Source organism: Marmota flaviventris, chromosome 14 (assembly GCF_047511675.1).
Source record: "Marmota flaviventris isolate mMarFla1 chromosome 14, mMarFla1.hap1, whole genome shotgun sequence".
NCBI lineage: Eukaryota > Metazoa > Chordata > Mammalia > Rodentia > Sciuridae > Marmota > Marmota flaviventris.
The window spans coordinates 5000202-5144380 of NC_092511.1; the positions used below are offsets into that span (position 1 = coordinate 5000202).

Consider the following 144179-nt stretch of genomic DNA (forward strand, 5'->3'; position numbering starts at 1 on the left):
GCTGAAATAGGCTGATTCTGCAGCACTGATTGGACCCTGGGTCCCTCTGAGACCCAGCACCCTGCATCTGCCCTCCCCAGGCACTGAAGCCAGCACTGGCTGGAGGCAGCTGGGCAGGTGGATGTCCAAGGGACCTCGCCCTGAAGACGGCAGAGACCACCAGAGCTCGTTTATCTGCATGGAAAGAAGCTGACCTGCAAGGACAAGGCACAGACTCCTCGTCCAGTGCTGGGCAGAGCAGGATTCCAGAGGAGGATCTGACTGCACGAGCTGCCTCCGCTTCCTCCTCCACAAGACCCGGGCGATGGCAGCATGGGCATCATGGGTCTGTCACACAGATTAAAGGTGATAAATCATGTGAAGCACTCAGGGCAGCATATGCCACTTAGGGATAACTCCAAAACCGTGAACTCACTTGAGATTGTTACCTGCACTATGTTGGGTCCTCAGCAGGAAGGTGAGTACACAAGCTAGTCTGTGATTCAAAGGCTGACTCCCGGGGCAAAGGGGGCTGCCCAAGCACCCATGCTCATTTCAGAAGCACACACAGAAAGAAGTCCCAGCCCCAACCCCAACCATGATGATTTTTAATAATTCTGAACATCATTTAAAAAGCTAACTTTGGGGCTGGGGATGTGGCTCAAGCGGTAGCGCGCTCGCCTGACATGCGTGCAGCCCGGGTTCAATCCTCAGCACCACATACAAACAATGATGCTGTGTCCGCCGAAAACTAAAAAAAAAAAATAAATATTAAAAAAATTCTCCTCTCTCTCTCTCTCTCTCTCTCTCTCTCTCTCTCTCTCTCTCTGTCTCTTAAAAAAAAATTAAAAAGCTAACTTTGTTTTATGAAAACAAAAATGGTAGTTTGGCTAAATAGGTAAAATCAACAAGTCTTTAGGATTATGAAATTCAGAAATAACTATTATGTTCGTTTTTATAACAAATGGCATAGATATTGACAGCAAAATTAAACTAGTTAGATCTATTTATGAGTGTGCACTGTTAGATGAGATTTGCACGAGGTCGTTGATTTCAACTGAGCTCCTCCACTAGGCCCACAGAGGGCACCAACACGTGGGGACTGCTGCTGAGGTTCTAGACGCCAAGCCCCTCATCTGACCTTTCATAAAATCCAGAGGGAGATTAGCCAAGTCCCCAAGCAGGCCTGTTTTAGCTGCATGATAACAACGTTCCCTCTGCTTGAACCTTTATGGGAGAGGTTCTTGGGACAAGACTGTCGGCCGTGTTCTCTGTATCTGCCTCTTCCCCGCTCCCCTGACCACAACCCACCCTCTCTGCTCGGCTCATCAGAGCGTTGTTCTGTCCTTTAGAATGAGGTGTTACCCCATTCTAGAATCATAAATTAAGACCTGTAAGCTAAACGTGTTGCAATTTTGTCTTTTGACCCCACACACGCACACGCGCGCACACACACACATGCAAACACACACGCAACGTTTACACATTCTCCACCCTAGGTCCAAGTATGTCCTCTGTTGTCTTTTTAGTTAAGGGGAAGGCTGCAGTTAACTCACACTTTATAACTTAAAAATATCCTTGTCCCCAAGGTTCAGCAAACGCATTGCTACTGGCCACGAGCGCTGGCTGTTTCTCACTGACAGAATTTCCACATTTGCTCAAAGTCCAAAAAAGTGCTGGGAAGACCTTGGGCTCTCACCTAAACCGTGTTTGTCAAGAGGTCCGTACGGCGGAGCTCAAGAGAGTTTCTGATCCAGAAAACAGTCCTCGTGGCTTGGTTATTGTGAGATGGTCGTGGAAAATTACCACACAGATGTTCCACTGAATCTCTCTTCTGTTGCCCAGTGCCCTGCAAAGCCAGAAGAGGGTGGAAAATGGAAAGGCTCCTGTGGTCGATAAGGAAAGAAGGTGACGCTGGGGGGGTCTCCAGGCAGAGGGCGGCAGGAGAGGAAGGGAAGCCACAGCTAGCAGCTAAGATCCAGGGGGAGGGACACAGGCAAGATCACTGTCCAGGGCGGCAGAGCCCAGATGACTCTATCCAGGGCTGGAGCCCGAGCTCTGCCTTCCCCTGCTGCATGCAGGACTGTGAGCAAGTGACTTCACCCCCCTGCCTCAGTCTCTTCATCTGTAAAGTAGGAATAAAATAGCTGCTCCTTTATGGTGTTGCTGTGAGGATTAAGCAAATTAATTCATAGCAAAGTGCCTGGAAATCTTGTTTAATACATCATGCAGATAAAATCAAAGTGAGAGGGATTGTTTGCCACACCTACAATGCAGAAGTGCAAAATCTGAGATCGGCACAGGTGGTTGTCAGGGTGGAGAGAAGGGCGGCTACTCCGTGGGTGCAAGGTTTCCTTTCAGGATGATGGAGATGTCCAGAAACCAGATAGAAATGCTCAATCCATAACTGTGAGAAAGTACTAAACACAGTGGACTCTACACTTTAAAAACGCTCAATGGCTTAATTGAAGTTATGTGAATCTTTCTCAGTTTTTTTTTTTTTCCAAAAAGAAGAGAGGGAGAAAGGGAAGGAAGGAAGGAAGGAAGGAAGGAAGGAAGGAAGGAAGGAAGGAAGGGAGGAAGGGAGGGAGGGAGGGAGGGAGGAGGGAAGGAAGAAAGGAGGGAGGGAAAGGAGGGAGGAAAGAAAGAAGGGAGGAGACTAGCTATTGGCAGCTATAATCCTAAATGGAAGCAGGGGACCTCTAGGGGAGGTCTTCTCCTTATTCCAGTTCAGGAGGGAATTGCCATCCACCCCTATTGTTCTTAGAAGACAGACAAGAGAGTCATCCCCGCTGAGCCCCAGGAAGCAGCGGAGCAGCCCCTGCCCCAACACCCTGACCCTTTCCTCAAAGATCAGGGGCAACAACAGAAACTGCAGCATCTGGAGGCAGGAGGGGGCCACAGGCTAGGGAGCAGGGCTCAGATGCAGCAGGCCAGCCAGGGAGAGCTCGCAAATGCACTTTACAGCTTCCGGCGACAGCTGAGCCCTTCGAAAAGCTTTCAAACAGCATGTGCCTTTCAGCTGATTTCCCAGAATCGCATACCTCGAGGCCCAGAGCAGAGCCCGCTGGAGCCCTGGCAGCCACACGGAGGGGCCAAGCAAGGCTCCCGGCAACCCCAGGCCCAGCAGGAACAGTAAGCAGGTGCCCCCGGCAGTCTCCACGGCAGCTTGCTTCCTTTGTGAACCACATTCAAGTCTCTCCCCTAGCTTTGGTACAAGTTTCCAAAATCATTTCTGTTGTGATCACATTCTTGTTCAATAAATCTTTACTGAGGATTTTCTATGCATCTGCCACGAGCATGCTGAGACTTAGAATGTAAAAGTGAATTAAAAGTGGCCATTAACCAGTTTGGGAGGGACAGAAGCTCTGTGGAAAACAGCATTTATCATACAAGTGACAGTCTCCTCTGTACTGCCACAGGCACAGAGGAGGCTGCTCCCAGGTCCCTCAGAGCTCAGGAAAGACAGGGTCCTACAGCGTCTCGGGATTTGAAGAAAGACAGGAGACAGGAAAGGGATTTCCAAAGAGATTTCCAAAAGGGGCAACCACCAATTGACGTGAGTCAGAGACGTGTCTTAGCACAGTTGGATCGTTTTCTCATTCCTGAACTCTAGTCACTTTTTAAATGGGCTTAAATACTCATGGAAAAGAATAAGAGTGTGAAAGAGTGCAGAAGGCAGAAAGGAGGAGAAAGAGAATAAATTAGGACTTTGTTCTAACATCACAGGAGGGTCGCCAAGCAGAGACAGGTGGAAGTGGCCTTGTTGGGAAGTACTTGGCGATAGGGAAACTAACTTCCAGAATCTAACCAACCAGGTCCATGTTAGTTAACAGCCAAGACACAAAGAGCGCGCGCGTGTGTGTGTGTGTGTGTGTGTGTGTGTGTTTGTCTCATAATGATCTCCTTCCAAAATAAGTTTTCCTATTGTCCTAATTTGCACGCATATAAGCTTCTAGAGAGCACTTTTACCAAGTAACAAAGCCACAGGGCGATGAGGAGCCTACAACCGAAGCCACAGTAAGCAGGGTGAGAGGTCAGGGTGTTAGGACGAAGACTCTTGATGGCTATCCTCCAGCGTCACCCAGAAGGGGCTAATCCGAGTTCCTCCCCAGCAATGAGAATAGACGATAGGACCAGCTGCCTCTTGAAAGCTAAGCCTTGTGTTCATCCAAAGGTGATCAAAGGAAGTGGGGGTGGGGCGTCAACCTGGAAGAGAGGGGAAAGCTGAGGAAGCCTGAACCCCAAGTCTTAAGAACATGTTTAAATTCCATAATTTGAAGATGTATTTCATCAGGAAATTTTATAGCCTAAAATTCCACCAGAAATAGAAGGCTGGAGCCAAACACTTTCCAGGTGACACGGCTGCTGGTTTCTGCAGGTGAGCCCAGGGACACTCGCTGCAGGTCGGCACGCTGTTGTGATGAACAGGAAATACTTCAGGGAAATTCCTTTGAGGTTTGGAAAACCTTAAAACACATCAGTTGGACTGAGAGTTTGTCTTCCCTCCATCTCCTCATCTCAACTGGCCCATAATTGGAACAGAAATCTCACTGCTGACGTCCACAGACCTCTCTGATAAAAATCCCAGCCTGGTTCAAAATGCATACAGACCGTACCATGGAAAAAAGTTCTCTCTTCAGAAGAACAATTGTCTGCTGTAGAAATAAAGTAATGCCATTCCTATGAAATCTATAAACTCGAAACAGGGACACAGAACTAGTGGTTGCCAATAACTTTAACTTCATTTATCTATATTTGGCAAAAATTGTGCTGCAGCTGGAGATGAAACGCTGAGCTAGATAACTGCAGAGACGTGAGCTCCCAAACAGCAATTACTGAGCTCGGCTGCCTCGCGTACGATTTCACTTTTATCTATTATATTTAAAGCGACTCTCCGACTCCGTACAGTACAGACGGCATTGTCTACTTGGCAAGAGCTGCTCTAAGAGCGTCTCCACCTCGAGTGTGTCCACTGAGGTGCTTTAAGGGAGGCAAAACTGTCCATGGTGGCCACATTAACACCGCTCAGATGGCAGCCGCGCCATCAAATGCACCTCTGTTTTGTCCGTAATTGGAAGAAACTATTTTCATTTTCAACTCAAAAACTTGGCTTATCGCATACTGTGCACAACTCTGACGATGCCTTCTTCTTTTTTTTTTTATCAGTGGAGATATTGATAATTATAATTGGCAGGCTGAAGAAGTGGGCTATAAATATCCCATCAGCTGCCACAAAGTGGAGAAGTGGGGGGAGAAAAAGAGGTGGCAACTCTGCTCTGAGGGGGCTGGGGGGGAAGACGAAGCCTCCGCCATTGTGTACCCAGCCAACATCTGTTTCTTATAGTGGGTGATGATTTTCATAGAATCGTACAAATTAGAGATAGAAAGACCTATTAGGTCATCCGGCACAGCTCTCTGCCAGTGGAGGATGAACTTCCACAAGGAAGACCCTTGGTTCTCCTTCAAAACTGTCGTGTTCAGGAGCGGCTTCCCAACAGGGAGGGCTATACGTGGACTCCAGACACACAGGGGTTGAAGCATCGCTGAAAACCCACCTCTGTTCGACAGTAGCCTTTTCTATGCTTTAGCACGCGGCAAGACAGAACATCAGCAACTTACATATGCCACTAGGAATGCTCAAGCTAGATTCGGAAGCTCAGATTTTCTCCCCCCCCCCCCCACAAAAAGGAGGAATAAAGGGCTGGCCAGGCAGTTATTGAAGTTATTTTTTTTCATCCAGTTCTGAAATTATTTCCAAACCCTAGGATCTCACAGGCTTTTGTGTGTGTGTTTATCATCCAGTTCTCCTACATAGTGACAAGCCAGCTCATCTTCTAACTAACCAGATGAATACTTGTTTCTGAAGCAAAATTGAGTCTCCTGTGTTTCATGCTGTTCTTGCTCTCCAAAACCCTAGTTACCAAGCCCAAACCTTTGCCTGATCTCCACATCCTCCCCGTTGTCTATCTTGGTCTATCAACACCAAAGGAGATGCATCTGTCTTGGTGTTGAGCTGGCTTCAGGCTCTGATTCATGCTCTTTTCTTTGGAGGAATCTCACTTGAGAAAATCTCCCACATATATCTCCAGTTCGTGCTTTCTAATCAGCAGGAAGCAGACACTATCCTTTCTCCTTGTCCCTTTTCTCTCGTGTTAGGCAGTAACTCATGAGCCAACTTCACACGAGCTCATGACACCCTGCTCATCACACATGCCCAGAAATCACCAACTCAAAGTCAGGATGGAGCTTTTAGAGGCACGTGGTCCCCAACAGTGAACAGAAGAGAGTTCTCTCTGGAGCAAGTTCCAAACACCAGTCTGTCAGGATGTGAATTATTATCTCACTTCTCCATCCGTAGGTAGATCATCATCAGTTTATACTGAGAATTGATCTTACCAGGGCCAGAAATAGCTTATGACACAGGTAAAGCACATTTTTTTGTAGTTTCCACAGGAATAGCATCTTTCAGACAATTTGTGATCTCTTATTGGAAGGCATGACAATATTTTAAAAATAGTTGGTAATATTATTTGTTGCAATCACCAGTCTAAGGATATTTAATTGGAATCTATGCATAGGTGACAGAGGCAATTAAATGAGTTATTCTATTTAATGTCTTTCTATATGATGGTTGTAGTTATTCTATAATAAAATTTTTGAGTGGCCAAAGCTCTGAGCTGGGAGGATGCAAAGGAGCAGGATGTGACACAGCCTCCGTCCAACATTGAGGTCATAACATGGTCAGAGAGACAGAAACGTGCGCTCACATCAGGGAGTTGAGAGGCAAGTGCACAGTGAGACAGAGGCACAGGGGAAGGAGGATGTCGTAAGCCTTCCCTCCACAAATCCACACACCAGCATGGGCATCAGTGACGTGCACTTGGGGAGAAACGGAGATAAAAAATACACAAAAACTTTACAGTGTCTTTCATCGAGCGATTCTGTTGAACTAAAACCCAGAGAGGTGGGTTATAGTGAAGTAATGAGAAATACATTTCTATTTAGTCTTAAAACAGAATGCCAGGTAAGAATCAGGAAATCCTGTGGCATGTGGACCAAGTCACCTGGGGCAAGCCATTCCTCCACCCACCACAGTCTGCATTATTGGAACCACAAGGGCAGACGCTTATGGTCTCTGAGTACCAATGGCTGTAAAATGAGCATGACCGTGTGAGACGACGTGCCCCACCTAAAGGCCTCATGCTGAGTGATCATCTCCTAAATCTGTGAATTTAAATCGGTTTCTTAATTACTTATGCATGTACATACAAAGCTAAAGACATCACAGGGTGCATTTCTCTCTTTTCTATCACCCTTGGGCAATTTTTCTTTAATTTTGCAGGAATTTGGCATGGAACTAACTCTGCACCCAGCCTGCACGGAGTATTGCAGCTGATAACGTGCTGCCAGGCTGAGCACTAGCTTAAGAGGGCTTAATTTGGGAAGAGGTGCTTATAATTACAATCTTGATACTTCAGATTAGTTCTGTGTCTGATTCTGCCATTCCCCACGGGAACTCAGTTGTAACAAATCACGTGGCCACCAGAGTCGCTGGACCCAGGCTGGATGCAAGCTTCTTCTTCACCTGTCAGAAATCTGCTGCCGCCAGCCCTGCGGCAAGTGGGCGGGGCTCTCTGGAGCAGTCTCCAGAGGACACTCCCAAGCCACCTTAAAGGACCTGTGTGTTTGCTGCTTATTAGAGATTCGTTCCCAAGGGATTTCCCATCTAAAATCAACCCAGCCCTGATGTTCTCTCTCCACCTTGGAGATCATCCCTGACCACAAGTAGACTCTCTGGGCCTAAGAAATCCGATTTCAAACTGGTGTTTTCTTTTGCTCGTCTTCTCTCTGCAGAAAATGCCCTGAAGCGCTCTGGAGGGTGCCCTTGTGACACTCATTCTCTGCTTAGTTTCTTCCTTCTTGATCTCCAGAGTGGAAAACTCCTCTCATCCCTTTTTTGGGGGGATGGGGGGGTATTGCAAGAGTACCAAATGGTTCTGCCCTAAGTGACAAGCAGAGCAGGGCAGACGCTTATGGTCTGTAAAATGAGCATGACCGTGTGAGACAACGTGCCCCACCTAAAGGCCTTATGCTGAGTGATCATCTCCTAAATCTGTAAATTTAAATCTCAGCAACTCAGCTGAGGTCATAGAGACACTGACCCACCTCCCTGGGGGCAAGAGGCTGGACACTGGCCACTTCGCCAACTGCCTTCTTTCCTTCACGCTATTTTGTGCTTTTTCTTGCATTTGTGCTGTTTCACCAACCAACGTGGAGTTCATGACGTAAAACCACGTCTGAGTCACCGTCCAGCATTCTCTAAACCCAGCGGCCAGCAGAGTCAGACCACTAAAACTCTAGAGGTGGTTTCCACTGGTCCAGTGTCCTCCCGCCATGCAGACTCCCAGGTCAGGAGCTCTGAGCAGTGGCATCCTCACTTCCCTGTGTCAATTCATCCATGACAAAACTGCACCACAATCCTGACCTGCCAGCACCACTCTGGGAACAAGAAGAACAAATGGGCGGAGCTGGAGGCGGACGCTATTCCTGAAGACATGCCCTTTCCCTCTGCCTGGAGCTATAAGGGGTTTGGTGGCCTCTACCTGATGAGCCATGCTACCTGGTAATTCTGGGCAACTGCTTGACATTTCAAAGCCTCAGTACCTCCATCTCTGCAATGAGATGGGCAAGTAGACAATATCCCAGGGTCCTTTCAGATCTCAAGTTTCTTAATTATCCTTCTTCCAGTGATTATTATAAACATCGACTGATTCGACAGGATGACCTGAAAAGCAAGACTTTAAGCTAAACTTATTTCTGTGAAAAATATTTAAAATTTATTTTCAGCAAGGAGTCATCGAAAGTGCTCTAAGAGGGACCAGCTCAGTGCTTTTGTCACCAAGGAACGAGGTTTCCTTCTCTGGATGGTGTTCACAAATTATCTTACAATTCAGCAAAGGGCACAAGCCAGAGCAGAGACCCCTTTAGCAATTGTGCCACTGCCATCCCAAGAGCAAATGAACCTAATTGCATAACTATGTAAGGAGTTATTTGGCAGGAGAGCTGTTGGGGTTGGATGGGGTCTCACCCCCCCATCCAGTGCTGCTTCCGCTGCCTGCTCCTGGCAGAGACTCCTCCACCACCCCACATATCATACTGCTCCCCCGCATGGGCCACGGCCATTATCAGAACTTCTGTGCTGTCTACTTCTCCTGGGAGCTACCACTTATCCCTCCACTCCCAGGGTGCCCTCCACAGAATCTCCACCCCCTCCTGGCTCTCAACAGCCCGGTCAGTCCCTCCTGTGTGCTCCCACTGCCCAGCCAAAGCATCCTTTCCAGCAAGCATGGCCTGGGGTCACCGTGTTCTTCCAGAGACTTCCCTGGCAGTACACTGAGATTCCCAAGGCCAGGAACGGCCTGCCTCATCAGCCTGCTCCCAAGCCAGCCTTAGTGTAGGTGGCACACATACCTGACAGGAAGACATCTGCTCCTGCTGTCCCAAGGACAGTGCTACCAAACCATCAGTTTTTCTGCCTTTTGTAACCGCATTACTGATAAGAAACAACTCCCTGTGCAAGAGCCTGGCTCCCGCTAGGGTGCAGACGTCACCCTAAGCAAGCCCCTTCTCACTATACTAGGAGCTAACAGGAAAGGCACTGACCTCGAACAGCACGTCAAGGTATCTGAAAGAGCAGGAAGCCAGGCCAATCCTGGCCACTGTCGGGACTGTGGTCTCTTCCCCCTTCCTCTCCTGCAGGCCTCCTCCAGGGGACTGTCCTCACTCTGAGGCTAAGGGTGGTGCCTTCCTCTGTTGCGCCCCCCCAAAGGGTTTACACTCTGAAGATTGCAAGTACCAAAGTTAATGCAGTGACTGATGTGTTGATGTCACACTGTCTTAGGAGCTCCGCAAGCTCCACTAGAATACTCAGATAAGCCTCCAGTGACCCACAAGGGCAGCAGGCAGAGTTCTCAGCAGACGTGGGTAGATTCTGGAAGTCCAAAGCCAGCGGGCAGGCCAGCAGGCTGGAGGGCTGGGCAGGCGCTCAAGCGGCAGCTCAAGTCCAAAGGCTGTCTGGAGGCAGAATCCCAGCTTCCTCAGGGACTCAGTCCCCTTCTGTTAAGGTCGTCACGACTGGATCAGGCCCACCCACACCGTGGAGGTTCCCCTCCTTCAGTCAAAGGCTACTGACATAAATGCTTGTCCCATCTAAAGAGCGCCTTCCTAGTGAACCTGGAACTTGAGATGAAACTCGGTTCCCCACTCTGTTGGTGGGTGTGGCCTGTGCTGGGCTTCAGTGCTAGTAGCTATCACAGTGGGGGAGAGAGCGGTGTCGGCTCAGAGGGTCAAAGGTGACAAAGCCAGGTTCTCCTCCACTGCCACTGAGTGGCGCGCTGCAGCTCTTAGTGCGGGCCACATCCGCCTGTGTGGCAATGGATGCCAGCAGCTCACACCAACTTCTTTCTGGGTTCTTGTCTCGCAAACCTGAAGAATGAAATTCACAAGAAAACTGAAGGCAAGAGTGAACGGAGTAGGATGTACTGAAGTGTGAAAAATAGAAACACAACTCTCCTGGGCCAAGACGGGACGCCGAGAGTAGGTTACCCCCTGAGCGTGCTAGTCTAGGGGTTGGTATGGCACTTGGGTCAATGCTATTGGTCCAAATTATGCTACTCAGGGTTTAGCAGAGTGCTAATGCGGTTGGTCAGCGAGTGTGAACTCCACCCAGGTAGGCCCTACTTCCCTCTTCACACTCGCTGCTCTCCCAGCTTCCCAGGGGCTGGAGGTCAGTGGATCGTGGATACTCAAGGGTTTGGTGCTGTGGCGCTGTGTGGAATGACAGGTTCATGTCCTCTGGCTTGCCTGGGGCCTGGCTCACTGTGCTTTGGCCCACACTGGCATGGAGCTCCAGGCTGCTGGGCCGGGCTGCTCAGTCCTGGGACGAGGACCGGGCTTCACTAGCAACATCTGTGCCAGCTGTTTTACCAATAGTGTGGCTCTGGTGGCCCAACCAGTCGACGCGTGAAATTAACCCATCCTCACCTGCACTTGACAGAAGAGGGACAGAAAGTACAGATGGCTTAAGTAACTGTCCCAAGCCACAGGGGATATGTAGCACAGCTGGGACTTGGAAGGAGCAGTTGTCCCAACAGAGTTCCTGTGCTGTGCCACCTCCTGGGAGTTATGCCTGGCAGTGGGCGTTTTGCCAGTAGGTGGTGAGGGGGCTCAGGTGAGGATGAACCACCTCTTCCTGATACGGCCTAACAGGTAACGTTACAAGACAGGTGCAGAGGGAGCCAGAGACACCACTCCAGGGAAGAGACCAGGAGGACCGCATGACACCAACCTGAACTTCAACTCCAACCAAATCCCTGACCCCTGCTGGAGACCCCCAGTGCATCTGTTTGTGTTTGTTTTGGTGTGTGTGTGAGCATGTGAGTGTGTTTGTGTGTGTGTGTGTACACTAATGCATATTTCTATTGACACAGTCCTTGAGGAATCTGCTTCTGAGTTTTGGGGGTACAATGACAGGTACATCAGCAACTGCTTCCTCTGCAAAGGACTGAGCCCCAAGTGCTCCCTGCCCTGGCCTAAACTCCAAAAGAGTGTCAACTTCACCGGTTACTTAAGATCAAACACGGCCTGCAACACTTATTAGCTGAATACCCTTGGACAAGTGATGTAATCTCTCCATGTTTGGTTCCATCTGTGCACGGGGGCTCACAGGAAGGCTCCCTGTGTTGGTCACCATGGGGACTGTAGAGGCGGGATGCATGCAGGGAGTGTAGCACCACCCTGCCTCAGGGCAGGCTCAGTGGACCTTAGTCCTGAAGGGTGGTTTTTGCTTTATCATCAGTGTTTCTTCACCAAAACTCCTTTTAACAGGAAAAATAAAGACCTAAACAAAGCAATCTCCTCATGAGACTTTGCATGCGCCATGTGATGCGAGAGTCGGGGTTCTGCAAAGGTCTGCCCAGCCCAGAGCTTCTGGAGCTGCACCTTCCTCGCCTGTCCCACTGCCAGGTTGGTGACCCATCTCGTCCCAGGCCACTGACCCAAGGTGACGCTTTCCAGCCTTCCTACCTGCGGCGGTCCATTCTTCCAGTAGGAAAGTGTGGCCCCAGCTGGGGTCCCAGCCATAGCATAGATGGAAGCCCACTGACAGTGGTTATCATCGCCTTGTCCTGTAGAGTCAACTGGACCCCACTTACCCCACATCGGTTCCATGGGGCACCAACTTCACTCAGTCCTCTGTGGGAGAGTAAGTGGGTCTGTCCTCAGGGCTCTGACATCATTTCCAATGTGTAAAGACTGGCCCCAGGTTAATACATCTCAGCCACCCTACATTCTCGACTCCTCCAGGCCGCAGTTCCTCTGCTGAACACAAACAGTCATCAGCAGCACAGCACTTTCCCCAGCACCTTCACTTTGTTTTCCAGTCTGAGTAGAAGACTGCACCTCTCACCTTGTAGCTATCTGGGACATGGCCATCTGCAGGGCCCTTGCAAGAAATGATGCATCTTCCCCAAACTCCTCCCAGGACCAGGGCCTCCCTGGGGCTGCCCACACAATGCAAACATGGGAAGCATGGAAGAGCAGCCAACGGGGGGACAGTCGTTCTAACTGGGGATGGACTCCCTGGACATTCAACAAATTGATACTGAGCACCTGCTAAGCGTAAGGAAATCCAGCTAAGTGCCTGACACCCGCTGTGCAAAAGATAGGCCTGTGTCAGTCCTGGGGGTCATGCCCTTCGGCACTGAGAGGAGAAGGGCAGGGGAGTCAATAAAAGACACGGGGCTGGACCTGGCCCAGGAGGTCCTCCGAGGCTGCCCCAGAAAGAGAGATTGCAGTTGAAATCTGAAGCGGGATTGTCACGGAGCTTGGTGGAGGGATCATAAGAGCTTCCTGGGCTGAGCTGGAACCGAGGGGGAATGAGTGGCACCATGTGGAGGAGAGCTTCACAAGGCAAGAATTGCGGTCAGCACTGAGTGGGCCGAGGCACGCTAACCGGGAGAGGAGAGACCCTGGGCAGTCAGACACACAGGCCTGGTAGTGCTGGTGAAGATTTTCAATTTCACTAGAATTCCTCCTGGAAGTGCATCCAAGCCAAAGGGTGAGGAGATATGATTTATAGTCTAAAGGGTGATCTTGACCCTATGGAGCATGGAACAGAGGGAGGTAAGAGATTCCAGAAAACACCTGCCACCACACTTAGGGCAATGCCACCCACAACAGCTGGTGTGGGGAGAAGCTGAGCACCCGGCACACGAGTGGACGGACAGAAGGGGGCACATCCATGCAGAGGAGCAGTGGGCAGAGAGAAGCACACGCCACAGCGTGGACGGGCCTGGGAGCCTTCCTGGGCAGGGAGGGAAGCAGGCTCAGGAGGTTCTGTTTCTAAGAAGCGTCCAAAGCAGGCAAACCCACAGACAGAAGGAGATCGGGGGTGGCCAGGGGCTGAGGAGAGGGAGGCACAGGAAGTCCCACTTGTCCACCATGGGCAGCTCCACTCTCCCCCTCCTCAGCCTCTCTAACTCCCCATTCAGTTCAGGTCTGGCCTGTGTCACAGGGACAACCTGGGGACACAGTGTACAGTTCTCTCTCTCCCTTTGCTCCCTCCCACCCCGCACATGAGGACCTTGAGGCTGGCTCTGTCGATGGCATCGCTGTCACGGGACCCTTTGGTGAGCACAACCCTGTGGTGTTGGAGAGTCTGTTCACACCTATTACCGCGCTTCTCCTTCTCAGCAGTACTTCAGGTAGAGACCACTAACCACATCTCACAGACGAGAAAATTGGGTTCAGAGAGGTTAATTAACTTCCTTAAGATCCAACTGTGAACAAATATCACACCAAATCTTGGACTGCATGTCTTTGGGCTGCATGTCCAATGCTGCTTCCCCAGTGCTGGCCTCTATCCTAGAGAAACGCCACCCCATCTCTGCCCAGCCTCACCCCAATAATATGAAAACTCTGTCTGCCTTCAGAGGGACTCTGTGCTCTAAAACATTCATGGAAATCAGTCCTTCCATCTGAAAAACAAAATCATCTAGTATTTGCCCACTTATCCATTTGGGTTCTTAATTAGAAAAGGTCACAGTCATTGGAAAAGTCTATTTCCCAATTATTTCCTCTGTAAGCTCTCCAAGGGAGAAGCAGATCTCCCTGTGTTCAGGGGTCTTTCAAGGGTGTGTGTGTGTGCACGTGTGTGCGTGCACATGCATGCACGTGTGTGTGTGTATAAGAGAGACACACTGGCCCCTTTGATCCCAACAATATGTCCTGTGAACAGACACATCACAGGCCTATAATAAAGGCTTGTGGAAGTAAAAACAGAACTAGCATGAAATCACATAGATTTCACACATAACACTTCTATAGGCCATTTAATGCTTTGGGGAGAGCCAGATACCCCAATTCCCCAATGAATGGGTGTCTGTAAGCTAGTCATCTGCCGCAGTCTGGGCACAAATCATGAGCCACTCAAGCAGGAACAAACTTTATTTCTGAACTCCACCAGCACACTCCACACACGCTCCCCGGGAACTCTCCCGAATGCCACCCACGTGGCTCCTCCAGGAACACCACACACCAACCGGAACTCCCTCTCCCAGAACTTCCCCAACCAACGTGAACTCCCCAGGCAATCCTCGCGAGAACTCCAAAGTAGCGGGCGCCCAAGAAGGACTTTAAAGGTCTAATGTACAATTGAGTCAATCCAGCATCATCTTAATGGCTCGCCTCCCAACCGATACTATTGGCAAAATGCCAGGGGCCATTCCGACTCGGCTGTGGCTCTCAACAGTCACCAACCTCAGGAAGGTTCTGGTCTGGAAACCTAATGAAAAGCACCACCTGTCCTAGACAAGGACCCAGTTCATCTCAGAGCCCATGAGGAACACGGCGTGTGACCTCAGCTCCAGGGGTTCGACCACGGCCACGCCTACCCCGTTTCAGGGAAGACGCAGGGCAGTCAGCTCTATGCAGAGAGAGGGCTGTGTGTGGAGCCATGTCCACTTCCTACCCTCAAGTCCTGCCTCTGGGGACTTGGCTTACAGGGACAAGCTAAAAGGTGAGTCCCCAAGGTGAGGACTGGTGACCATGGCTGGACATGCCCCACTGGACCTATGCCACCAAGGTCAAAAGTTGTCATGAAGGGGGACAATTGGAGAGCCAGGAGGACAAAAGATGATTGGGGAAGCCAGCAATGAAGGCGTGAAGGTGGCGTTGGAAGGAAGGATCTAGGAAACCCAAGACCTCAGACAGGAGGGAGGGAATGAGCCACCAGCGCCTCAGTGGCCCACACGGTGTGCTCTCCTCCTCCTGCACCTGGTGGGCCCTACCCACCAGGGGCCACAGTGCTGCCCTGTCATGTCAAGAGGACAGGTGCACACAACAGGGCTGGCTTCAACTCCACCCCACCAAGCAAGCAGCGAGCTGTGCTGGCTCAGGGACTCGCTCTCCCACCTGGACAGTGGAACAACAGCGACCTCACAGATTCCCAGGAGGAGGCATGATGTGAACATGCTCAGAATATTACCCGGATTAGACTGTGTAGGTGTAGCTCATCAGAGGGAAATGATCATAAAGAACATCTTCTAGCACCTTCCTGCACACTCCCTAGTCCACCCTCCACGACACAACTGCTCAGGGAACAGATTTTTGTCCTCCTGTTTTAAAGGTGAGGAAACTGACTTACAGAGCAGTTTAGAAAACTGGCCAAGGTCACACAGCTAAGGAACACGAGAGGCAGCTCAAGCACACACCGTGGGCTCCGAAGTGCAGATTATTAACCACATAGTAAAGGAAATGAGGGGGAGGAGGAAGAGAAGTCAGTTTCACGGATGGTCTTGCCCGATTCGCACAACAAAAGTAGAGATTGCCACAGCCCCACTCCCCAGGTGAGGACACGGAGGGAACTGGGGGGACAAGAGGCATGGGAGAGAGGACCCACTGTCATCAAGCCTGCTCGAGAAGCAGCACAGGGTGGTGGGCAGGGAACAGGTCTCATGGCCAGGCTTGCTGTGTGACTTTAGGAAGGTCACTTCACCTTCCTGCCCTCGGTATCCCCCTCTGTGTAACAGGGATAACAATAGCTTGTCCTAAGGGTTAACATGCTGATAGACACGAAGAACCTGCTACTCAATATGGAATCTGCACCCGGGAGCCTATAAGAAATGCAGACTCCTGACCCCTTCTGTCACTGACCTGGATCTGACCCAGGGGGTTGGGAGCACATGGACCTTTGGGAAGAGCTGAGAATGACCACAGTCAGAGTTCTGTTGGCCAACGCCGGGGTTTGCTGATGGCTGAGGCATGCTTTTGGAGGAGAGACTGAGACAGGTGGGAAGTGAGGGACATCAGGTGAGCTGGGGCTAAAAGGTGAGGAGCCCAGCCTAGGACATGGAGGTATCCTGAAGGCAAAGGAGGGACAGAGAGGCCCTGGAGGGTTGGGCCCCCAGGGGTGGAGGACACGATCAAGATCACACTTCAGAATTCTCTTCCGCATAAAACCAAAGGAATGACCAGGCATTAGATGAGGAAGCTCTGCCAGATTCTGCTGCAAACCAAACAGTACCCTGGAAATCCCCGCATCCTTGGCACTCATTTGGGGGACAGGGACAGTGACCTGCATGTCCCCTGCCTGACACCCCCACCACCAGGAGCTGCTGGACCAATAAGTTTCTCCTCTCTACTCTTCCACCGGGTGGGTCTGGACCTAAACTGATGCCATGGGAAAATTTCCATGAAAGCGTGTTCTAAGTGGGAAAATCACACCAAAGTGAGTACCCACCTGGGAACACAGGACCTTGTCAGTGGGAGGCTCCAGACTCCCCAGAAGGAATCCTCAGCTAGAGGCCAGAAGGCTAGTCCAAGGGAAATTCTGAATTGTGAACTGGGGTACGTCAGGGCAGAGACTGAGGATGGCTGGGAAGACCTGAGTCTGTGCTAGAGGGTATCCTTAGAGGATACTGAGGGGACTGAGAGAGGGGGAGCTGTGGTTCTCAAACCAGTTACTCCAGCTAAGATCACCAGACTGTTCCCAGAATTGCTGCTTTAGTAGTTCCAGTGTGTATTAGTCTGCTCAGGCTGCTGTGACAAAGTGCCCACTCTGGTCACTTAGATAGAATGTTGCCGTCTCTCACTTCTGAAGACCAGAAGAAAAGATGGATGTGTCCGCAGGGACAGAGCCTTCTAAGGCCTGTGAGGGAGAATCTGTCCCAGGCCTCCACCCTCCTGTCCCACTCTGGAGGTGTGCTGGCCATCTGCAGTACTCCTTGGCTTTTAAACCCTCACCCTGACCTCTAACTTCAGGTTCACATGGTGTCCTGTGTATGGTGGTGGGAGGAGAACGTGCGTACGCATGCTTGCCAAATTTCCCTCTTGTTATATGACACCAGCCATGTTGGACTTGGACCTACCCACTCCAGTACTTGCCTTAACTATGATAGCTGCTACCTTTCTATCTGCAAATACAGTCCCTTTCTGAGGGGCTGGGGTGAGGACCTCAACATCTGAGTCCTAAGGGACACAACTGCTTCAGGAGCACCTGACCTTGTGCACAACTCAGCCCCAGACGGCTAACCAAGTCCAGGCACTGTGCGAACACGCTCCCCCGCCGGGGCTTGCTTTCTTCTTGCCCTATGCGGCATCCTCTTAATACACATTTCTTTGCCACTGTACCTTTGTTCCTGGACTCCTGCTATCCTCGGGAACAGAGCCCTGGGCCTCCGCAGCGGGGCGTGGAGCAGTAGCCATCAGTGCCCGTCTGTGGAGGCAGCATTCACACGCTCACTGTGCTCTGTCACTCCACGTCCTTCTCCCTCCCAGGACCCCAACGATTCCCAAAGAGAACTGCCTTCCGCAGCACTTCTAGAGAGCCAAAACTCTGCGGTTACCATGGTTAATATTTCTGATTTGATTGGCACCACCAGCCATTTCACGGCGGTCTCCCGAGTACAACGCGCTCTATTCATCGGCTTCTATTGTGTCGGCCATCGCATCCAGCCACAATGTTTTTCTGCTTACCAAAAAAAAAGGGAAAGAAGAAGAGGAAAGGCAGGGCAGGGAGAAGAGGCAGCTATGTTACCATGTGAGATGTTGCAGTTTTGCTTCGAGGGTGAAATCGTTCTAGACGGATTGCAATGTTGTACCAGCTCCGGCCCCATCAAGAATGGTGAGATGTAAAGTGAGAAATCTTAATTTTGGTGGCACAGTCACACAGAATCAGAGCTAGGAATCAAAACTAGCCGAGTCCCAGTGTTTGTGTCAGGAAGGCAACTGCTCACTTGTTTACGTCGCTGTGCTCAGAGCGCCTCTGCAGAGTCCCCCTGTCCCCTCTGCCTCCGTTTACTCCCCGCCCCCCGCCCCCCACCCGAACATTTTGGAAACCTTTGGGGAGCCTGCGGGAGTTTTCATTTGAGGGATTAATAAAAAGTGAGTGCACTCGTGAAATCCTGGGATTTTTATCTCAGTTTCTATTTTTAATAATCATGACAAATGTTTTGTTTGTTTTTCAGCTAAACAGGCTTCAGTTTTCTTCATTAGAATTCCACTTTTTCTGCATTTACCCTTCTCTTTCTCACTTCCTTCTCCCACAGTTCCTGGAGATACCAGACTGTATCTGTGCAAACAATAATGTTTTCAATAATAAAGAAAATGCAAAAAAATAAGAAAAGGTAGTTTGGGGATTTTTTTTTTTTTTACTGCATTCCAAAATTTATTGGTAAACCATTCTGGCCTGACCATTCCTGGCTCTGTTGATGGGAATATTAGGACTTTAAAACTTCAGAGTGACCACCCCTAGCCCCCACCAGTGCTCTGGGACCCTGTCACTGACCACAAGAAAACAGCTGCCCTTGATGGCGGGTGCCCCTCCAAGGTCCTTTCCCTCAACATGGCCCCTGCTCTGCTCACGTGGACAGGGTCCTGAGCTCACAGCTTCTCTCCTGTCCATCCGCTGCCTCCGCCTCCCTGACCTCTCTTCATAGTGATTCTGGAGGCTGTTCCACCGACTCCCCCGCAGCACGCACCCCATCCAGACCTTGTCCCATTACCTGGAGGTCAGAGATCATTCCTCTCTGACCACGTCCTCTGCTCGCCCTCTAGACTCTGTCTCAGGCCAGCTTCCTAAATCTACTTACCTGTTGTTTCCTGAAAATTTTCAGTATTTAAGATTATCTCCCCGCCACCCTCACAAAAATAGAGTCGAAAAAATAAAAAGTCCAGAGCCGGCAACCACCATCCAAGTGTGGCTTTTCTAGCAGTGTGTCAACAAATGTGGTGCTGGTCTCTCTGTCCCCGCCATGGCCCCACGCACTCGGGCTCCCAGAGGCAACCCACCCCCTGTGGCCATACCACTGTGGTGGCTGCCTGGCCCCGACCCGTTGGCACAGCTGTGGTTGTTACAGCTGCCAATACGACACTTTACACCCCTGCGTCTAGCTCCCAGGCGCCCACCCCACCCACCCCCACTCCACGCTGCCCTTTGACACCCTTCCATTCCAATAATGCTGATCTGTGATTTCACAACTCCGCACCAAATGCACCTTTTGGGGACTGACACCTGCACAGGATGCCCCGACTGCTCCCCTGCACCAGCTAAGCCGGTCCTCCTCCTGTCCCAGTCCCAGTCCCTGCTCCCGGTTGAAACCCTCTCCATCTTCCACCAGGGGCACTTGTCCCACGCCAGGCCCTGGAACAGGCTCGGGTGGGCCCAGTCCATTTCACTCCCCTGGAGGGCCCCTCCTGGCAGCCCACCTCGTTCCTGCCTCCCATACAGCACGAAAGCCTGGTTGGCGTGTGCTCAGAGAAGGCGTCAGCCGCTTCAAGAGCCGTGAACGCAACACAGCGCATGTCAAGTATCCTGCTCTGAAAGCTCTGTCCCAACTTCAGATGAAGCCACTCTGCTCTTTATCTTCCCAGGACTTGAGTGACACTGGCCAAGTACCCTTGCAAAGTCCCGGGAAGCGTGGCCAGTGTTCTCGGGGACTTTCAGAGCAAGTGTGGGGAACAGGGCCACCAACTCCCGGGGGGCCCAGTCAGCTGTGTCTGTCGCCTCACATTAGGTCAAGTTCCAGGAGGACACAGGACCCTTCTGAGCTTGACCCAGACCCAGCTCCAGGCTCTAGCCCCCTGGGGCTCCATCTCTCTCACCATCCCCTAGTGCCCTAGCCTGACCTTAATCTTGACCTCTGGCAAAATGCCCTTCAGCCATGTTACCAGGCCTGTCTCAACTGTGCCCTCAGCTGGGCCTCCCTAAACCTCCTCCACCCTGTAGAGAAGGACTGGCCCCCGGCTGCTGTGCCCTCCTGCAGCGGGGGACGGGTCTCTCTCTGCCTTGGCACTCTCTCTGCTGTCAGGTAAGATGTACTACTTGGCTTTCCCCCAGGAAGTCCTCTTACGCCACGCCTCTCGCCCTTTTAATATTTATTTTTTGGTTTTCAGTGGACACAACATCTTTATTTTTTATTTTTATGGGGTGCTGAGGATGGAACCCAGCTCCCCACACATGCCAGGCGAGCGTGTTACCGCTTGAGCCACATCCCTGGCCCCACCTCTCACTCTTTTGCTCTTCCTTTTCTCAAATCCGCATCTCAGCTCCTCAGTGGGAATCTGGGACCACAAGATCTCCTCCCACCTGCCCCCAGGTACAAAGAGACAGGCGTAAAACCACTGGGCATAGATGGGAAAACAGTGCTTTAAAAGGAAGCCAGGGGCTTCCACTCTCCCTCTCTCATGATGAACCACCAAGGGTCTCAAAGATAACAAAATAGATTGCGCCCAGGGAGATACCTGAGCGTGTTAGATTCTGACATCAGTGTCCTTAGTTAGCAGTGGAAAGGCCCGGAACACAGCTGCCAATCAGCTCACTGGCAGCAGGAGCCCTGAGTGAGGCTGAAGCCATGGGTCTAGGTGCAGGCTTGCAGGGTGCCTGCTCAAGTCTCCACTCCAGAGAGGACCTGCCCTGGGTGCAGGAGCCCAGCCCACACCTGGCAAACGGAGAGGCCCACATATCCAGGGATATGCAACTGCGCAGTTGCCCTGCTCAGCACAGGACGACCCCGGCAGGGCCTGAGCAAGAGACAGTAAGTGACTCAGCCAGGCTTCCTCCTCCTCCTCCTCAGGGGAGAACCTGGCCACTGAGAACTTGGTCCCTTCTTCCTGCTCTGCTTAGCCAACAGACATGCAGGCGCCTAACGTGAGCTGGGTTGCTCTTCCTTTCTGCACACTCACGGAGTATGTTCCATAGAAATGCAAGTCCTGTGCTCCAAACCTTCCCTCTTTCCCATCACTGCACTCATGTCACGCCCGATCACCACGCTCACATGCGCACACTTGTGCGCTCCACGCCCCATCGCCAGGCTCACATGGGTGTGTGCTCCACACCCCTTTGCTGTTCTCATGTGCGCCCACCTGTGCAAGCCAAGGCCCCTCGCCGCGCTCTCGTGCACACACACCTGTGCACCCCATGCCCCATCACCCCATCACCCCATGGCCGTTCTCACATTGCACTCCATGCTCACCCTAGGCACACAGTCTACCCCCTCCCGTCACAGCACAAATGCTCTTCTAAGTGCAGTTTCGGGGGTTGACAGCAGGCTGCCCTAGTCAGCCCTCAGAATATTTGTCATTTCAAGGAAGACAGATACAGACGACTTAAGGAACTTCGACTAATAATTTTAACTTATAAAACGAGAGTACATCAAAACCTGTTAGATTTGAATTTTAAAAATTATTTATACCTGTGCTGTCTCTAAAAACACGCCTCATGGCAATTCCCTGTGGGTCTCACTCTAGCATCTCCTTTCCCCAGGGGCCACCACAGGGACCTGCCCGGCACCGACGATGGCCACCCCGCCAGGCAGGCCATGCACTTGAAGCCTTTTGCCTTCCGCTCCTACTTGGCATTTCAGTCCCTCCTCAGGGGAACCAAAAAATTTAATTTGTTTTAATTTGATTCAAAGTCAACATTAAGATCACGTATAGGTGATCGTTGATTATGCATTTTGGAGTGAATGACTGCCTGGGATTAGTTACTTAAACTGTTATTTAGCAGTCAACTCCTTACCTGTGGTTTTGCCCTCTGAGTTCCCGTTACTGAGGTCAACTGTGATCCTACACAGTAGGACAATATGACAGTTGAGAGAGAGATGACATTTATTTTTATTTTAGTATAATTTCATAGTATATTCTCATTATGCTATAATTTTAGTATACTGTTAATATTCTATTGTTTTAATGGTTCTATTTTACTATTTGTTGTTTTTAATTTCTCACTGTGCTTAATCTACAGACCAAGCTTTCTCAAAAGACTCGTGTGCAGGAACATAGTGCAGAAGAGGCCTCAGGCATCCATTGGTGCTGGAATCCAGCCCCTGTGGGTGGGGCGGGGTCTGCGGGCTACCACATGTGCCAGTGGCCATTTCACAGTGTAAGGAAAGACAGGAGCGTTGACTGAGGGGCACTGGATGCCAGCCACTAAGCAAAGGCCACGTACACCTTGTTCTCTCGGTGGAGCCTCCCCGTCACTGTGAGGGGGGCCTACTTACAGAGCAGAGGGGGACGTCTGAGGCTCCTCTCTGTCTGCACCCAGGTCTCCCAGCTGGTTTCTGCAGGTCTGCGTTGTCCGAGGATTCAGTGAGAGGCAAGGAAGAGAAGCAGGCGTGTGGAGAAACGCTGAGCAGCTGGTCTTTTCTATTTAAGGGAATCCCGAAGCACAGGCCATAAATTGGCCTCTCCCCACGTTCTTTGGCTCCAGGTCCTAAGCCAGCCCTCCAGCACTGAGCTGCAGCCTGCTCCTCTCAGGGCCTGCTGGAGGCTCTCGTGTTTGTCTTGCTGAGGCCACAGCCAGACAGGGACACAGCACCCCATGCACGAGGCCTGCCTCACCCCCACCCTCCTCTCCCCTGGGCCACTAACACTACCAGGAAGCCAGGGCCTTTCTTTTTCTTCTTAATAAAAACATGTTCAGAGTTTCCAGGACACCGAATCGCACCTCATACTCGGATCTCAGTGACTGTTACATACTCTCCACACCTTTTCCTTTCACCAAGTTCTCCCTCCCAAAAATCCTTATGAAGGACTTTATTATTTTTCCAGAAAGAATAATTATACACAATTTTTAAATAAATAAAGGGCTCTTCCTGCTTGGTCATTTCTCACTTGGAGAACCACCCTGGTGATTGGGGGGGGGGGCTTTAAACCTCGCTAAGTTGCAAAACAGGCCCGAGGATCCGTCCAGCCTGCTGTGGTCTGCCTTTCCAAAGGCCCCAGGCATGGCCACTCTGCCTCCAGGGCAGCAGCCTGGCTGTCTCCAGAGCCTCTGTTCTCCTCCTCCTTGGCTAATCGTCCCAATACATAAATAGTTGCATTTTAAGAATAGAGCAAAGCTCTCCTCCTCCGTTTGACATACTAAACTGCTGGCATAGACTATCCTCGGGACAGCTTTTTAAAGTCTGTCTGCAAACAGTACCAAGATTAAATGCCTGTCCTCAGTCTCATGCGGATGGCACTTCTCACAAATATCCTGCAGGCCAAGAGGGTGGCAGTCCGGCAGAGCACCAGCAGGAGCTAGATGCCCACTGCTCCCGCCTTGGCAGGGCGGGCCACCAGCAGAGCCACAGCGGCTTGTTGCTGCCTCGTCACTTGTGCACAAGAGCGTGAGATACACTAATGAATTCAAGACCTCTTAGTCATTCTTTAAATCAGGTAAAAATCAAACCAGAAATACCCGTATAGTTTCTCTGGTTAAGTTTCAAGGATTCCTACAATGATGTGAATGAAACATGGATTAATAAGTGAGAATACCTCCCTGTATTTAATTAGGAAGCAACAAGATTTTGCTGCTGTTGGGTGATCTTCACCTGTGGACGGCCCTCCCCTGGGGGTTGTTTTCCTCTGTTCCAAGTGTCCTCCTTATAAGCCCGTTGCTGCGTTCATTAGAGTCTGGAAAGGCTTCTTTCTGTGCCTGACATTCACTCTGAGCTGTGTTATGGGTGTGGTGCTCGCTGGGAGAGCGGCGCTCCTTCCCACACTGTGCTTGTGGGGCTGGGACATCTGTTAACTCTTTCCAGTTTTGGGTGAGAGTGGGTGAATATGATACGTATTGCTGGCCAGATTCTCTGGATTTTTTTTTAGCACAGCAAATTGATCTAACAAATATCTTCTTATAGTCAGTTACATGATGCTTCTGGAGGTAGAAAGAGTAATGCCTATCATTTTATACCAAAAGGAATTTTTTGCATGGAAAAAAATCAACATAGAGAATATGGACTGGAATACTAGATAGTCATTAAAATGAGGTTCGTGGAAGGGAGTATATAGATTTATATTCAAAATAATGGAAATAATTCTTAAAACATACAAAATATTTTATAAATATACACAGTTGAGATGACATCACATAGTTAGATAAAATTTACATGAGACTACACATGTGTGTATATTTATCTATTTATCTACCTATCTAGAGACATAAACAGTGATTATGATTAGTGGGAAGATCAAGGTGACCTTTACTTTAAAAATATGTTCTTATACTTTCTGAGTCTTTACAAGCAGATTTAATTTTTCTAAGCAAAAAAGAAATCTTGTTAAAAATCACATTTCAAATAAAATATATTTATTTCCGCAGTCCCCTTGGTAATAAAGGAAAAAAGCAATATTGCCTAGTTCTCTAACTCTGAGGCTATTTTAGCCTTTCAATTACTCCAGATAACAATTCACATGTAATAAAGGGCTGGATATTTCCCAAGAGGGAGGGAAAAGCTTTCTTCTCCGTGATTTGTGACTTTAAAATCATGCTGTGGAATGCAGAGCAGGGCAGGCAGGCACCGTGGCTGTGGCCACGTTCCTTCTCCCCATCCTGCCGTGCAGTGCTGTATCAGGAGCAGCCCTAAACTGAACCCATGCTCTGCTTTCCTGTGGCCTCCATGATGAGCAAAAATTAAAGGCCCAGTCAGTTCAACAAAACCACTGTGACACTGAGGAGCCCAGCACCAGGTAAGAGGAAGGCACAGACACCCCAGAGCGGGGACCAGACACTCCCGGGGGCACCTCACTTACACACCAAGGCATTTTTACCTTTGTGCTTTGAAGCCATGATGATTTCCTTTAGAAGGTAGATATTGTTTCCTAAGAATCTGAGCAAATCAACAGTTTCAACAATATGCATGCATTGGCCGAACAAGCAAAGCTGCAGACTGCTCCCTCTGCGTGCCAGATAGCCACCCAAACAAAGCCCTCACTCGGGTCCTTGACCTGTGCCTGCTGTTCTGTGGTGGTTCCATTCTTGGAAAAGCATGCTGTTTTCAAAGTGCACCAGGCAAAACATGCTGAATGCATCCCCGTAGACTCTGACCCAACTCGTCCCATGTCCCAGACACTGGCAAGGGTTACAACCCTGACCTCTTCTCTCTGTGCCTGCTTTAAGGCATCCTCTAACGCAGGAAATTAGTACAGGGAGAGGAAGTAACAAACACACTGTAATTGTTACAATGCACCAGCAGTACTACTGTGCCAGACAGACAGGTCAGTGGTGTGATTCAGCACCTCCAAACACTCCGGAGTGGTGCAGAACAGGAGCGGTTTCAAGCGCTAAAATGATGTAAGCCCTCAGGGCCGTGAGCCTCATTGGTACTCCAGAATCCCTGCTCAAAGACCAGGGATTAAAAAATGACTGACCGAGTGAATGCATGAAAGCACGCTATCTGAAATAATCCAGGGCATCATTTCCAATACAGTTTTCAACACGGCTCTGTATTTATGTGACATCCAGTGTTTATTGATGCTTTATTCAAATATATTTATTTCAAGTTGCAAAACCAAACGAAAATAGAAATTTCAAGTGAATCATAGGAAACAACACAGCAATAGGGTCTTGTGTTCAGAGAATTCTTTTAAAAATCAAAGTAATTTTACCCAAATACATTTTATTAAATAATGTAAGCTAAAACACTGATAAGGTTGCTAGGTGCTTGCTTGCAGATTTCAAACACAAGCAAGTGTCTGAGAAACAAAAGCACACTGGCGCTCACCGGGGTCCTGTCCAGGCCAGCACAGTGCAGGGAACACAGCAGTTAGAATGAAGTTGCAATGATCTATGAAAAAAAATTGTGGAATTCATTGCACTTTGAATTTTTCCTTTTTAAAGCAGGAAAAATTAAATTGCAAGAGCTAAAACAGGAGATGTAGCATGTAAGCTATAAAGTAGAAGATTTTCAAACAAATTCTGAACTATATTTTTTTATTTAAAGTATCATTTCAGGTATTTAAATATTCACTCTCCCTATCAAATTATGTAAATGTAGAAAAAGATAAGGTAGATGTCACACTAGAATCAACTAAATAACAACAATACCAAAAAAAAAAAAAACCTGTTGAATGCACTTTTATACACATTGCAAAATCATTTTTAAACATGTTTGAAATCCAGGTACTTGTTAATTACATCCATAAACGCCTAAGTGCAGTTTCTTAAAATGCATGCTTAGTCAAGGGTACCACAGAGCAGAAAACACTGGGTTTATTTTGACTGAAGACACAGTTGAAGGCTAAGCCTTCCTCAACTACTGCCGTGAGGGTTCAGCCTGGTACTTAACGTTTCATGACATGGTTTTCTGCAAAATCCTTAAAGCTGGCTGAAACGTGAAGAAATAAACCAGGGCTGGAGGAACACCAGCAACATCACTGGCAACTTCCAAATATCCCAACTTCCCCCTTCGTGTGACGGCCGGGGTTGAGGTGGTCCAGTCGAGGGGGAGCCCAGTGGAACAGGAAGAGGACGTTCTCTTTAGAATCACTGCAGGAAGTTTCCTCTCCTTTAAAAAATACAACATGCCAGCCGGGTGTGGTGCTGCCCGCCTGTGGTCCCAGCTACTCTGGAGGCTAGGGAGGGAGGATTATTTGAGTCCAGGAGTTTAGGGTCAACCTGGGCAATACAGCCAGACCATGCCTCTAAAAAAAATAAATGAATAAAATAAGTATATTATCCTAATTATTAAAATAATCCCTGCTTGTGTAAAAAATTATTTAAAATATCAAAAGAGAAATCAATAAGAAAATAATTGTCTTTAGTCCTTTGGTTCTTTCGTATTAAAGACACATCAGGATCATACTGCCAATAATTTTGCACTTAGTTTATCTTTTAATGTAACATTGTATTATTAGCATTATATCTTTAGCTTATATGCCCTCATGGCATTCAATATTCTTTGAAGAAATAAATCAGTGTGTTTAATTGTTCACTTGGTTTGTTACCAATCTCTTGCAATAATAAACAATAGTGTAATGAATGGTAAATGTTATGTTTCACTATTAAATTTAAAGTACAACATGCAACTGGGTAAATTAAATCTGAATTCAATCTAACTGATTTTAAACATCTAACAAGGTTATTCTAGAAAATCTTGGTTCTCTCTCTTCCATCTTTGATGATCCAAAAATTTAGTAGGCATGGCTTCTAATGTCTTCCTGATGTCACCAATCATGGGCCTGGATGGTACAGAGCAAAGGACGGACCCCTGGATACCTTGCTGGGGATTCTGCTCAGATTCACTCGAATACACTAGCCAATGTGTTAAAAACTCATCTCGCTCTCAGCAGCCAATCTGAACTTTTTCTTCTCACATGTGACAATTTAATAATCTCAGAAAGTTGATTGTCAGTCCCCCAGTCTGAGGTTCTAACACCGCCATCCAAAGGGTGACCTGTGTTCCACCCACAGGAGAGATGTGTGCATTTCTAATGATTGCCTTTTTATTTCCACATACGTTCATTTGCAAATCATATGATATCCATCATAGAGGTCACTTCATCCTTCAGTTTAAAAATGGAAAAATGTGTACGGAGAAAGAGCAGGACCAAAATAAGTCTGGCTGAAGAAAGAGATGATTGTTTCCCCTGCAGGCCACTGGTCCTCCTTGGGTTAGCTTGGGATTCCAGAAAGCCTGACACTTGTGGTATCTGCATGCGTCCGTGTGCTTCTGTGGGCTCAAAGCTGCCCCCAGCACACCGGGACTGGCCACACCGCCCAGCTCTGCCCTCAGTCATTCATCAAAGCAAACCACAAGCCCACGTGAACCTCAAGCAGGCAGAGGGCAACGAACTCTTCCACACGTCCCATTGTTGGGGAACCAGACATTGGTGAAAAGTGTTGGTGCCCACCACACAGACCATGAGCCCTGCCAAGGGTCAGCCTCTCCTCTTCCTGCAGATGCCTGCAGGTGTGGGATTCCCTTCTCCCCACCCCTCGCCCACAAAGGGGAAGTGGCCTCCTCTGCCCTGCTATCTGGTTTCTCAAACACCCTCAACAGGAGGTCAAGGGCAGGTGTCTCAGTATTGTGTGGACTATGACAGTGATAAATGGATGAGAAAACATCTATATACATAAAAACCTATATTCAAAGTTGAACATATAATTTTTCTATTGTGTATACTCTCCATTATTTGGGCATATTTAAAAAGAAGAGGAAAATCTAGACGTTCCAGATAAAGCAAAAGCGAATGACGTGTTCATCAGGAAATCTATCTGAAAATCATAGTTGAATAAAATTCTCCAACAGAAAGGAATTGATAAAAGAATTAATCTTGAAAGATCAGGAAGAAAGGAAGAACAATAATAAGAGTAGAAACTTGGATAAATAAAATATATTTCCTCCTCCTTTTGCATTTCTTCATTTATGTTGACAACCAAAGCAAAAAAGTTGAAGTTTTTTAATGTCATTCTAAGTTTATGTGAAGGAAATATTTAAGGCAATTATATTACTAATGGGGAAAGGCAAAGGAGGGTACAGAGTGTTGGGTTTCTTCACTCAAAATGGTAAAATTGTGACACCTGATGAAAAAGTGCATGTGTGTGCACACGCGCACGCGCGCGCGCGCACACACACACACACACACCAGGAAGAATATTAGCAAGGATTCAGGTGAGCTCAACTGCAACATAAGCCAGCAGAATTCAGCTGGCATTCCTAGAGCACTCACCCCTGCCGGCTTAAAAGAAAAGCATTTAGGTCCTTTTCAAACACCTCCAGAACAGAGACCAAGGTGGACCATATCCTGGTCCATGAAAACAACTAATGTGTTTTATAAAGTGAAACCATACGGTGTTCTCTGCTCACAATAGGATCAAACCAGAAACCTATAAAAGTAAATGAGGAAAGTCTTCGACAGGGTTAGAAACTAAGCAACACGCTTATACATAATTTGTGGGTCAAAGAGGAAGTCTCAAAGGAAATAATAAAAATATTTTGAGCTGAATGAAAAATGATACAACGTATCACAATTTATAGTACACAGCTAAGGCAGTGCCCAGAGGGGAATTTATAGCAGTAAAGGTTTGCAGTGGAAAAGAGCAAGGTCTTCAATCAATAAATCCAAACTCCTACCTCAACCCAGAAAGAGAAGAAAGATTAAAATATGCCTAAAGCATGCTTAAGTAGGGAAATATTAAATATAAGAGCAGAAGACAGTGAAATTTAAAATGGAAATCAAGAAAACTAATGAAACAAAAGAACAGGTTCTTTGAAAATGAAATCAATAATCTCTAGTAAGTCTGACAAAGGAAGAGAGAGAGAAAGGGAGAGCGCACAAGAGGTTGTAAAGGTTGTAAATTACTGCATTGGGAACAGGAGGGGTCCCGTCACCACAGCACCTACAGGCATCAGAAGGCTACTCAGTGAACACCACACACGACCCCTGACGTTGGCGACTTAGCTGAGGCCCAAGGATTTCTTACAAGACACCCACGACTACAACCCACCCCAAATGAACCACAGGGTTTGCACAGCGCCCTAAAGCAGACACTGAAAGGTTCAGAGATGCAGGGAAAAGACAGCACGTGGCAGGGCACACCCCAGGGACCGAGGCTGGTGCTCTGCCTGTGGCATTGGACTGGGGTTGTTGCCACAAGTTCCCTCTGAGAAACGCTGAGTGAGTGGGGAACACGGGAAAGCCCTTTGCATTTCTTACAACTGCATGAGAAGCTACGATTATTTCAGAATTAAAACGTTTAAGAAATACGTGGATGAAAATTTAAGGACGATTTTGAGATAAATATCCAAGAAAGATTTTTAAAATAAAACATAAAAACTGACTTGGCTTTATATAAAATTCTACTCTACACTTACATTAAAGTACACCAAGAAATCTGCAGGAGTTTACCTTTGTAAATCACCATACAAAATATGACATATAGTGTGAGACAACAAAGTGTATCAAAGTGATACCAACTCACTTAATGACACAGAAAAACAAAAATAATAACAATAATAATAATAACAACAACAACAACACGGCATTCACGATAACCAGCCTCCAGCGAATATTTACAAGTCATGCACAAATGCATACTTTTTCCATAAACAGAAAAAATAGAAATACAGATATGACAGACAGGAGGCCACCATCTAAGAAACTAAAAAGCTACTATACTTTTATTCCATATGTTCACAAAAGTAGAAAAAAAACACCCAATGATGAGCAGGATCGTGAAAAATATTTTTTCTTAAAAGACCAAAATGAATCTCACAGAAAGAATTCAAATTAAATAAAAAATAAATGCACTTGGATTAAGAGCTGATTAGACATTGTATAAGGAAAGATAAGTGAATTTAAAGAAATAATCGAAGAAGCCATTCAAAATAAATGACGGGAAAAAATAAAACATATTTTCAGTGACCTCTGGGACAATGTCAGGTGTTCTAGCACTGATATAACTGGAGCATCGGAAGACACAAAAAAAATGATATAAAATATATTTACAGGAATAAAGACAAAGATTTTTTAACCAAAGTTGATAAATATTATAAATCTGAAAATTCCAAAAGCTTAACTTACCCAAGCAAGAGTAACGTGAAGGAAAGCATGCAAAGTCACACATTTTGGAAACAAATAAAAAGAGGAAAATGTTAAAAACAACCAGAAAAAAGATACAATAAAAAAGAGAGAAAAAAATTATCAATTATAACAAACATGTCACCAGAAACTATGCAAGCCAGAAGACAATGGAAAATCACATTCAAAATACTGAAAATTTTTCAATCTAGAAATCTTTATCCAACAAAAATGAGTTAGAAAAGTGGACATAAAATAAAGATAATTTTACTGGGCAGAGTAGCAGATAATCCTGAGTACTCAGGAGGCTGAGTCAAGAGAATCACAAGGTAGAGGCCAGTCTTGGGAACTTTGAGAGACCCTATCTCAAAATAAAAATAAAAGAGAACTGGAAATATATGTAGTGGTAAAATGGGCTCAATACTCATACTGGAAAACTAAAAATTAAAGTAATTGGAAGTAAGTGGAATGGTTAATGAATACCAAAGTAGTAACAAAATGTTATCAAAGTTGAATGGGAACAAAAAATAATAAAGTGCCTAGAAAAATTCAAAATGTTTAGGCATGTAATAAAAATGCTTGCATGTACATAAAGCCAAATTATACAGGACTGCAATAAGAAATAGGCATATCTATAATTATAGTTGGAGATGCCAACACTCCCTTTTAGTAATTCATAAAACAATTAAAAGAAAATCAATGGACATATAGAAGACTGAACAAAACTATCACCCTTGAACTAATCTATATCCATATCCAACGATAGTGTGGTACAAATTCTGAGGTGCACATGGGACAAAAGATAGATTATATGATGAGCTGTAAAATAAGTCTCAAAAAAATTGAAGTCATATAGAGTAACTTCTGACACCACAATGAAATTCAACTAGAAATTAATAATAGAGAGATACCTAGAAAATCCCAAAATATTTGGAAACTATATTACATACTTTCAAATAAGCAAGGATCAAAGAAGAAATTAATGGAGAAGTTGAGGAGTATTTTAAATTGAATGAAAATTAAAGCAAACATTTTCAAATTTCTGGATTGTATGTAAAGTAGTGATAAATAAAACTTTATAAAAGAAGGGCAGAGGGTCTTAAATAACCTCAACTTCTACTTCCAGAAACCTGAAAAAGAAGGAGTCAACTTAGCAAAATAATAAAAAAAAATTAAAGCAAAAATCAATAAAATTAAAGGACAAAAGAAGAAAATCAGAGAAATTAAAAGCTAGTTTTATGAAGTTACTAATAAAAATGATAAATCCCTACCCAGACTGACCAGGAAATAAAGAGAGAATGCACAGGATCTCAATACCAGGAGTGACAGAGGAGCCTCACTACAGATTCTCCAGATGGGGAAAAGATAATAAGGAAATAGTGTGAACCACACCAAGACAATAAATTCAGCAACTTAGAGGAAGCAGACAAGTTTCCTGAAAGATAAAAATCAGAAATACTGAAAAGAGAAGAAGCAGAATTTTTGAAATATTTATAAATCCTTCATCCCTCCATTTAATATTATTATTAAAAATATTGTCAGTTCTATACAAACTCAATTTGAAAAACCAAGGTTTGCATCTCATTTTAAGAGACCAGAATTACTGCAATAACAAAACTAGACAAAGGTACTAATAATAATTATTGAAAGACCTGGATCCATGCAACTTTCCAGAGTTTTCCTGAGATTAATCACTTCCTCCTAGTTGCATTTACAAATTCCTGTTGTTTGTTACAAACTCCTGTTCACACATCTGTCCTGGGTGGAGGATTACAGGATAGTTGCCATAGTCCTTGGGCGGAGGGGCCACAGCCAAGAGTCCAGCATTCTTTTGATGTGCAGTCAAAGTCAAAGCACACCTAGGAATTATCTCCTTTGCACACTCTGTCTCCCTCTTCCTCACTCCCAGGCCCCCACCCTCTGTCTCTTAGTCATGACTGCAGGGAAACTAATCTTGAGTGTAGTGGAAGGAATGCACTGCTTCATTACCTCATCGTCTTATCCCCATCACTAAAAGACCATCAGTATTTCCCTCTGTTTATTGTTTTGTGTTATAACCCTCCGCCTTCAATGTTGATTCCAGCTCCCTTCCACTCTGCGTGAGCTTTCACATTTCAAGATGCATTCTTTTATGTCTTTTCATGAAATCTCCAATTTCAGGGCAGTCCTTCCAAGGGTGATGCTCTGAAGGAGGTCCTTGAAATCTGAGTGTGGCCGGATGGAGAGGTCCAGCGGTTGGGAGGATGACCCTCAGAGCCTGGGGCTAGCATTGCCCTGGATCCAGGCAGAGGTCTCCAAGACTCAGGTCTACTCCTAGGGTCTACAAATAAAAAGAAAATAGAGTTAGTATTTCCCTTAAAAGGTTGTTGAGAGATCAAATGAGACCAAAAAACATGTGCAGAGGTGGTTTAGTGAATGATAAGATGATGGACGCATGCCAGGGGCTGTGACAGTGTTTTAACAGAGTGCTGCTCATGCACACAGAAGCTGCATGAATAACAGGAATGAGGATTTGGGATGACATTTCTATAGTTCATGTCCTGGTTTGACACATACTCACAAGGAGCCAGTGCATATTCTTGGTCTCGGTTTCCTCATCTGTAAAGTGGAAATAATAACAGTATTCCTAGTATGGGATTAAGTGGGCTGATCTATGAAGCCTTTACAGAGTGTTTGCCACACATTTTCCCCTGTGTCCCATCCTATAGGTGTCCCATGGATAGGACGTGAGCTATAACTTATTTTGTGGACACTGGTGGCTCCCTAGGTTAAGACCTGAGGCAACACCACCTCCCAAGTGTCCATGGTGTAGTAGACGTTACTGAGAAACCTCAGACATCGCACAGTGCTAAAAATGGGTGGAAATTAAAGGACTCCTAGTCCAAACCCCTGATTTTATAAATGGGAAAGTTTATTTTATTCTATAAAACAACCAATACAAGAGGAAAGTGCTTAAAGTACCATTCCCCTATTATTTCAACCAGGAGCAAGACAGACACTTTTAAGTACTGGAACTTTCTTCTATACATAATCATCAAACAGGATGTTTATATCCAAGATAAACAAGGTATTTCTGTTTTTGAAGAAGGAGAGAAAAATATTCAGTGACCACTGTCCACCTGAGGGTGGACATACTGCCCCAAGGCAGCTGGTCTTTCCACGTGGTGATGCACCCACCTTCTTCCTCCTCGAACGTAATGGGCTTCGTAGTGGCGGAGGACCCTAGTCTTGCAGGTTCTTAAGCATGACTATAACTTGTGTTTAGACCTTGCTAAAACCTCTGTCTTCCTGAGTGAGTCCCTATCAACACAGAAAAGAAGCAACAGCAATCCTGACCCTGTAATTCTGCCTGCTGCAATTTCCCGCTTCTTCATTTGGACATTTTCACTGTGATCTGGGATTCTGCATTTGGGCATCCTTTGAGGATTGGGAAGAAGTTGGATTCCTCCATAAGGAATTTTCACTCCATTCTACAAGGTGCCCTTGGGCACTGTGAGTCAAAGATGCCTCTACTTAAATTTCTGTCTTCAGTTCTTCTGGGGCACCCAGGAGGGATGGATTTAGGGCTACAAGCTCGCATGGAGGCTGGTGTGTGGTTCCTGGTTCACCACCGTAAATCCCTCTCCTGCCTCTTGTGCGGTGCTACATTCAGGACAGGCGGTTCTTCTTGGACTCTGGGATGTAGGAGGAGGGGGTCTATTTTGGTTCATCTATATAATTGTGAATGCATGCTCTTTTAAGGGTTGCAGAGCTATGAGAGAAGAAATTCCTTTTATATCTCATCTTGATGGGCCCAGGCCTGGCCTCCCATTCTCAGTGTCCCAGGTCATGAAAATGATAGTTCCAACAACTGGATCACCAGATACCCTCAGGGAAGGATCCAGCCACAGAACTTACCCACCAACATGTTCCCCTTGATTACTTTTGTAGACAAAAACCAGCTTACTTCCCTACCAGCTCATCTGTGCACTTAAGAAGCTGTGTTTTTAAATTAATTTTTGGTGATGATATTTAGATGTTTTTAAGAGGAAGGTCCGTCTAGGTATAGCCCATCGTTTTATCAGTATTCTGAAATACAGCTTTCCCATGATAATTAATTCCGAATGTTCTGTCGCTTCAGTTCCTCTTTGTTTTGCAGTGTTGGGTTATTTTCAGGTGGAGAGGAGTTCTTCTTGCCCTCGATTGTTCTGTCAGTGACCGTTCGTCTGTGGTGCAGAGATCCACGGCTGAGCACCGGGAACTCGGAGGACTCTGTTCCTGCCTTCTTCTCCTGCGTCTCCTTTTCCCTGTTCTTCTTCTCAAGATCCCTGGTCGTCTCCTGTCTGCCTGCAGTCTATTCGCTCATGGTTCTAGTTTTAGTTTTTTCTGGAAGGGCTATTTCAGAGCACAGCCCCTGAGTTCCTGAGGGCCTGGGGAGACCCGTCTGCAGCCCTTCCACTTGGAGAAGAGCGAGGCCGCCTTGTACTTCCACCCTGAGCACCTTGTGAACGCAGTTCCACTGACTCTCACACCTGAGGGCTGTGTAAAGGCCTGAGGCTACCCTGCCTTCCTCCCCACTGGGGTAACTCGGCTTTCCCCGAGTGCCACAGATGAGAGTTGTTTACTTCTGAATTTGTTTCTTCTGAGACATGGAATCCTGTTTCAATCCATGGATTCCAATCTTTCCTTTGAATAAAAATTCAGAAATTTAAAAATATGTTAAATTTTCCTTCCTCTTCTCTGGGCCCTTTTGTGAGGACAGGCTCGGCCCTTATCCATCCTCACCCTCCACGACTGCTTCCCCGCCTCCTGGTAACGTGGCTTCTGTTCCTTTTGCTCTTCCCTGTCTCGCTGTGCCTTCCTCCAGACCTGCTTCGCACACCCCACTGTGTGTCTCACCCTCTTGACCTTCTTGTAGAGAAGTTCAGTAAGGATTTGTATTTTCATTTTATATAACATGTGATTTCTTTTTTCTCTTATTATCTCTGTTTTGAGGTCCCTTTAGTTCTCCTTTGATTTCTTATCTCAGGAAGGTCGCGTTTTTGTTGATATCTTTGAATCCACAGAGAGCCATCGGCTCAGCTGTTGGTCCCTTAAGCCCCGTGCCCATTTCTCCGGTATACACTTGCTCTGATCCCTTTCGTACCCTGATTCTCCACTGTGCTGGGGGCAGATGCACTTGTTAGGTCCTCCCTTTGGATGACTGGCGTTTTTGAATGAATCACCTATTCTCAGAAAATGTTAGAGGGGCAGGTGATTGATGGATTCTGGCAGAAGCCTGAACTTCAGTCCATTACCCCTAAGCACCTCCTCAGCACCCTGCCCACCAGAGGCATGGCCTTGGCTGGCCCACACGCCCTGGGTTCTCTGCCCAGCTCCCTTCACAGAGGCTCGGGCTGTGCAGCTCCTTGGCCACTCACTTCCTTCTTCCTCCCACTTCACAGCCAAAGGGACGGCAGCACCCTAAAGGCCACCAAGGCACCCAGATCTTGTCCGTCAGCATTTTCCACCTGCTCTGGGGAATTCGTCCCTTCGTCCACTCTGCCCAGAGTTAGAGATAGATGTGCGCCTCCCTCGGCACCCTTCTTGCCCTGAGTATTACTGCATCACTGACACTTATTTCCTTAAGGAGCTTTGAATGCTCTAGAGAAGTGTTTTTCACAAAATAACAGAAGATACAGACACAGGAAGCACACAACTCACAATGGGTGGAAATTATCAAAATAGTAATGATGACTCTTTCTGAATAGCATAATTAAGGATGATGGTCATTTTTTTATATTTTTAAATTCCCTACAACTGCTGCACAATGCTTTGTATAACAAGAAAATTGTGATGCAAGTTCTAGGGGACGAGAGGTGTTTTCACCAGCTCCACCACTGGTCTCCCCGCCTGCTCCTGGCTGGGCCTGCTCTGCTGCCTCAGCCCCTGATCCAGCAAGAAGGGTCCAGGTCTCCTTGGAGCACTTCCGGAAAGTCATAGAAGACGAATGAGAACCCCTGGAGCTCTCTGGGGGGCAGAGGACGATCACACCACCCTTATAAGAAACCTTCTGCCCCTCAGATCCGCCCGTCTGCCGCCAGCTCACCTCTGCCTCCCTGGGTGTGCCTCTGAAGGACTCCTCCTTCCACCCAGGCCAAGAATCTATTTCCAGAGAAGAGGACTCACAGCCGCTGGTGCCAGCGCTGCCTCCTTCCAGGGCTCCCAGGTGTCTCTACTGGCCTCACTACCTCCCCAGGGGAGGCCAGAACACTCTGCCAGAGGGCCTACAGAAAGGAGCAGAACAAAGCCAGGAAACAAAACCAGGACTGGGGGCGAGTGTCCCTTCGAAAATAAGTCCCCAGGCTGTTTCAGCCTTGTGAGGAAAAGGGGAGTGGGAGCTGGAAGAATTGGGGGCGTTTGAGAACTGGAGGGATGTTCAAGTACTTAAGCATGGAGTTACAATTCCCTAAAACCACTGTCCTAAGGCACACCCAGAGACAGACTTGCTCAGAACTTCCAGGAGCAGAGGCTGTGCCCGGTGTGGGAAGCACCAGCCATGCCACAGACAGCCAGGTGAGACCTCCAGAAGTCCCCTTGCTTTCCAGACTTGAGTCCACAGCATGAGATTCCTCAGGGCGATCTGCCTGGACTTCCCTGTGTGATCAGATGTCCATAAATATTATATTCAGTCTTTTAACTCTAACAAATTCCACCCACATATTGACTTTCAACACAAAATACCCCATCACAGAACATGGCCCAAGACAAAGATGGCCTCTGAATTTTCTCCAAAGCCTAATTGTAAACAAAAGAGACTGAAATTTTTAAGATGAATGTAGATAGCCAAAATTCCAACTGTTGGATCCCTTCCTGAATTTTCTGTGCGAAAACATCAAGTTTTAAAATAAGAACTACTGTGTATGGATGAAAAAAAAAAAAAAACTTTCACAGTGCACCTCATGTCATTAGATTAATTTGCTATGCACCTCAGGCAATTATGTGAGTGGCAAAGCTATTCTTCCAGACCTTGTCCCCTCACAGGCACTGTAATTAGAGGAGGCCTACGTCCCAGCAGACAAAACCTCTGCAGACCGCAGGGCTGAGCCCATTACGCTTAGCCCTGCACCTCCGACTCTCCGTGTGTGCCGAGGACCAGGCAAATGTGCACTCTGAAAATTAACACAGCCAGAAAGGAAACGTCCCACAGGGTGAATCAATACGAGCAGAGGATAATGGGATTCCTGTTCAGGCAGCTGTGTCCTGCCCCTCCCATCAGCACCTGTCAGCAGTGCAGTCAGGCCCGGTCAATGGGCAACTGCCTGGCAGCTCAATCCTCAGGCTGATCATTAGCGCCAGGCGGCGCCCAGGCACCCCACGCTGCCAAATAGTGTCCTTTTCTTCTTAAATGCAGATAAACAATGACTTCTCCTAGAATAGCTGGCACAGACCTTGTTAATCTTTCTTGTTTCTCTTCTGTTGTGCCTTTGCACAGTGTGTAAGAAGAGATCGACTTGAAGGTAGAAATTAGGTTTTTCAAGTTAATTTCAGGACGTGCTCGGCTCAGAGGCTGAGAAGGCATTGAAGCTGGCCCCAGTCACTCAGAGGTGATCATAGGGTGGAGGTAACACTGCACTGACCGCGCCAGCTGCTGGGTGATCAATACAACCCCCCCTCCGGAGCTTTTAAAAAACCATTTGCTGAAAAGAGGGCTGACCAGGTTCACGCGGTTGAAATCTCCTGCTCTGTCCCTTTCCCTCTTCTCTCCTTCCCTTCCTCCCTGGTGCCCACCCGCCTCCCGCCCTCCCTTCCTTGGTTGAAGTGAAGAGCTATCAAGAGAAAAACTGAACATTTGAAATTTTCATGAACAATCCAGAAAAGTGACCGGACATCTTTTAACAGTGCTTCAGTTCATGGGTAGAGTTATGAGAGTGTGTGGTCAAATGTGTGGAGGACCCACGGGAGTCTGGGGCCAGCAGGTCAGCCACGACTACTAGCCACTGGGTCAAGAGGCTTCACAGATGCCCGTCTGGGAAAGGGCCAAGAATTCCGTCAGAGATGCATATTGTTAAACTGAGAAGTTTGGCCTTAGTCTGTTTCCATACTTGGAGGGTAAAATTTGACCTAAAACTGCCTGCATATGTATCGAACTGCAACCTAACTGTGTATGCAAACAAATTACACCCTAACTAACAGTATATTCTTGTAGCAGAGAGCTGCATCTCAGCCAATCACAGCAAACTGAGACTTACCCAATCACAAGCTGCCAGCAGATCACACCATGCTCAAATAAATACACTGATTGCAGCCAATCAGGTTGATTCAGGGCGACACTTCCTTCTCTCTGCATATAAATACAGGCTTACATGTGGTGGGTTGCAACATTCCTGACCATCTTTGGTCTTTAATCACAGCCCTGTTTCAGAACCTTTTCTCTTGCTCTAGTAAACTTTGTTAAATTTAACTCATCTTAGATTTTTCTTTAGCAATAATAAACAATAATTTTAACCAATTGTGTAAGTGGGGAAAAAATCAAAATGCATTGCACAGTGATTATTTAATCACTTCCTGCCTCATACATTCACTCCTTCTACCAATCACAAATACCTATTGAGTGTCTACTTAGTGCCAGATACCTGCAGGCAAAAGGAAGTCACACAACTTAGTTGGGGTAATCAGCTTGAGGAAGGGAAAGAAAGGGAAGGCATCTTCACTAAGTCTGGTGATTTCTAAAGCACCCGAGAGACCAGAGACCAACAATCCTCAAATTTACTTACAGACAATGTGAATAAGTTCCAGATCCAACCCCCGTTTGCAGTGAAAAGTTTTGCTTCTGGAGCATCTAGAATGAAAAAGTAATCCATGTGCACTCTAGAAAGTGTACATAAAAAAATTTTAAAATGGCATTGTGGGTAATCACCATCCAGAATTTGGGGTATATGTCTTCCCTGCTCCTGTGTGAATGGGTATGTGTGTGTTTTCTTGCCCACTTATCTTGAACCATGTAGCATTTTGAACCACATGATTTGTTGGTATCAATTTCATTTCAACATATCAAATAGCAATTTCATATGACTTAGTCCCATATTTTAGATAGATTTATGAAAATGAGATGATAGTATATACATTTATATCCTGATTTTTATCATTTAACCATACAGCATAAAGCCTCCTGACATTAAATAGTTTAATAATTAAATAAACTAAACAAAAAATAATTTCCAATTGTTCACCATTTCCATACACATATGCTGGATAAATTCTCAATTATAGCAGATTACTTAAAGAAATTTTTTTCACATTTTCATACTGTTGTGAAAAAAATCCACATCCCAAGCTTCTTCCAGCCATGTCTTTGATGCTTTGAAGTAGAACATGAAAGATGTGTTCTTCAACGCAAGGGCGAACATTTCCACTTAGTGTTTGGTAAATTAAGCTAGATTTTTGAATAACGCCTATAAATCAAAGACCATAGTGTGTACTCTCGACCCTGGCCTCCCACAAAATTAGCTTTTGTAATCAACAGCTTGCACTGCCTAAATATTTACCTTTTTCCATCACTAAGACACATGCTGCAATCTATTTGTTGACATCTTCTTCCTGATTTAATAATGTCCTTTCACTTGGGGACACCTACATTGCAACAGCCTCAGCACTTTAACCCCTGACAGAACCATTGAACATGTAAGCTAAATATCTGTCCCCAGCTACCTGAGTTGGGGGCTGTCTTCATGAATAAGGTCAGGAAAAGATGAGGTTCGCACAGAGAAAAAAAAAATGAGAAAAAAATCTAGACAATATTTCTGGGATCAATCCTTTGAAAATCTGAAATAAAACAAATGCTTACATTTCATGAAGGCAAAAGTTTTAGCAGGTTAGGAAGGGAGAAATTCTACAAAGGGAACGCATCTCAGCATTCCCCAGGAAATCTCGCATGGAGATGAATCGCCAGCTGCCCATATGCTCTGCCATATTTCACCAAGCACGTGACGGAAAGCAACTGAGAAAACACCCGCAGCGCCACGCCATGCCCCACCCAGCTCTGTCCACTTTGAAAATGGTGGAAATGGGCAGATTTCATGGACTTGCAATGAAATGATTAATGATCAAATGATTAAATATAAAACATGAAATTCTTTCAAGAAATTTTAATTTCAAGGAACCACAGAGAATAAAGATTCTCCAAAAAAAAATTGTTTTGCCTTAATTTATTTTGGTTCTAATTTGAATTTAAAGGATTTATTTGCTGAATTAAATTCAACTTACACGTTCCTCTAAGAGGAGAAATTTTAACCCATAGCCTGGAATATCTGCAGCAAGTATAATATGCAATTTCTCACCCTCTGAATGTCATTCTCCCAATTTTCCACACAGGTTTCCTTCATAAACTTTCAAGTTTGCTTTTGTGCTCTTCCTATGTCTCATCCAGAAGTGGGAGTAAGAATCAGCTGTTTGTAAACAGAAGGCAGCAGCTGAGAGAGAATTATAATATTTTTCACTTTGTTAATATACTGCAATTGAAATTTCAGAGAGCTTTGCAAATATGCCAGTGTTATTTGCCTCGTTTTTAGGAGGAAGAACACCCCAGGACACAGCTCATCCAAGGTGGTAAAGCAGTTGTAAAATCAATAGTAGAATCAGAAAGTCCTGAGCCGTCTTTGCAGCCCACTAGATCATTGCATCCTGTACACCATGCCAAGTCAAGAGATGACATTGTCAGGGCGACTCGCTGTCAAAACAACACATGCATAAAGCATTTGAGAGAGCATAGAAGTCATTGCTGGTCCTGGGGAGAGCCGCTTGTTGTCCATGAGATGATGGATCACATATTCACAGCTGGTGATTAAACAGATCCAAAGATGTAGCTGTAGCCACCTTTCACCATCATTCCAAAAAGAGTAATAACCGGGGGTTACCAGGAACAAGCCTCCTCCACACGTCCAGCTGCTTCTCCTTCCCACCCTCTCCTAAATGCTTGATTCTAATTATATTTTAAATGTCAAATGCTATTTATTTTGACATTAAAAAATGTCTTCTGAGAGACAAAACAGTGTCTTTCAAAAGAAGCAAACCCAACAGTAAAGTCACAGCTTTGCCAGTCAACACCTATCTCCCCTTTGCATGACGCTGGGGTCAAAGTCCTGTGCAGGAGCAAGAAGTAACACGGGTCTTCAGGGGCGACACCTCAGTACAAGGGCTGAGATCAGCACACCCAGCATGTACAATGACCGTACAAGTCAGCATGCAGACTCCCGAGCATATCCTGGGAAACCAGGACAGGGTGGACCCATTCTGTTTTTCAACTGATATGTCGATCAATAAAGCACAAAGACAGTAGGCTCTATAGGACAGTTTCATCTCTTGAACCAAATGCAGCCCACCTTCAGTCTTTGTCAATGAAGTTTTATTGACAGCCAGTCTCCCCCCTTTGTTTACAGACTGTCCCTAGGCTGCTTTCCAGCCCCTGAATGGTCCAGTAGTGGAGAGAGTGGTCTTCCGTCCCACCAGAGCGGAACATTTACAATCTGTCCATTACAGAGCATTTCCGAACCCTGGTTTCATCTATAAAATGTTTTAGCCAATAGACCATCCTAGAGGATTACCAGGAGAGGGTAAACAGGCAGCTCTTCAGGGCAGCTGCAGGACAGCAGACCCCAGGGCTCCTACTGAGGAGGGAGCCAGCCTGGGCGGTATACAGGGCCACCTGTGGCCGGGCGAGAGGACAGGTGCAGGCAGAAGACAAAAACAGAGAGGAGAGCCACCAGGAAAGGGGGAAGAGAGGAGGCTAGACCCCTCAAGAGGACTTTCCAGTGGGGCACAGCCCGTCAGTGACCTTCCACCTCTGTGCCCTTCTCTGTCTGCCTGCTGAGTCCCAGGACTTGGCTCAGGGCTGCTCAGGTGACCCTGTCAGGTGTTCCAAAGTGAGGTGAGGACGGAAACCTGTCCAAATGTGACAATTAGGGAACCAGGAGCAGGTACCAGGAGGGGCTGTACACACATCCACATGGGCAGACGGTGAGAAGAGAAAATGATCTGTTTAGAAAGACTGCTCAGGTTTTTGAAAGAAAGAAAATGAGAGAAGAAGGTTCTACTCTGAGGAGGAGGCTTTTGAAAAGGAAGGTTTGTCTTGTTTTGTTTAAGGATTTAAATGTGTTTTCAGGAAGAGGGCGGTGAGGAATCAGACAAGATCAGGAGGGGGAATTCAGAAGACCCGAACCCGAACCAGGTGGTGGAGCAGGAAGTGAGAGCAAGGACCGGTCAGGAGCTGGCAGAGGCTGTACCCACGGCAGGAGGGGACCCATGGTAGATACCATGCCCTAGGACTCATTGTGATGCTTGACCTGCTAACGGAATGGAAAGGCAGTAGCCAGTGTGGCTGCAGGGCCAGCCACGAGCCCAGGTCTTAGTAGTAGTGGAGTGTCTGGGTCCACTGACACACCTCAGGAGTCACTGCTGCCCGCGCTCTACATTCTACTTCCTGGGGTTCCATCTGAAGCCACCTAAGGTACCCCACGCTGTCATCAAAGCAGCCGTATACATGTGAGCAAATATTGCACTAGCCTTTTAAAGACACTTTAGCTCTTACACCAGCCCAACAACTTCACACCTGTATTCAGGAGAGATGAGGCGCACACATGGCATTGAATGAAAGGTGGAAGGCTGGAAATGAAGAGAACAATTTGTCGGGAGGAAGCGCGTTCGGCTGCTGACACTGACTCACTGTTTACAATAGAGCTCGTTCAGGAAGCCTTCAATGATTCCAACAGAAAACAAAATCAAGAAATTACTTTGTCAAAATGTGCAAATTTAACCTCCAGGGATTTGGGGAGGGGGCGGCGGGAGCAGTTCTGTAATTACAAGTCGCACGGAGGTACTTCATTCTTGGCAGTGACAGGGCTGTGCAAATTGAAAAGTATGTAGTGACAGTTGGTGGCAGAAATCCTAGAGAAAATGGAGCCTGCCAGGTACCGATCCATGCATGACAAGATCATCACAGATGCACGGATGACTCCTACTTCCCCCTTCAATTGAGTGCTGGTTCCACAATAGGCGAGTTTTAGAGGTTATGGATGAAGCTGCCATTGCACATGGTCCCAGGTGACAACAGCAATGTCTTTTTTTTTTTTTCCTTTATTTTCTCACTTCTCTCCAATCACAGATCCAGAAGGAGGATGAAACCCTTTGGAGGTTCAAACATCATTTTGGGCTTTTGAGCGCTGCATAGAATTGAACTCTCCTAGGTTTGAAATTAATAATGAGAAATAAAACAAAAATTCATGTGGCACAGGTTAAGTATTAGGTTAGCAACAAATATTGCCTGTGAGCGCTTGTTCCAAGTACAGGCCAGGCTGAGCCGTTCCATGTTCAGCCGTTATCAGGCACGGTGCTAGTTCTCGGGGGCTGCCATGGCTCAGTTCCACAACCTGGTGGCTCACCCAGCAGAAACCTATCACCTCAGGGTTCTGGAGGCCCAGAGTTTGAAACCCAGTGAGGGCAGGGCCGGTTCCTTCTGAGCCTGAGGGAGAGCCTATGCAGGCCTCTGCCAGCTCCAGCGGTTTGCTGTGACCCTCGGCCAGGAGCGGCATCATGCTGACCTCTGCCTTCCTGCTCTCAGGGCACCCTCCTGTGAGTGTGGCTGTCTGTGCCCAAGCTGCCCCTTACAGTCCCAGTCATGCGGGAGTGGCCCCCACAACCTCATCCCTGTTGACCTCTGCCAGGACCCAACTCCGTGGCCTCCCGAGGGGCAGGGTTGGGGACCTCGCAGGCTGTTTGCTCTCCCATTTGTCTTAGTGCTGTCTGTCTGGGGGTTGAGGACATATCTGACCATAATGGCCTCTAACCCAGAACATGGTGTCATGCCAGGTGCCAGGTGGACCGTGGTGAGCGAGGGAGCCTGTCCTCACCGTTCAGAATCGGGGGAAGAGCCGGGGCTTAGCGGACGCCGAGGCACCATCCCCTCCCTGGAGCGTGGTCTGCGGTGTCTGAGGGGAGCAGCAGGCCCTGCTGCTGCAGGGTGTAGTGCTGGGCCCAGGCCCTCCAGGGTCAGCGCGTGGCCCCAGGAGGGCGTGTGGAGCCAGCAGGGCCTCCAGCCTGGGGGTGCGCGGCAGGCGGGAGCGGCCAGGCGGAGGGGGTGGGCCTTGGCAGCGGAAGGAGTGGAAAACTGCTGGAGCATATGTCTCGGGGATGCATCGTGAAAAACGAGAAAGGAACTTCGCATCTCCGCTGACTGCTCTCTTATCTCCCACAGGCGGCTGTTCCCTGGTTACTCACGCCCACTCCCTTCCTCCCCCTCTGGGTAACATTCAGAAGTGCTGAAGTTTTATGTTTGCTTGTTTTTCGGGAACACATTCATGAATCACCTAAGGCCAGTGGTCTGTTCTGCAGCGGTGGGTGCCCCAGACCTGGTTTCTGGATCCCTCATAATCAGCACCCGGGACACATGTGAAGTATTGCCCTGTGCTGACCCAGGCACGTCTTCAATTTGCCCCAGCAACTTCCACAGCACAGCCCTTAAAAGCCCTGGTTCAGAGTTCAGACTGTCCCCGTGGGAAGCCTAACTCTGTTGCAAGTTACTGAGTCTTGCCTTCCTCCTCTTTGGAACAGGAATGGTGAGACCTTCTGCAGTGCCCCACATACTCTAGGGCTCAGTAGTTAATGCATGTAGAGTGCTTAGGACAGTTTCTGGCATGTTATAAACTCCAAAACATATTTGCTATGACAGCACTCAAGACAGGCACTGCCTACATTACAACCCTTCCACTTGATTTAAAACTTCTTAAGGACCATTTGCCCAGAGCCTAACAAAGCACTTGGAATATAGAACATACAACAAATACTCATGGGGTGGATGGGTGAATGGATGGATGGATGGTGGGTTGGTGGGTAGATGGATGGATGGATGGATGGTGGATTGGTAAGTAGACGGATGGATGGATGGATGGATGGATGGTGGGTTAGTGGGTTGGTGGGTAGATGTATGGATGGATAGGTGGTGTGTTGGTAGTGAACAGACGGATGGATAGATGGTGGGTTGGTGGTGGATGGGTGGATGGATGGATGGATGGTGGGTTGGTGGTTGATGATGGATAGATGGGCAGATAGGTGGGTGGATGGGTAGGTAAATGGATAAATGGGTAGATGGTAAATTCAAGCCTTGCCTACAATACCATGGATTTAATTTCCACTTCAAGAAGGAGATGACTTATGAGACAGATTAAGGCCCTTTTTACTTTAAAAATTTGTTCTTTGAAGAATTACTTTATTCACATTCTATCTTAATAACTTGAAAACAATATGACCCACAAATTGATAGGCCACAGTTACTGAAAAGCCTTCATGTCTATTTCATTTAAAGCATTTTAGCATAATAACCATGGGTTCATACCACAGATGGTGTAAATAACAGGACCATGAAATGCCAAGGTACATTCTGAGTGCCCCTTACTACAAGGCTCCAGCCTCATGCAGACGGGCTCTTCGACATTCCTCCAGGTTAAGTCCTACAGTGTTCAACACAGTGTTGAGGACAGTAAGGGTCTTCAGGAGGAGACAGTGACACAGCATCACACACCAAGTGTCAATCTTCTTATCATCTCATCTATTCCCTCTGAACCAAGGTAGTCAACTTTACCATGATACTAGAAGGAAGTGGAAGGGTGCAGACACTGGTTCAAAGCCAGGTTCTCCTCCAGAGCCTTTCTTTCAAATTGCCGTTCTGATTTTATCCTGGAATCATGCTTTTTAATCTGTTTTTCAAACTTGGTTCACAAAGACCTGTGGCAGGTTAATGTTGAGACCATGCAATAAAACCACCTCTGCTTTTCCCCAAAGCTAAGGTAGATATTCAGAAGGAAGAAAATGTGGACCAAACACAGTATTTGCTGCTTTGTAGTGGCTCCAGGACATTGGCTTCAGACATTGAGAAGAGAGAGTGGGGACTCGGCTTCTGGAAGGTGGGAAAGAGATGCCCACGTGGGCAGCAGGGCGGTTGGGCTATGGTGGTCCTGTGCAGGGTCCTGCCCTGGCTGCTCCCAGGGTGATGGTGTGCTGGGGCTACCAGTCGTCCTCCAGACACACCTTTCTTCACACTGCCCTCTGGGATTCAGCAGCTTCCCTGACTGTGCCAGGAAGCTCGAGGGTCCTTATGGATTCCGGAGGAAATACTGAAAACAACCACCCCTGTCTCTGCTCCAACACAGACAATGAGGAGAGCAGAAATGAGGCCTCTCCCAGCTGAGAATCATCATTGTAAAAATCACAGAACCCTCTATGAACACACCAGGAAAGAGACACCATGATGCAAGAATCATGCCCCCAAAACCTAATGCACCAGGATCCCACCCCATCCCAGGTCACATCTTGGGCATCACTCGCAGTTGATAAATGTACATTAACGGAAAAGTCATCAGCCATCAGACGGAGTAACACATTTCTCCAGTAGCAACAGATGATGTCATTGGAAATGGCATCAAACTCATCCCAATTTCAGAGAGACTTAAATATTTCAGGTGATGTCTCCAAAAAGAACCATCGGGAGACAGCAGAGGCCATTGCTATGTCTGTGCTGACCAGGGAAGACTGGCCAGAAGAGGCAGATGCTGGGAAACAGATAAAGCTGGGCAGGCATCAGGGTCATTGCTAGAAGAAACCTATCGCAGACTTGCAGTCGACACTTTTTCTGAATACGCCAAACCAGACTTAAAGGAATTCACTTGAGAGGCAGCTGATCCAGTCACCAGCCCTGCTTCACGGTGGACGCTGCCTCTGTAAGAGCACAAGGTCTTCCCGCTGGCCTTGAGGGCTGGATCTGAAACGCTCCCTAGGGGACGGGAGGTGCTTTCAGGTTGGTTCCCCCATCCATCAGTCACTGTGGTCCTTTCAAAACCCAAATGAGCTCAAGATGGAGTCAGTCCTCAGCTGCCATCTCCTGCCAAGTAAAAGCTGAGGACATTAAAATGGCCTGTGAGGTCTTGCCTGGCCCAGGCGCCTTTCACTTACCATGGCTCTCCTCCGCTCTGCCCTGGGCCCTGCAGCCTGCACCGCACCTGCTTCTCCCAACTCTGCACAGGCGCACTGTCCTGCCCAGCCGAGCTTTCTTTCTCTTTTGTGGTTCGACAAAATGGTACCGTAATCTGCTTCTGTGAAGAAAGGATTGATCATTCCTGCTAAGAACAAATAGATACCCTGCACATTGATGCATAAAACAAACAACTAAACAGCAGGCCCAAGAAGGCACAAGAGTCTGGGGACCTCCAAGCCCGAGCAGCAGCGTCGGGCGAGTTTTCTGGGGTTCTTTCTGTCTCTTAAGTCCAAGACTTAGAGCTAAACGAGTAAGAAGCAAAGGATGCAGACAAAAAAGTGCCAACAGAAGTCTGCTCTGTAGTCAGGGGGCCAGAAAAGTTCTGCCGGGCAAGAAGAAAGCGTGTAGACACAAGCACTCCACTCACACACAGCCAGCAAAGGCAGAGGGCTGCCCAAAATGAGACACCCCAAGCCAACATCCCCAGGGTGGGCGAGAGAAAGTCAAAAGGGTTACCCCCATCCTGGTGTCCATGGAAACCAGGTGGGAAGCCTGGACCTCCTTCCTCAATCAGCCAAGATGCGGGATCCCTCACCTACCCCCAGGGAGGCAGATAAGGAGGCCGGAAAACCAGTTAAGACTCCACCAGCATCGCCAGAAATGGAGACCCCAACACGACCATGGAGGCCAACGAGGAGCAGCTACAGCCTCCTACAGCTCCTGGCCTGATATGGAGAGCCGGAACTCACACACCCTCGGGAAGAGAGGCCCATCCTATGTCACTGGAGGCTATGTGGGGACACTGGACATCTTCTCCTACATGGCTGTAGTAAGGTGATTTCACGCCCCCTCTTCCGGGAGAGGTGTCAGAGGAAGCAGCTCAAACAGGAGATTTAAATAAGATCTGAGTCTTTTTACATCATGGTCAACAGGCTCAAGTTTCAACTGAAAGCCTCTTATCATACCAAGCACCCAGAAGACCTCTAACTAAGAGAGAAATGGCAGTTGTTAGACGCCAATATTGAGGTGATGGCAATAGTAGAATAGTCAAAGATTTAAAATAAGTTGTCATTTAAAAAAAAAAAGTACTTCAATAGCATTATGAATACATTTAAAGCAAATTGAAAATAAACAGAAAGTCTTCCCAAAGAAATAAATACATAAATAAGAACCAGATGGAAATTTAGAACAGAAAAATAAAATAACTCAAATAAATACCTCAGTGAATGGGCTCACCAGCAGAAAGGGGGGGGGGGCAGAGGAAAAAATATATAAACTTGAAGATAAACAGAATAAATTACCAGTTTGAACAACAGAGAAAAAATAGACTGAAAAAAATAAAATGAACAGATAGAACCACGGGGACCTGAGAGTCTCCAACAGAAGCTCCAACACTGATGTCATCAGACTCTCAGGAGGCCAGGAGACAGAGGGCAGAATGGACAAGGTCCTCCGAGGCACAAGGATAGGAAACTTCCTAAATTTGGCAAAGCACATAAACTTACAGATTCAATAAGCTAAACAAACCACAAACAGAATAAAACTGAAGAAATCCATATCAAGACACATGATAGCCAAATTCTCATACCCCAGGAAAAAGGAAAACTCTTGAAAGTGAGGAGAGAAACATTCCACCTGTGGGATTAAACAATTTATGAAGAATTCAAGGAGACCAGAAGTAAGGAGCAAAACATCTTTCCAAATAACAAAAGGAAGAAACTGTCACCCAGAATTCTTTTTTCCAGCAAAAATGCCCTTCAGGAAGTAAGGGAAAATCAAGACATTCACAGAAAAAGAACAAATTTATTGCTGGGGACATAGCTCAGTTGTTAGAGTGCTTGCCTTGAATGTACAAGGTTCTGGGTTCAATCCCCGGCACCACAGGAAGAAAGAATGTATAACCAGCAGACCTGCTCCTAAGAAGGGGTTATAAGTTTCTTGAACTTGGCTAATGTAAATTGAATGCTGTAGCACAGGTATGTATGTATTCCTATACTACACTGATGTCTGGTCTTTTGGGTTAATACCAGTGGGTTAGCTGAAGTATATAGTATTTCCATTCTTAGCCTTTTGAGGAATCTCTGTACTGATTTCCAGAGTGGCTGTTCTAATCTGCAGTCCCACCAACAATGTATGAGTGAAAATTTTTTCCCGCATCCTCACCTCAATTATTGTTATTTGCATTCTCAATGATTGCCATTCTAATTGGAGTAAAATGGAATCTCAGTGTAGTTTTGATTTGCATATTGATTTACTACGAATGTTGAACATTTTTTCATGTATTTGTTGATTATTTGCATTTCTTCTTTTGAGAAATATCTGTTTCATTCATTTGCCCATTTATTGATTGGATCATTTGTGTTTTAGTGTTTTTTCGAGTTCTTTCTGTATTATGATTATGAATCCCCTGTTGGAAGAGTAGCTGGCAAGGATTTTCCCCCATGTAGGTTCTGTCTTCATGCTCTTGTTTGCTTTGCCAAACAAAACCTTTTTATTTTGATGTTATTCCACTTGCTGATCTTGGTTTTATTTCTTGAGCTTTGGGGGTCTTGTTAAGGAAGTCAGGGCCTGATTCAATATGACGGAATGTTGACCCTCTGCTTTCTTCTAGCGATACAGTGATTCTGGTCTAATTCCTACGTCTTTGATCCACTTTGACTTGACTTCTGTGCGAGGTGAGATAGGGTCTAGTTTAATTCTTCTACATATGGATATCCAGTTTTCCTAGCACCATTTTTTTAAAGGCTATCTTTTCTCCAACGTATGCTTTCGTCTCCTTTGGCAGGATCAGATGACTGTAACTAGGTGGCTCTTGTCTCTGTGTCTTCTATTCTATTCCCTTGGTCTTCATGTCTTTGGTGCCAATACCATGCTGTTTTTATTAATATAGCTCCATATTAATAAAATATATTATGATGCCTCCATCTTTGCTCTTCTTGCTCAGTATTGCTTTGGATATGTGGGATCTTTTAATCGTTCATATAAACTTCAGGACTGCTTTTTATAGTTCTGTGAAAAATATCATTCGTATTTTAATCAGGATTATTATGAAACTGTATCGCTGTTGGTGATATGGCCATTTTGACAATATTAATTCTGCCTATCTAAGAACCCTAGGAGGTCTTTCCATCTTTTTAATTTCTTTCTTCAGTGTTCTATAATTTTCATTAAAGAAGTCTTTCACCTCCGTGATTAGATTTATTATATTGCACAGCTTCAGTAATCAATCAATAGAACCCATAGAGAGATCAGAAATAAATACACACTCATAAGCCAACTGATTTTTGACAAGGTCAAAGGGCAATTCAGTGGAGGAAGGATTGCACATCCAACCCATGTTGCCAGGAAGGTCAAGCTTTCATGGGCAAAAAGTCCAAGCTATCTGTGAAATCTCCAGAACTAACGTGCAAGTCCCAAAATACAAAATAAATTCATACAAAACTGATACAACCCAATTGTATTAACAGAATTCCCTCAAAAATCTCTTTTACCTAAAGTTCACAGTTTGTACCAAAAATAACAAAATGAATCATAGGCTTAAATGTAAAATGTAAATTATACAATTTATAAGAAAAAAAATGAGAGAAAAATCTTTGGAATCTTGGGTTAAGCAAGAAACCAAAAGCATGATCTATAAAAGGAAAAGTTGGTGAAGATGAACGTCATCAAAATTAAACACTTCTGATCTCTGCAAGGCCACACTAAGAGGAAGAAAAGACCAGCCACCGACCAGGGAGACGGGCAGATCACGAAGAGCATCCAAAGGGCTCATCTAAAAACTGTTCTCCGTCTCCAAGTTGCTCCAACCCTCTTTTGATAGGCTCTATTAGCTCAGAGTGGTTAATTCAGAGCACACAGAAACCTAGAAACCAACTTTGTAAATCACCATAAGAAACTAGGAAAAGAATTCCAGAAAAGTAAGTAGAGTTATAAATTCTCTCCCACTCTCTCTTCTGTAAATAAAATGGTCTAAAATCGCAATGCCAGTTAAGGTTTTCTCATCCATAGAATATTATATTTTATGCTATTTGATACAGATACTTCATTAGGCCTGCGGCATACAGATGTCATTAAATCATCTTATAGTAACAGGAACTTTAAAAACCTGCTATCATTTTGAATACCTCACCCACACTCCCCAGGCACAGAGTCCTGTGATGTGAAGGGTTGATATCTGTTTTCTGAGGATCAAGAGAGGGAGAGGGTGAGGCTGGGAGGAACGGAACTGGAGAAGTAAAGAAAGAATGTATTTGTTCTTTGTATGAAACAGAGAGTGGACAGATGCTAGGGAAAGATCTGGAAAAGGCAAGAGTGTCTAGTCAGCAAATTGCAGCGTCTTGCTAAGGGGCAAGCACCAGGGACAGAGGGCACAGGTAAGAATTTAGAAATGAAGAACTTGGCCTCTTTGCTCTTGAGGGAGCATGGGAGAAAGAATACAAGGCTGCAGAGGGAATCCTTGAGGTCTTGCAACAAAAACCATTTCCTGGGTCTCCCCACAAGATCCTTGGTGAAATTTTCACCTTCAAGGAAGGTGCCTAGAAAGTCCAGAAGCTTGCCACAATGTGGTAACATTAGAAAGAGATGTCCAACTTTAAGGCACAGGTGGTGTGTCTAGGAATTAAAAAGTCAATTAAAAGAAGAAAAAAATGTGTGGTTCCTGCCTTAAGAAAAGATGTTGTGTTTATTTGTTATAACATGAAATTTAGTTTAAACTCTATGGTTTCATTTATTACAGCTCATCTTATTTAATGTGCTCTAAAGCTATCACATGAAAGACCACTTTGAACTCCTGTAGTAAAATCTACTTTGACAGAGAACAATTCCTAAAAATAAGATGTAGCACTGAGCCCTTTGGGGGAGAGACCATGGTTGTCCACTGAGCCTGGACCTCAGAGTTCTGGAGCCTGCAGCAATCCCACCCCTGCCCAAGGTGGTGAGGAGCTGGAGGCTCAGCCAGCAAGTCCCACCATGCCAGTCAGCTGCCCACGTCAGAACCAGCAGGCTCCATAACAGACTCCCAATACCCTAGATCACCCCATCTCTCAGCACATCGTCCCAGGGTGAGACACAGAAGAGCCCACCACTGGGAAAGTGAACCTGAGAATCGTGTCTATGTCACACTTGTCCCTGATGTCCCATTTCACCTCTTCATGACTCCAAAAGAGGAACCCAGTTACCACGTAAGTCCCAGCATCAGACCCCAACTGCCTGGGACAGTAGCTGTCTTTGGGAGGAATGCAGACATCACGAGTCACTTGACTGGGGGTCATTCCTGGAGGGATTAAAGTCCAACACCTGAACCTATCTTTCCGGCAGTAGGAAGTGAGCCCCCCCCCCCTCAGCCAGAAGTAAGAAACACCCCTTGTCACTTAGGCCCTTGGTGGTCTTGAACACTGAGTCAATACTCGCCAAAATACAGACTGGTGAGGAGGAAGCCCTGTGCCTTCATCGTCATTTCTTTTCAACTATTTCTACAGGGGGAAGAAAGTGTGGATTAGATAAAATGGAAGGACAAATTAGAAAAAAATGCTACAGAAACAATTTAATTTTCAAAGAGACACATTTATAGTGTCTGGATATGAGCCATCCTTTTTCTTGGTGATCAGTCTCATCCCCTGAAAATACTTGCACAATGAGTTATTTTCCTTGTTTTGATTATTTTTCTATTAATCACAATAAATCAGTGCTCTTCACTACAAGCAGGCCCCTGAGCTGTTTTCCAAAGCCAGAGCTACTGACATCTGTCGGTCAGCAATCTGTGTTTCTGGAGGTTTTCCCACTAGATCCTGTCCTCTGAGTCCCCAGTTCTTCTTTGAACATTCTCTGGTCTATTTTCATTCTCTTCCATCCAGAACCAGGGAGGGCCTGGCCCCTGTTCCTAGTGCAGGGCGGCCCAGCCAAAGAGCAGGGGCTGCGGCATCTCCTGCATCACCAGACAGACCTCGTACCTCCTTGCCCACACCACAGCCTTACAGGAAGGCACAGGAGTCCACCGAAAGAGAGGTCTCTGGAAACTGAAGTGCCCTACAAATGCAACACATCATCATTATTATAATCATAAAGATAAGCTTACTCCTACACACTCCGTCCTGCACCCCACGTTCTCCCAAATCCTCTCCAGGTCGACTCTGGTCTGTAGGTTGGAGCTGCTGATGGAGACCCCCATTCCACAAACCTGATACGAGACCCGCACCGTCTCCAGCTATTCTCCCTGTCACAGAGACCATGTAACTGGTGGTCCAAACTGCGACAGTTGCAAGAGTGAAAAGCAATGCTATTAATAACTGCTCAGGGACTGGAGCAGACTACAGAGACTGCAGAGCCACTGGGATGTGTGATCACACTGCCCATGAGCCTCCTGCTACAGAGACTATTTCAACGCATGCATTTTCCACAATAAAGAGATAAAAGATGATCAGTTCTGTGACTTATTTTTTTTTTCTCATTACCTGGCCTTCATTATGCAGGTGTTTCTAGACAAGAGAAAATGCTTCTCTGGTAATGTTTGCTGTTTTTATCTCTGGTCAAGTTTTTCTATGTCGAGTGAGCTCCTACCTCAATCCACCACTTTCCACTTCACTTTGCCAATACTTCTTAATTTTATCTTTTTTAAAACTAATGTAGAAGTGCTATACCATAGGCGTTTTTGGAATCTTGTCATTTCCATTGGGATGATATCTTTTATTTTTAAAATCTAGAGTTGCTATTTCGAGATCTCATTGTATGGCATTGAATACACTCATTGCTCATTTGTTTTAAGGAAGCATCCTTAAACTCAGGCTTGTGGGCTGGGACACACCTGCATGGGAACATGATGTTCTAGCCAAAGGTATGTATATAAGAGAGAGAAGAGGGAGAGAGGCCATTCAGCATCAGGTGAGAAGACAAGGGACCAGGTGGCCTTCCTTCTGGGCACTGCACATAATGGATTTTAGACTTTGTAAACGGGGAAGGGAATTTATGTTCCAAGAAATCACTTAGAAAACAACGATAACAAATTGGCAGGGAACAAAAAAATAAGGTGATGTGAATCTTGTTGAAAAATCCAAATGTGGATTTAGGAAAGAGTAACACATTCGTCAGAAAGAATATAGACAACAATTTCATCCACAAAGATCATCAAGAAACCAGAAATATGCTTTCACAATCTTGCACCTCCCTGCCCACCCCCAAATCACAAAGGGCTGAAAATCTTATGCCACACAAACAGATATGAAATAGAATGTCTCTCCAGAAGGAAAGAATTGCTTTAAAATATCTGTACTTGTTCATATTCAAAGCAAACCTTTGAATATAAGTCTTTTAATGCATCTCAAAAGAACAAATAAACATGAAATAGGGAAAGTAATATTTTTAAACCTGAAAAAATATGTTGGCAAAAAAATTTTTAATCACATAGGAAGGACTTGTACTTCCATAGTGAGTTCAAAAGACAGGACTCAAAATTAAAGAGATGATATCATTTTAGCCATAATAAAAGAGGTATACACACACACACACACACACACACACACACACACATCTTAGCAAGCTCCCTTCTCAAAACACTAGAACTGATTTAACCAAAATATTAAACATAATTGTGCCTCCCTTGATGACAGAGCCACAAAATATTTCTTCTTGGATTCTCTATACTTTTCAGGACTTTCCTCTTCCATGTGTACATAGTCTTTTAAAGTATTTTTTGTTACAAAAAAGAAACAAACAGAAAGAAAAAATAACAGCAGCCAAAGACTAAGCAGCTTCTTGAAAACGTTTTTAGGCAAGTGTGTGTAACAGCATCTGTCCACCTGCTCCTCCCCACCGCCACCCCCCACGGAAAACCTTTGCTGTTGTTAAACTTAGGGAGCCCCACTCACAGTGGCATAAGGATTCCCCTATAAGCTGGGCAAACTCCACCAGATCTGCAAAGGCAGGACAGGCAGCTCTGATCAGACACCCCAGTGGTGCCAGGCAGATGGAGCTGCACTGTCACAGCCTGGCCACAGACAAGAGTCACTAACTGCTAGAGAACTCCCAGGCACCTGCCCCGGTGGGTCCTGCGTTCTCAGGGTGGAGGACCAAGGATGTCAGTGCATCTCGTCCCAGCCACAGGGAGGAAGCCCTCCTCCCAGACACCCCTGTGGGACCTTCACACAGAGGAGAAACCTACTGTCCAAACCCCTTGCCACCACAATCTCCAAAAATCTGTGACTAGGGGATCAGAGGCTGCCTGAATCGGCAGCTTGTGCTGGTTGGGAGCAGTTCTCTTCCAGCTCCCCACAGCCTGCTCGGTTCCAGTGTCCCCAGAGGCAGTGCTAAGCCTCTTCAGGTCTCAGGAGGCCAGGGCAGGCCTCTCCTCCAGGCCTGGCCTCCACTTGGGTGTTAATGACAGACTTGGTGAGAAGAAGGCACAGTGAAAGGAGCTGCTGTGTCAGAGGAGAGAGCGGCACAGCCATGTCCCTCCCTGGTCTCCTGGCCCTCGTGACTCTCATCAGTATGTGCAGTGTGACCTGCTCTCGAGATCTTGATGTGCAGAGGTCTTGGGAGAGATTTCATTTAGTAAAGGGGACACTAGTCACCAATGTCCTCCTGCCTCTTTGTCAGAATTGGAGTTAAGGAAAAGCTGAGAATCTACTGGGTGCCATCCTGGTGACCACGCTGCTCTGCCAGAAAAGCAGCAGCATGCCAGCCCCACAGCGCCACCGTCTCTGCACGCCACTCCTTCTAAGGGCCAAAACTGACAGGATCCGGCTGAATGGGGGAGGAGCCACGGCCGTGTTCCCAAGACAGGTGACTTGTGACTATAAGATCAGTAGGCCAAGTCGTCAGCCAGCGTTCAAGCCGGTTCCTCACCTCAGCCTGGGCCCCACCTCTGGTTTTATAAAGAAGCACAAACACTCAAAGAAATTCTCAGTGTAACACCTTCTCTTCTATAAAACACGTTCTCCGTGCTTCCCACCGGGCGCTTGGTGTAGACTTCCGACCTGTCGCCGTTCTCCCATGAGCCTGTCCTTGCCCCGAGAATCAGACCCAGCTCGGCTTCTGGGGTTTCTTCACGTTCCCGCGACACACGAGGTGCTCGCTGACCTTTGGCACCGAGTCCTGCAGGCGGATGGACACAGGAATGACAATGGCAAGCAGCGCGGCCTCACACCAAGGTCACCGGTTGTGCCGTCCGAGGGACCACCGTCAGGCCTGGGCAACAGCTCAGTATATCTGTCACTCGGGTGACACTCGAGTGACACTCGGGTCCCCTTCCTCAGAGTGGGGTAGTAGTGCATGAATATCTTACAGGCCAGGTGGGATTGCCAGAGGCGTCCACTGCGGGTCCCGCCAAATGGTCCTGGTGGCCATCATGCCATTCTTCTCCCCAGAAATAAAGCTTCTTTCATTGAGTGAAACCTCTTGTCACTTCTATATCACTCCTTCTTTAAGTCAGCCATTGCTTATTATCTGGGTATTGCCATTAATTTTTAAATAGTAAAATAATATTTAACAAAGTCCCTGTTGTCTGGGACACTGTGGGATGTGCATAGGGACAGAACTCCACCCGAGGGCTTAGGTTCTTCCTGCAGAGCTCAGCGTGCGCCACACAGGAGGGTAGAAGAGAAGTCGCCCGCACTAATGGAGCATGCTGCACACAGGAGGCCTCTGCAAGTGTTGTCCATCAAGTCCCATAAAGATAGGGATGAGAAGGGCCCAGGGTGTTGCGACCAGAGGAGACTGTGTGTGGCTCCTCTGGGGACATCCTCATCCACAGAGGCCCTGGAGGACTGGGTTGGGTGCGATGGGCAGCCTGTACCCCCACGTGCACAGTGAGGCTGCCACAGCCCCAGGCATTGAGCACTGGCTTCAGCCAGCAGGAACTTTTTCAGAAACAATGGATCCGGGGCCTGTGGTGGGCACCTTGCTGTCATTCCGTGGGCTGCTGGAGGGCATTATTTTACTTATTTCAACCCTGAACACCAACCACGTGCATAGAACAGTCTTCAGGGACAGTGGACCTTGGTCAGAACTGTCTGCTAGGGAGGAGAGTGCCGTTGGCCCGCTCTCCTCCTGGCACAGAATGCCTGAAAGCAATGGCTCCATCCTGACAGATGTCCTGAATTCCAGGGGCAGCAGCCTAGCCCACCAAGATGCGCCTGGCAGGGAGACCCGGACTGCCCCGACCCTCGTCCATTCCATGCCTCCTCTGTGGGACGTTGCCAGCGCGGACCTGAGAGGCCAGAGCCCTGGCTCTAGTTTGGACTTTGCCATCCCTACCCCATCCAGGCCCAGGGCGGCTCCTGGTTGGAACACTCCGGTGATCCCCAGAACCTCCATCCTGAACTACAGAACTCCTCGCACGTGTGCCTCCTGCAGTGTGTGAGGGGCCTGGAGCTTCCCTGCAGCCCTCGCACGTGAGGACCAGGGGGCAACGGGACAGTGGGCCTGCAGTACAGGGAACAGAAAGGATAGGGACCCCAGAGAGGCCCTCTGGGCACTGCTCTGGATTCACCGTTCACATTCAGAAAGAGCGCTCAGGCCCCAGCCCGGCTCCCCACGAACCACCCAAAGGAGCAGGCAGCCCACACTTGCCTGCCGTTCCCAGCAAGCTCTGGTCCTCCTCCGTCTGTATGCAAACCTTCAGGACCGTCTGACATGGCTTCCTACCTCTCCGTCCCAGTGCACCCAGCAGGCTGCTGGCTCTCAAAGGAAGGAACCGCCTTGCCTCGTAGCCTGGCACTGAGTCCTACAGGCGGATGAACACAGGAGCAGGACCTTCCCAACTGGTCTCTGACTCACAACAGAGGAGCAGGGAAGGGGCTGGACGGGGCTCCTTGGCCAGGGACACAGCCCACAGCCACATGCAGAGAGGAGGAGGGACATTCATTTGATGGGGCGGGGGGGTGGCAGAGAGAGGACAGTGTGAACGACATGGGAACTGGGCCATTCTGGGTGCCAGGCCAGGGTCCACCCTCACGTAGGTACAAAAGGGAAATGAGAACGCCCTGGTTTTCAGAGGGCTCCGTGAAGCCCAAGTGTGGGGGGGGGGGGGCGTGGATGAGAACGCTCTGCCTCCCAGTGTGCCCGTGAATGCCAGGTGAAGTCCTGAGGAATGCGCGTCCCGACAGAGCAGACTCACTGTCCCCCCGCGAGGCTTCTCTAGGACAGGAGTGAGGACAACTGCAGCTGCTAGTGATCTGCTGAATCTGCCAAAGGGTGACTCGTGGCCTGGCCTGTCATCAGGGCAGCGGGAGGAACCCGGGGCCGGAGGGGTTCAGGACAGCGCTGCCTCGACCCTCGTCCACTCCGAGCTTCCACCCCCTCATCTCAAGTCCAGGCTGGGCCTGCTGGTTTCTGGGGCCACGTTCAGCTGCAGAATCCTCGGTTATAAAAGTCCTAGGAGAGAGCGCGGGAGTCTGGCTGCCAAACTACACGGTCAGGTGGCATTGGTCACGCGCTTTCCTGCTGCTTCTCTAGGACAGGAGTTAGGTCTGCCTTCCCAGGAACGGTCAGCATCGGCGCCGTCTGCTCAGGCCGCACAGCCAATGCCATAGATGGGCGGCGGACACGACACTTCCCGGGCCAAGTGGCCTCGGGTCTGGATTCTGGAGGGCTGTCTCCTTGCCTTGTCAACAGCCACCTCCCATGGTGGGGGTTCCTCTGTGCTGCCTGGAGAGGGGTTCTGTGTCTCTTTCCTAAGCACAGGGGTCCCCCCAGTAAGCACTGGCCCGATGGCATCACTCAGCCTTCACTGTCTCCTGACTGTCCCTGTCTCCAAGTACAGCTGCAGTGGGGTGGCACTTCAGCACGTGAACGGGGAGGCACAGTGGGGTCCACGGCAGAGTGGCCACTCTGCCCGCACAGCACAGGAGGGACCCTTCTTTCTTAGCCCAACACCCAATTCAAGGCAGCCATGCCCTTGGTTTTACCCCTTTCTACAAAAAGAAATCCAGAGGCCACAGTGAGGCAGGTGGGAGAAGGAGAGGCAGGGAGGAGGGGAGGAGGGGAGAGGAGGTGTGGGGAGGGGAGGTGTGAGGAGGGGAGAGGGTAGGGGAGGGGAGGACACGGGAGAGGAGGGGAGAGGAGAGTACCCAATTAAGATAGGTGTTATCAAACAAACTCCAAGCTCTCCCCAGGAAAGGCCCCCTGTTGGGAACTGAATGAAGGAAATTGCTTGTGTTCAAGCTGAGCCTCTGAATCACAGGGTCATTATTACACCCACTAAAGTTCCTATTGTGCTTTGGACAAGAATTGCAGGGTTGTGCACAGCGGGGTGTCTGGGAGGATGCTACCTGGGGTGCTTGCCCAGGACCCCAGGGCTTCCCTATCCATCTCTTCAGACACACTATTAGGTGACTGGGTCATTTTCAAATTTGACTGACCCAGAGTTTCAACCAAATTAAATCAACAAACACAAAGGGACTCCCTGTGTGCAGGGCTCCAGGCTGGACCACGGGGAGCCCTAGAACCCCCGAAGGCTTCTGGGAGAGAGAAGAAACTCACCCTGCCTGACAGGTTTAATAGCATCAGCCACATGGACGTGTGCCAAAGGTCAACTGTCACAGGGCACATGCAGCTCAGAACTGATGTGAGGGAAGCCCCGAGGGCCCAGCAGGGAAGGATCCAGAAGAGTGGGCTTGCACTGAACCCACAGCTTGTGAAAACTGCACAGATGGAGAGAAGAAAATTAGATTCTCAGAAGAGAGACCTCGCAGACACCACTCGGGGGCCAGCAGGAGACAGGAGGACATTCGCGTCCACCCAAGGGTGGCAATTTTATGTTCTTCATGACTTCAGGGCCACTTCCTGATTCCACTTCCACGGCAAGCCTTGGAGGGACGGCAGGGAGCAGCAGAAGCCAACAGTGCCCGCCCAGGCCGGGAGCAGCCACAGAGGGCAAGGACTCACACTGGCCAGGCAGGCTCTCTGGCCTCAGTGTCTTCACTCAGGAGATAAGGCAGGAGGCCAGCAGCCTCACCTACGTCATCCTTGCACAAAGGAAGAAATGGATGTGGTGGGGGGCAGGAAGGCCTCGTGCTGTGTGGCTGCAGGGTTGGCACCACCCGGACAGCAGGAGCCAGAGAGAAGAAGGGGTGTGTGAACAGAGTGGTACACGGTGTTCTTGTTCAAAGCCCAGCCCCTAAAGGTGGAAAGCAGCCCATGTCGGGGTTCCCTATACCTCTCTGTTCCTCAGTTTCCTCACCCAATGAGAGGAGATGGCCACACTCGCTGGACCTCGTAGGAGTCGATGAGTCAATACTTATAAAGCCCCTTTTCATGCCCGTGGAGGGCAGTGTCCCTCTAACATTAGCTACTGGTATTAGCATTGGGGTCTTGCTATTGGGAGGGGCCAGTTACCACACTGGGGAGCTCAGGCACACATTGGAAATGAAAAGCAGGGGTATGGCACGCGCACAGGGGTCACTCTGCCCCCATTTCTGCCCCCTCTCTGCCTGGCTCCACTCTCCCTGGTCCTCTGGCCTTGCTGGGTTTCCCCTCTGCCTCCCGGGCCCTTGGCTAATTCTGCTAGTTCCTCCAACCCCACTGTGTGAGATGTCCCTCCTCCAGGACCCTTGAGTTCTAACCCTTGCCCTTCCTCCTGCACCACCGGCAGTCCCCCCCAGGATGGGGAGAGATGGAGGAAGACAGAGGTCAAGGAATTGGCTCAGGTGGTTCTGGGAGCTGTGTGACCTGCAGGCCGGAGACCAGGGAAGCACAGTGGTCGCAGCTCGGGTTCAAAGGCCATCGCTCCTCACTTCAGGGGACCTCGATCATCTTCTCTTAGGGCCTTTGACTGATTGGTTGAGGCCCTCGCACCCTGTGGAGGGGCATCAGCTTTCCGCAGTCTACGGATTTAAATGTGCATCTCATCTGCAAAATTACTTCACAGCACAACAGGGGGATGTGGCTCAGTGGTAGACCATTGGCCTAGCATGAGTCAGGCCCTTGGTTTGAACCCCAGTGCTGTAAAATTCCTCCCCAACCACACTAGAGTGGTGTTGGAACAAACAGCTGCTAGGATGGCCCAGCTCCGGGATACAACCAAGAGAGGCTGGGCGCCTCCTCTTCACCTCCAGTGCCCACGCTAAACAGAGCACCAGGCACTTAGGAGGTGCCCGATAAATACTTGTCAAACAAATAACTAGATGAATGGATTGGTAGCTCACTTTAATCATGTGAGCAGAAACTTACAGTATAGAGACGATGTTTTTTTTTCTTCTTTTTAAATTCTGTGTTTAACTAGTTTGAGCACAAAACAAGCAAAAAAAGCATTTATTGTATTTTGCATCTCCCCCTGTGGACCCCAGAGGCCAGAGCAGGGTTCATAGTCAAGGCCAACTGCCTGTCCCTGCCCAGATGCACACCTGGTGTGAAGGACACCACCACATGAACAGAGAATAGGATGGAAAAGGGCAGGAGACACCCAACTGTGGCCAAAAAATAGCGGCTGCTGCTCTGCCTCAGGAAACAGCCAAGGCCGAGAGGAAGCCCCTGCAGGTGTCTGTTCCAGGGGCCTGTTTATGAACATCCCCACGAACCAGGAAAAACAATGGCTCAGACTGAGTCGCTACCAGGGTCCCGTCCGACAAGTTGTTCAGAAAACACACGATCATGGGCATGATGCTCCTCACATGCAGAGCCACCCTGAGCCTGCTGGATGCAGCCCTGGCGACTTTGCCTTCAGAACCTTCTTGTAACAGCTTAAACATCACACGCGGTGAGGCTGGAGATCTCTGAGACGTGACTTCCAGGGAACCAGACAATTGCTCAGAATAGGATTCAGGTCAGAGGAACATAGAATGTCTGAATTAGAAGGAGCGCCGAGATTATCCAAACACCAGAGGGAGGCAAGTACGCCTCAAGGTCACAGGGCCATGTGGTTGGTCCTGCAGCCACAGCCTTTTCCCAACGGGTTTGTCCTGTGGGCCGTAGTTTGCCATCCTTGAGGACAGTTCTGGCCTGGGTGGACTAGTGAAAGCTAGCAGTTACCTGTAACTAATAGGGTGTGAAAATACTTGCTGGTCTAACATTCCAATCTCAGTTTAAATCAGAGACAAATTCCATGATTTCCCCCTTGCCAAAGCCAGTGTTTATGGCATTTGAGTGAGCAGTAAATTATCAGTTGCAAGCAAAAGATGTGCTTTCTACATGTTCCCAAACACATCGTCACCTCCAGCACTCCCTCACTATAACACAGCACATGGCAAATTGACTTATTATATTTGGGATAATTTAATCAACAGTTTGATATATATTGTACCAACCCATGTACATGGCTCATAATTACAGTGAATAGACTCAAATAAATTCATATTAATGAGCCAACAAACCACTTTAAAATGAATACCAGCCTTATCTCACATACACGAGCTTATTTTATAAATTTAGGAATGTGGAATGCCATCTAACTGAGCACAGCCACACTTATCCTTTGGAGAATTCCAAAGACATTCAGCTTTGTGATGATGAGCAAAAGCCTGGGGACTGGGAGGGTACGAAGATCACATGCATTTAGAGCCCCACTCTTCAGACCCACTGAGACAAAATCTTTCGCCAGTTAAAGAGATCACAGATCTCAGAAATTCAGTTTCCTAAAAAACAAAAACTGTGCGGGGGGTTGGCAGCAGCCAGATTTTTTTCTTTTTTGGCTTCTGCCCACTAGCAAGCATTTGACTGTGATGTTCACATGTGGACAAGGCCTGTCACCCCCTTACTCCTGTGCACTGTACCCAGGGAGAGCATCCCCCCTGCAGGGAGGCACCTGAGCCAGCCTGGAGCAGGCACCTGATCCACCTCTGCTCCGGGATTTGGGGGGAAGTGGCTTGGGGGCAGACTGGGGGGAGGAGTGGCTTTGGGGCAAACTCACTCAGGACTTTTTTCCTTCTTCGCCTTGTGCTGGGAGGACTCTGACTGAGTTCAGAAACAATGTGGACCTGGACTGGGAAGATGGACGCCTGAGGCTGGGCCTGGCCCTGGGTGGTCCTTGACCCTGCCTCCCCCACGTGACAGTTTCCTTCTCTTCAGAGACATTGCCTACAAGCAGGTTGCTCCTGAGCCTCCCTCGTCAGGTTTCCCTAGCCTGTCCATCTGCCAGTCACCTCCCTCTTCCCAGCCAGACAGACCCTCTTGACTGGTCTTAACTAGTCTGATTGACCACGAATATCAGGATTGGCACACCTAGCTGTAAGGAGTTGTATTAATTGCTTTGTTACAAGCACAACCGAGGCCCGGAGAGAGGCCAACAGATTCCCCAGTCTCCACAGCAGCCCCCTGCAGTAGGGGCAGCAGGACGAAGCCCACACCTTCTTCCAGTGGCATTCCCCAAAGCCCTACCACTCAACCAGGAATAACCACTGACGTTTCTGCATGAGAATTCCCTCTCTGCTTTTCTCAGGAACTTTATGGTTGTCTAAGTCCCAGGTCTTAAGAAAAATGAGTGATGAGAACAGGAAAACCAAAATATGATTATAATTTTCTGCAAAAAAATACATTAGCAATCAAGACATTGGGCAAAATGAAGCCACTGAGCTAAGACAAAAGCAGAAGAAATGCCCTGTGTGCAGTCCATGGCTCAGGTCCAGTTCTTGGAAACCTGCACAGGGCGGAGAGAGATGCAGCATGACTTATCCACTGGCCTGGCTGGTGGCTCTTACCATGTCACCAACCGTGTTCTAGTCCCATCTGGGTGCCATTATTGCTAATAAAATAAATATTAATATGTTTATACACATAAAGCCTGTGAGAAGTGTTCCAAGGAACAGCAAGTTTTGGAAAAAAATAAGTCCTTAAGTTGGCAATAGGGACACATGATTCTGTGTGCTGCTGGTTCCCATGCCAGGAGACCCAAGTGGAATGTCCAATATCATTCTCATTCTCTAGTGTTTGAATATTTGCTCAGGCTACATTTTATATATATATACATGTACATGTGTGTGTGTGTATATATATATATTTTTTTTAAACAAAAGACATGGAAAGAGAAGATGTCCATGCTATGGGATTCTTCCATATGAAATCAGAAACTGAAATAAAATTACAAGTAGCAGATGTAATGTTGATTTCAATAGCAAAACCAAAATCAGGCCAAGTAGAGAAGATATTTTCACTTTTAAAAAAGAAAATGAGCAACATGTACCATGATGTGCCAGTCAAAAGTGCTTTTTCCAGTGCACATTTATAATTCCACCAGCTCAACAAAAAATGGAAGAACACTGCATCTGGAATAGCTGTTACAAAATGAAGATCAGGGCTATTGCCTCTTTGATGCTTGGGGGACTGTAAAATGTTATTTTTAAAAATGGTAACTTTTAAATATTAAGTGACTGTGATACAATTTTTCCATTTTTAAATAATATTTATCTGATGTACATTTTGTGTTAAAATTCTATTATTTTATGTCTTCTGTGATCAAATGCGTCCATCAACCGTGCAACCTGATCACAATACATTGATCCATAATAGTACCCTGCATATATTATTACATCTTTTGTTTACAGAAAGTTTCTGAATTTTTACTATAGCCCTATTACAAAAAAAAAATTACCATTTATCATTACAATCACTCATAATTTAAAATATATATAATATTCAATATAGATAGATATAAATATACTAATATAGGATTTCAGGGGGTTCCTGGAATTCTCAGGGAATTCCAATTTCCATTTTCAAATTCCAAACATTAATATCTGTTGGGAGCTTGGAAACATTTAGAACAATGGTTAAGAAGGAAAGGGAAAATATTTGCTATGTAGATTTTGGCAGACAGAAAATAGAATTTGCCAAATAAAAATATCCTGCATTGTAATAAAAGTTAATATGTAAAAACATCCAGAAGATGTTTAATAAGAGATGAATAAAGTTTACAAATGAAAGGTCCATTGCTTTGATGATAATAATACAAATATAAACATCTCTTACCAGTTGTCGCAGCTGTGCCCAGCTAACCCTATTTCACTTCCAGGTGGGAGAGTTGAGTTCTCTAAATAATAATAATAATATTTAAATATAAACATAAGACCTTTGAAACTTCAGTTCTAATCTTATGCATTGCATTATTTTACTTTAAATCATTTTACAAGCCATATCCTTATTATTAGTGGTGAGGGGAAAAAAAAGAAATTGAAAAGAGGAAAAGGAGAAGGTATTATATAATCTCAAAGAAAAAAATAGATTTTCATGAACAAGAAAGAAGGCTTGAGTCTAAAATACTTCAATAAATCAACATCCTTGAGCGAGTCTCTGGACTTGAAGCGGATGCAGACTGGATTCTCCAGGAAGCAGACAGAGCTGAGAACGCTCAGGTTTATTAAGGTGTGACACCTGATAGAAAGAAGGGCAGGAAGCAAGGCGGGCGGGGCATCTGACAGATAGCAACGGCAATGACGTGACGAAACCTCCACCAGAGACACTCGGGGCAAATATTACCTAGGGGAGTCCCAGGTGGGCAGGGGCGGCTGAGCCCTTACATCACCACCTTGTGGGGTCATCAGGAATCTGAGGAGCATACCTCTGTGTCTGCCATATGACAAATTTAGCAAAAAAAAAGCCAAAGCACAAGGTCAATAAATGTCGTCCAAATCTCCTCAAAGCACCATCAACTTTTAACATGAAACTTTTTAAAAAAGAAAGCATATGATAAATGTCATAGGTGTTCACATCAGAAAGTGGACTCTGGGATTAAGCCAGAGCCTTCAGAAAGTTCTCTCACAAGTACCCTAGGATCACGGTATCTTTTTAGGAATGAGATTCACTGTGGATATATGTGTCACCATGAAATGGCACAAAAAGTAGATGTTGGAGGCAAGCTGTGTGGCTGGGTATTGACTGAGTCCAATGGTTAGATTGGTTACTTTAATGGAAAAGTACAGGAATGTTGGCACCAGAAGATCAACACTGATTTCGTGTGCAGCACATAAAACTATGTATTTTCCTCCATTTCTCCGTGGGGTCATCTTATATTTGCAAAAGGCTCAAAATGAGCTAATAGGCCATCTTTGTAGAAAGAACTTTCCATTTAGCCCAGGCAAATCGATGGAAACACAACGGACCCCACAATTGCCTAATTGCAGGTGCAGTCAGAAGCTGGCAGGTGTAATTAGACAGGACCCCACGTTCAGAGGCTGTAAGTGACAGAATAGTCATTTATTCAATAGCAGACACAATGATTTTCACAAGCTATTTTGTTTTCAATGCTATTTATAGACCTCAAAATGGATAAATAGTGGGAAAGATTCATGAAAATCTCTTTCCCAAACTAATTGTCTATCATTACTAAAGAAAAGATGGGTTTGATTTTAGTCCCAACTTGTGAATTTGGGTCAACAAAAGTGAGCAGTGCAACCCCTGACTTAGCCCAGATTCCTTCAGAAACCTTCAAAAAGGGGGAAATTCAGGGTGATACTGGACCTTTGAAGGCCACCCCTGGCCTTTAATACTCTCCCATTAGGGCTAATCCAAAACTTCCCAGCAACTTCTGAGGCAGCTGAGGCAGGGCCTACTTCAGGAGAGTGACCAGGACCCAACTCCTGCCAAGAAGCTTGAACTGTCCCCAGTGAGGGAGACTGCAAAGGAGCAGATCCAACACGATGAAGAGGTGTCAGGTTGACAATGGATGACAAGGTCCCTCCACTTGCCTCCAGCAGCCTGGGAGGACTTCTCTGGGAGACAGGCTGTTGAGCAGGGGTCAGCAGTAGGCTCCCAAGCAGAGGGCTGTCTGAGTGCTCACAAAGAACCATCCATGACTCACCAGGAGAAAATGACCCGCATCCCACAAGTTGCCTGAAGAAAAATAACTTCTTTCCTTCTGTCTTCCTTTTTTTTTAAAGATGATTCCCGGCATTAGAGCAATGAACTGCTTTAATAAATAAATCCAAACATGTTTGACTCAAATGCCACAGAAATCCACTTAATAAGACAATAGATTTCAAGACAAATAATCCATGATATTATTAAATATAAATAGGCTATATATTATAAGGAAAAAGACAAAAATTGTCAGACTGAGTTTTCAAATAGCAAAATTTAATTATATGCTGCCTACAGGAGACATACCTTAAATATAAGAATACAGAAAAGCTTAGAAGTAAACAAATGGAAAAAATAGATACCACGCAAACACCACTAAAAAGAAAGCCATTCTAACAACAGAAATATGAGTGTAGACAAAGAGGTTCATTCCACTGTGACAACAGGCTCAACCCAATGAGAAGATATAACAACGCTCAACTTGAATACATTTAATAACCTCAAAATATATAAATTTTTTAAAAATTGTAGAAGACAAAAAAAGGTAAATCCACAATCCCAGAGATTGTAAAACACCTCTCTCGGTAACTGAAAGAACAAACAGTCATACATATCAGTAGACACTGAAGACAACATAAATAAAGATGATGTAATTAGCTTGTGTAGAACACTACACCCAACAACTAAAAATGCATGTTCTTTTGGAGTGTGTCTACTCTAGGGCTAGCTGAGGCCCACTACTAAGAGATGACACCTTTGGTGTCTTTTGGATGCTCTGGGCACCCAACAGGTCCCTTGGCCTTGGCTGGGTAGAACTAGAACATGTCCTAGACCACAGTACGTTCTGGAGATTACTCATCTACGTCTTCTCAGTCCTTGGCTGGCATCACAGAATTTGCCATGCTCGGTTTGGTGGTCAGCAAAAGCCCCAAGGGAGAAGCCAAGGCAGACCTCTGTGCTCTCTGCAATGCTCCCTCTGGTCCTCTGTCCCACCAGTTCTAGTACCCTCACCTCCCTGATGGCCAAGCTCTGTCTTCTACACTGAGCAGCTCAGCCATTCTCTCCTGGAACACAGCGTGGCGGAGAAAAAGGAACTCCAGACAGGGATCTGAAGCTAGGGTTTTACCCCACTTGGTGGCATTACCTGAAAGCTGTTGTCTGGGGTCTGACAAGACTTATTCCACCCAAGTGCTCCAATGTTCTACTGGATTACAGAAGACTAATAAGTTGTCGCCATTGCTCCATCATGGCTCCCTGTTTGTTTAATTTTTCATTATTTAAAAATATTTTATTGGTCACTGATGTATCTGGACTCAATGATCCATTTTTATGGAAATGATCTTGTCCGATCACCCTTCAAGACTGGGTCATTTTTCATATTTCCTTCTTGAGATATTTCCTTCTTAAGATGTCATGTACACAACAATTTACACACTTAGGAGTCTGCAAAGAGCAAGATTCTTAGAATCTAGTTATGGTTGAATTTAGATCCTAAAGGCCTAGTCTAACCCTCTGTTTTAAATCTGCAGTATAAACTGGCTACTTGTTCATTGAATCTGTTTCCCCTTCTTCCTGGCCTCAGACTAGAATACACTCACCAGCCTCATGTACATGAGGCTGAGAGTACATGGCCACGGGGCTGAGAGGTGGCCGTACTTACAGTCTAAAGAGCTTTCGTATGTAATTTCTAACAGGAACTTCCCACATCACCTCAACCCTCTTCTCATCCACAGCTCGATGGCAGTCACAGGGCCACAGGGAGGGCAGGCCTACTGGGGCAGGGATCGCCGATCACATGAACGTCCCTGTGGAAGACAGGTGAGCACCAGGTCGCCCACTGGCCTCTCACAGAGCGCACACTTGCCTTGTGTTAAGCTACTGAGGTGGAGAGGTTCATCTGTGACAGCAGAAGTGCCACCTTAACGGAAGCTCGGTGGACCAATGCCAGAAGGGGAGCCACAAAGCCCAGCAGGCCCAATTTCTTTTTCACACCAAAGCTGTTTCCATATTGCTTCTGCAGCCAGGGCCAAGACCACGCCTCCCGTGACTCGGAGCCCCTTGCAGCACACAGTGGGGCCCTCCAAATGGAGCTTTTTAATTTTCGTAATATTTTATAGCCACTAGAATATAATGAGGTTGACATGGCTTGTTCAGTTTTCCCCATACCCTAAAATAGCGTGGGCAACCAGTAAAGCCCTTCCTAATGTTTACCCTAAGCAGACATGGCCCAGCAGGAAAGGAAAAAAGCCCTTCAGAGAAGGTGAAGGGAGCTTGGGGACTGTCTTGATCAGAGCTATTTGCCCAGTGATTTTTAAAGAGGGATAAATCATGATGCTAACAGAATCATAGAGTATGCTTCATTTAAAGATTTGATGTGTGTGTGTGTGTGTGTGTGTGTTGCTAGGGATGGAACACAGGGCCTCACACATGCTAGGCAAGCACTCTACTACTGAGCCACAACCCCGGCCCCTCCGTTATGGAGACACTTGAGCAGGCCCATTGGAGCCAGCTTCCTAAAATTAGAGCTTCCAAGAGAGAGTTCTTCCAAGTGCCCTACTCCAATGGAATGTCTCTACTCCTGACTATTCCAAGCAATAAGAAGGTCATGGTCTCGTGTAGGAAGTGGTCTACTTCTTCCTAGCCTGGTGTTGCTTCCAGGAGCACATCCTGGTGGAAGACCTTGGCCATGTAATTCAGCTTCTGTGCCAGTTACTAACTATTGCCCATCAGTCCAAGTCCATGTCTGGACCTGCTCTACACGACTGTGCTCCCGTCTGAATGGCAGGAGATGACACCGAGACTCGCTTCCTTATGTCGAAGGGTTACTGGAGATCAATGCAGATGAGTGTTAGAATTCCTTTGAGGGCTGACAAGCCACCTCTGTGTGGCTACTCGCCCTACTGATGTGGAACTAGCTAATACCAATACTTTTCTCTTAAGAGGAAATTTTGGTCCTAAAACCACATTGACACCTGAGGACAGAGAGTCATATGGAAATAGGAAGCTAGCTGCATGTCTAATTCCTCTGGACAAGTCAGCTGTTTTCTGTGCCTCTGTGCACTTGCACCTGTCCCCAGCACTGACAGTCCTCTGGAAAGTCCACCCTGTGTCAGTGCCCAGAGGGAAGAACTAGAGGAAGGAAGGAAGTCTTCAGCCCATCTGACAGGTGTGGAGATGCAGTGGGTACAGGATAGCTTTCCAGCCCTGCCCTCCTCTTTCATTGGAATAAACTCTCCAGTCCTGTGGTGAAGAGGTACAGCTAACAGTGCGACACTGCACTCCACGGTCAGGCGTGGCCCTGATATGATGTCAAACAATTGACCTCTGTGGAGACTGACTGAACACTTTCCCCAGATGTGCAGGTGCATGGCTTCCTGTGGCTGAAATGACTGGCCTGGTGAGGTGACTCAGTGACGTGTGCTCTCACATAGCCAGTGCTCATCAGAGCCCACAGAAGGTCTCTGACCACAAGCAGGTCAGGCCGGGGCCATGTGTCCCTGGAGCTCCCAGCTGGCCAGTCCCAGGCCCCCCTCCCAGAGCCAAGATGGGCCCCGTGCAAAAGCCAGGTGTGGGGACGTGGGGGCAGTGGCGTGTGCCCATTGTTCCTGTAACAATCTTCCCATTCTCTACCCTGCAGCCTCCAGTCCCTTACACGCAATTTCCTGGCATTGCCCAAGCTTGAAAGGCCAGATCAAAAGTGCAGAGGGTCCCAGCTGTGGGGGCCTCCTTCAGACTGAGCAGGAGCCACAGCCCTTGCAAATAATGTATTCCATCAGAGACATGGAGACCCTGTGAGCTTCCTCTCTGGGGAACTGGCACTGCTGTCTCCACACTCCAACTGTGAAAGGTCTCCTTCCACACCATCCCCCTGCAGCGGAAAAGGCAGCGTGGCTTTGGTGTCACACCTGCAAGGCACATATGTGGGGAAGTCTGGGGAGCTGGGAGAGCCTGCCATGCTCAGACAGACCACTGCCTCCATGCAGAGAGGCCCTTCTAGCCCCCAGGTGAGGAACGTGGAAAGGGTTTGGATTCAGTCTGGAACTACAGAGGCTCAGAAAGCTGGATTTGGTATGAAGATCATATTTCACAATGGTGTTAGAGCAACCTGCGGTGCAGGCACAGAGCACCTGGCACATAGTGGCCGCAGAGGCAGGAGACACAGTCAGGGGAAAGCCGGAACACCAAGGGGACCCCAACTTCCAGCAGGGACAGGGAACAAAGGTGAAGGTCAATGGTTTCCGCTTCTCTCCTGTTCATGATCAGTGTTTACCCACGGTCTGTGTCCCTAATCATGCTTGTGCCAAAGATGAGGTGGAGGGAAAGAGCCTGGGACCGGGAGCCAGCAGTCTAGAGCCCCGTGCATTCTCTTTCCATAACCAGCTCTCGCCTCACCTCTAACTGCTAACCCAGGAACGACAGCCCTCCCAAGGTGGTGGCAAGAATCCAACGAGATCAGGGCAAAACCATCCATAAGGAAGGTGAAGCCCATGGAAGTGTCATTTGTACCCACTAAAAATGACTGAAGGTTGTAACGAATGATTTTGGCAAAATCTGAATTTGCTGAAGAATCTGAGTACTCTAGAGGATTCTCTGGTGACTGTCGGTCCCCAGTGAACACCTGAATGTGACTCTCTCAGTGACATGCCACTTGCATCTGGCTGTTTCCCGGTGACAAAGCTAATCCGGCAGAGACTAAGTTGTTCCAGAAGCAAAATGCACTTCTTCCCACCCCAGGCTCCCTCCTGCGTCTCCCACCTGCAGCGGCAGGTAAACTGCTTCCTCTTCCTGCAGTCTGACTGGTAACGACTCACGTTGCAAGGCTTAGGGCTTCCAAGAAGCACCTGCATTTCACTGGGCTTTCCTGAAGATCCTTCTGGCCTCCGAACCCAAGAGACAGTTAAAACAAACAAGCCAGCACTAGGGAGCACAGATCTGAGAGGTGAACTGCCCTGTACCTGTCCCTGCCCTCAACCCCCTACTCCCCAGGAGCTCTGAGTATGTCCCCATGTCAGGAGAAACTTCAGGGTTTGCTGCTATAATCAAAGCTACTGTCATCTGAAACTTTCCAAAATAGATCTTTCTGGAACTAGGGAGTATAAAATAAAAGTTTGGACCAATGACATCAGCAGAAGAAAAGATGTCAATGTTGTAAAACTCAAAAGCTAAAGCTCTGGAATGCCCAAGTCAAAATTTGGCATGAGACAGTGGAAGACAGGGTCATCTACTGCCCAGCTTCCCTCACTCGTGATACCCTGAGTGTCTCAGTAATTTGTTTTCACTGGGCTCCTGTTCCATATTAGGTAATTAGGTTATGCATCTATGTCCTAGAAAGTCAGAAGCCACCTTAAAAAATAGCCTACACGTTGAAAGAAAAGATGATAACATTTTTATTTCATCCTAAGTGGCTACTTCCTAAACGCTTTGTGCATCCTTCGGACCCTATGCAATTGCTTCATTCTTGAATATAGCTACCGTCATTTCCTGTGTCATCCTGAATTTCTTGCAATAGTGGATTTTTGTTGTAGCAACCTCTGAAAACCAAGCTTTGAGAAGATATGTCATCCAAAGGAATGTAGCCTGACACGATGTGGAGACTGAACTCTCTCCAGCTACTAGTTCACAGGCTGTCTGACAGCACCGCTGGGTGTCCTTAGAAAACTGAAAATTTAAAACATCCTACAGGGCCTGAGTTTCCTGCAGTGCCCTGGAATGCTTCAGAGCACAGATTGAGAATCACAAGTCCAGTGAAATTCCCTGGACTGGACAGTGGAAGGTCTGATTCTGAGACAGCTGTGCAACCTTAGATCAAGTAGCAAACCTCTCTGCACTTCAATTCTCCATTTATAGAAGGGAGGTGAGAGCCTTAAAAACCACAGCTTACTTCAGCATTCCCCCCATAAACAAGTAACACCAAAGTAATTCATATAATTCAAAAGGAAGGAGAGAAAATGTGAGCATCGAACTGTGCTCTGCTTCCCCCAAATCAGTCCACAGATGTGATGAGCACAGAAGACAAGTGCTGGGTCCCAGGAATCCCAGTTCAGGGCCGACATGGCCCTGGATGTGTATTCTTTATAAAGTTCCTGCAGATGATTCTGTTGCCTAGATTAATCTGGGAATCATTTCCTATTTCATTTACTGACAACACAGCAAAATTGAGAACCTCGTGCTCCAAACACAAAGTCAGCACAAAATGTCTGCACATATTAAAATCTATCTCATTATTTGTTTTAATGATTCTTCATTATTCTTTTCCTTTTTAATCTGATCACATCACTTCAGCAGCTCTAACTCAGTTTCTCATGGGGTGACCATGACGTCACAGGAGAACTTATGGAGGAAGAGAGTCCAGAGTCCCCCACCTGGCTGGCTCCCAGGCCCTGTTGTCCCTTTGCAGAAGACACAAGAACACCTTCGTTTTCATAACTTTCTTTAGATGAGCCCTCCAGGTGTCTATTATTTTCTTTGAAGTTTGACTTCTATGACACAGAAGTTCAGGGTCACATTTCCAAGATATCACGTGGCAGGGGCCAGCTCAGGTGGCTCTTCCTGTTGGTTCACACAAAGGGAGACACCAAGTCCAGTTGTGCAGGGGCCTTTCCTTTCTCACTGGACTCACGTGACACTGTGAGGGACATTTAGAAAGATGGTGGCAGATTAGGGTTGTTTTTGTAAAACTCGAAAAAGAAGAGGATCTTACCAGCACCGGCCGAGTCCAGCTCTGTCACCCAGCTCCCCTCTTCAGCAGGGGCTGGCAGCAGTCACAGAGGTCAAGATCTGGGTTTGGGTTTGAGGGAAATCTGGAGGTTTGTTTTTTTTGCTAGTATCCCAGGACATATTCCATGAAATGCAGTAGATACCTCGCGGGCCTCGTTTTGCACGCTTGCAAACATTTAAAATGACACTTGCGGTGCATAAAAGATTTATAATGATCTCACCCACAAATATAAAATTTGTCTCACACAGGATAGAAAGACCTAGAAGCAGAAGCAGCAGACAGCTGAATGTGAGCACAGAGTCATAAATCCCCAATGCTCACGGCTTTTTAACAATCCCACCATAAACATGACAGATTTCAGTTGAATTTATGGAATTTTACTGCCAGGTCCGGGAATATCCTTTGAAAACCAAAAATTTACAAGCCACAACACATATCTTTTTGATTTTCAAAAAAAAATCTATAGTGTCAGATGACCAGGACAGGACAGCTTTCAGACAGTCCTTGGTTATGCAAAATGACTTGGGGAAATCCCTCAATCCATCGCTGCCCAGAACCACACTGGGGTGAAACTGTCCTGCCCGACCCCCAGGCCCCACAGTGGGTTTGGGGGGAAATCATCTGGCAGAGCAGGAGGTTTTGTGCAGGAGGGCTGGACTTGGGCTGGAGCTCAGAGGAAGGGGAACCCATGGTAGGTATGGCCATGGGCAGTGCCCTGGCAATGGAGAACCAGCATCCAGAGCAGGAATGAGGGAGGGAAACATGAAACGGACCCAACCCCTCACCAAGACCACGCTCCCTGGTGAGCAAACCCACCAGGCGCCGGCACGCTCTGCAGCCTCACCACAGCCCTGAGCATGGAGAGACACAGCACTACGCAGGCACGTCTCCTTGTTCTGGATACAACCCAGGCACGGTGGGAATGAGTCAGAAGAAATGAAATGCTGATTAAAACCCGAGCTACCAAATTCAGTTTGTAGCAGAAATTAGGAAATCCCAATGGTCTTTGCTCCTCTTTCACCCCAACCCAGCTCCGATGGAATGAGCATTCTGTACTCCAAGAGCAACTCGCAGACACCAGTGCGCATCGGTGGCCGGACAGGCTGGACGTACACTGTGCCTGGGCAGGTCCCCTGAGTAAAGTGCTCCACATCTTAGGGAGAAAACACAAAGAACAATCACTTCTCTGCTCTGAGTCTGGGAGTTCATTTCCATGCTGGGCAACTTTTAATAACGCTGGAAACACCATGGGATTCTAGAGAGTTCATTTGCTTTTGTGCCTTCTCAAGTTACCGTTTTCCTCCTGCTCAGATGGATCTTTTATCTGTTATACCCCCAGCACCCCTGCTAATCTTAGTGGAGAAAAGCTTCATAATTTGAAGAGGAGAAGTTTAACAAGACATGAGGCTGATTGTTTGTACAATCAGAACATCTAATTGGGCTATAGTATTCTAAGCCATGCTTGCGTGCAGAGAGATAATTTTTCCTTCATTTCCTACTTTATCAGAAAATTAACCTTCATTTAAAACACTGTGGTCCAAAACACTTTTATAGCTACTTTCTCTCTGCTGTTCACAAGAATTTGAATTTTAAATTCGCCACCCGGGTCTTTAAAAATGAAACAAATGGCGGCTGCTTCAGGAGCCAGGTGTTTATGATCAAGCAGGCATCAGGATGTGACCCATGTCCGAACCCCATGGCTGCTAGTGTGGGGGACGGTGTCCTGCATCACTCCTTTCTCCTAACCTGGGGAACAGAATGGGGCTCTGCCTCTGCCTAGCAGCCCTTCAGGCTGAGAAACTTCGATGAACGGTGTGGAGGAGGAAGCGTTAATTAAGTGTCTCTGCATGTAGACATCTCGCCCTGGACAAGCCAGACCCGAATCCTGCACTGCTGATGGACCTGGCCACATGCGAGTGAAGTCGGCTTCTTCTTTTGATAAAATGTGCGCTGAGCACTGACCACTCATGACACACAGGTTCATGGGGGATCACCTTGTCTTACAATGTCCTATGAAAGCACCCAAACCAGAACCTCACAGGTTGCTGATAGTTCCGGAACTTCCATCTCCTCCAAACTATTTCCGAAGATTCTGAGAGAGGAAAACATGGAAGGAGAGACACTGGACATCCACTGTGGGTAACCATGACTTCAAATGGATGTGGGCAAGCCAAACCCCGAGGCCTGTGAATGTGACCTCAGTTAGAAATAAGGTCCTTGCAGATGTAATCAGTTAAAGTGAAGTCATTAGGATGGGCCCTGATCCAAGTGGACTGGTGTCCTTCCAAGGATAAGGAGACAGACCCGCAGGGAAAAGCAATGTGACAGCTGAGGCAGAGGACACAACAGCCAACCACAGGACACCGCGGACACCAACACCTCCAGACTCTGGAGCTGCAGAGAGCGGCCTGAGGCCACCTTGACTTTGGACTCCTAGCCTTCAAGGTGTGACAGAGTAATTTCCGCAGCTCTAAACTGCTCAGTCTTGGCTCTAGAGATGAGCTCACCCTCTCAGCCCTCCGTGGCTGCCCCACTGCAAGGTGGCAGGGGTCCAAGCCCCCAGTTCTACCATGGCCCTGGCCAGGGCTTAGATGAAGGTCTGGGGTAGAAGAGGGAACCTACATCCAGGACCAGAAATAACATCCATGTTCTGGAGACGAGTTTCCCCACTCGGGGCTTCTCTGTGGCCTGCAGGGTGGGGTCCCCAGCTGTCCCCCTGGGCTGGACCCAGCCAGCTCCCTCCCCAGAGCTTTTACCCCACCTGGCACCACAGCTCTCCGCTGAAACCCCCATTTCTAGGATCCGCCCTTTAGAAGAACTCAGCCCTCCCCTGTAGAAGTACCTCCTGCATAGCTGTTTTCCTTCTTGGACGCCTTGGTCTCAGACCCCAGAACGGGACTCTCCCCAGACGGTGGTTTTGTCACATACCAAAGGTTCTGCCCAGATCACCCTCAACGACAGGCACTGTATCCTCACCACGGACCTTGAGTGCTGGATGGAAACAGATTCCTGGGCTCCAGCCTGGCCGCTGCGTTATAGTGCTGTGTCCGCCCGCTTTCAAACAGTGGCCCTTCCTCTGCGTCCCTCACAGTGCGGCAGGAGAGAGACTGCTCAGCCCAAGGATAAGGAGAGGGAGCTCTGGACACCCCTGCCCGGGCCGAGACCATCTCACCTCCCCTGTCAGCCTCTTGCTCTCAGTAGGCAGGGCTCCTAGACACCACCCTCTCTGCTCTGCCAGCCTCTGTCTCTCAGGCAACATCCCCTTCACTGTTGAACTTGATCCTCGGCCCTTCTCGATGGACAGTTGGGACATTCCTCTGCTTTCCACATCTTCCTCTGCTCTTCACCTCTGTCGTGGCCTTGCTAGGTCACCTGGGACAGGAACCAGACTGCACATGCAGATGGTAGATGCCAGCAGCAGGCCACCGTCTTCTTTCATGGCATATACTGAGAGGCAGTAGGGTCACCAATGCACAGCTCCTACATCAATCTAATAAAATAATTCAAATCAGAATATTTGATCTTATTGGAACTTAACACTCAAAATAATCCTCATACCCAGGTCTATGTGCCCTGCTCTGACAAATGTCCTGAGTATACAGGGGAAGTGGGGACAAGGATGGCAGCCGGCCACGCCCCGGGGGGCTCTCCGTGCGTCTCTCTCCTCCTGTTCATCCTAAGTGAGGAGAGGTCACATTCATTCAGCCAATATTTATTGAACTCCCACTTTGCCCCAGTGGTTGGACAGAAGTAATTCAGGGACTGTGCCCCCAAGGAAACCCTAGACAGGCAGAGGGGAGAGAAAGGCACAGCAGACATGGGAAGAATATGGGCCATGTGCCAGTAGAGTTGGGAGGAGGGACCCATCAACCCCCCATGGCCTACCCAGAAAGACACCACGAGGCAGCAGAACTGCGTCTCGAGTCGCTGGCTGTGAGGCCCAAGAAAGGAGGGTTCCTTTAAGCTCCTTTTGCTCATCAGCGACAGAAAGTGACAATGTGGTTGGAACACTTCAAGGGCCCACAAGACCCAGGACCAACATGCCGACCTCACTCACCTGAGGGACACCTGCAACCTTACGGGACTCAGTTTCCTCATCTGTGATGGAAGCACGATACGTGTTTCAATAAAGATATTGTATGTGAAGTGCTGAGCCAGGCACACAGTGCACTCTCAGTAACTGCTCCTTATTATGGAGGGAAAAGATGAGCTGGGCCCAGAGAGCTCTCAGAACAGAGGAAGACTCGAATCTAAGCCCCACAGGACCCACCAGAGCAAGGCCAGCTCCAAGATCTCATCCCCAGGACTGGAGGACCCTGACCCTGACCCGGACCCTCAGACGTTTCCTACCAGATCTAAGGTCTAGGGTGTCTGGACACACCTGTCTGTGTGGCCAGGCATGGTCACTCCTCTATGTGCCTGTGATAAAGCTGCAAGCAGCCTGGATTCAAGACACAGTTTCAAGCTACTTGGCCCCAAAATTCAGTAGGATTTGGATCTTTTCAAGTGTTTTAAAAACAATCTGTGCTAATGGCACAATGTTCTTGCTAATGCCCTTTAAAGGCCAAATTTTCAAAAATGGCAAATAAATTTGTGGTTTCCATGTGTAGTTTTCTGAGTGGGTATAAATACTATAGTTTAAATAACACACTGATTTTTTTCTCACAAACATTTACACTCAGGACCAAATTAGGGGTAGGTGGGGAAGGTCACCATCGTCCTTGTCCTCTGAAAGCACATGGGACTGTGGTTAGCTGAGGGTACACCTGGCAGGCAGGTCTGCAGGGACCAGAACTCTGACAGAACGGTGTTTTCCCTATGCCAAGTCACCAGAAACACGTCTGGGCTGTTCACATGGCAGGCACGGGACATCAAATGTGGCTTGTCTCCTGACTCAACCATCTCCTTCCAGCCCCAGACTCAGGTACCACCCAGACCACTACCTAGGCCTCCTCCACACTTGCACCTCCCAAGCTCTCTGATCCCACACTGCCGGGGCCACCCCTACGTGGACCACAGCTCGGGTGCGACCTTCAAACCTCGATGAGTTCCTAAGGTACATGACCTCAGGGCTCAGGTTTGTCCCCTCCCTTGACCTCTGAGCAGCACAGGGATCCAGATGAGGCCTTTCCTGACAGCCTGAGCCCCTCAGCACCCCACTGCAGGGCCAGTCTACACTGCACGCTCCCAGCCCCACCCTGTCCCATCCCAATGCTCAAAAGCTTGGGACCCAGTGACCCGACGCTCTGTGTCCTGCCTACTCCTGGACTTGAAGAGTTAACATGAGAGGCTCAGAGAAAATGGCAGCAGGAAGATCGGGGTGTGGGTCTTCATGTACCCCTTTCCAGAAATGATGGGCCTCGCCCAGGGAATGCCCTCACAGAGGGTCATGCCTTTCCCGAGGGGGGCATGCCCCGACGCTGCCTCTGTGGCTGGAGTGAGTGTAACCATGGCCACTCTCAGAGGTGAGAAGGAATCCAGCCAATGCTGTGCACAGTGGGGTGACAGAGGCCAGGGACAGAGGGAAGTGGATTGAGGACCCCAGGCTCTAGGGGACTGGGGGGAAGAAAAGGAAGCTGCCCCTGCAGGAGCTGGGCCTTCCACCTGCTGTGTGGACCAGGCCAGGCGAGGAGGCTGGGAGAGGGGCCCTGGGCATCTGCTACCCCAGGGTATGCCCCAGGGAGACCTCCCAAGGAGACCTCCCAAGGGCCTCGGGCATCTCAGGTCTCCCACGGCAGCCTGAGGCCATCTGCCTCCTGCCTCACCCTGTCCTCCAGCACTCTTGGCAACAGGTGTGCTCCGTCCTCATCCCCCAAAGCCACACACACACACACACACACACACACACACACATACACCTATGCACAGAGAGGCCTTGACCGTCCCACACCCTGCCCATCCTTCCTCCCCGGGGGCCTGGCACAGAGGCTCAGTGCCTGCTGAATGAACCACGTCTCATTTTTAATCCAGTCCATTCCCTACACAGAATGCAAGCAAGAGGGCAAGGCCATGTCCTTCACTCCCGCATCCCAGGACTCCAGCAGGGCCTGTCAACCAGCAAAAGCTCCATACACAGACGTTGACAAAGTAAATGAATCCGTCTGCTGAGGTACTGAGCTTTCCTGGGAGCAATGAGGATGGATCCTTCCACGCAGCCATGCCTAGTTCTCAGGGAAACGTCATTTCCTGGCCCCCCAGGAATGCCCGCGCTCACTTGCATGCCAAGCCTGGAATGTACCAGAAGCCTACGCTCCGGTCAGTCCGCCAGGCTACTCAGCAGAGGCTGGGTGAGGAGACGTGTTTGGTTTGGAAGTTCCTGACTTTCCAAACTTCGTTTCGGCCACCAGGAATTTTCCAGTGTATTTTCTCTAGCTTTATGTGAGAGATGTGATCAGATCCTTATTTTCTCTCCCAAGAGTTCTGCATTTAGCTGCAGGACTTAGCAATGACATTTTCTTCAAGCAAAAGATACTCTTCATCTGACAATGTGTGTGTTTGAGAAAGGAAAAGCAGAATGTGGCTCTTTTTTTTTTTTTTTCCTTTTTTGAAGCCATCAGCGAGCTTTAGGGCTTGGGGGCTCACCACCAGCTTTTCTGGGGGAGGTTTTGGGGAAAAACAGTGCATCTGGAATCCCACTTGCTGCCAGATCCTGGGACAGGCAGCAATGTCCTGCTGGAACCCTGCCGAGGGCCATCCATGGGCACAATCTAATCGCCCTAATTGCTGTGCCCTTGAGTGTGGCCCCCAGCATCAGCCTGGCTTTTGGCAGTGAGCTGCCCTCATGAATCCGAGCTTTTCCCAGGGGCCTGTGTCACCCAAGAGCTTCAGGGTGAGACTAGAGGTCGGGAGCGACGTGCTGACGGGCACATCGCTGCCGCCAGGACAGGGCGCTGGCAGTGGCCGAGCCTGGCTGAGGGTGGTGTCAATGTTCCTGCGGTGAGCTGGCTTCTGACTAGGCAGGGACTTGCCTGCGGGGAGAGTGCAGCCACCTGCTAAGCCTCAACGCAGAGTCCTGTCGGGGACTCCACCGCTCAGGGTGCCACCCTTGAGTTTCCCAGAGATCAGAAGACATCTCACCCCGCTGCTCGGTGCTTAAACCAGGTCAACTCCATGGCACGTCCCCTCGAAGCGTCCTCCCCTTTACCCTCTTTAGATTTATCAGGCCCAGTGGAAATGTTTCTTTTATAGTTTTTATTTTATAAATAAATACCTCTGTGGTAGATTTTTGCATAAGGGATTCTAAAGAAAAGGAGAATCATCACTTCTTGTGTTTAGAAAACTGGATTTCTGTAGCTAAACTTCCTTTGCTACTGAAACAGGGAAACAAGTTTCTAAAGACAAACTTCTCCAAAGAAAAGAGTTTCACCCCAAGATGACATTTTATGTCCTTACCCAGAGTGAATGTGGTCACCCAGAAGAGCTAAGCCCGGAGAGAAACCAGGGGGAACAAGAACTCAGAGCACCCAAAGCAAGACACCTCCGGGAGCCTCCCTTCTTGCTCCTGGGCGATGGCCACACCAGAGCCTCAAACAGTCGTCCAGAGCAATATTTTCCATCCATGGGGCAGGACACAGGCGAAGAGCCTCTGGAAACATCCAGCAGCCGCCCAGTCTCTCCACACACACGCCTCAGGCACACGCGCCGTCCCTGGGCAAGTTACACCGACTTGGTGCCAATTCCCGTGTCCCTTCACTCCAGCTCACACACCCTCCCCAGCCCAAGGCTCAGCACCTCCACTGTCCAAGGCCACTCTACCCTCTACCCGCCTCCCAGGCTGAGTATCCAAAGAGAGAGACATAAATAAACCAGGAAAGTCAATAAGCATGTCCAGGTGGACCCACAGTGGCCGTGTCTGGCGGCTTCTCTGGTGGCTGCCCTGTTCTGGCGGAGCTGAAGCTGGAGGCCTCCTTTCGCTGGGTCTCATCTCAGTCTCCACAAGACAGTAGCCAAGCCTCCCCTGTGTTATAATTTCATGCACCGCCACGCTCTGGATGATGAGTGGCTGAATAATGTTAGGAAAATGTTGTGGGCTTTTCTTTCTTTCTCTTCTCAGCATTTTAGTTGGAAACGCAGTGGGTGGGGCTTGCCATGGACCTGGGAGCTCCAACCACTGGACTAGGGGGCCCAACACGTGGGTGCACAGTCCTCCTCCAGAAAAGACCCAAGTACTTGGTTCTTCTTAGTAAAGCCATTTTAAATGAAATACCAATTAAGTCACGACCTGGCTGGAGACCCCGCGTCTCTCCATTCTCCACCGACTCCTTGGAACCCACAGCTGCTGGGAGACAGGTCCCTTCCTCCTGGGCTTCTCTGCAGCGTGTCTTTATGAACTTGGACCCTCTCATGAGTGCAGCGCCTTGGCCTGAGCATCAGAGGAAACGTAGACGGCAGGATGGGCTCCGAGACTCTTACCACGTTGTGGGGCTGCACCTCTTGGAGCAGAGGCTCCCACAGAAGCCACGTGTCGAGGTGGGAAGCGCGGGGCTCGGGACATCACAGGTTTGGGTCCAGTTCAGCTCCAACCGCCGCCCTGCGTGACTGTCTCCTAAGAATGCACCCGCTGCCCTCGCCAGTGCCCCGCACATCAGTATGACAAACAGGACCACGCGTCTGCAACACCATCGGCACGCCACGAGCAGAAAGCAGGTCACAGCCAGGGGAGCCCGGGGCTATCAGTCTGGGGCTCCCTTCGTTCTGGTCATTTAGAAAGACGTTGTGGAAACACTTTGGCATCTGTGCGGTGGGAAGAACCCGGGCCCGTGACACCACACAGAAGAGCCCTGGGTTGGTGCTGTGCTAGAGAGGAGCAGGCTGTGCAGGTGGGTGGGTATTGCAGACACAAGAACCAGAAGCTTTGATTTCTCTGGGTCCTCATGTGCATCTCCTCCTGGCTTTGGGGGCCTCGGGGTGGCTCCTCGGGGGGTCAGGTGTTCCTACTAAACTCACGGTTACTCCTGGGGCACCTGGGTGGGGTGGAGCGGTGGGCAGGCAGGGCCCTGCGTTCCAGGGAGCCCAGCCTGGGCCTGTGTCTGGGTCTGCCGTCTCCATCCCTCCCTGGGACACAGCTGTTCCCCCTCCCCTGCTCCCTTCCTTGGCTGCAGTTGTCCCTCTGTTTCCTGAGAGCTGTGGCCCTCCACGCTGCTCCCACTGTGCACCTGGCTCTGGGTCCAGATCTCCGCTGAGGAGCACACCTGTCCTGGATGAGAGCCCTTCCTAGACTCATTCCAGCTCATGGTCCCAGTCAGGATTCTTTCTCCAAAGACCGCTGCAGGCCCAGGTGCTGGGGTGAGGCCTGGGACACATGAATTTGGGGAAAACACTTGAACCCAAAATGCTGAATACAAAGTCTGCCTGACCTTTTCCCAGCCATTTCCACCCACTTGCTCTCCCTGTGGGGAAAGCATCACCGCTCAGAGCTTCCTGCTGTCCCTGAAGCCAGCAGTGGTCCTCCTCGCCATCACTTTGTCCGGGTGTCTTCTTCCCCAGTCTGCACTGCCGAGGGGCTCAGCAACTCCCCTGGAAGACTGAGACGAAGGGTGGCGCGCTCCGGCAGGTTTCCTGACTTCCGGGCGCCTGTTCTGGCCTCTCATCTCGAGGCCTTGAAATCCCTCTGCATATGTGGACTCCCGGGCTGGGCCTCCTTCCCGCTGGGCCACCAGCAGGCAAGAGCAGGCCTGGGCTTGTCCCACCTCATCTCCCCCGGCCTGGCTCCAGGAGCTGCTCTCCCACGGTGTTTGCCGTGAGATGAATGGAACAGCTCCAGAAGCAAACCCCAAATAGATCCTCAAGCAAGTCTCTAGCCTCTGCTCCAGTTGCTAATTGACAGGCCGCGAGAGAGCTGTCAGTCCTGGGGACAAGAAGGCGTCCCGCGGGCTTCCGCTCTGCTGCCCAGCAGCTCTGGCGCTCTTTTCTTGGGAATTACCTGCCAAGAAGCGAGGATCCAGTGGGACCAGAGAGGGGCACTGAGGCAGGGGGCCCTCCCTGGGCTTGTCCTCGTGCTCACCCCTCACTCTCTCTGCTCCCCCAAATCCAGCACCAAGGTTTCCTTTCCAGTTCCCAAAAGCACTCCGGAAATCTCTTTGGCATCACAAGGGCAGGAAAAACAACCACCACATCCCTAGAAAGAAGGGATGTTCACGGTCCCCAGTGGTCCCCAAGTCCAGCTTCTCCCAGCCCAGGCCAACACACACGTCACCTGGCGCGGCTGCTCCTTCCAGTGACCAGGCATCTCTGGAGATTCTCCCTTAGAAGACCGCGGGCACAGAGGCAGTGCTTTCCCCTGGCTCTAGCACATGTCATCCTGAACACTTTCTCAAGGACAAAGTCTAGATTCATTTTCACCCCAAACCGAATCCCAGGGAAGTCTGCTGACTGTGTCTCTCCTCCCACCCTTTCCCCTTCCTGCCAGGGAAAACGTGACCCACCTGACCCACAGGTAGGGAGCGTGTGGGTTCCTAATAACAGAGGCATTTCTGAAAGTATAATGAAAACAAGTTAGAAAGGAAGAGCATAAGCTAGTGTGGAAGGGGTTGGCAGCAGGCAGGTGGCTGGCGCTCTTTGGGCGCATGGCCCTGGAGACAAAGCCAATGTGATTTTGATTATAATCCAGCTGTGGTCCTGTCAACTGAGGGCTCACAGTCTACTGCAAATCTGCTCTGAGATGTGCAGTTCTCCTCTCTCCTTTCCTCGCAGAGTAAGACGTGCCTCCGTGCAAACACACGCTTCCCTTCCCCAGGAGCTGGGTATCCATTGGTCACCATCTTCTAGGGAAAGGGTCACCATGCTAGATGAGGTCACTCTCCATTCGTGAATGGGCACAAGGGCACACGAGCTGCTACCTCTTGAACTTGCTTTCTTGTTCTGTTTTGGTTTTTCCTGGGTGCTCTTCCTAAATCCATCTTCCTCTCTCCCCAGCCTTCCCTCCCTCTCCTCCTCCTTCCCCAGCTCTGTTCCATGGTGGACATGCTTTCTAGATATGAAAGCTGATGTCCACTCTGTATCATCAACCAGAGCTTACCTTAGGAGAAGGACAGAAAAACAGGCTGTAGAACAAGAACTCATCTGAAGTTCAGAAAAAAAAACAGATTTAGTCATAGCTGTATTATAGATCTAGACATTTCTCCCCTCCCAATTCTGCCTCTGTCATAAAGAGCTATTTTAGAGGTCATTGTAAGGAAAAATACTGCTTTTTGCCTTCTGTATCCAAGGATGCCACAAACCCGTTTTCTGCTGGGGGAGGGCGAAGTGGGAGCAATCATGCTGCCCCTTTCTATGGGGAAAAGCCAGCTTCTTATTTTGCTGAAAAGAGTTGTCAAGACACTTATATTTTTCATAGCATTAAAAGTTATTTTTTATTCTACTTAATTGTTCATTGAAATTTCAAAACCAAATCTGCTTCCTTGCCAAATATCTTTGTATGTGTACATTTCACACTGGCTTATTATAATAGGTTTTCTCATGGGATCGAGCATCCCGGCATCTGCTTTGTTATGATATTATAACAATAATTAACATTTCGCACTTACTGTATAGCCAGCCTTTGATCCATATTCTTAACAAAATGTAATAACAATGCTCTTTCACATGGCATCTTTCATCCCTGTGCCTCAAAGTAGTTGGCAGCATCGTATTATAACCCGAGAGAGTTGCATTCACTCCTGAAACCCTCCCGACACCCCCACGGGGTCCGCACGCAGCAGGCATCTTCCTTGGGGGAAGGAAGGAAAGAAGGTCACAGGAGCCAGGCAGACACACAGGGACAGCAGATCCGGGAACAGACACAGCCACTCGCCTGCTTGGTCAGGGACTCCAAAGCTTCAATAGCATCTATTTTTAAAATAAAGGCGACGGGGACAGTGAAGCAGGAGGAACTGAGCTATTTGTGACGGGGGTTCTGGTATGTTCTGAGCATCAGGATACAGCTTCTGAAGTCATGGGGACTGTCCCTGATCCAGTCACAAGGTGCCTGCTCAACAGACACGAATGAGTACCTTCTTTGCGCGATGTCCCAGGTCCCTTTCCTTAAGACGGGCCAGACAGAGGCTCCTAGGACACCAGCTCAGTCTCCCTGTTTGGGGCCGTTGACAGACACCAGGAGGCACAGCTCACGCTCAGCCCCCTGTTGACGTCTGGCCCACCAGATTCCCTTCCACACAAGGTAGTTGAACAGTTACTTTATGGACCCTGATTTTCACTAGTAGACCCCAATTCCTACCTCTCAGCAATTTTTATAGGGAAAGGAAAGTCTTCACCAAGTTAAATTTTGGGATATTCTGGAGAGTAATTTTTACAATAAGCTAAAAGAAGCCAGTTGTCCCACTAAAATTCAGAAGGAGGAGAGTAATCATCATAGGAAAATTAATCATCTCTGTGGTTCCTTAACTCGTGGTGGATATGGAAATGTCTTCATCCTCCTCGGCTTCATTCCAGTTGACAAAACCTCAGGCAAGTGGAAAGACACAGGTAGACGCAGGCCAGAAGCCGGCATGAAGCACGGGAGCCCACGTGCTTGGCACAAGGGGAGCCTCGGTGCTGATTGCCGTGAACAGAAAGATGGGGGTCACAACACTGTGGGGATGGTGGAGTGGCTGTGAGCAGGAGGACGCGGAGAGCACCGCCACGGACCCTGGTCCTGGCCCTGGCCCTGGTGTGCTACCTCCTGAACACTCCAGAGGCACCGGCCACCCTCAGCTCCACCTGAGGGGGAGGAGGCGGAGTCGCTGGTGTTTAAATTTTCCCTAACGAGGGAACCACAGAGGAGTGTGATCCGACTCAAGATGCCCAGAGTTGGGGCTTGATCCAGCTTCTGGCGAAGGCACTGCAGCAACCCAAGGAGTCGAGACCTGATTGATTTCAACGGGGGAGGAGGAGCAGGAGGAGGAAGAGTGCAGAAATTGGAGTGGATTTTGCTTTACGGGCAGGTATTGATAAGACCGATCCATTAGCATCCTGACAGCCCTGCGGGGCCTTTGTCCTCTTCAAATGGATGGAGAGACCACGTCCCAGAATAATGCAGCTGGGGAGGTGTCTTGAGTAGACACATAAAACCATCTGTTTCACCCCCTTCTTTTCTCAACAAGAGGGGGAAATAGAAAACCACAACCACTTTGTCTGAATGATTCTGCTGAAGAAGACAGCTCTGTGTCTGCTCGTGAGGCTGCTCCCACCTGCACGAAACCCAAGCCCACAACATCAGCCCTGTGCTCTGATGGCCCAACAGAGCAGACCTCTACAGGGGGCATCTCACACAGCAAGAAAAGGCATCTTGGCTGTCCTGCCAGGTCCACAGCGAGGAGACTGAGAAGCCAGGGTCAGGGTGGACTCCACAAAGTCACGATCCCCACGCAGCCCTGCGGCCCCTCTAGACTGAAATCAGAGAAAAACACAATGTTGAGAAAACCAACTAGCATCTCATTCCTCGTAACTCAGGGCAGTGAGCTCAGAGAAGCTGTAAATACTTCCATCTGCAGAGAATTACCAACGGAGCCACAGCACATTGGCACCAGCTTGGGTTGCTGAATTGAACCTGCCTTCATTTTAAAAGAATGCTTTGCCATTGGATAAATTTGAAAATGATTCCAACCAGACTCACGAAAGTCCTCTTATTGAGTCCCCACAGATGACATTCTCACAGTCCACGGCAGCACACGGTGGCGCAGAGTTGAATTCCAGAGAGGGTCCTCGAACCATTGTCTCTCTAGAAAAGGAACTGATACGATGAGCAGTGCTGGAAATGAAAGAGCGTGGTTCTCTAAATAAGAAACAAATGCGCTTCACACTGATGCGCTGAGAGGCCCAGTCCTCGAGCACGCAGAGGATTAATTCAATCAGAAGAAAGTAAAGCGTGCTGCGAAGTCATATGCTGGGATACAGGTGGTGTCCTGGAACGGGGAGTCCCGAGCACCCAAACAGGTGAGCGTCATGTGTTCACAGCCAAGAGCACACACATGGGTCTCGGAGAGGTGCTGAGATTTTGTCCCCCAACGTGCTCGGCCCGGCTTCCCCATGCAGCCAGCTGCGCCTTCCCTGGACTCTCTCCCTGGGTCGTAGGAGTGGAATCCTCGCAGGCAGACAGCACCCGAAATACTGTGTTTCTCTGGCTGCTGAAAAATTCTAGGGAAAAGTGCTCCGTCTGAAGCACGCTCTGAGGGTGATTCTACCCTGCAGCCTCCCATGTTCACAGGCCTCTAAACTTCCTAAGGCATCAGGTAAAGACGGGGACAGCGCAGGCAGGCAAGAGGAAAACTCTTAAATGAAGGATGCTGCTCAGCTATTGGGGTAGACAGTAGTCCACTTGGGAATCAAGAATGATCCACTGTCCCCCCTCAGTGTTCTAAAGAAAAAGGCATTTAAGATTCTGAACTCAAGTGTGCCCCATTATTTGTTTAGATAAAATATTGTTTAGTCAAATTCATTTAAAGCTAAGTGTTAGAATAAGGGCGAAATCAATTGCATGGAAGCTGTGCTTGGTTTGAAGTGTGCTGATCCGCGAGAAACTGGGATTTGGTATGTCCCTTTTATCACAGATTGCTGAAATCTCACAGGGCTGGGGACGTAGCTCCGAGGTAGGGCATGGACCTGGCATGTACGTGACCCTGGGTTCAATCCCCAGCACCACCACAAAGAGAAAGAGAAAGGCCCACGCTGTACAAAGCAAGTCTGAGCAGCCTGCAGCCCCCCTGCCGGGCAGCCCCCTCAGCAGGACCCACGTTTCCAAGACAGGGTGCCCTCCTGAGTGCTAAACTGAGCCCAATACTCTGGTTAAAGGTGAAGCTTAGTCATTTACAGGGCTTGAGGTTTGGAGAAGGACAGGCTAGCAGGACTCCTCCTCTACCTCCTGGACAGGTGGCAAAGCAGAAGAAGAGGGTGGAGCACCCAAGGCAACCCCACCAGCTCTTCAGCCCAGGACATATTAACATGAAAATCGACAGAACACAACGGGCCACTTTTTTCGATGCAGGGGAAAGAGAAGCCAGAGAGATCATTCTGCACGGAGATAAGCTTCCCTATCTAGCTCATAACCCAGGAGAGATGGGTAAAAGTGTGGATTTTGACTTGAACACTAATGAACTGGTAAGTGATACAGCTTTCGGCTGTATAATGACTGTATTAATTTGCCAGCTCTGATGTTGAACCCAAAGAGAAGCCCTGAAGAGACAGGACTGTTATCTAAGTCACAATTAATATGCTGAAAACGCTATTTAGAAATAGCCTCGTGGTTCTCTCTGCTATCACAAGCATAACTCTCCTTCCTGGGGCATCTTCATAAATTCTCATAAAAATTTAATAAACATGGTATATATCTCTAAAGGAGAAGAGGGTTGTGATTTACAAATAAATGTCAATTTCAATTTGAGTTTTAGATCTCAGACTTGAAAAACACATTGAAAAGGAGAAACCATTCCCATATTCCAACCTGTATCATTTCCCTGGTTTGGGAGAAAGACTTCTCTGTGATAAAGAGACTGAATTTTTACCTCTGCCTGGCACTGCATGGGCAGGGCAGACCCTTATCTGTTAATTGGCCAGTAAGATGATTTTTTCCCCAACAGCACTTTTTCCACCCCACAGTAAATTAAAAAAAAAAAACACTTTCAAGTTGAATTTGAGTGTTGAAAGGCAGCACAGAGCACACAACTGAACTGAACACGCAGCAGGGCACTAGCACTGCCCTAGAGATGCCCATAGAGATGGTGCTGTTAGGGCTGTTGACTTTATATATGACCAGCGCAAGGGGCTGCCATACCAGCAGCCGAATTGCAGCCATAATGGTGTAACTTTCCTATGCCGGATTGGGTAGATTTCTAGCACTCTCTAGAGTGCCTTCAAATTATGTTCAGGACTGGCCTCGATAGCTAGAGTACCTGTGTGGAAATGTGACCCAGGGGTGTTGGAGGGTGGTACATAAACTGGGCTGACTGCTCAGCTCCTTGAGCAGCCCACTCTGGGGCTCCAGCCTAGGGTGCAGGTGATCCCCAGGTCTGCCCACCCAGCCTGCCTGCACCATCTGAGAGAAGGCCTGATGCGGAGCAGAATTCCAATGTGCCAGGTACAAGGAAGGCCAAAACCACTGGGCCGTCAGTCTGCCAGGCTGTCCTGACCAGGGACACAGCAGCCTCTCATCCCTTTAGTCCAACCCCACATCCCACCCCAGAATCTAAAGCACCAGGTGCAGGAAGGAGGAAGGAAGAGGATGTCTCTCCATGCAGTTCCCCCTCTGACTGCACGACACACTCTTCCAGCCAGACCTACCCTACAGCAGCACTCAGCTACAGAAACCAAGCAGACAGCCCTGCACCCAGGACGGACTGCCCGGGAAGCCAACCTAGCCATCACTTGCTAGTTGTCTGACCGGAGACCAGATGCCTTCATTTCTTAATGCTCCACTTTCAAATCTGAAAATAGGAAGAGGAGGAGGATCCGCTGTGCAGGGCTGTTATGAGGTATAGACCCTCAGAGGTGGCTGAGCAAGGACGGGCACTGATATGGACCAATGGGTCAGCAAGTTCACGGCTCCAAGGGTCCACACACTTGTGGCCTTGGCAGAGTGGTTAGATCTCATCTCTACAGGAGATCTTAATAAGCCCTGGAGGAACTGGGCCACGTGGTGGGCAATTCAGACGCGAAGAATCAGAACCAGGGCAGATGGGTTCTGCCTCTTGAGCAAATTATAAACTGTGCTTCCTTTCTGCACCTCATTTAAATAATCTTAAAAGGATATTAAAGATGGATACAAATAATACCAGCACTGAAGGACTGATGAAAGGATCCAAATGCAATACCAATGAAAATAGGCCCATACATCACTTAGCACTTTGCAAATGTCCTTACTGTAACTACAGACCATGCAGACATAGTTGTTATGTGTTCAGATCCATGACACCGGCTAAGGGCTCTCCTGGAGCCCTGAGAAAGTTGCTTAGAAATAGGCCTCACTAGAATCCCTGCCCAGAGCTAAACACTCTGCAAATCCAAATGGATTCTCCGGCTCCTCCTGCTCTTCTCCCCCCTCCTCTTCACTCTGCCCAGTCCCTGAATAAAATCACCAAGGTCATTCTTACAAAGGCACCTGGAAAAAAACCTCACTCTCTAAGGTTGGTCCCAAGGCACACTCCAAGTCATTTCAAAGAACGTCTGAATGAATCAAGCAGGAAAGCGCCTTCAAAGGGAAAGATCCTTTGTGGCACGTGAAGCTGTTCTTCTGAAAAGGCCAAAGGCACCCTCAGTCCCTGATCTCCAGGGACCCTCACCATGAGCCTGGGGCAGGAATGATCAGCCTGGCTTCCTCGGGGTGAAACTGAAGAGGGGTCACAGCACCCGCCAGTCTTCGTCCCACAAAGGCCTTCTGTAAACTGGGAGAAGCTGATCCTGCAAAGTCTCCAGGAGCCTCCGGAAAAGGGACAGCAGCCCCTGGAGCCCGTGGGCCACCTCTGTCTCCCCAGAAGTGAAAACGAACCAAACCTGTTTGAGGACAGCACGAGGAGAGGGAGGAGCACACCCTTGAGCCAAACAGTCTGTCCAGTCTCCAAGAAGTGAACAAGAGCCAGGCTCTGAGGATGGCCACTGCTGTCACCCGCCCTGTTCTGGGAGCCCGCTGGCAGGAAGTGCCCTCTCCTCAGCGGGATGCCATCTGGCATCTCTGGACCCTAGTATATGAAGCACACCCCCAGGGGACAGTCCTCTAGAATAAACACTACTTCTTGACCTTCGTAGGCCTCAGGGACTTGCCAGGGCTCCTAGGGAATCGTGTGAGGGCTGGGAGGAGAAGTCAGACCCTCGGTCAGCTCCACCCCACCCAGCAGCGCTGCCCCTGCACCCTCACCCCTCGGGCTCCATCTCCCCCGAGAGGTTCCTGGCCACTCCTGCCCAACCCCCACTGCTCAGATTTTTCAATGGCTAAAGGGTACCAAGGTCCCATTATTTGCCAAGCGTGTTTGACGGGAAGAATCTCAGGGTCAGTACCCAGGTCCCAAGCCTTTGTCCTGTCAAGACGAGTCCAGCTCTATTTGTGTATCAAATGCCTGCACGTGGGTAACAGCAGCTCTTTCCTCCGACAGCCAAGAGTCCTGGACGCCCAGACAGAGAAGCGGGATAACAAGAACCAAGGTGGAAAGAGTCACAGGTCAGCATGGCCCAGCAGGGGCCCAGCCACAGGGACCTGAGGCCTCTCCTGCCAGGGGGCCTGGACCTCGCCAGCTATGGCTTCCAAGTCTGCTGCTGCCATTTGGCCTGCTCAGGAGCTTGTGTCTGGTGCAGATGCACCATCAGAAACACCTACGATCACCATGGTTTGGTCATGCAGTAAGCTGGATCCTGTAATAGAGTCCAGCCATTAGATGGGCTCATTTGATGTCCCACAGCCCTGATCCTTGGCCTTCATGAAGGTGCCATCTGGGAAATTGACATCTTTCAGGAAGTCCCTCAGGACTGGCATTGGATGTTGGAGATCTAACCCGCATTTCCGCAGCTCCCTCTGTGTGCAGTGGCACACGGTCCCTTCTCTGTCCTCAATACTGGTCTACAAAAGCCCTTACAGTGTCAAAGGCACAGCTCAGATGGTGGGAAGTAAAGTGGCCCAGAAGGTCCTCTGCCCACAGTGCCTCTCTGTGGGCCCGGCCTGAGCTGAGACTCCACCATTACTAACAACACCAGGGATCTATGAGGACACTGTCTTCAGAGTGTAGAGGGGTTGGGTGGGATGCACCCACACAGCAAAACAAGAATCACATTGGAAAGGGGATTTGGGGGGGATATATGGAAAGGCACTTGGGGACACCCTGCTGGAAGAATGTCTGGAATTTAAGCTTGTGCTCCTGCCAGTCAGGAGTTTGGGTAGCCACCAACAATGAGCACCCACGGGTGACCATTGCTGGTTCCACGTTAACAAGGTGAGAGGCGGGCATGGGCAGGTTCTCCCCACCCCCTGATGCAAGGTGGGAGCCCACCCTTCCCACCCTTCAGCTCTGCCACCTGCTGCTACTGGATTCAGCTGCCAAGACCTCACTGCCCTGTGTGCTCGCAGCCCTGGGTCCATGGACCTCTCGTACTCCCAGAGCACGCACCCCCATTCCCAGGCCAGCTGTGCGGATGACTGCACGAGGGAGCCGGGTGGACTCCTGCCTCGAGGAGAAGGAGTCACAGATGCTGTCAGCCATGAGGCAGTTTTGACCCAACAAACCCACCGTAGGTCAAAGGTACCATAAGTTGAAATCGCATTGAACGGCCCCAACCTGCTGGCCTCCTAGCTCGTCAGCACAGCACACTGAAGAGCAGCGGTGTTCCCTGAGATCACGGGACCACAGGAGCTGGGGCTTGCTGCCGCCCAGCGGCACAAGAGCATCGCAGAGCATCACTGGCCAGGGAAAACATTTAAAATTCAAAACCTGAAGTGCAGTTTCCACAGAATGCAAATTGCCTTTGCATCATTGTAAAGTTGAAGAACCAAAGGAGAACCATCGGAAGTCTGCGTCTCAGCTGCCCTCCAGATCTAAGACGGCCACACGGAGCTGGGCCTGAGGAGCCTCCTCTCTAGAAGCTCCTATCACAGCCAAGAAACATGTCTTCCAAGGTGACCACAGCCCCACCATGGGCAGTGCCCAGGACTGCCCACACTGGGCAGGGTGGGGAAACCAAGGGGCACTCACTTCTTTCTTTGATGGGGGAACTAGGGATTGAACTCGGGGGCACTCAACCTCTGAGCCACATCCCCAGCCCTGTTTTGTTTCTTATTTAGAGACAGGGTCTCACTGAGTCGCTGAGGGCCTCCCCATTGCTGAGGCTGGCTTTGTACTCAAGATCCTCCTGCCTCAGCCTCCTGACCCTCTGGGATTACAGGCGTGCACCATGGCACCCAGTACTTCTTTTCCTTTTCAGTAAAATGGGCTCAAATGGCATTGTTCTCGTTATTGAAATATGGAAAAAATATGTTTAAACTCTATAAATAAAGTCTGAGGTTTGTCATGATTTTATGGTTCAGATACGAAGTATCCCCCAAAAGCTCACGTGTGGGCCAATGCAGGAATCTTCAGAGGTGAAACAATCGCATTATAAAGGTTTAACCTAACCGTGGATCAGTCTGCGGGTGTGGATTAACTGGGTGGTAACTGCAGGCCGTGGAGAGGGGGTAAGGACAGGGGCCGCTGGGGGGTGACTTTGGGATTTATATTTTGTCCCTGGTGAATAGAGCGCTCTCTCTCTCTCTCTCTCTCTCTCTCTCTCTCTCTCTCTCTCTCTCTCTCTCTCTCTCCTGCCTTATTGCCATGTCCTGAGCTTCTTTCCTCCTCCACCCCTTCCACCATGATGTTCTTTCTGCCTCATCTTGGGCCCAAAACAATGGAGCTCACCATCTATGGACGGAGAACTCGGAAACCGGGAGTCCCAAATAATCTTCTACTCCTCTACATCCTTCTTGTCAGGCCTTTTGGTCACAGAGACCATAAAAGCTCACTAAAACACAACCTCGAGTTTCTCTGCCACTTGTCCTGCAAGGAGGGCCCATTAGTTAGGTCTCCTGACTCGTGGCTACTTTCCATGAAGCTATTTGTGTTGTAACTCAGAGTTTCAAAGCATTCTCCCCACTCACCCGAGAGTCAGGGGCACGTGCTCTTTCTCCCTGGGTCAACCAGTTTGGTCCGATGATCATTCTGTACAACAAATTTTGGATTTTGCATTTAATTAATTAATTAATTTTGGCAGTTGGCATGAAGCCTTCAGAAAAGAGAAAAATAAATAATTGGATAAATATAATCCAAGTGCCAACCAGAGCACAAACGTTCCCTGTGGACCTGTTACAACATTGGTTCATAGTTGACCTCATGAGAATGAGCAGACTACTGCAGTCAAATACTTCCTAGCTAAGCAAGTGTCTTCCAATGCAAGTTTCATGTCTGTGTCCCACAGACTACCAGAGCTTGGAACAATTTACAGTTCACGAGTCCATGAAAGCAAGACCCACCGAGTTTGTATGATAAGAACAGAGGTAGGCCAAGACAGCATTTTCTACAGAGAAACAGAACTAAACAAGAACCTGAGACCACTCAGTCTTGGCGTGGTGCACAGCTGAATTGTAGAAAAGAAAAATGAAACCAGAATATGATGCTGTCAGCAACTGACTTCAGGTGCCATCTGCATACATTCCTGGCACTATTAATTTGCAATTAACAAGGGCCTTATGTTTTATCCCCTGCAACTTGCTGTCTTAAAGTCGGAGGGAGGGGGTTCAGCGGAAGGGAACACGCAGGTGGGTGGTGAGCTTCTCAAAAACAAATAATTCTGCTTTTCAAAACTGAATCACTGGTATATTAGCTGCTCTCTCAAACTAATAAAAGGTTACTTGTTGAGAGAAATGGAATGTTTCCAGCATGCCATTATGGGAAGCAACTCCTCCAAAGGCTGGTATTACGTCAGGGTCAAGTGCTGCGTCCTGTCATGCTATGGTCTGGCCATCCGTGTCTACACTAGACATAATCCCTCTCCAAAGTCTACACGGGGCAAGCAAACTCCCTCCCTCTTCAAATGGTTGGAGGAGAGCAAAATCTGCCAGAGGTCTGTGGGAACTAGAGAAAGCAAGAATGAAGATCGAGATTCACTCTTCCCTGGTCTCTGAGCCCAGGGCTGCCACTCACCAGCTGTATGACCTTGGGCAAGCTACTTAACTTTTCTGTGCCTCAATTTTTTCATGCATATGAGTAAAAAAGTGCCCCGAAACTCATTGTGAGAATTAAAATGAAAGAACTATAAAGCATCTGGCATAAATGTAGGTCCCCACAAATCAGGCACATTGTTAGACCCTTATTGGGTTGTCTCAAAGTTTACTCATGGTTTAAAAAATACTTGAGCCACATTGAGGAAGGACGACCATACCATTCCTGCCCATTCTAGCAACACGGCCCTGGGAGAACCTGGGTTCACACACCGTGGAGACTCGCCTTCCCAGGCCAGCCTTCCTGGCCAGCTCTGAGGGCAAACTATGTCCCCTGAGAGTCACAAAGGCATAGGCAATTCCTGTGCTTCTGTGACACTGACCAAAACTCCTCATTGTCTGACTTGTTCTTATTCTTAAGATAAGCAGTACAACTTTGGCGGTAACAAAATTTTAGAGAACTGTGTGCAGGATCCCAGCTAATCTGCAAACTAAAACCATAAAATAGAAACCCAAGTTTTATTTTTTTATTTTTATTTCTTGCTGGACATTTGGTAATCTATGTAGCAATAGATGACCGCTGGGGTGGATTGAATGTGGTATAAAGTAAAATCGTGGTAAACTAGAAAATCACAACTGCATAGTTGGATCTGCAATGTCCCCTCAGAGGTCACGTGTTGAAGATCTAGTCTCCAGTCCAGCAGGTTCCAAACAGGAGGACTTTGGGAAGTGACTGATCCCGAGGGCTCTGACCTCATCAGTGGACTAAGCCACAGGTGGATTAACAACTTGGAGGGAGAAGGAGGAGGGAGAAGGTGCATAGTTGGAGGAAGAAGGCCACTAGGGGGTGTGGCCTTGGGGACTGTATCTTGTCCCTGGCTCCTTTCTCTCTCTCCCTCGCTCTCTCCGTCTCTTTCTCCTCGCTTCCTGGCTGCCATGAGTTGAGCAGCTCTCCTCCGTCGTGATGCTCTGTCTCAGATCAGCCAACCATGGACTGAAACTTCTGACACCAGGAGCCTGAAACAAACTTTTCCTCCTCCAAGTTATGCCAGGTATTTTGGTCACAATGACAAAAAGCTGACTAATACAATGGCCTACTCCAAAGCAACAACCAGAGCTCTTTCCTAAAGGCCAAAGAACTAACCATCCAACAACAAGCGCAGTCCTTGGCCTCCTTTCCGTCCCTGTCTGGCAGCCACATCAGCGGGCCAGCAACAACTCTGACCACTTAAGTTAAAACCCTCCGTGACACTCAGGAAATTAGAGGTTCCTCCAAAGCTGGCGGAGAAATGCAGGTGCTCTGCCTCAGCCCCCAAATCCTGTCAATTCCAGAAACAGGGTGGTGGTTGGCAGAGGCTGGGACACAATCCCTGGAACACCCACTCCCGGGCCGAGACTGAGAGGCGTGACTCATTGGAGTGAACAGGCAGTTTTCTGTGGGCAAAATGTCTCTCCACCCCAGATGTCAGCCAAGTTCTGCTTAATTAGTGAGGCTGCGTGAGCCTGCACACGTAGTCACAGGGGCTTTCAGTCCTCCTCGGACAACCGTGGGAAAGACAGTGGAGGAGGACGAAGGGAGTTGTGTGTTTGCACACTCACTGGAACAGAAAGCAGCGTATGGATCTCAATGGTGAGCATGAAGATAACTGACCTGTAAGTTGCCCTTAACTTTATTAAGGATGATATACTTTGCAAAAGGTTCGGTTTAATTCAAGATATTCTGATGGCTCATCTACTCTGTATAAGAAGATTCTAGAAAAGAAAATTTATCGGGGTCCCCTAAGTGGCAAAGTAGGGAGTGATAAGGAAAGAAAGTGAGCCGCAGTGTCAATGGGAACGTCTCCTCCCTGCTCAGCTTCCGATTCTGCACAGGAATCTGCCATGGCAACCATTATACAGACAGAATAAATGTGACCTAAAGAAGAGTTGGCAAAACTGCCCACTGAAGGGCACAGGGAGAACTGGGAAATGCTGAGGAGCCTCCCGGAGAGCACTCTGTACCCAAGGCCCTGCTGCCGCGGTTAGGGGGCATACTCCCGCCAGCTCGGGACACCGGCAAGACATCTGCTGCGACTTCTTCAGACACAACTGCTTAAAACAGAGCATGAGTGAATGACCGAGGTGCTTTGTTTGAACTGTGTCCCCAAAACACATGCGGGAGCCCTAAATTCCAGTACCTCAGAATGTGACTTCGCTTGGAGGTAGGCCCTCTACAGAGGTAAGGCAGCTACAATGAGCTTCTCAGGGTGGCCCTAACACCACACTGCTGTCCTCAGGAAGGGGACGTCTGAAATCCAGACACCTAATAGATGCTCGGAGGGACACACGCAAAACGGCACCAGAGCAGCTTGTGGAGATGAAGGCAGACCAGGGCGACGCCTCACAAAGACGACCAGCCCCCAGAAGCCAGAGATGGGCAAGGGACACACGGCCCTCTTGGTCCTCAGAAAGAGCCTTGCCAACTCTGCTCTCTGACTTCTGGGCTCCAGAGCTGTGAGACCACCAGTGGGTGGCCCTTCACTGTGGCAACCCTAGCAAACTAACCTGTGGGCTCGTGTTCTGCCCTCTGGGTTTAAGGCCTAAACCAGTGTTCTCCATGACTGTGCGAGGAGAAGCCTTGAAGCATAGGGAAGCGTTTCTGGGACTTCCACACGCCTCAGGAGCTTAAGATGTCCACTGTGACTTGGGCTTTAAAACATTACATAGTAACAGGATGATAGAGCATGCAGTTTACAATAAACAATCTTTACTTATATATAGGTCATTTGTTCAAATATAACTCACTGATAGTAGTAGACAACCAAAACATCACACAACTGCTAAAAGCAATAAGAAAATCTGGATAAATCCTAAAACATGAGATGTCCAATTCCCTTACGTGTCTCTTGGGTGAAACGCAACCCCAGATGGCAGTGCGTGTGGCCTACACTGCTGCACGGAGCGGGTCACGGGGGCTTGCCTTCGCCACACTTCCTGTTAGTGGGAGCTTCCGTGGGGCTGACAGACGACAGGCGCGTCTCTTCCTGAGGGTGTTCAATTCCAATCTAATAGAAAGGACCCAGGGCCCCAGAGTGTAACACACTGCCCGGGGTGTCAAGAACACCCTTTGCCACATCTGCCCCGGTACCCTCCACACGGCCAGCACACAGCCCTCCCAAGACTTTTGTAGAGCAACAGCCCAATTCTTACCATCCTTCCTTGTCTCCACCTGCCTTACTGCGCTGCAGAGGGCCACTTTCTAGCACCACCTGTCCCCATCCAGACCCTAATGTCACTGCCAGGCAGAGGTCAAGGCCCTGACCAGAGCTTCTTCAGTGCCTCAGGGCTCCATGCACTTTGAATTTTCAGTTGGGAACAAAAATGCATCCCTTGGTGGTGACATACTGAATGTGCCACACTGTCCAGCCACGTCACCCAGATGGCCACTGTGCCCCTTGAGGAAAGGGACAGTGGAGGATATTACATGTCCAGTGCTAACCCAAGGTGAGCCTCATTGATCAAAGTGAGTCACAGGGGACACTGCAGCCCACGGAGTGTCCATCCTGAAATCAGGTTGGACTTGGTTCCAGGTTGAGCTAGACTCAAATTCTGAGACTGGCACTAATTTCATGACCTGGAGCAAGTGACCCCACCTTTCTGGGCCCAGCTTCCTTACCTGTAGCATGTGAGAGCCGTCAGTGAGCTCATGTGGGTAGGGGCACCTGGTCCACTCTAACTGCCCCCCATCTGTCTGACCTGCGCTTTGGGGTGTTTACCTCCAGGTCTGTTAATTGTCCTCATGCCAGCTCCTTCCTGCCATCAAGGCCCACGTGTGAAACACATCAGCATGTGAAACAGGGCAGGGTGGTATTGTGGACAGAAGGGACACAGTCTGTGACTCCTTCTCACAGCTCCTCCTCCACAGTCCCTGACCAATGACTATTGGCAGAGACACAATGGATGTGTCCCCGATGGTGTCAGCGTCTCTCTCCATTGTGCCTCCAAAGAATCAGGAAAGAGTAGCTGTGTCCGTGTCTGGTATCAGAGATCCCTGTCGCACAGCGCAGCACAGTAAGTCAGCAATGGCAGGAGCTGTGCCCAGAGCAGGCGGTGGAAGGCCAGAAGTGGGAGCTCCGTCCCACCGACCAGAAGCCAAGCGTCTGACAGGAGACCGACGGGCATGTATTCTCCCTTCGCCTGCACTGGCCCCGTGCCGCGTGCCAAGGGTTCTACAGTTGTGGGTGCCCACTCGGGCCCTCTCTGTGGCTCCAAGGTCTCTCTCCTCCCGCCTTCCTGACAACAGAAATCTCAGGTACTGTACCCCAACCCCAGGCCTGCTGGACCCCTCAACCTGCTCCGTTTGATCCTCGCTTCAGTGGAAATTTGTCATCCAGTGGCTCTGGCCAAAGAACCTGGATTCTCTATGGACCCCGGCCTTTCCTCTTATCCTCCAACCCTGCCTGGCACCAAATTCCATTACCTTGAAAGCACACGCAGAGCCGCACAGCCCTCTTTGAAGGAAGGCGGCATAACCCAGGATCTCTACGTCACTTCATACGCACAGCAGTGTTTGCTCAGCTGTTGGCCCTGTTCACTCTCCCTTTCCTGTCCTCCTGGGGTCCCAAAGTCATACACAGGAAGTCTTGTGACAGGCCACATATCGCTCTTACAATCTGATCTGCTCTTTTCCCCATTCTTCCTATTTTCTGCCTGCTTCAGTCTGGAAATATCTGAACGGCTTTGCAGACTCTGAGCCTTCAACTCTGCTGTGTCCACGGGGCCGCGGGGCCACCCGGGGAGCTCTTAGACGGGGAGGTTGCCTTCTGCGGTTCTAAAACGCTCACTGGACTCTTCTTTTACATACATTCTCATGTTCTCTTGGAAAACTCCCTCCTATTCCAGTGATTTTGGACTCTTTTGTCCTACCTCATCCTTTGACTTCTGTGGACTCTTTTCACCTTCTCCTGCTTCTTCTCCCATCCAGGAGGGGATCCTCGAGGGCCACTCAACGTGGATGACACATGCAGCGGTTGACCGTGCTTCTCCGTCACACGCGGGACTTGCTCTGGAGGGCAGTTGAGCGCCCGTGGCCCGCGGAGGCTGGTGGCCACGTGTGGGGGCGGCTCCAGTTCCACTTTGGCTTTAGCGGAGTTTGCCTCCCGTCCTGGGACGTGCCTTTCTGGCCTTTCATATAAATTTCTGGGGTGTTCACCAATCCTTATCTGTAAATCAAAGTGACTACAACCTACCTTGCACACTCACTGCAAAATGTAACAGACAGAAAGATTTGTTCTAAGGCACAAAGTTCCCTGTCGCTCAAGCACCTGCTTTTCCCAGAGTCAGACACCATCTTTCCTCTTCAGTTTTCACGGCAATTGGGGCTGGTTCTACAGAAATGAGCAGAGCATCTGAGCGCGTCTCTAGGAGGATCTAAGGACAGGCTGCGGGGTGCTCCTCGACTTCCGGAGGCTCGGATTCGCCATGGGGCAGGCAGGAGCTCTGCCTTCTTCAGAGTAGTGTTCTGAGAACGTATATGAAGTGCAACAGACCACTGGATCTCAAATGAGGAAAACCCACCCAGACAGGGAGTTAACCCAAGAAACAGACACATGAGGTGCTGCCATTAGAACATGATGCCTCTGCCACCCGCCCCTAAGCTGCCTGGTACCAGGAGGAGAAGCTGAGGTATGCCGGTGGCCGCATGGCCTCCCTGCCCACCACCTGACGTACATTCAGATAGTCCTCCAGCTCTGTCACCAACCTGTCAGAAGCAGGAGTGTGTGGGAGACAGAGGGCGGGGCTCTGCATCTTCATATCAACATGCACTTTCTGCAAAACGCTTGCATCCCCAGGATACTGATGACCCCTTTAAAAAAGCCTCCTTCACAGTGTTCTCTGAATCCTACGTAAGTGGAACTGACAACAACTGTATTGTTTTCAATGGGATTTGGGGCCAAATCGCTATTTCAGAACATAAGCAAACTTTGAATCAGTTCTGAAAGACACAAATGAAAAGTTTTAGATTCAGCGACTCAGCATTGCTGAGAAGTGACGCTGTGCTCTAGGGAATCAGGAACGCGAATCAAACACAACTGCAGGATGGACGGACGGGAAGAGGAAGGGACGGTGACGCGTGAGGTACGGTGTCAGCGAGCAGCACTTTGCTCCTGCCCTCCGGTCCCCCTGAAAGCAGATGTGGAGATGGTCACTGTCCCTTCCCCCCTGCTGTTTCCTCCTGGTGAAACCTGGTGCCATGGAGCACGAGGGACGAGAGACCTCAGATGGCTGGAAGAACAAGTGGGCGTCAAAGAGGGCCTTTACAACTGGGGCATGTGCTCTTAAAGTGACCCTTTCAAAAGCAAAGCCAACTGGATCTGCAGTTTGTCCCACCTTCCTTTCACCCTTGGGACCAGGGCTGCCTCTGTTCGTCCCTGGGTGGCGCCACAACGCCCTGTGACTTCCAAAGGCTGCGCTGGCCAGGGGGCTGTCTGGAGAGGTGGAGCCATCAGCTCATCTCAGGGCTCTGTGGGACTCAGAATGTTCTAGACACACGCAGCAACGCAGGAGCCACCCCGAAATGTGCAGAACCAGTTTGAGCAAACACCCAGTGGAGGAAAGCAAGTCCACGGCGCAGGCCACAGATGGCCCCAGGAGCCGGCTCCTGCTCCCGCAACCCCACTTACACCAACGCCCTCCCCGGCACCTGATCCCAGCATTCCCCCCTGGCACCGGGAGCATCAATGGGAGATTGTTCCGGGAAGATTGAAAACACCCCTCTTGCTCTCTGCCAGAGCATTTGCATTTTTGGAAGAGATTCTTATTTCTTTTTAAGGCTCAGAGTGAGAAGCTTTTAGAAAAGCTAAAAATATCTGTTAAAGAAGAAGGGGGGGGGGGGGTATCCAGCTTTCTCTTCTTTCTGTGCAAAAGGCTCAGCAGCACGAGGACACAGAGTCAGCTTGCAGATTCCCTCCCTGGCTGGAAGCAGCTGGGAGGGAAAGGTGTGGCGGGGCCTGGATATCTTAGAAACAGAAGTACATGGAGATACAGATAAAAGAAACCCAAGGTGCACAACAAGATCCTAGACACCCGCAGCCACAAACGGCCTGCGGAGTCACTGCAAATCCCTCCTGGTACAACAAAGGGAAGCCAGGAACAAACGGATTAACCGGCCTCGTGAGCGTGGCTCGGGCACCCACTGCGACTGCGCTGCACCAGCTGAGAGGACACCCACTCCCTCTGCCCTGCCTGGGAAGGCATCCTAACCCCATCCCACCCCACGTGCCCACAGCCCACAACGGCTCAGGGAGCTGGTCCCACCACCGTGAGGATGTGCCCCTGGCTCAGGGATGTGCCGGGCTTCCTCCAGCCTGGAACCCCAGCAGCCTGGTGAGCTGCCGCCAGCTGCAGTCAGGCCCAGCTGACAGGACACTCTTCAGAGGGAGTCCCCGCCCAGGACCTGCAGCATCGGTCGAAGGGCCACCAGCTCATACAGGCACAGAAGAATCTAATGCTTAGTGGATTTCAGCGCCACACGCAGCCTGTCTCCTCCATTCCAGAGACAGAAACAGGCCAACAACAGGCGCGAGATGCCCAGCGGCCCAAAGGCCCCAACTCTGCTTTCACCTCGCACCCCTGCTGCCAGCCCCAAAGCCCCTGTTGGGGTTTCCCTGCTTTTTTTTATAGGTTTATTCTCCCCATTAACACCTTCTATCGGGTGCCCACTATGCTCCAGGTACGTTCTAGGCAGAGGAGCAACACTGAGCAGGACAGGTTCCAGCTCGGGGGACTGTAATTTCTACGGATTGTAGGTGGCCAACGTCTTCCCATGAGACGCCTGCACAGGTACAGAGGGTGGCTGGCACCTGGCTCCTTTTCCTTCAGCATGTGAACACGGCCTTCAGCTCCAGTCCCCACCAGGGGAAGCACACCCTGGCCTCTGTGGCCTCCCGCCTCCCTCCTTCTCCTTACTGGGCACAGAAGCTGGGGGCTTCAGCAACCCAGATCCATCTGGATTCACCTGCCTCCCCTGCGCGGGCCGCTGCTTGTCTGCTGCTTCACCCAGGGTCCCCTTCTTCCTCTTCCACTCTCTGGACCACTTGGACGGCTCTCACCACTGCCGGCCCTGGTGAATGCTGTGCGGATGCTGTATCACTTGGCCTCGTAATGCTCTGTGCCTGAGCCACCGCCTCTCAGCCTCGCCTGCCCCGGAATCAGCTGGGGGAGCTTAAAACTATAACACCCCCGGGCCTCCAGTTTGAGTTCCTGATGTCACTGGTCTCAGGTGCTAACGCATTAGAACCCTACCTGGCCCCCAGGTGAGTCTAATAAGCAGTGAGGCTGAGAGGCACTACCTAAGGTGACGTTTCTTCAGACTCAGAGGAAAAAAGCCCCTGGCACAGCAGTGCTAATTCAGTCATCCTTACTTAAGACTAAAAACCAATTTCTGTGTACATGGGATTCCCTCTTGGATGGGTGATAGCTGTAACCCCATAGCTCCAATATGGAGTGGCCAGATTTGCTAAATAGAAATGCAGGAAGCCCAGTTGCATTTGAAGCTCAGACCAATGACAAATTATAGCATAAGCAAGTCTCCAATACTGCATGGCACCTACGCAGAATAAAACAATATTGTGGGTCTGAAACTCAAGTTGAGCTGGATGTCTTATATTTTATCTGAGACCATCCCTCCAGTAAGTCATCAGGCACAGAAGAGTGTATAGTCTCACCAGGAGGAAAATTCCTGCATGGTATATTTAAGTCATCACATAAAATCTGGCTCTTGCCCTCAAGTTACCTACAAGGTCAACATTTACTAAGACTCACCAACAGCATGTCCACAGCGCACACAGTAAAACAAAGACAGACAGGCTTCCCAGACCTCCACACACCTCGCCCTCCTGGGTGCATTCCTGGCAGCAGATCTCACCACTGGGTTCCCCTACCCACCACAGGAGCCTGGTATTGTTTTTCCCAGGGCACAGGTGGACAGGCCCTGACAGGGGCGATGATGAAGCCCCATGGGCTGGCCAGTTAGAAGCCATCCTCCGGGGCTGTTGGGAATCACGTGGTGCTGCCATGGGGGCCGCTTTTTGCTAAGGTTTCAATCTCTCCAAAGTTCACAGTTCTAAAAATGCAGCAAATGAATGGCCAACTGAATGGTTAACTAGATAATTAAATAATCCCACTTTACAAAACGGCATCCTCAAGAAAGGCTGGTCCTCAGGAATCCCATGATGGTGGCCTCTGCTCAGCCAGCATCACGCAGGCAGGTGAAGAGGGGTCTGGCCTTCTGCCCCCACCCTGGAAGCCACTCTCCACCTGGTCCAACGCCTGCATGAGAAGTGCCCCCTTGGGGCTGCACTGGGAGCCCACTTCTTCCCGCTCCACTCACTTCTCCTTGAGGCATAATCTCTCCATACAACTGTGCTAACAATTCAACAGTTGTGAACCTCTCAGCAGCTCCAAGTGACTACTGAAAACCCCCAACCCCACAACCCTCTGGAACTTCCACGTCAGCCATCGGCAAATTGTCAACAAACAAGAGCAGCAGAGATGTAGGTGAGTCCTCCTGCTCCCTCACCTCCCCAGGCACACCAGAACCCGAGTGGGAACACATAGCTTCCCTTCTAACGAATCTCATGGCCCTCCACCGGTCAGCCAACCCGGCCCTACCTCGTCACAGGGCCAGGGGACGCTGCCCTCTGCATCTCCAGCACGGCTGGGCAGCGTAGAGGTGACTCTGGGGTGCCACCACTTATTCCCCTGCCGTCCTCTGGCTACCAGGCTGGCCATTCAGGAGCACCATGCTCGTCCATGTCCTGTGCTTCTCCCGAAGAGCAGGACCAACGGGAGAGCTGTGGAGTGTGAGAGCAGGTTTGTTATGGAAAGTGGCTCACACGGCCATGGGACCCACCAGTCCCACAGTCTGCCTTCCACCATCTAGAGAACCAGGGGAACTGGGGACGGAATTCAGTCTAAATCTGATGCCCAAGAACCAGAAGCCCGTTTCAGAGGGCCGGCCAAGATGAAAGGCCCAGCTCCATGGAGAAACAGGACCCTGCCCTCTCTCCGCCTCTTTGTTTGATTTAACCCTCCGCATCCTGGTGAAGGTGGGTCTCTGGATTCAAATGCTAATCTCTTCCCAAAACACTCTCACAGACACACCCAGAAGTATTTTAGCAGTTACATGGGCAGCCTTAGCCAGGCCAAGTTGACACATAAAATCAACCATCGCATCCAATTAGGCCTTTTGGTCTCTAGTAACTTAGTAGACCCAAGTCCAGGGGCCTCCTGCCCTGCCCTCCCCATGGCTGCCCCAAGGTCAGACTGCACTGGGACTAGAGGCAAGGAATAAACGACTGGACCTGTCCACGGCCCATGCACTCATCGCCCACTGCCAAGCTATCAGACGTGAGTCCCTCGGGACAGACTGGCACGTGGCCCGTGCACACAGGGCCTGCGCACTCGTGTGCACACACAGCGGTTAATCCCCGTATCACTGACTGCACTGACTTCCTAAGGAGCTTAGCAGGCATGCTCTGACTTCAACAATGACCTGCGAATGGCTTTACATTTCTCCCCAGTATTGTAAGCCATCTCTGTCCCTCTAATCTCCTAATGAAATCAAGAAATTGAGGGGACGGTGAGAGGATGAGCCAAGGCAACCCCAGAGCCCCGTGGGGTCATCGGCCAAGCCATACACAGCCATCGGAAGCCACGGCCAAACCAACGCTTTCCCCAAGAGAAATAAAGTCTCAGGTCTCCTGGCAAAACCAAATTTCCTCCCATTTTACTTGAAAGAGAACAACGCACCCTACATACCTGTGATTCTGCTAAAACGCCCTTTCCCACTGAAAATGCTGCTCAGGTGCCTCTACAACAGGCCAGGGCAGCGGCTTGCAGTGTGCGATCCTCTGGTCCCTTCTAAAATGCGTTCCTGGCTATGCACACTCTGAGCAGAGGCTCAGCATCAGTCACCACGGAGTTTACCTCCAATTCTTTAAAAGGCCTGTTATTTACAAATCTCTCCCTATTCTTTCCCTCTAAGTTGCAAAACTAGCCTGTATATTTCGTCACCTACATTCCTCCCTAGCCAGGGACAGAAGTAATCAGCTGCCACCGTCTGCTTAAATGCCGTCCATGGATTCTCTCTCCTCCTGTGGAAGCACACAAGTCCTCAGTACCGACCCTCTGTACTTCCCCTCTCCCTCCCTTCCCACCCCACAGCACCCTCTACCTGGCTGCAGGTCCAGGACAGCCTTCAAGGGACACCTCCCAACCTTCCTGGCCTCCCTCCCTGTGCTGTGACTTAGTGCTGTGTCCCTCTCTCGCCCATCACTTAGGGCCCCTGTGGCTTTCCATTCACATGGTGGCTCTTGTACTAGGACAAAGCCTCTCCTCTGGGCAGTAAGTTCCAGGAGAAGAAAGGGTAGACGTCCCTGAGGTCCTGCCCTGGAACTGGCACAACACAGCACCTCATAAGGGAAACCAGGCCCAGGCTAGTTCAAGGACACCGGGGTCTCAGGTTATTTTCTGGGTTCCTTTCTCAGCTGTTGCCCTGCCCCATTGATTGATGCACCCTCAGAAGCCAGACGGTGGCTGGTGGGACTCTGCTGCCATCCTCTCACAGTCACCCTTTGCTCTGCACCTCAGCTCCCCAGCAGGCTGTCACACTTCCCCAACAAGGCCAGGTCCATCAGCCAAGGAAAGGCCACCGGGCACTGCATGATGGCCTGCTCCAGTGGGCCCCAGAGCCTCAAAATGAGGAGCAGTGAGCTGAGCAGCACCTCAAAGTGACCCAGATGCCCCACACACACCTTCTTTCACACACTCAGGGGAATCTCCTCCCATGATGGAAACACTCTCCCTCCCGTGAAGACAGGGCAAGGTGCTCCTGAGGTGGGGCTGGCCATCACTGCTCCAGAGCCAGCTCCCAGTGTGCTGTCTGTGCCCTCTTGGGTTCCCCGGGGTGACAACTACTCAGTCCCTGATCAAGTGGCCAAAAGTAAGCTGGTAATCAGTTATTTTGTCTAACTGTCTCAAGTATGTGATAAGTCCACAGACCCCGTGTCCTTGACTCATGTGAAATGCTTTGTCCTCCCCCATCCACACTCAGAGACAGTTCCGTGTCCTCTTTAAGGGCCTTTAATTCCCGGTGGCTCATGTTCTTCTGGGCAGCTCCTGTCCACACGGCACATCTGCCCTCCAAGGGGTCTCTCCTCTGCCTCATGACAAGCCCACGGTAGCCAGCCCTGCTGTCTAAACAAATGCAGAGGTACTTGCTGCAGTGTGCTGAAGATTTGGCGGAAAAGGGGTGTTGTCACATCAGGGAACCTTACAGCCAGTGACACAGACACTAGCTTTTTTTAAGTGCCATTCTCAAAAGGCCTATCAACCCTGTGATAAAGATGTTTCCCTAGACTCTCCCCACCCACCTTCAATTATCTATTTGTGCAAAAGCATGCACTTAAATCTCCTTTTTGTCTTCTTCCAAACTACATCTTTCATTTTGAGCTAGCATTTGCTTTATAGAAAATGCATATACGGAGAAGAGATTTCACTATTCTCTTGAGGAAGAAACACACTGTGGTTGAGGTTTACATCAGAACATTTTTGTCCCCTCTGCTGGGCACATGGATTGAACTAGATAGTGCAGAACTATTTGTTCTACTGATTTCTAGCAGATGACCTTGGGCAGGTCATTTCAACTCTGCATCAACTTCTTTACTCACAAACTCAGGTCAGGAATGCCCTCCTCACAGGTCGTTGTGACATTCAGAAATCAGCATGGGAAAATGCTAACACATGACCTTGGTGACTTGACCTTCCCGCTACATGCTCCTGCCCCACTTTCCACAAAATTGACTTTCCCAATCATTTCCACATGAGCCAAAGTAGAGCAGCAATCCCAGTGAAGTTGAGGGGAAGGCATGACTTACTCCAGGCCGTTGGTTAGTTTGGATTTTCCAGGCCACACCTTTCAGCAGTGGATAGTTGAAAGTTGACTGTACCATTAAATTAACATCCGCTCTCACTTCAATTAAACCTGCATCGCATTGTTTTTCAGTACCGAGGAGTAAATTCCTTAATGGCTAATGGTGGATATGTCCAGCCTGGGAGTCAGCCTTTGGACAAGGCCAGCCCACAGAGGAGCTGCCCGGACAGCCCTTGACCCAAGGAGGTCCTCCTAGGTTCTGCCCTGAAAACCCCAAAAGCTGAAGGCAAAGCAGAAAGAATCTGAAAAGATACTCACCACCAGGTGTGACTCCAAACACAGTAAGGACAAGCCCTTCTGATTTCATATTTTTCTTCTTCAGATGCATGACGTACACAGTGAGAAAGGCAAACATCCCCCATTAAAACACATGGAATTAGGCTTCAAAAATCAATACTAAATTGAGGCATTTAAGGTTTATAATGAATGAATTTATTTCTACTATGACCCATATGGATTATCCTAGGTAAGCAAGGATGGTTTAGAGTCAGAGAAGCTGTTAGTGTAACTCACCACATTAATAGACTTAAAGAGAAAAAAATCATAAGATTAGCTCAATTGATGCAGGGAAAGTATTAAACAAAATTCAAAATCCCTTTTAAATTAAGAGAAACGCTTCCTGTCAATACTCAGGAATGCTCCTGGCTACATCAATAATATTCACACAAGCTTTCAGCAAATATACTAAGGATGATAAACTGAGCCTCCTTCCCCAAGTCACAAGGCAGGAGTCTTTGCAGCCACCCCTCGGCTCAGGCTATCAGAGGTGCTCCGAGCCCAGAGCTGACCCTCTGGGTTCCAACCTGTCTCCAGCCAGGACTTCAATCCTACCTGAGGTGTCCACTGACACCTCACTGACCACCTCCCTGGGGGACTTCGATTGGCCTCTCTGGCCCTCTTTACATCCGGGCCTCATTTCTGGGCCCTGCCTTCAGCTTACCGTGTCCAGTTGTAGCACGAATCCTGCCAAGTCCATTTATTGGGAGTCCCCACCCTGTATCTGATCAAGTCCCTCATCCGACACCATGAGTCCAAGTCCTCAGCTGCCTTCAGCAAGAGCCAATCCCCTTGTGTCTCCTTGTGGTCACTTTCCACCCACTGGGCTCTGGTCCTGCTCCTTGGTCTCTCAGCCTGCTCTTGTCCTTGACACAGCCAGTGGAGCCTCGTCCCTCTCCTCTATTGCAACAATAAAGTCTTCCTTACAGTCCCGAACAAAGTCTTCCTTACAGTTTTAACAAGCCACAAGACTTAAAAAAAGAAATATTTTAGCAAGATTTTTTTCTTCAACACTGCCAATAAGGTGGAAATAGAACCAGAATTTACCTCCTAGAGCTGTCGGGAAGATGAAGAGTTAATTCATGCAAAGCGCTGAGAAGAGTATCCAGCACTTAAAAAAAACACCATAAATTTTAATGATTATCACTGCACAGTTATATATTTTTCAAAAAGAAAAATAGTGAGTGGGAAGCAATAGACAAAATGTCAGGAAAAAGATCATAGGAAACCACACATAAATGATGAGACATGAAGTTTCAGGAATATAAAACCAATTTTAAAAATCAATAGCAGTCATTTTTATGTTAAAGTAAAATTTCTGTCTTGTTCAGTGAAAACAAAATAAAGGATATACTGTAACAACAGATGTGTAAAATATACATGAAAATAGAGCACTGTTAAAGACAGAAGATCAAAGTGAGTTGAGAACTGTATCATGTTTATTATACCTAGAGAGAGAGATTCCACAATGAATGTCAGTTCTCTCAAATTAATCTATAAATGCCATATTGTTGCCATCAAAATCCTTGGATTGCTGACAAATAGTTTCTCGTGCACCCAGATTTCAAGATTACCATAAAGCCACAGGAATTCAATGTCTTGTCATTGCCACAGGTGTGGTCCATTGAACCAAGACACGAAACAGAGATCCCAGAGATAGGTTCTCACATAGCATAGAAGTTTAAGTCATTAAGTGCTACCTTCATGGATACGATTATTCTGCACCAGATTCAATAGGAGGGTTTGAAGCACATCACTGCCCACTCAGTCCTCCAAGGCAGACACTGATCTAATCTTTCTTCAGATGAGGGAAACAGAGGCATAGACACAGAGTGTAATGGTAGGAAGACAACACACCTTGTAAGTAATGGAATTGAGTCTGAGCCCAGGCTGCTCATCCTTGTGACAGCTGCCACACCATATCATTTAGAAACACGGGGCTCAGCTCAAAGGAAAGAGCAACAAAATCTATAGGTAAAGGCTAGAACCTTCTTTCCCTGTGATGGCACGGCTAGCTACCCACATCTAACACACACAAGCGCACACTCCAGAACCATTAGATCTAAAAGCAAAATGTTAAAAGAAAATACAAGCGAAATGTCTTCGTAGAATCAGGAAGAGTTTTCTTAGGCAAGTTCCAAGAGCACTAACGTTTTAGTAAGAGATTGATAAATTTAACTACATTAAAATTTAAAATTTTTATTGCTGTTTCTCACAGTTGAACAAGAAGATCTAGGTGCAGAGATATTCCCTGCCGTAGTGAGGTTTTGCTTTTACATGCCAAGCACTAGGAAAACATTAACTACGCCATGCTATGCTCTGATCATCACGCACCTAGGCAGGCAGCTATTAAAATGCATGACCCCCATTTGCCCTACCTCAGTACGGACACCTGACCAATATTATGCTAAAAATACTGTGTTGGAAACAGAATATATAACCTCATGAGGAGCATGAGAACATCTCAGAGGAGGCCTTCGGAAGCACACCACGGTACCTGGGGAACCACATAGCACACCTGCCCCTGGGCACGGGGCAGGGGCAGGTGAAAGAGGGATGGACACAAGACTTCACACGCATGCAGATGTCTTTCTTGAAGAAGATAATGATTCGAAACGTGTTCTCATGTTAAGCCTAGGTAATCTGAATGCTCATTTTATTCTTGTCTGTATTTTATGACTTGCTTGAATCCTTGTTAATTAAAATAGTCACTAAAATTCCATCTCGCAAGGAAGATGGAGTCTGAGGGGAAGAACAGGCAGGAGGTATGTCAGCAGATGGGCTATGGTAGCCTAGGCTGGAGGAGGAGGAGGAGGTTTGGACTAGAGCCGCGGCCATGGAGATGTTTTGCTAACAGCTCAGAGGTGGAGATGGGCAAAATAAAGGAATAATATAGAATGATGTTTCTAGTTTTGTTCCAGGTAATCAGGAAGATGGTGGAGACCTTACTACATGGAGAGGGTGCAGAAGAGCAAGTTCAGGGGGGAAATCAAGAGCACTGTGTGCAGAGTGTACACTCGATGTCATTACTAAACACCCAGGTGAGGGGTGTAGACAAATTGGATGAGACGAAACCTGGAGTTCAAGGGCAAAGTCAGAACTGAAAACGAATTTGGAAGCCCCTAGCTGAGAGGTGGCCTTTAAAGCTGGAGGCCTCGGTGAGCTCTTGGAGAGTGCATGGAAAGGAAAAGTGGGCCAAGGTCAAGTTTCAGATGTTCTAAAATTAACAGGTGGATCAGGAGAGAGAGTGTGACTGGCTAAATAAGGGGGGCCTTCAAAATGCCCACCTCCTCCCCCAAAAAGCCTGTGAGGATGTTCTCCTACAGGGAAAAGGGGCTTTGGATGTGATTAGATTAAGGATGCTGGGATGGAGGGAGGCTCTCTGGGATTGTCAGGGGGGGCTGAGTATCATGGCAGGAGTCCTCACAAGTAAAAGATAGGAGAGTTGGAAGCAGAGAAAGGAGATGTGTGTGAGGATGGAAGCAGAGGTCAAAGAGGAGAGATGCTGGGCTGTCAGCTTTGAAGACGGAGGGGACCACAAGGCAAGGAATGTGGGCAGCCTGTAGAAGCTGGAAGAGGCCTGGACTCAGATTCTCCCACACAGCCTCTGGAATGTGACTCCACCACCGTGATGCTAGGCCCGAGAGCCAGTGGACTTCTAACCCTTGGGGACTATAGGACACAGGGTCCATTGTTTTCAGCCACTGCATTTGTGTTACTTTGTTACTGCAGCACTAGGAAATCAACCAGGGAGCTACTGAAGGAGAAAGAGCCGCCAGGGACTGGGAGGAAGTAGACACAGATGCTGTTCCCCAGAGGAAGAACTTACCATCAGATTCATTAAGGTGAAGGGTGGTGACCTTGCAGAGCAGCTGCAGGATGTGTCAAACCTGCCTTGATCTCAGGGTGATGAGAGGGTGGGAGAGAGGCCTCATGGGAGGGTGGACAGCCTCCCAGGGTGGCTCGGGTGAGGGCTGGAGAGAGGCAGGAGGTCCTACAGGGCTCCTGTGGTCACTCAGGTGAGTTTGACCATGAAAGCATCCAGTAAAACCTTAAGAACTGGCCTTGCAGGGCCAAGCCCAGGGATGCTGAAAGGGGATGACCCCTAGGGTGTGGCCAAGATGCTTTGGAGAGAAGCCAGGCAGGGAAGGGGGACTTCAGGGCAGCACCCGGCTGGATGCAGTAAGAAGTGACGTCCTCCAAGCACTTCCACCAGCTTGGGGACTTGGAGGTCTGGTAATCAACTTAGGAGAAAAGAAGGAGGGGTTTAGCAGGTTGGAAGAGATCAGATGTGAAGGTGTCTTTTGTCAGAACAGAAAAGTGAGCCACCATTTGCCAAGTGGAAACCAAGTGGGAGTCACCTGACCCCACCCAGTTTCCATCTCCTCCACTTCAACTGGTTTTTCCTTAAGAACACACTCCACAATTGAGGGATCAATAGTCCCAGGTAAAAGGAGACTGGAAGAAATCATGGGTTTTCTCTTTTATTCCCTAGTGAAAGTCTTGCAAATTCTCCCAAATGTCATGCTGCCTTGTTTAGTGGAAACAAATCCTGTTCTAGAACTTTGACAGCGGCAAGGACGGTTCCAAAGCAGACTCAGGCCCTCCGGGATGATTCCAAGACATTGAAACTTAGTGTTCAGTTCAATTGCTTTTATTTTAAAAGTAAACATACAGCATTATCATTAGCTATATGAAATCGATGGTCATGTCTTTGTTTTTGGACATTGTGGTTAATTGAATCGTGTGGCACGATTTCTGTAGGTCTACCTTGCTGACCTTATGCTCCTAGAGAAGACTGTCTTCTCTGCCTCCTCGACTCCATGAATGATTTTATAACCATGAAAATGTGATTGGTTTATTTATATTTAATCAAAACAAAATGCAAAAAACTTGATAACTTACTCCCGAGAGCTTTGCTTCATTGATGACAGATGAGAGGGAAAAAGCATTCAGCAACTTAATTTGATTTGCCCTCGTAAATATTCAAATCATACATATTTGCTCCACAAAAAACAGTTGTTTAAGTGGTTTTAATTTATTTTCAATTTTATTGTCTCAACTGTATGATTCAAATCAACTGTTGAAATTATTTGGTAACACTCTCCAATAGATGTTGAAGAGCCTCTCCCTGCCTGTCTGTCTCTCTCTCAATTAAACACACTGCAGCTTCAAAAATCCTAGACTCCATCCTGCCAATTTCAAGCCTCTATTTTATTATATAAGTCAACCAGTCCCTGTGTATGAAGTAAGAGTTGATGCTGAAATTTCTCCACGATCAATAATTTTTTGGTTTAAAAAAAAAATGCTTTGGGGAGTTCTGTTTCCAGTTACATGGAAGGCTACGTACTCAGATTAAACATAAGAACAACTGAAAATTTTGGTTCAAGTATTTTGAATTCTTAAAAACATCTTTATGATATAATTTGAAATGATCAGGCCGAAGTCTAAGAGAAAATTGGAGAGAAAAAAAGTAAGACTAGCAAAACAAAGGCAGAGTAGCTCTGACTCACTTCCGCCTGGAGAGCAAACCTGGTGAGCTTTCCTTTCATGACCTTTGTGAGGAATCCCTGCCCACCGTGGAGAGTCCCCCCTTCTGTGAGTCTGAGATTCCGCAGGACCCTGGTCTGGTTGGAAAGGCCTGGGGGAAGCAAGCTTCCAGCTCACCCCCCGGGACTGGCTTGGTGCTGAGGTCAGCAGCAGGGTAAGACTTTGAGAATCTATAATGAAACATAAGCTCTCGACCCAAATTAATCCAAATGAACACTAACTAAATAAATTCATCACCTGAAGGGTTTTGGGACTTTCTAGCAAATACTACCAATCAAACTGGAGGAGCTATAGTAATATCGGCCAAAAATAGACTTTTATAAAGCAAGACTTGATTAGGGAAAGTAATAAAAGGAAATTCATTGAGAAACCTTTTTTATCCCAAATTTTTTTTGTGTGTTTTGTCTTGTTTTGTTTTTGTTTGAAAGGAGTCTGTTGTTATCCTCATTCATAAGTTTTTCCCAAAATCTATATGTTATGAAGCCTTTCTAACAACCTAAAGGCCTAGGCTTTGACACTCAAAAATGATCTCTGGAAAGAGTCCCTGAGATGTGAACTGCACAGAAAAGGTTTCTTAGGGACTGATCTCTAAAGACACATCTCACAGAGGAGAAAGGCAGGACTGGGCGGAGGGAGAAGATGGCTTTCGATGAGGTTGCTCCTAAGACCTGGGCCTCCTGCAGGAAACTCTGCAGAGGTGGCAGCCTCTGTTTTTGGCCCAAGTTGAGACCTGGGTCAGCCTCTGCATGCACCCAGCCAGCAAGTCACCACGGGCCATCCTCAGGGAGGTGATTTACCCTTGGCCAAGGCAGTTCCCCAGGGCTGAGGGCAATTCCCAGTGTGAGAGCTAAGCCGTAGCAGCCCATTCTGTCACCACGGCACAAGGCATGTGGCAACCCAGAATAAGAACCTGGGTGTCCACTGCTGTCCACCCTCGATTCAGATGCTTCTTCCAATACGTGTGCTCCTCCCCTCCCCTAGGATTTCGGCGGACAGGTTTCCTGGGAAACCAGCCTGGGACGGCCAGTAGAAGCAACAACAGCCCTTCTGCCGCGCTGGGGCTCCAGGCTGCACCTGGTATCATCATCCCTCGCCCCATGCTCAGGGTTCCCCTCCCTCCTCTGCACTCTGCCAGTCCAGGTGGCTTGCTGGTGGGTGGGAGCTGGGGGTTCCAATCTGTGGCCATCACTCCCTCCTCAGGCTATGACTCCGTCCTGGGTGGTCTGCAGTTTAGCCCTGCCTGAGAGCACAGGCTGCACCCCATATGTCACCTTAGCACCAAACACACAGCTCCCTGCAGCCCCACACCCTCGATGATTAGGGCTGGAGGTGCCTTCCAAGAGGTCTCCTTTCTTTGTCCCCTGTTCATTTTCTAAGTGTTCAAGGGACTGGTGTAGATTAAAGTTCAGTGGGACTTACTGTGTCTTCCTGGTGACACACCTCCTTCTGAAAGTGGGGACATCCACATCCACAGAACCTAGCATGGCAAACAGAGAGGGCAGATTCCCTGAGTGGCCACTAGGGGTGGTAGTGAGTGGGGACACACCCACCACTAGCCTTTGGTTCCCTGAATCACTTGGTCTCCCTGTCAGCAACATAGCGTGTGCATTGTGTCCTGGAGGACACAGTCAGCATGGCACCCCTGAACCTGCACAGGGGTGGTGTGGACAGGCTGACGAATGCCAGCTGGCCAGGTCGCTCTCTCTGGCTGTTCTTTGCTTCTTCCATGGTGAGCCCCCTGCCACTGCTTCCAATCTGGGCCAACTAGCAGGACACATGGAAGTGCTGGGCAACTGTGATATTCACCCTTGTGTCCAGGCAGTCAAGGTTACCTCCGACCAAAAAATAACAGAGGTTATAGGTTTAAAAGATACTGCATGATTCTGAGATCCAGAGACAACTGAAATTCGCCTCGTTTAAAAGCCTAAGACACAGGAACATTTACAAATGTTCAACAAATACATGGTCATCCATAATTTAATATTCACCAGTAGCAGATTATGACTTTATCTGTTATGTAAAGAACCTGTTTTGGAAACAAATATGTAAGATAAATAGGTAAGATTTTAAAGGCCAAAAGTGGGAGAGGAGGACAAGACCACAGATGTGTCCTTTGTTTGTAGCAGATCAATCTGACCTGCTTCTGAACCCCGATCCCTCTCAAGGATGGAAAACAATACCTTCCACATTAATAGCCTCCTCCCACAGTCCAGAGACTCTGTTAACTTCCTGGGTGTCCTGCTGAAGTCAGACTTTGATGAGCTTCTCTAATTCCAATGACCGAGGACATCCTTTCCTTTTCTGCTTGAGGACCAAGCTGGGCTGGAGCTGGGCCAGGATTCCATTTATCAACTGACCCCCCCCCCAGGCTACATCTAACAGGGGTCCATGGTAGACCCTTGGACCCCCAGGTATCCATGCTGTTCAATAAGCCAAGTACCCCCAGCCAATGAACTCAACGTCATTCAACTCAACGTCTGTGCTCTTTAACCCAATCTCAGGGGTCCGCTCCGGGGTCCTTCTGAGACATGTCGGCAGCTCATCCATCTCCTGCAGCAGGTGGCCTCTCCTAGCCACTGTGGCCAGCCCAGCTGGTCCCCAGTCAGGCTGTGCTGAGATCTGCTTATCCTTACTCATCTAGCTGCCAGGGGAGAGGGTTCTGAGGGGCAAGCATTGTCCTGCAAGGTGCCCACCTCATTCAAGGCCTCTGTGATCTTCAACAAAGGGGAGTGGACAACACCCACACGGGGGAGCATCAGGCTACTTCTGCAGGCCTCAAGGGTACAAGGCTCTCAACTGTCCAAGCATCAGCGTCCCACTTCTTCCGGGTTAGGGCCCTGACCAAGGAGGGCTGAGAAGGAGCTCTCTCAGGAGGAGCCCTGCCCCCGCAGTCCTGCTCACAGCTGCGGAACATCGGGCTTTCCTGGTGCTGCCCTGGGTTTCCACGGTGATGAGTCACCCAGGCCCCAGCACTCTGGGCGCTCAGCTGCAGCTCCTGAGCCCAGACCTTCCTGTTAACTCCCCAGGGCCTCTCAAGCGCAGTCTGCTGCTGGGCACCAGCAAGGGTCCTCGCCACTCGCCAGCAGGGTGCTCCATCTCACTCTGTGATCCCCGTCCTCAGAGGTGTCAGATGGCAAAGGGGGTGCAGAGTTTGTCCAGGAGTGTCCCTGGGAGACTCACCTGGAAGGAAGCAAGGTAGATGACACTGCGGAAAGCGAGGCCGCCCCAGAGCCCCAGCCAGGCCTGGACAACCCAGAGCCAAATGACCCGTCAGCGCTGCCTCAAGTTGAGGTGAAGGAGCCAAAACGTGGTATCACTGCCCTGGCGAGTGACGAAGCCACCTTTAGCCGGGCCATCTCCTGGAGCGGAGGGAGATATCGAGCGTGTGGCTCAGCTGTGAGCCAGCAGCAGCTGTCCCTCTAAGCAGGGGACAGCCAGGGGCATCAGAGCCCCCAGGACTCCCCGCAGCCACAATGGCTGCTTTCTCCCTCTGTCCTCATACCCCTTGTCCTGAGAGCGGAGAAGGGCCTGTTGGAGTGGGAGGAGCGGCGAGGCCACAGGAGACACGCTGAGAATCACCTGTCCACCCTGCACTCCCAGGGCCTCCTTCACCTTTGTCCACACACTCTCCCAGCATGCTGGAAAGGCCCCCAGGGCTGTGCCCATGTCAGACACATCCCTAGATACCCAGTGTCTAGCACAGTGGCACCCAACAAGGGCTGGATAATGAGAAATGAATCATATTCATGTTGATGATTTATGCGGTCAGCCTTGACCTTCTCTGAGGGCCACTGTCGTCACCAAGCCATGCAAGGTACACTGGAGGGTTCAACCTTTTTGCACAGTAGTAGGCCCTCACTTCAAAAGCCACCGACCCGCTGCTGGGACTTTCCCAGCTGAGCCAGCACATCAGACCTCCCAAAGGTCGCCACATCTGGCCCATCAGAAGCCAGTTCGAACCCCACTTCTTGTGGCAAGTGACAGGAAACCAAGAAGACACACATGCTTTGTTGGGCCTCCTCAGGGTTAACAGGGAGGGTCCTGCTGAGCCGGCTGTCAAGTTTCTGTTCCTCCTGTCAGTCAGGAATCTCAGCAAAGCAAGAAGCGGGAATAAGCAGAGGCTACCATGCAGGGAGGTCGGGTTGCACCCAGCACCCTCCCTGTGGGTCCCCAGGCCTGGCCCATGGGACACACCACAGTCATAAAGAAACCACCATGGCATATTTTCAGGAGAGGAGCCAGGTGCAGAGCGGGGCAGAGGGGGACAGGGACTAAGCAGGAATGTCAGGGAGACCCCTCAGCAGGCCTTCAGGTAGCTGTGGGTGGAGCAAGGTGTGTATCGCAGCCTTATTTGTGTTGCTCGCAGTCAAAGAGGCAATTCCCCTGTGCTGAGCCTTGCTGTGGGCCCCGACATGTTCAGTCCCTGCTTGGGGATGGAAGCAAGCGCGGAATCAGAACTTTGCTCTATAGAACATGAACTGAAGGGCTGTGAGCTGCCAAGGGAGACGGAAAAAGGACCCCAAGCCATTAATTTATTTAGAAATAAAATGCAAATTACTATGGAGAACAATGATCAGATTTCTAAAAGGCAACATGCAGATTACCATAAAAACCTCCTGCCCAAGAAGCAGAGGCCTTGTGCCCACCGTGCTCCAGGAGGCAGGGAAGCTCAAAGTGAAACACAGACAGACAGACAAGGGCAGTGGGATCGTGTGCCATAGTCTTTACAGACACTGTCATCATTTAGACAGAATCCATGGCATGCTACCCATGGTCAACCTGTTGTGAGGGTGTCAGGACCAAGTCCCAGAGCTTAGCACCTGGCCCTCCCGGCTTGTGCAACTGCTGTGGTTGCTCAGCCAGCTTGGAATGGAAGCTGCTGGGTGGCATCCAGCAAACCACCAGCACTTGTTCCCAGGGTTCCTCTGACAGTGTCACCTGAGCAAGGGCCAGATCCCTGACTAGATGCGAGAACTGGGGCTCTCACCTCTGGCCGGCCACAGGGCCACAGCAGACTTTAGAGAGTGGCTGCTGTGAGGCCTCGGTTGCCATCTGGAGTGGTCTCGCTGGCAGTCCCCAGAATGTCTTCCAGGAGGGTGGCTTTGCCACCAGTGCTTTCATAAATCCGCCTCTCGGTGAAGCCCAGTGGTGTTGTTCTCTCTCCTGGAGCCCACCCAGTCCCCCAGCCACCTCTGCAGGTGGAAGGCACCTTCCCAGGGTGCTTATCCCCTCTGCTCTGGGCCCCGCTGATTTGTAAATCGACAATGTGTTTGGATATTCTCAGGCTTGCAGGGCTCTCTGCACAGGGCGAGCACCCCGCCTGGGAAGCCTTCCCCAGGCCCATGCCTTCTCGAAGACCTCCCAGAAGCTGACTGTCAACCAAAGGCAGGCTCTTTCTCACATTCCCTCTCACAGGGTTGTGGCTTTGCGAGTCTGTCCGCAGGTGCCCAGCAGGGAGCACCGACCTGGCGTGCCGATTCCTAGGCCAGGAGAGCAACACTGGGCATCCACGTGGGTAAATGGCCTAAGGGTATGGACAGGATTTTCTAGACAGGTCTATGGGACAAAATATCTACCAGCTGCCAGAGTAGATCACCAAGAGAGAGAGGAGAGAACAGCAGTCCTTTCACAGACTCCTGGCATCCCGACTCCCCCTCCAGAGGGCTGCCAGGCCTCCAGGACTCGTCCCCGTGAGAGGAGGAACATCAGAAGGTGCTGACACTTAAACAATGGAAATCAAATTTCCGCCCCTGGGCACCATGCTATTTTGTCAATATCTTGTTGCGTTGACCTGGGGAAATAACTGCTTCTCTCCGGGCCTCAGTTGCCCTATCTGTGAAATGAAATTTTCCATGAAGAGTCCTCCCAGCTCCTTTCTAGGGTCAAAATCAGTGGAAATCTTCAAAGACAGTGTTTTTCACTCCTGTGGGGCCTGAGGTCTCTATGAGAATCTCATGAAAATGTGGGCCTGGTCTCCAGAAAGACATACAAAGGCTCATAAACAGGGAGGAGTTTACGAGAATGGGGAGGAGGATTCCCGAACCCCAGAAGCCTGTCTCAGAAGATGGGCTCTGTAAGGTCCTTGCTTAGCATCTGACGTCCATCTTAAGTGATGGCCACCATTTTAAGAAAAATTTCACTTTCCCGCCCAAGCGTGTTTCTGAGAAAGGCTCTCCACTCCCTCATACCAACCCCACCCTTAACCACTGCCTCAGGACCCTCCGGCTCTAATCCCTGAGCCTGCCCCATAAAAGTCCTGACCCCCAAGCCTGTTTTGCCTCTCTCCGTCTATGGAGAGATGGCCTTTGTCTCAGCTCTGACCAATAAACTCTCCTCTGTGTCTCTGCCTTGTCTCTGTCTGTCCTTCCTCGCTCCCCATCTTCTGGTTCCCCTCTTTCCTTTCGGGCTCCAACCCCAGATATCTCTAGACAATGTCTCTGGAAGAGAATTGGAAGATACAGCCGCTGGGGAGGCTTGGAAATCTGCAATCTCCGTTCAGACATGAACCGAGTTATCTTGTGGTGTGAGCTTTTAAAAGTTGAGCCATAATTCCGTATAATGCCTCCGATACAAAGACATATTAAAGCACATTCGTGGCTGTGGTGAGCTCCTCAGGCTCCCTGTGAAGACAGTTGTAAGCACGGAGTCAGGTTCTGATGGATCAGGTGCCTCGGAATATCCAGGACCGTGGGAATGCGTTCAGTGTTCTCCCAGACGTTCCACGCGTGTTCCAGAACAGGAAGGAAGCTGGCAGCAGACCAAGTCCAATTTTTATGTTCCCTTAAGATGGTGCCAGGCACTCAGATTGCACCAGTCCCTCGTCGGAGACGTCAAGACTGCACGATGGTTGGACAAGTCCGTGTTCAGCCCAGGCCACTGAAGACAGCACAGGTGGACTCAGAATCAGGGCACTCGGCGACTCCTATCAGAGGCATAAATTGGAAGTCATCACTCGTCCTGCACATAATCTAACTGCAAAAGAGTTCATGACGCCGAATTCCCTACGATTGAATGCCACTGTGGCTTTCCAAAAGAAAAGTTCCAAGCGTGTGAGTATTTGTGGCCGCTCCCAGCTCCAAACAACACTGCCCAGGCTGGGAGAGTGAGAAAGAGGAAAAAAAACAACTCAAACTCTCGTTTCATTTAGAAACAAACTGCAAGAATGATTCTCAAAATTATAGTAGAGGCAGAGAAATGAAGAGCTATGCTCCAAAAAATAAAAAATAATCAAGTTATTTACTTTCCAGAGTATTTCCTGTTTGTTTGTCGGGAACTGTCTACCACCTTTACGCCCACCTCTCAGCATGCTGTTTGGCCTCATTCAAATACTACTTTGAGAGGAACACGTCGGGTTGGTAGCTACCCGTCCTCTCTATCTACCAGCAATGCCAGTTGGCAGCACGTGTGCCCTGATACACAGCAGCCTTCGGCACCCCCAGTCTGTATGCCTTTGGGCCGAGGCCCTGCACACCTCCTGGTGAAGTCCCAGGACACCCCTGACGCTTGTCATGTTCATGACCATAGCGTTTGATATATTAAATTAGTAGTCACTGCTCTGAGGCCACTGAACCTCATGCCATGGCAAGGAGGCTAGCTGTAACGCTGGGCCAGATGCTGAGTTCTAATCCTGCCACTCTGCCATAGCTTATCCAAGGGACTGCTTTTCACTTCCTCCAAACTCAGCCTCCTAACCTACAATTTAGAAAGTCCAGCTCCTGCTTGCCTCTGTGCTTCTGTGTGAGATCATCATCCAAAACCCCAACTTCTGAAGGGACACACCCTAGGTCCTAGCGGCCCACTTGTAAACACACAGGACGTAGAGGGTGGACAGTTCAGCAGGCCACGGTAGTGGCCCCCACATTGGAGGTGGGTGGGTCAGATCTCAGAAAGCGGATTTCCCAAACCCACGCAGGAGACCATTTGCATCTTAAGTCCCCAGGACTGCACTTGAAGCTTGGCTACAGGCACACGGGGCCTTTCAGAGAAGCAGCCATCACTGAAGCCCACCCAGAGAGGAATCCTTCTACAGGGAGCACCATTTGGAGCCCGTCACAGCCACTGGAACAGGGCGTGGGGAGCGCCAGCGCAGACACAGACGCAGCCCTGTTTTCTCCCAAGAGCCTGCTTGGGAGTTGCTGAGAGGGAAGGAAGGGGGCAGGGGGGAGAGAGGGAAGGGGGGAGGCAGGAGGTCAACTCCAGGGTCTCGGCTCTCCCCCAGGCTGACACCACTCAGAACCCAGAGGCAGAAATCAGCACCAGAGGCCACTTTGTCTGGAAAGTGCTGCTGGCTGGGGACCTTCGGGCATGCTCTCCTGGGGCCCTGCTGTCTGGCTGACCTCCTCAGGGTGATTTCCATCCCTCTTTCCCTTCCTGGGGGATCTTCCCCAACCCTCCTCCACTCCTCGCCCACCCCGACCCTCCCGTCCACCCAACCTGGCTCTCTTGAAGCCTGCCTTGTCTCCACTGTTGTCCTGGCCTGGTTGCAGGAGAGCGTCTCTGTCTGTTTCCTTCTCACTGTTAGAAGGAGGTTTCTCTGAGGCTGGTGTGTAGCTGATTGGTATCTGCACTTTCAGTGCCGAACACAGTTGGCACACAATTAAAGTTTAACGAAAGACTAATTAAATAAATGAATGAGCAGACCTGGGAAGGTGGAGGAAGCATCCACTGGATAAGCACCAGCCTGTGGCTAGTCTGAGGCCAGCTCACAGAGTGGGGGAGACAGGGACATCCCCAGGCTTCCTCCCTGAAGAGGCCTGCCTCCCTCCCGGGCACTTGCTGGAGTGGGCTGAGTCCCTCCTTCTCCATCTCTTTGGTCCCACACCTAGAAGGCTCAGCACGGAGAGGCGGCAAGGCCGACGTGGCCTGGGGGAGAGCTTCGATGGCTGCATGTGAAGTTCAGCTTCCTGGGCCAGGGCTGAAGAGCCTGCCGGCTGGGGAAGGCAGGTCCCCCACACAGGAAAGGCAAGGTCCCGTGAGGCCAGACCACTCGGGGCCGTCGGGGCTGTGGTCAGTAGGCAGACTGCACAGAGGGACGGGACTGTGGCCAGAGCTGGGCGGCCATGGCCAGCACATTGCAGTGAGGTCGGGTCAGCCCACTGAGCTGGGGCAGGCCTTTCTGCTCAGGGTGAAGGGCCACCTGCAGCCCACACACAGGCCGTGAAACCCGGCTGCGTTCGCTCAAGTCCCTGAGCAAATTACTCAGCCTCTCTGTACCTCAGTGTCCCCAGGGGAAATTAGGGTGATAGTACCTCCCCAGCAGGAGGGTTGAATGAGTGAAGGGTGCTGGTCACTTGGAATAGCCCTGGTGGCACTCGGTGCTATGTGCAGGGCTCTCACCCTCATCACCACTTCCGTTGACATGTTAACCCAGGCGCACAGCAAGAGGGACACACACAACCTGACTCTACAGCACATTAAGCCACAGTGGGGAGCGCAGCCACCCAGTTAGCGTGACGGGGGAAGGAGGGTGCACTTGGACTCCCTCTAAACCCGGGAGCAGAGGGCCCGTGGTCTGGTGGCATGGTGGGCTGGTGGGTCTGCCCTCCTGCATGGAAACGCATATAAAAGGGTGCAATTGTCTCCTGTCACTGGAGATCTCATCCAGAGTGGACAAGGAGGCAGATGCGCTGCCTGGGCTGCAGAAACCCACTGGCAAACTGCTGTGTGTGGCCGGTCAAGTCGCCTGACGTCTCTGGGCCTCAGGCCTGCGCATGGAATGCAAGGGGGCTCAGAGTAGAAAGAGCTTCCAGAATGACAAGAACTCAGCTCACCACGGGGTGGGGTGGTGGCTTGAAATAAACTGCATCCCTCTCAGCTCCCAGAGGTGGCAAGCAGACCAAACTGCACAGGGGGGACGGGGGCTCAGAAACATCTTCCCCTGCTCCCGTGGGAGGGGGTGGAGTTAGCTCAGGAGCCAGGCCTTGATTCTTGGTTCTAGGACAATCACCAAAGCAAGCCTGGGACAGTAAGCCCCAGAGGAGGGGCGCATTGCCAAGGCCACAGCCAAATGCAGGGGCCGGGGGTCTTCCAGCCCCTCTGCGTCCACGTTCTGGTCACCCGCCCCTGTGGCTCACTGAAGGGGCACAGGCAGACCGGGGACAGGAAGGGACTTTCAAGTTCTCAGAGTCTCCCTTGGCAGGGAGGCGTGTGGGAGGGAGGAGGGAGGAAGTGGTGCTTTGGTGGCTTTGTGCAATTATTTTCCAAGACTAACAGGGTGCCTTTCTCTTCAAACAAGTCGGATGTCCTTGTGCCCTGTTGCCCTCCACTGAGATGAGTTACAACGACGACGACCTCGTCCCGTCAGGTGACCAGGCCCGGGACACGCCTCCCCGGTTGTCCTTCAGCCACCTTTGATGTGCTGGCCCGAGCTCTCTGCTGAACCTTTTCCTTGACTCACTTGACTATCAAGTAGTTTTTGAAGTCACTTCTGTCGAAAGTGGCTCTTTCAGAAGTGGCCCTTTTGAAGTCGTTCATCAGTGAAGGTCTCAGCATCGAGCCAGACTCTCGTTTATGTAAGACACCGCTGCAGCCCCGGGGCTGCCCTGGGGACCAAACCACCCAGAGTTATCACAGTCTAGTGTCCCGCCCCTTCAGGGAGGGGGGGCAGAGCGGTCAGTGCAGGAAGGACGGCCATTTCCACCGTCACTCGTCCCTTCACTGAGGACACGCAGAGTGAGTCCCCATCTTGGGCTACGTTCTGTTCTAAAGCTGAGTGAGACACAGTCCCTTCCACCAAGATCTTTCAGAATGGAAGGAAAGGCAGACACAAGTCAGAGCCATGACAGAAAAATGCTCTGGTTGTGCAGAACCTGTCGGGAGGCTCCAGAGAGAGGCTGGCAGTCGAGGTTGGAGGCTGACCAGAGAGGACTGCAGAGGGTCCACAGGATTTTTCTATGTCCCCCATCTCTACAATGAAGTCTGCATCCAAGCCCAGATGAACCTTGATTTCTAAGTTAGCCAGGTCCTTAGTGTGATTCTCCCCCTTAATCAGCAAATTTCAAGCTGTCAATGCACCACACGTGACTTGGCTGAACACAGCAGAGATAAGGAGCAGCCAGGCTACGTAGTGTGTCCACTGTGACCCGTGGACGTAAGTACCTTCAAGAGAACAGAGAGCAGTAAAGTCATCAGGAACTGACGAGTCTGAGTGCTATCTTTGATTTGGCTCTGCTTTATTTTATTGTGATTTTTTTTATATTAAAATAGGCCTGTGCTTATCACCAGGACTGGGTTTCCTCAGGGTCTGGTGGAGCCGCTCCCACGCTTCCAGATGATTCCCAGTCGCCTGCAAGCCTGGGTCAGAGCCGCCCGCAGACCTGCTCAGGGCCCGCTGCCGTCCCTCCAGCGGCTGCCTCAGTGGCCGAGCTGCGGCTCCGATCCCAGGCCTCCAGCCCACTCCTCACGCGGTAGCCACGTGATCTTTCTGGTCCTGTTGAGAGCCTCCGCAGTTCTCAGATCCTCCAGGGCGTGGGCCTCTGCCTCTGCACCTGGGTCCTCCCATCCCACAGGACGCCCCGGGACACCCGGCCCAGCCACCCGTACCATCTTCAGGTCACCACTCAGACTTGACCTCCCGGGAGACTTTCCCCAGGGGTCAGAGAAGGTCCCTGCTTTGTACTTCACTGGGCCCCGGGCTTGAGCTACAGAAGCTCCTGTCCACCCTGGCCTGACAGCACCGTGCTGAGCAGGGGACCTGGCACGCGGGCCCAGGCGGGATGCTGTCTCTGCCCTTGCTACTGCTGTCCTTGGACCAGCCGTGCCACACTGCTGAGGCGCTTTCTTCCTCTGTAAAAGGAGGGTAGCAGCAGCTTGGCGGGTTAGCCCTCAGGGTTCCTGTGATCCTCGATGGCTTCACGCACAGAGAGTGCTGAGAACAGAGTGAGTGCTAGGTAAGGGTGAGTGGACACTGGCCTTGAGCCTGTACTTGCCCCGTTGGCTGACCCAGATGCTCAGGGCTACCTGCCGCTGCTCACTGCTGTTCACACAGGAGTCTTGGGGGGCGTGCACATGGACTCTTCTGGGATCAGGAACCAGAGGCTGAGTGGATCCAGGCAGGGCAGCACATGCCGGGCCCTGGCTGCTGAAGGCAGGGCCAGGGCTCAGAGGGGCGGGAACAGGGCCATCCGAGCTCTCGTCAGCTGGTGCCGAGGCCACCAGTCAACAAGCGTGGCTAGCTGTGACAGTCTTTCTGAACACCCACGTCCACCACCCACCTGGGTTAGTCAGCTGGGCTGCTTTAACAGAATACCACACACAGGGCAGCTGAACCAGCACGATGTATTTCTCACCATGTGGGGATTAGAAGTCCAAGATCAAGCCCCACCAGGGTCAGTTTCTGATGAGAGAAGACCCCCTTCTCCGTGTCCTCACGTGGTCTTTCCTTGGTGAGTGGTTGCAGTGAAGTAGCCCTGGGGTCTCTTCGGAGGACACAGAGCCATTGGACAGGGCCCTACCTTCATTTTACCTTAATCACTTCCTGGGAGGGTCCGTCCCAGTGCCGTCCCCTGCGGGCAGGGGTCAACATGGAATTTGGGGGAAACACTCAGCCCATGGCAACCTCCTCACCCCCAGAGGCCCCCAGCTCTGCAGACAGGAAGGACAGAAGGGCCCTCACCTCGGTTCTCTGGCACGAGTAGAAGAGGGCGTCCACTGTGGGCTCCATCCAGGCCAGCTGCTCCTCACAGGGCTGTTAATGGCTGCCTTGTCCACGGTGCCTAGCGCCTGAGAACTTGGTGTTTGCTCTTTTAAGTAGGGAACTTATTAGCTGCTCACTGCGGAGATAAGAATCGAGGTCAGGCCTTTCTGCCAAAGTCCCCTCTCCAGGCCTGTCTCCGCCTCTGCATATTCACAATTTTCCATCCAGTCCCATTTCTGTCCAGTGATTATTCACAAATTAGATTTCCAGGGAATACACCATCAGAGAACGTGAGCATTTAACACGTAAATAGCAACAAATGGCTTTTCAGTAAAAGGCAAACCATTCTCCAAATGACCAACGTCACTGGAAATCGGAGACCGGCCACAGTGCCCTCCCACAACTGAGAGCGTGTGGCAGGCCAAGACTCACAGTGGAAGTGGCTGCTCCAGGCCACAGTCTAGGGTCTCGTGAAACAAAGCTTTTTTATTTCAGATGGTTTTCTCGATTCGAAACACCTAGACACAGTAAAATGGGAATTATTTATCTGTGGCTTATTAAAGCTATTATCCCTGCTTGGTTTCCTACTCTGCAGACACCGGCTAGTCCTAGGCCGTAGCCATCAAGATATCTCGAAATGGCTTCGACTTCATTGCTGCCGAGCTGAACAGCCCCGTCGGGGGAGGCATGGCCTGCAGAGCCCTTGCGGGGGAGGAGCGGGATGGAGAGTGTGCGTGGGAGCGGGTGGCAGGGAGGTTCCAGATCTGCCCTGGGGAAAGCAGAAGGGAAGGGAGTGCAGTCCTTCTCCTCTTCCTCTTTTCTGCTGTCGTGAATATGGATGTGATATTTACAACGCCCACAGAGAGCTTGACCATGAGGTGACCTGGTGACTGAAGCCAGGCACGGCTGGGCTGCAGAGGCTGGAACAGCCAGGAGGCTGGTGTGGGTGCTGAGGAGGCACCACCCTGCCTGCCGCAGCCGCGGCCATGAGAGCTGGGGTGTTCTGGGACTGATGACAGGCTTCACCGGGTCCTCTCCCCAGGGACCAGCATGGGCTGCAGGCCCAGGGTGCGTGTCTCGCTCTTCCATCGATTGGCTCACAAAGTATTTGCCAGGTTCTGCTCACCAGGGCTCCAAAGGCAGCTGTGTCCTGAAGGGCTTCCCAAACAGTTCAGCCTGGGAAATCAGCCCTGTTGTCGTTAAAACACCCAGGATCATGTCCTGAGCAGAGCAGCTCTCCCGGCTAGAGGCTCGGGAGTGTCAGGGCATAAGAGCAGGTCCTCTGGGCCCTTCCCTTCTGCTGAAAGCCTCGTGATTTGGAAAAGACATGGCTAAGAAGGGAATATGCACGCATGTGAATGCGCACACCCCTGTGAATGTGCACAAACGAACACAGTAGTGTGTGCATATGTGCTCATACGTGCAAGTGTGCACGTGGGATTTATGTGTGTCCAAGAACACATACGTGTGAGGATGATAGGGTGGAGAAGGAGAGGGGCATAAACAGAGGACAAACACGAGACTCTGCGGATAAACGCAGCCAGATGAACATTTCCCATCCAAATCACCATGTCTCTCCACATTGACATCTAAGCACTAACTTATGTACACTTAAGGGCTGTTAGAAGTCAAACCACCATAGCAAAAAATTTAGTATGATAGCTTAACTCTGTATAACTTTATTATTTTCAATAAAAACAAAGTGTTAAGTATATAACTGAATGTGATTGCGTTTTATGTTTATGTGAGATCCTCACGTAATTACACTTGCAAACTCAAAACTTCAGTTCCTACCATGGACCCAAGCTTCAGTGCGAGACTGATTATCACCCAAATCTCAGGACCCATTACTCAATTGTGAGAAATATCTGAATCACTGTGAATCTCCCAGGGGAAGAAAAGGCATCTTTACATCCCTATAATGTACTTATTTCTAAATTCACATGAAGAGTTATATCATTCATTAACATCATGTGCCCAGAATCAGACCCACTAATGTGAGCGTGGGGTGCAGAACTGGCATCAGCTATGCCACAGGCTTCCCACGGAAATCCACTCTTTTAGGAGCGTGATAGTGGCCTCAGCCTGGGAGTGTGGGGCCTAGGTTCTTTTTTCCGAAAACCAAAATGACAATAATTAAACCAGGCAGCTGCTGCCCCTAGCAATATGACAACCTCTTCGCTCCCTGGAATTTGCTGGAATCCCCCTGCCTGAGCTCATCCCGTCTGAATTAGCTGCTCCCTCCCCAGGTCCCAGCAATCTGGGCGAGTTCCCATCTATTAGCTGAATTATTCAGATGTTTCCCCACAATGGCACTAGCAGTGCCTCATATAACTAGTTTCTAAATCAACAGTGAATTACATTATTGACAATCTGAGCAGATTAATTAAGAAATCTGTCACAAAGACGCGACAAGAGCTGGCTCCTTTTCAAGGCAGATCCAGGGTCTTCAAGACAGAGGAGCACCTGATGTGATTCCAGAAGAGGGAGAGTGAGCCCAGCCCGAGCCTGGGACAGTCATTCCTCCCAGCCTAGGGGGACAACCAGGGAGGACAGGGTGGGGGGGACGCCCCCAGAGTGCAGCGTGGCTGCAGAGCATCCCGCACTCTCAACGTGAGCCGTGTGTGCGCTGTTGCCTTCCCACACGCACTTTCTGGTGACAGAAACCATCACATCCCCCTAGGAAGAGGCCACCTCATCCTTGGGGCTCTTGAATGCCTGTGTTTCTTGAGGGTCTCAAGCCCCACAAAGAGCAAATCAGCCCAGGAAACTCCTTCGGTGCCCAGTGATGAGAAAGCAACTTCAATATCCACTTGTTGTTTTTTTTCCTTTATAATAAAACTTTTATTGATTTTTCTAGAGTCTTGTAATCAAAACCCAACATAAATGCAAATGAATCACTAAAAATTAAAAATCTGACTATCACGATATCCTGTTTGACTTAATTGACTTGAGAGCTATTTTGAGAGCCCACTAGATCAATCGGCAGTAAAGAGCAGATTTATAGTGGACTCCACACAGGATCTAAATTCTGGAGTCCCAGAACCAAGCTTGAAATCAGTCGGTTAGTAGCCAGGTGGGCTGGGGCCAGTCACCCTGCCCCACAGCTGAGTGTCCCCTGTAAAGGGACGAGCCCAGCCCACACCCCCAGGCTGTCCTGGGATCTGGGGAAGGCAGAGCTGAGAACCCAGCAGCCCTGGCCGCCGACAGGCGATTTAAGCATCTTTTATCTCCGGTCCCAGCATCCCTCACCAAGGGCCAGGACAGGGAGGTGTAGGTGGCCTGTACATGCTCCTCAGTACACCCCAGGCCTCGGGCTCCAGGCTGCGGTCCAGGTGCCCCAGGGCTCGTTGGGGACAGGGAATGGACGAAGGAGGACAGGAGGCTGCTCGGGGTGTCCTGTGGGGAGCGGCTGCAGTTCAGGGGAGCGTGTAGGTGCCTGGAAGTGTCTGGGAACCAGAAATAGCGTCACCAAGCCACGTCCACAGAGCCAGTCACGGGGGAGAGACAAGGACGCTCATGCTAATAACGAGAGCAGCAGTGACACTGGCGGGTGCTGACCGAAAGGACCCGGGAGTCTGGCATTGCTCTGGGTTCTCTCATGGGCCCCTCTCCACGCACACAAGGAGGACGTGGGGCTGAGCGGCTCGGCGCACACGGCTGGCTGTGAACTTGGAGAGTCTGAGGGAAGAAACGGGGCGTGTGGCTGCAGAGCAGCCCAAGATGACCATCAGAGGGACAGTCGGCTGCAGGCCCTCAAGGCTTCCGATCCCCTGAGGATTGCACCAGAAGTCCCCACAGCAACCCTGAAACAAGGACACCTTATCTCTTCTACTTCCCGATTCTGGGATCACATCTCACGCTGTCACAAGTGGGACAGTCTTATGACCTCGAATTCTTCCGTGTCCTCATCAGTCACATCTGGTGATCCACCGGAACCTAGGACAAAGACAGGTGGAATGTACTGATAAAAAAGGGAGATAGTAGAGTTCAAAGGAATGTTTCCCTAGATCAAAGGTGAGCTTATCCGGTCCCTGGTGACATGCAGCGGTGTCCTTCAAGGCGTGAAGACCAGCAACAGAATTGCAAGCCAGGCTACAGGTGGCCAGAGGACTGAGCAGAGGACAGAGTGGGTCAAAGAGACTCGGTGCCTGCTGGACCCTTTCAGGCGGGGGAATGGACCAGTGGTTTATGGGACAAGAAGAGCAGGGATGCAGCTAGGCCCCAGGAACCAGTAGAGAGCAGAGGCCTCGTGTTTAGTCTCTTGCTGTGTTTTCTCGACAGCCTGTGCAGAGTCTGCAGGCAGTTCCACTGGCCCAGGGATTACCTGACGGAATCATCGGGCTCTGGGCTCATCTTGGAGACAGCTGTAGCTTCAATCTCCTTCTTCCCCCTTCTCCTCAACTTTGGCCAGAGCCAGGGTCCCTGATTAACTACTGAGTTTATCCTTGAACTTGTGTTGAATGACATCTTTGTTAGCTCATTTAGTTGTTTAGTCTTTAAAAGCATATACTCTATGGTGGCTCACAATGACAAAAATGCATTTCTGAGAATGTGTCCCCACAGTTAAGCAGCCCGTGATTGTGTATGAGACACAGCAATGGAGCAGCTGACTTTGGGTTGAAAATTCTGGAATTATGAGCCAAAATGAATCTCCTCTTGTTCTAAGTTGCTTATGTAAGGTCTTTTGTCACCAGGATGCAAAGTTGACTAACACATTAATATATAAACACACAGTGTAAAATACTATCTAACCCACACTCTAAATTAAAAAAAAAATCTATGCAGATTCTCTTCATGGATAACAACAACAACAACAACAAAAAATGTAGTCACAGGTACGGAGTCTGCCCGTTTCAGCGACTCTATAAGTGAAAACAAGAGAGTCGTCATTGCGTGGTATTGATGATACCCAGGGTTCACTTGTTTGTCAATTTCATTAACCTTTCAAATCAGGTCTTCATAATCTGTTAATGACAGCATAGCCCATCATTACAGTATTCAACGGGACTTCATGGAGACCAGGTATAGTCGATAATGTTAGATCTCCTGTCTTTACCGCGGTTAGAAAACATATTTCCCAAGATCATTATGGATGTATGAATACCAAACACCTAAATCCATGGCTCCAGTAATGGCCCCTGTTTGGCCCTGAATTCTGACGAGGGTATGATGAGGCAATGGCCACCGGCAAAGGACGAGGCTCCCTTGACTGGGTTAGACAGGAACTGGAGAACCACAGAGCTGAGTTAGAGCTTGAGGTCTGCTCCCCGGAATCCTTGCTGTCAGATGGCACAATAAGGTGCTTGTGTTTAGCAGAGGGGACCCTCTGCTCCAAGTACAGCACTCTCTGCTGCCCCCATGATGATGGGATTGACCATGTCTTGCTGCGGCCAGTGGAGTGTGGGCAGGCACGAGGGCAGCAAGGGTTTAAATGTGCTTGCATGGTGGTTTATCCTTTGTGCTCCTGTGACCCAGTGTTAGGAAGTCAGCCAAGTCTCCTTTGATGAGGGCCACAGAATAAGACCCCTGGAGCAACCCTGAGCCCCACTTGAGCCTGGAATCAAGCCCACTCCTGCCTAGTAAGACCAGTAGAACCTAAGCCACACAGAGATTGTGCCTGAGAAACATAAATATCTATGACAAGCCACTGAGAACTTAAAATTGTTTTGTTTGTTGTTGTAGTTGTTACCCAGCATTATCAGGGCAATGAGCATACTGATACAGTAGTAGCACTAGTTACCTATTCTGTTAACTGATCATTATTGCAAAAGGCCTGGGAAAACTTCTGAGGTCTGATTTCTGAAGAGTACTAAATTTTCACCTCTTTCATTCAAATCTTGGCACTGATGCCAGATAATCACTCAACTTTTTGTGTGTCCTTCCATTTTTCCATTCATTCACCCAGTCAGTCTATCTCTCACCCACATGCAATTCTTTGTAGAGTTTCGCATGTTCCAGACACAATGCTAACCACTGAAGACAAAACGGGGAATGAAACGGATCCTTTGTTTCCTAACTCTAGGAACTCAAATCCCCTCAAATGGGAATAACCCCTGGCCTACTAACCTAATGAGGTTGGAAGGATAAAACAAGGTTGTGTTTGCAAAAGTACTACAGAACAGTTGACGGCCACGAGCAGATATCTTACTTTGAATGTCAGAATTTTCATTTGTTCAAAATCTAGTTCAAATACTAAAAGATCCGGGAGCTGCTACTCTGAAGTAGGCTTTCTTACCTTCAGTTTAAACGACAACGGAAATCCTTACATGATTCATCAAATACTGTTCGTGTTTGGTACTCAGCAGTTTCTGCACCCAGCACAAGAAGACTTGGCACCCCTGATTTCATCTAACTTCTAGTAAAAGCATGAATGAATTTTTCCCTTCCAATTTCTCCTGATTTATTTATAATTTTCAAATTTATGTGTGAATTGTTGCTAATTCCTTCACTTTGGCAATTGCTTAGTAACAAGGTTTAAAATGGATGCATTTTGATGGCAAGGCTGAGGTGAGTGGGTGTCGGTGAAGTGAGAGACAGCCCCGGGATCACAGGCAAGTAGACAGGGAGAGCAGGAGGGATCCAAGCCCTCCCCTGCACGTGTGCACACTGACACCCGGGACCAAAGTGGTTCATTTGGGAAGAGCCAAGAAAGGTGCCCACAGCTCTCTGCCACAGCCCGGCTCCCACCCCAGGAGGTCTTTCCCAGTGCCAGCAAGGGACGCGTGAAGAACCAGCAGCAGGTATTGTTCAGGTGAGATGCTCAGTTCTGGGCTGGGAGGTAGGTTGGTAGAGAACGTGTTTCCAGAGTGTCCAGCCATTGGGCTAGCTTGGCCACACAGTCTTTTCAGCGAAGGTGACCTCCTTCAGAAGCCGCTATCTCTCTTTGAACCTCCAGGACCCAGCCATCAGCAAAGGGCCCGGGAGGCTGAGACCTTGCTTGCCGCTCATGGGGTAATGCCACTGACGGCCGCTGCCCCTGCCTGCTCCTCCGCGTCCACACATAGAGAGCAGCCAGCACGCCTGGGCTGGCCAGTGACCTGCCTCCCACTCACTGCTGCTGGCCAGCCGTTCTGTCACAGAAAAGAAAGGAAATGACCCCCCTGCTCCTCAGCAGGGACGTCACTTTTGATCCTCACGACCCTTTGAGGAGTCTATTCTCATGCCCCTTTTACAGATGGAGACCAGGAAGCTCAGAAACCAACCTGACTGAGGACCTTCCCTTACCACACATCTAAACTGAATGTCAAATTCAGGCCTGTGTTCAAAACATTCCCAGCTTATTCAGACCAGTGCTTAAAAATGAAGGTCAGCCATTGCAGGAGGATTTCCCCAGGATGAATGCAGCAGATCTTACTTCTGAAATCCATAATATCAATGAGCAGCAGGGACATCAGAAACCGGAAATGTAATACATCCCATGCAGCACTTCAGTGCTACCTGGGCTGGTGGGAGAGGAGATGGAACCTTCAATCATCACCCAAGATTGTGTCATCTCTGTCACAGCCCTGAAAGACCCACCTGCAGCTGCCCCGAAAGCTTCCTCCAACTATCACAGGAGGGACAAATCTCAGCTACTGAAAGCCAGTGAGCTGGACAAGCAGCCCCAGCAGGCTTCACAAACATGGAGAGCTCGGGGGGCTTGGAACAGCCAGCTGCAGCATGTCCCCTGGGACTGAAAGAGAAGGTGGGGATGCAGGCTGCATCTGAAGGCCATGGTCCCCTTCAGCCTGGACGATAACACAGGGAGGTATCCAGTCAATGACCACCAAGTGCTTCTAAGAAGAAAGTGCATCTCACCCCTACCATGGCCCCAAGCACCCCAGTCTTCCCCCTCTGGCTGCCACCTCAGGGGAACAGATGAAACCAGCTTAGGCTTCCCAGAGACGCCACAGTGTTGGCCCCTGTGCTGTCCTCAGGCCTAACTCAAGGTGACGACACACTCACGTGAAAGAAGTCGTTTCCACATCGTCTGGAAGAGAAGAAAGAGCGCCCACAGCTCTGCCTGCACTGCTGAGCCCCGACAGCCTTCTCCAGGAGCAGAGGGAGCTCGCCCACGGCAGCCACTGACCAGACTCACTGATGGCGCCTTCTCACCAGCGCACACAGGGCCAGGACTTCCTGGACCTGTGGTCCTGCTGTCAGAAGACAGATGTGTTCTGTGTCATCAGGAGACACCCAGAGACACGTCCAATCAAGTTGTCCTCCAGGCAGGACATCGGCCTCCGCAGGGACACAGGAAGTTTCGATGCCCATGGGAAAGCGGGTCCCCTGCAGTCTTATGCTTGTGCCACTTCTCAGCTGGTCACTTGTCTCCTCTGGGGAAAATTGGTCCAAGATGACCAAAAGAACCAGGAGATCCAAAGCTATGGAGCCAGCCCGGCTGGAGCAGCCTGAGGCTGTCCATGCTCTCAAATTTAGGACACAGCCAGGCAACAACCGGGTCACTCCCCTGAGGGAAGGTGCTGGTGGTGGCCTGCCAGAGCTGGGCTTTTCCTTTCACCCCTTCAGATGAAGCCAGGTTCGGGTGTCCATTTTATTGTACTGCTCTGCCCATCGGGAGAGGCCCGTCTCCCCGGCAACCGCTGCCCACTTGCTTCTCTGCCGGCCCCACCTCCTCTTGGTGGAACTCACTTACTTTAGCTTCTCATCTCTTTCCCTTTACACTCCAAGGGGCAGCTCAGCAAGCTTCCTGGGGAAAGCTAGTGCAGGTGCTCCCGGGAGAGAAGCAGGAGGGAAAGCTTCTCCAACGCACCGTGGAGAGAACGCAGGCTTTGGCCCGAGCGGACCCAGGTACGCCTTCTGACTCAAGCTGTGGCCACCTGGGTAACTTGAAACCTCAGATTCCTCCCCACTGGATGCCAAAGAGTTAAATTAAGGAGTGTGAGCAGAGTTCTGAGCACATGAAAACATCCAATAAACAGCAATGGTTATTAGATACTCCAAGAGCCGCCAGGCTAGGGTAGACTCATTCTGAGAGTAGCTCAAAGAATCACTGACATGACTGAGTGTCTGCTGCAAGCTTGGCTTTGATCTTATTTCAATTATCTGCTCACCTATTCCAAGATATAAATGAGGTCATTTTCCACAAGATAATGCTAAGTCCCAGAAAGATCAAGGGACGTCCCAAGGTCACACGGTAGGTATGCGATGCCAACCCAAACTCTCGAGGCCACTCTCTTAAGGACCGTGATGTCTGCACCCTTCCAGTGACGCTGGGGATCTCAGGGTTTCCATGTGGGAATCTGTCCTTGGATGACTCATTTGCCTTGGGCTCTCCACCAGGAAAGCAGGAGTAGCAGAAAGTTTACAAAGGTGTGTCGGGGCTAGAGCAAGACCGCAGAAGCAGCCGAGAACAGGGCTGAGAAGCCGGTGACCAACAGCCACCGTGAGACTTAGCTCAGATTCCACAGAAGGAGGAAGCTGAGGCAGAGCTTACATGCTGCAGGCTTATTTATGGGGAGACAGAATCCCAGGGCAGCGATCTTGGGAGGAGAGGAGGGACAGGAAGCAGAGAGCAACCACTGCTCCCCAAGACTCCAGCCCCCCCCCCCCAGGGAAAATCCAGATACAAGTGGCACTGGATGGAACCCCCGAGGCACACTGGGGAGGTAGCTGTCCCCCATTAGTCAAAATCACCCACAGACCGTGACACCCACACTTTTTGGCTGGTCTCCTCCAGGCAGCTGCAAGGAAGAAGATGCTCTTCCCAGGCACCCATTTCACCCTGGCCTGGGAGGGGCAGGGGTCAGATCCCCCATGGGCCTAGATAGCTCCTGCTTTGAGGGTACACTGCCCAGCACTTCCCAGGGCTCCAGGAGGCAGGTGAGGCCTGGGGAACTTGGGAAGGTGCTTCAGTGGTGTTGGTAGAGGCCCCTGGGCTCCCCTGAGAAGCCACAGTCCAGTGCAGGAGGCAGGCCAAGCCACAGTCGTGAGCCGATTTGAAAGTCTGGGAGTTTGGGGGAAATTGGTCCAAGATGACCAAAGGTACCAAGGGATCCAAAGCTGTGGAGCCAGACCTGCTGGAGCAGCCTGAGGCTGTCCATGGTCTTGAATTTAGGACACAGCCAGGCAACAACCCGGGGTCACTCCCTTGAGGGAAGGTGCTGGTGGTGGCCCGCCTGCCTGGCCCCTTGCAATCCGCACGCCCTTGGAAGAGGCCTGGAACCTCCTCTGGGCAGGAGCCAGCCCAGGCCAGTCTCTCTCCTCACCTGTGAATTGGGTGAGTGTCCAGGCTGGACGAGAAGAGGTCCCGTGTGGGTGGAAGGGGGCTGGGGCTGGAGGAGGCGCCTGCCACCCCTGCAGATAATTCTTGGTGCCTATGAGATCAGTCTTGCTGCTACTTCATATCTGAGGGGAACCGACCAGTGCTTTGCTGGTGAGGGCCTTCCCTTGAGGTCCTCTGGGGCAGTAGTCCTGAGCAGCCCAGTCCTTCACAGGACAAGGCACGCCCCACCCTGGCCCTGCACTGCTGTCCCCAGGGACAGAGGGCAGCAGAGGCGATGGGGCAGGGCACACACTGCCCCAGGGACACCACGACCCCACCTACACCATGACCCCAGAATGCCTGGCCCAGAGGTCACCAAACTGGGGACTAAGTCTGCCCTTCTTGGACACTCAATCCCGTAGAGGCCCAGGTGCTGCCCCTGTGGGTGACAGTGAAGTCTACGCAGAGGCACTGGAGCATCCGCACTGAGACAGGCGGGCACTGCCAGGACACAGCTGAGCCCAAGAGGGGCCCTCACCTTGCCGCAGCCCTGGCTGAAGCCTGGAGCTTGAATTCCACATTTGTGCCTGGCCATCAAGGTCCAGGGCAAAAGAAAGAGGCCACTTAGCTAAATCTCTCTCTCTCCCTCCCTCTCTCTCTCTCCCTCTCTCCCCACCCCCCTCTGTCTCCCTCTCTCTCTCTCTCTCACGCACACACACACACTCTCTCACACACACAAGATATAGATATAAAACACACACATATATATATATATACACATATTTTATACATACGTTACACCTACGGCGTATAATATACATACATATAAATACTACAAAATATTGGCCCCGGTGCCAGCGGGGGCAAGGCAGTGGTGAGGGAGGGAGTGACAGTGGGCAGGCACAGAATCTCCTAGGGCCTGGTTTCTCTTCTCAGGGTGTCTGTCCTCGCACATTCGGTGTGCCTTAATGAAAAAGCATCTTGGGAAGGTGGCCCTGCAGAGTGGACCCTGCCTTCATTCATTCGATTTCTTCTTTAAATAATTTTCTTGTAACAAATGACTCGTTGAGCGTCTGCAGAAGCCCAGGGCCCAGGGCTCCTGTGGAGGAAGACCCAGGATAGAGAACCCCATGAGAACCCCAGCTACGCTGAGCTCCCACCACCCCAGGACCCCGGGTCCAACCGCCCATGCGGTCAGGGTCCCAGGGCCAGACAGTGAAGCCCATGAGGTCACAGGGAGGTTCCAGAGTCGCAGCAGCAACCCAACTCCTCAGAGACCAGGCCCAGTTTCCATCCAGGCCCCGCTGAGGCCAACCCACAACTAGGTCCCTCATGAGTCAGGAATCCTGTTCATTCTAATAACATGATTAATCAGCTATGCTTGGCCCTAGGACATAAGGCCAGCTCCTGTGGTTCAGTGCTAGAGCACACACCAGATGAAAAAGAAAAGGGATCAAACACACCCACAGAGATAAAACTGGCCCCATGATCGACAACGACGATTCTCTTTAAACACTGATAAACAGGAAAGGAGTTTTGGTTTTGAAAATCAACCAATTTCCTTGCTGTCACCGTATCTAGGTTGTGTATCGAAGAAAACAAAAATAATTCTGGGCACAGAAGGGAGATGGAATATTTCTGCACTCAACACCGGGCCAGTTTGGCTCCTTCCCAGCCATGAAGAATTCTGGTGTCACTTTTTAAATAAAAATAAATAAAATAAAGCGGTTCAACCCTGATGGTGGGTGCCAGCAAATGTCACAGAGCCTGGGGAGTGGGCGGTGGTGTGAACCCTCCGTGACTGCTCCCAGCAGCCCTGTGGAGAGGCACGCAGCTGGGAGCAGACTGCAGGTGTGTAAGCACAGCTGGGCGCAACCCACCACCCCTCCCACGGCCGTCACGGGGCTGACCACAGAGGGCCTCCAGGAGGCAGCCGGCAGGCGCAGCTGCCGCCCCACCCATGCCCCCACAGCGTCAGTCCCCAAGGCCCCCACAACTCCCAGCCCCACAGCCCAGGGGGCTCCTGTTCGTGGCCAGGCTCCAGCCTCGAGACTGGGCTTCTTCAACTGCTTCCTGTTGCTGAAAGGCCAACAGACACCTGGATGGGGTTAGAAGTACCACAGCAGGGCTAGGAAGAGAAGGGGCTTCACGGGGGATTCTGGAAATTCCCTCGGTCGGATCCTGGTTGGCCTTTCTGAGCCCTGAAATCTTATCTGACTTTAGAAGAATCTAGATAAGGTTCACAGAAGTCTTGACACAGCATAAGTAGTAACAACCCTTCAATCATTTCAATAGCGGTTTCAGGGCAGATTTCTAGAAGAACTTGAAGAAACTCAATAAATACAGAACCCTCTTCCAAGATGCTCAGGGAGGTTTGTGGGCCTCCCACCCACCTCTTCTGGGGAGGAGACCTTCAGAGGCCTTCCATGGTCCTTCTGTTGGAGACGTAGAGAATGTTTTTTCATTAGAAAACTTGAGTTCAGACAAAGGGATTAAAAGAATGGATAGATGGGAAGCATGACATTCTCAGAGCCATTGTTAACGGCAAAGGAGAGAATTTCATTAATTGATGCAAATTTTAAAGAGACAACAAGTCTCATAGCGGACGTTTCACATGTTCATTCCCATGGCTTGCAGGTGACAACCCTCATTCCTGGAATGCAGTTTCTGGAGCCCAGCAGACCAGGCGTCTGGCGCTGTATGCTGGAATGGCGCTCATGCTCTCTCCAGTAGTAACCTAGCCCTCAGCACCTCAGAAGGACTCAGAGCTGAACACGCCCCACTCCTGCAAGGCCACAGCGGGCGGAGACTCCTGCTGTCAGCCGGCCACCAGACACGGCCAGTGTTCCCTCCTAGGGGCCGACCGGTTCCTTCTCTCTCTGCCTGCTGCGCACACTGGGATGCGTCATCCTCTCGGGAGCCCTTTGCTCTGAAAATCAAAACTTGAGTTGAGCGTGTGCAGAGAGGCGGGGGAGCGGCTGTCAGCAGCAGGGCCAGGGGCCCCGGCAGCCTGGCCAGCTGCCCCCACACCAGGCCTCCTTCCAGGGCCCACCCCGCCCTCCACTCTGCCAGCGGACTTCACGGGACTGCAGAAGACACCTGCGTCTCACTAACTCGGTCTCAAAGAAATACCTCCTGGACACAGTAGGGAGCCCTGGAGATGTGACAAATGTAAGGTCCTGCATCCTCTGTCCCTCCTCACATGCAGCCAGGCCAAGGAATCTTGCAGGTCTGTTTTGGGTCCACACCCACCGTGCTCCAAGCTCTGTGGCGGGGAGTGAAGCACAGTGCTGATTGTCCCCCCTGGGGTGGAGAATGGGGCCTGCACACGGGTTTGGCCACCATGCTAAAAATACATCTTCATGTTCTCTGTGTCCATCAAAGCACATCACAGAGACCCCAAGGGCATCGTCCCTGTTCTCTCCAACTTCAGGGTGTCCTGGAGAGCACCCATCAGAGGACCCACACGGTGAGCATGTGCAGGCAGTGAGCAGTGCCCCCCTCCATGCCTGCGAGGACAGGGGGTTCACTCTCCAGATCTACCTGTCCGCTTGTTCCTTTGGGCATCAGATTTCTTCATAACTGAGGCTTCCGAGAACCCCTGCTCTGCCACTGGACAACCAGCCGTGTGACCATAGCCAAGTGACTGCCCCTCCACGGACCTTGGTTTTCTCCTCCCTAAAAGTGAGGGTGCTTCTATGCTGCCGTGAGTGTTCCATGCAATGACCATGGGAAGCCAGGAACGCTGCGTCTGACCTCTAAGGGCAGTCCACACGCCATAGGATCGCAGTGCACCAGGACAAAGAACATCCAGGTGTATTGTCGCCTGCCCTTGATCCAGCCTCGCAGAAGAAGTGAGTGGAGCTGTCACACGCACTCCAGTGACAGTGCAGAGCCAGCTGCTGGTGGCCAAGGACTGGTCCCAGGTGCTCCAGGCAGCTGCAGCCTTGGCTAGGAGACGGTCAGGCTGCCCTGTGCCCTGGAACCATCAGCCTGTCCATAAACGATGAGTCAAGAGCGGAGCTGGCTGCGAACCACGGACACACAGGCCTCAGGGACATCTGTCCCGGGGAGGGACCTCACCAGAAAAGGTGGCCCCAGCTGTACAGACATCTCTTCCCCTCACACACCCTGAACCCAGGCTCACTCCCCAACACCCCACCTCTGCACGCACCCACTCGCCTGGACCAGCCCACAGCACCCACCCAGCAAGTCTGCTCCAGGGAGACAGCTCTAGTGGACACATATCACGGCATGGAAGTAGGCAATATTTTTTTTAAAAGCAAGAGATTTCCCAATGGCAGCACAAGTTCTTTCTCCACTATTAGTGTGTAGGGTGGGGGGGAAACCCCACCTCCAACTCCTAACACTGAGCCCAAGGGAACAGCCCCTGCCTAGTGACCCCAGCACCTCTGGCCACAAAGGGTCCCTGGGACAGCTCTGGATAAGGACTGTGACCTCAAGCCTGTGTTACTAAATCCAAAAGGAAGCCACAGCGGGAGAAGCTGGGACCCCACAGGCCCAGTGGCCTCTTCCCTGGAGACCAGCCGCTCAACTTGTGTCCACCTGTCCTGATGGAGCGCTAGCTTTTCCAGCAATTTTAATCTCAGAAATGAGGGTCAGGGTTTGGTACACCTGAGGGAAAGGGGTGCTGGAAATAAGTGCCTAACCTGGCTTGTGTGCTGGCAGACACTGGCAGACAGTGGGCGCCTAACCCTCTGCCTACAGACCTGGGGGCGGGGTCATCACGGCTCTGCAGGTGCTTGATGACCCCGTGGGTGAGCAAGGTCCTTGAGGTCATCCATGTTGCACTGGTGATCCGTGATCTGCTGGGTGCACGGCGACCTGCGGGTGATCCCTCAGTGCACCCTGTGGTTATGATGGTGGGCTTGAGAAGAAGACAGCAGCAGGGAGTCCACTGGACTGCACGTGACCTGGCAGACCTTGCACAGCTGGCCTCCGTCTTCTCCCCCGACATTGGGGGAGAGCAGCCCCTCGTAAGCTGCAGTGAGGATTCAATGAATTATTGTTGAAGGACTCAATAGAAGACTGCCCTAGCAGAGGCCAGGAGGGTTCAAACTAAAGTAACCGTAATCCTGATGTAAACTCTTCATGCTGTGACTATTAGTAGTAGTAATATTAGTATTATTTCATGGGGAATGGGAAGGAAAGTATGAATTTGTATAATACAACAACATTATTCAGACAAGAAACCTACCTGAGAAGAGGTATTAAGAAAGATTAAAAACCACCTCAAAGAACATACCTGTTTCTGGGTTCACTTCTCTCATTAACTTTTTGGGGTAAAATGATGTCACGCATCAAATACTAAAAAACAAATATTCAAGCCTGGAAGTTATTTGGAAAATCCAGTATAAACTAACAGAAGACGAAATTTCCCATGGGCTAATCCAACGGGAAGTTTCAATCAGTTCTGAAAATCCTCATGAAATTATTGAAAATGCTCTTTTGTTCCTGGTCTCCTTTGCTACCAATTTAAAGGAAAGAAAACTAGGTCATGCATTCAACAGAAGAATAAAAGAGACTGCAAAACAAGCGCAGGGTAAAGAGGTTTTCTGACAGCATAGATGGCCTCAAACCCCAAGTGATAAAAACACAGAAAACTCCATGTACAGAGGCAATTATTTTTGAAAGTCAAAAAGGGAGGAGGCTTCATTTCAAAGCAGAGCGGAGTTTAGAAAACAGTTAGCAGCCTGAGACCGCAGAACCCAGAATGTGTCCAGAGGTGGCTTCGAGCTCCAGAGGTGGCTTCGAGCTCCGCGGCAGGCAGAGGGGCTGGAGATGGTTATCTCTCGGCGTGTGGTCAGCAGCCAGTATGGCAGGCCGACGCCCACGGCCTTGGGCACACCACACCGCCAGCCCTGAGACACTACCACAGAGGAGCCTGGGGGCAGCCGGGCTGCCCCATGACAAAGTCAGCAGAACAGCGTTGCTCTTGTGTGTCACCAGTGTCCCCACCTCAACGGTCACACACGCCTGCCTGAAAGACCAAGCACTTGTCCACTGGTGTTGTGATCAGTGGCAAACATTCCCCTCAGCGATGGAGGGCAAGGTGCCACCTGGACACGCAGAGCAACCCATGGCCAGGTTCCTGAAGGCGCACAGTGGGTCATCCATGGCTCTGCTCCTCCCCAGACTCAGACGAGTGACCCTCTCCTGCCCAGGGAGAGTTTGCAAAGCTCCTCAGTGAACAAGGGGAGGAGCGGCTGCGGGTCCGCACGTCCAGCTCGGCCCAGTCCCTAGGGATCGAGAGTAAAGGGGACAAGGGTTCAACCAAGCTCCGGCAGGCAAAACGGGCACGACCCAGAGGGCTGCTGCACCTCGCCTGGGCCCTGGAAGCTGCCTGCAACGCCCTGGGAGAGCTCAGCAGCTAGAGCCCAGGTCCTGGCACGCGGCACCACGCAGCCCTCAGGGCACTTCCAGGACGCACGTTCCCCATGGGGATGGGGGGATGGGGGGATGGAGGGATGGGCGTTCCTCCCTGAGCCTGAGCTGGCTTTCCCTTACAGGATCCCGGGTTCCCGCCTGACTGTTCAGGGGTGAAGGAGACGGCAATGTCCTCAGCATTCTGCTTTCGTAAACTCTTTCCTGGGTCACTGTTCTCTTGACAAATTTTTTATTAAAAATGAACAGCAAGTGGTTGC

General features: G+C 49.6%; 2 long non-coding RNA genes across 4 annotated transcripts; both read right to left on the reverse strand.

Moving 5' to 3' along the window:
* Positions 1 to 25914: 25914 nt before the first annotated feature.
* On the reverse strand, positions 25915 to 109899 carry LOC139701695 (uncharacterized). Of its 3 annotated transcripts, XR_011704221.1 has the most exons (4): positions 109788 to 109899; positions 109106 to 109163; positions 32812 to 33142; positions 25915 to 26943 (listed from the first exon to the last, which is right to left on the reverse strand). It is a non-coding gene; the product is annotated as an uncharacterized lncRNA (long non-coding RNA). The 3 variants fall into 3 exon arrangements; XR_011704219.1 differs by lacking the exon at positions 25915 to 26943 and having other exon boundaries at positions 32356 to 33142; XR_011704220.1 differs by lacking the exons at positions 25915 to 26943; positions 32812 to 33142 and adding an exon at positions 105532 to 105707.
* A 15999-nt stretch (positions 109900 to 125898) lies between these two features.
* LOC114094703 (uncharacterized) lies at positions 125899 to 127975 on the reverse strand. Its single transcript, XR_011704222.1, has 3 exons — positions 127740 to 127975; positions 127287 to 127443; positions 125899 to 127176 (listed from the first exon to the last, which is right to left on the reverse strand). It is a non-coding gene; the product is annotated as an uncharacterized lncRNA (long non-coding RNA).
* Between the last annotated feature and the right edge of the window lie 16204 nt (positions 127976 to 144179).